The following is a 121,896-nucleotide window of genomic DNA, read 5'->3' as shown; positions in this document are numbered from 1 at the left end:
ATCACCCTGACTCCATGTTTGCTTGGCTTTCCTTCACAAACATTTCCCATGGCTTCTCCTCCCACCAGTCCCCTTGGGCTGTCTCCCCGCAGTCAACAGCAAACCTTGCCCTGGGATTGCTCTTCAATCTCTATGCTCCAGCTCCCAGCTGCTGCACTTCCTGGGGGACTTGTTCCCTCTCCGGAGTATATATGGCTGCAGCAAGGGTTGTCTATGTGATTATCATTCCATTCAGACTGCCACAGATCAGCTGCTTCACTCTCCAACAGCCTCAACCCAAACTGCTTCACCTCTACCCAAAACAGTTGTCCCAATGTGTGGATCTGACCCCTGCTTCAGTTCCTCCACCCTCCAGAGGTAAATCCAGTCCTACTCTCCTCTTTTTCACCCTTCTTCCTTTGTACTATCGAGTTTTGCATGGTTTTACATATTCTTTTCTGGTGGTCAGGTATTCCTGTCCATTCTTAGCTGGTGTTCTGCAAGATCTTCTGTGTCTGGAGGTGTATTCCTGATGTATCCATGGAGAGAGATGTGCTTCACATCCACCTATTCCTCTGTCATCTTGGATTTAAGTCCTCCTTTTACACTAATCTTACTTCATACAGATATTAGCCCTACTACCAGCACATAATTAATCAATGATAATTAGTTTAATGACCTGGACTAATATTTTGAGATGTTTTTTCTCAAGACTGATATTCATTTCATCTAAGTTTATATGCTTTTAAATATCAGACTTGTTTAATTCAATGAATTTTTTTAGGCCAAGGTGAAATCACTATTTATATAGACAAAACCTAGCAGAGTTCACTGTTTGCTCTGAGCAATTAACTGGGTCCGTGAAGTTTCTTTTCTTTCATTTCACTCAGTGGGATAGGAGACAGGTCTCTGAAGGAGGACCCCTAACATATTAAGTTCAACCTCATTCTGTGTATTGAATACACATGATCTTTGTAAGTCATTGTCTCCATTTACACATCAGATGAAGGGTTTGTTCTTATATATACAAACACGTTGTCATATATTAGGTCATGATGATATGGGAAATCATTGTCAGTGCATAGCAAATGATGGCATGGTTACACTATAAATAATTTAGATAGAGCAGGTCTTTATGATCAGAGACTGTCAGAAGACAGTTTACTGAACTATAAGAGAGAGTCATATGGATGTCAGTGGCAGCATCCGGTGCTGAGAGAAGAGTGGATATAAAAGCCCAATGGCTTTAAGTGGTTTCAGTCTTTTGATATTAAGAATGCTTCCTGGGCACTGGAAAGAAAAAGCAGGATGGATGGTGCATCATACAAGTATCTTAGTAGGAAAAGTATCCAGGCAACTTTCCTTTGGTAAAATTTAAATAGCAAGAATCACTGTACAGATAAGGATGGAATTTGATACGATATGAATCAAGAACTGATAGTAAAGTGCTTAAAATTATGATGAAATGTCGTTTTGGTCAGGTCCCTTGTTTCTTTTCCCTTTCCCGTGTTTCTCTATAGTTTCTTTTAGGTCCTCCATACGTCTTGGCCTGCATTAAATTTATAAGCAATTATTTTTAGGTATTTCTACCTCTTTTTACTCTGTCTCTTTTATCTTTCCCAATAATGCAAAGATTTGTGAACAAGAGAATCCTCAGAATTCAGGACAGGTAGGAGGAGGGGACAAGTTGCCATGGCTTCAGGAAAATCAGTGAACTTACAGGAGAAGTTCACCTGCCCCATTTGCCTGGAGCTTCTGACAGAACCCTTGAGCCTTGACTGTGGCCATAGCTTCTGTCAAGCCTGCAACACTGCAAACAACAAGGAGTCCGTGATTGGCCTAGAAGGGGAGAGAAGGTGCCCTGTATTCAGAATCAAGTATGAACCTGCGAATCTGCGGCCTCATTGGCACCTGGCCAGCATAGTGGAGTGGCTCAGGGAGGTCAAGGTGAACCTGGATGAGCAAGAGAGAAATCTGTCTGTGCCATGGAGAGAAAGTCCTGTTCTTCTGTGAGGAGGATGGCAAGGTCATTTGCTGGCTTTGCAAGTGATCACAGGAACACCATGGTCACCACACATTCCTCATGGAAGAAGTTGCCCAGAAGTACCAGGTAAGAGACCAGAATGGAGGAAAGACAAGTCAGAAATGGTACTTGAGGGGAAATGTCTACTTTGCACTGGACTTTGATTACCTGTTCACCATGAACCTGGGGCTTGTGATCTCTTTTCTTCATATGCTCACTTTCTGATGTCTGAGGGACATTTCAGTGCATTCCTCCAATTATAGAGTAATAACCCTATACACGGCTCAGACAGTAAAGAATTTACCTGAGATGCAGGAAATTGGATTCCATCCCTGTTGGAAGATCCTCTGGGAAGGGATTGGCTCCCTCTTCAGTATTCTTGCCTGGAGAATTCCATGGACTGACAAGCCTGGCAGGCTATAGTCCATGGGGTTGCAAAGAGTCCGACATGCCTGAGAGTCACCAACACTTAGACACTTCAACCCTACACACAGATACTTAGCCAGAAGTAGACATTCATATATCTTGTGCTAACAGGTGGAGATCTGATGTTCAAGAGAACATTACCCCTTTCAACAGGAGGGTACTAGGACACTAGGTGGAAGAGATAGAAATTGTTTCCTTGCTACAGGATCAGGTTTCTCCTAGAACAAAGAGCACCAGTCTTCTCTTGGCAAGTGTATGGTGACTTCTATTGCTTGAGTTGTAAAGAACACATACCCTACCTCATTTTTTCCCCCAAAGTCATGGATTCTAATTGCTGTTCTCAGTTCTGTAAAGTGTATTCTCTTTGGAAAACATCTTCATTTCTCCACCATTTATTTTCTACACTGATGTTGAGAAAACCATAGCTTGATTCTGATGTGATTCTTTATTCACAGTGGAAACTCCAGGAATTTTTGAAGAGGCTGAGGAGGGAGCAGCAGGGAGCTGAGAAACTGAAAGCTCAAATCAGAGGAGAGATTAATACCTGGAAGGTAGGAGGAGGCACTTCCTGAAGGAGTTAGACATCTGAGCAGACCCTGAGTTGATCACAAGTAGCTGACTTCTTCTTTGTTCCCTGACAGTTAGTCATTTGACTAGTCCTCTTCTTCACCATTTCCCTGATAGGAGTGGGTGCTGAATAGGGAATATATCACAAATGAATACAGATATTGGAAGGGAGGTATTCATACAGAGCGACTTTCTGGTGAGGAAAACTGGTGAATTTCACATTCCATTCCTGCCATGTTTATTAGCCTTTAACTCTTCTTGGAATCCATCTGTCAGTGGCTCATGGCTCTGTCCTCAGTGTTCAACTTTTTGGCAAAGGAAGGAGGGAGGGGTTCAGAGTAATGCAGGGAGGCATGAGTATCCTGGACAGATGTGTGGTGGCTGAGCTATACTCATGAGGATCCCATTTTGGCTGAGGGTTAGCCTCGGTAATGCAGACTTGAGGCCATTAATTTGAAATGTGATGGTGGTAGTGGTTTAGTCGCTAAGCCATGTCTGACTCTTGAGACCCTATGGACTGTGTAGCCTGCCAGGCTCATCTGTCCACGGGATTCTCCAGGCGAGAATACTGGAGTGGGGTGGTACCGGGAGCCAGCACGGGAGTCCCCAGCCCATGACAAGGTCATGTGGGAGAGATCTGGTGGGCAAGGTGAGCCAGAACTCGAGGGGTGCCCCTCTGGGCCTGCCTGAGTGTCTACCCCAAAACCAGAGCCTGTCTGTTTTACTGCTTCATGACATTCACCAACTCCTCTGACAGTCACGAGGGGCTATCCCTAACCACTTTTCTCTGTAAGAAAAGCAACTTAAAGTTCTAGTTAATAAGTCTCCAGGGTATAATAAGGTGTGTTCCAATTGTGTTTCCCTCAGAAAACTTTCTAACCTGCCTAACAGATTTCCAGACTCCTACAGCTATGCATATGATTGTTTATGGCCTCCCAGCCATATGAGGCACAAGGAGACTTAGTTACTCTTACAATGCAGAGCCTCTCAGGGAGTTATAAAATTGTTAAAATAGAACTGATAAAGATTTCTTTGTTGAGTTAATGCCTGCTGCCAAGTTTCCATATTTCTTACCCACTGTGTTCTGGGAGTGTATTGATTAATATAGTTGATATATAAGAAATATAAGTAGAAGCTTTAATGTTAATAATAACGTTGGACCCCTAAGCTAATAAATTCTTTCCTTAATTACCCCCATGACACTCTTGCCCTATAGGAATGCAACTCTGTTTAGTGCTTTCGGGGAGTGGTATTAAACTCTAAGAAAAGTCACCTTTGGAGAAAATAAGTTTTTCTGGTGGACTAATTCTTATCAGAAGAAAAATGTTAGCAGGTCTCCTGACCAGAAGATGATGTAAATCACCCAAAGCCTTGCGATAATGATTAAGGTCTGCTGAACTTACATGACTTTTGCATCCCCCATTATCTTCTATGTACAACTTGAGGTATAAAAGTCCCTGCTAGAAATAAAGCTACGGACCCTGCTCACTAAGCTTGGTCTCCCCGTGCCGTTCTTTCTCGTCTCCTTTTCTTTCCTTTTGTCTCTACTCTTTCTTTAGGCCAAAGTAATTGGAGCGTGGGGGTATATTGATTTCCCAAGTAAACCAATTATAATTAGGCCTCTGAGTCTCTCCACTGACGCTATCCCTTTAAATCGCCAAAGCTGTAATCCTGAGGGAATCCCTGGATCCAACCGGGGCTGGACCCCAGTAGGGTGGCATTTCCTTCTCCAGGGGATCTTCCTGACCCAGGAATCGAATCCGGGTCTCCTGCATTGTAGGCTGATTCTTTACCAACTGAGCTACTAGGGAAACCTTTGAAAAGTGACAGAAAAAAACAGGAAAAGTCAGTTTCCTCAAACATTGCTTTCCTCCTCCTCTTTCTCTCAGTCCTGAAGAATGAAATACAACACGAGAGAGAAAATATCCAGGCAGATTTTTAAAACCTGAGAGAGATCCTGAACAGTGAGGAGTTGAAGGAACGGCAAAATCTGAAGACTGAGGAGGAGGTTGGTCTATGTAACCTGGCTGACTCTGAGAATGAGCTGGTCCAGCAGAGCCAGTTGGTGAGAGATCTCATCTCAGATGTGGAGCATCATTTGCAGGAACCAAAAAACGAGATGCTGCAGGTAAAACTGAGACCTGCATTTGAGACCTGAGAAAAATGAAGGCAAAGTTTCCATCTCTTCTGTGTTGCTGTGGTCTTTCTGGTGTTGTCACTAAGGTTGCTTTGTGCCCTGCAGCCCCCTTCCCTCATAGCTCCATTGGTAAAGGATCGTCCTGCAATGCAGAAGAACCCGATTCAATTTCCGGGTCAGGAAGATCTGCTGCAGAAGGGAGGGTACCCTCTGGAGGGTACCCACTCCAGTATTCTTGGGCTTCCCTTGTGGCTCAGCTGGTAAAGAATCTGCCTGCAATGCTAGAGTCCTGGGTTCAATCCCTCGGTCAGGAAGATCCCCTGGAGAATGGAAAGGCTACCCACTCCAGTATTCTGGCCTGGAGAATTCCATGGACTGTGTAGCCCATGGCGTTCCAGAGAGTCAGACACGACTGAGCGACTTTCACTCTTACTCTATGCAACTCAGGTTCCCGTATTTAGTAGATGCTTGACTTATGGGAAAGTTGAATCTTCTTTACCTGCCAGAGACCTAGAATTGGAGACAATTCCCTTACACTTCAATTTCCCCCTGAGTATAGAAGAGAGCCGGTATCTTTTTGTATAAATGTTTAGAAACAGACTTGAATTTTAAGGAATATTTTTGCCTTGCTGCAAATCATTGATCCATTGGGTCACATACTCAAGAAGCCAGAATGGAAAGACAACATCTTTGTGTTTGTATTTGCACACCTATATGGCAGCATTAAGATCTTTACAAGCACATGAAATTCAGACCACTCTTCATTTAGTATTCATAATGTCATCTTTTCCCGGAGTTTGTAATTATTCCCAGGTATCATGAAATCTCAGGGTATTTTGACACCCACCCTTTTAGGGAGTAGACTTTGAAGGCATGGGGACTCTTGACACACACTAATATGTCTCAAACACCCAGGAGTCAGGTTCTGCAAACCTGAGTGGAAGTTTTATGCCCAGAGTGTCTTATTTCAGAACTGTCTTCACATATTAGCAGTGTGACCTAGAATAACATCCTTAACTGCTGTGTTTATTTTATTAATGTAATCACGATATAAAAACTGCACCATACATAATATTATTGTCAGATGATAAATGATATTTTCTCCTTGGAAAGACCCTAATGGTGGGAAAGATTGAGGGCGGGAGGAGAAGGGGACGACAGAGGATGAGATGCCTGGATGTCATCACTGACTCGATGGACATGAGTTTGAGCAAACTCTGGGAGATGCTGAAGGACAGGAAGCCTGGTATGCTACAGTCCATAGAATCGTGGAGTCGGACATGATTGAACAACTGAACGACAACAAAACGATACTAAGTGAGAAGCATCTAAGTGTCTCAATAACAAGTATTTGACCTATTGAATACCAAAAAATATAACCTGTGTCAGTGTCTCATTAAACAGGTTTGTGCTTTCAGGGAAACAAGGATTCTTTTTACTGATGCATCATTTTCCAGATCCTAGATCACCTTTGTGCTGCTGTCAAGACTATTCCAGCTCTGCCTGTCATGGAAAAGCATGTGTGCCTAGGCATGTGTGTCTCTTTGTGTTTGTGGGATTACATTTTTTTATAATAATTTCAGAATTGCTACATACTTGCTCTTATTCAGTAAACATATTCTTTACTAACTGAGCCACTAGAGAAAACCTAAGTAAACTAGATTCTATGAGATCCAGGATCTTATTTGCAATATATATATATATATATATATATATATATACATATATATATATACACAGAATTTACCTAGTTATCATTATGTGTACTAAACAACAGTTGTAATAACTTCTGTACCTTCTAGCTCAAAAGTGGTACTCTATATAATGTTTATTCATTTTCTGCTTCCCTCTCGTTGTGACTAAAATAAGTCATTTTCAGAATAAATATTAGCTTATATTCAACATGATAACCCTTTCTATGTTTTAGAAACAGAACACACTGATGAAAGAATTACAACTTTATTTAAATCTTACCTAATTGTAAAATAAATGTTTCTGGATAATGTCTTATTTTATTTTTTCAAAAAATTGTACAATCATTCTATTTCTTTGAATTCAAATTTCAATTTAGGCTCTGTTTGGCCCAAAGTTACCATTCACAGTGATACATTAAGACTCAGAGGTATAATTATAAGATTTCTTAACACTGATTTAGGCAGGTATTTGTGTGTCTTGGTCAGCCTTACTCTTTTAATGAGTTAAAAGTTCTCGGGAATGAAGGAAAAAGTATGATATCTTCCTTCAGTAAGAGAAGAGGGGAATCACTTCTGCACTGGATATTCATTCAGGGCTTGGTGGAATCCCCATGTCTTTTGGAATTTTTAATCCCTATGGGGTCAAAGTTATTTTCTTTAAAAAGTAGATCCAGTGTATTTTCTCTTATCCATATTTGTCCCAAAGAATTCTCAACTTCCTACCTTTGGATGAACTTTGATTTGACAAGGTTTCCAAAGAGGAATTTTCCCAGTTTTGTGTCTGTGTGTGTATGCACACATCCATGTCTTAGCACTCACCCTGGGAAACAAGGGAAAATTGGTCTTTTAAATACTTCCTTTGATCTCTGCCTTCCTATCTTCCCATTGCTACAATAACTGGGATTCTGACTCATGAGGAAAATTCTGTAGTCTTGAATTATTGACAAATGACCCTCCAGGGCCACTGATGCTGTTTCATTTACTGGAATGCTCAGTTCTCCAGTTCAGGAGGAAGTACCTAGTTATGAGAAACTGAGGAGCTGGATTTTTGTATACAACAGAAAAGATCTGCACACAGAGGGGCATTCCCTTTTAACAGGGCCTCCTGGTTTCCCTGGTAGCTCAGCTGGTAAAGAATCCAACTGCAATGCAGGAGACCTTGGTTCGATTGTGAAGATGCCCCAGAGAAGGGAATGGCTATCCATTCCAGTATTCTGGCCTGGAGAATTGCATGGACAGAGAAGCCTGCCAGGCTACAGTCCATGAGGTTGCAAAGAGTCAGCCATGAATGAGTGACTTTCACTGGCCCCAGAAGTGAAGCCCTTTCCTGAAAAGAATATGACACAAGTTTTTCCCCGTCACATGTTCTTTTCTTTGTTAAAGACTGAAGAAGGTGTTCTGGAAGTTCCTCAGTCACTGGTGCTGGGAAAACTACTGCACACATGAGATGAAACCGAACATTTCCTCCCACCATATACAAAGGTAAACTCAAGATAGATTAAAGGCCTAAATGTAAGTCCTGAAACCATAAAGCTCATAGAAGAGAACATAATTAGACACTGTTTCACATAAATCACAGCAATATATTTTTGGATTTATATCCAAAGACAAAGGAATAAAAGCAGAAGTAAACAAATAGGACTGAATTAAAAGCATTTACACAGTGAAAGAAACATTTGACAAAATGAAGATATACTGAATGGGAGATAATTTGCAACTGAGATAAATAATACCGGGTTAATATCCAAAATTTTAAACAGTTCATACAACTCAATATTAAAAAAAAAAAAAATATCACTGTTTGGCTCATTCTGGTAATTGCTGCTTATCTGTGTCATTATCTTTATTATAGTTCACCTCTGCCAAGAAAAACACAGAATTTTTTCTTTACTGTATTATTCAAGGTACTTCAGAGAAACAGAATACCTATTTCTATATCTATTGTCATCATGAATATTTATTTGAAGATTCTTTAATGTAAGGAATTGGCTCACATAATTACACACCATGAGAAATTCCAGTCCTGCCATCTGCAAGCTGGAAATCTATGTAACTCAGTCCAAGTCCGAAGCTTGGGGCCACAGTACAGTCTAGTCCAAATGCAATAGAAGAGCTGCATCTCAGCTGTAGTAGGCAGGCAGGAACAGGAAGAACAAATTCTTCCTTCTTCCACGTGTTTGTTCTTTCCAGATCCCTCAACAAATTGAATGACGATGCTCACCCACCCTGGAAAAAGCAAACTACTTTACTGAGTCCACAGATCTAATTCTAATCGCATCTGGAAACGACACCCACACAGACACATCTAGAAACAGTCTGACACAAAGGACCAGTTGGTGTTAACACACAAAACTAATTTTACAGCTTCATTTTATAAGATCCTGAGGATTATATGTTAAATAGTATTAGATGTCATTGTTCAACAAACCACCCTCCTACAGTTTACTCTTTCTCAAGCTGTTTAGTAAAAGTGTCATTTTGCCACATAGCATCCAGCTTCTGAACGTCAGCATCAGTGAACGACCACTCTGTGATCACCTCTCTAACTGACCACCTGAGTGATTCAGGTTTGTTGAGCCATTTCCTCTAACATGACCTAATAGGACAGACTGGCCAGATTGCCTACTTCAGCTGGTGGACTGTAAAGAGCAAGCCAATGCTGCTGCCTGAAGGGAGTCCTCAGTGGGGGTCTTCACAGGGGTAAAGGGGGTACTTTACTCCTGCATCTGACAGCTCTTTAGTAAGGAAACAAGACAAGGTGGGTGTGTGAAATTGCATTGCTTAGGAAGCCTAAGTTTTCCAAAGGACTGATTATTTTGAAGAGACTTGAGAATAGCTTCTCAGAGAAGAGCTGAGATAGGAATAAAAAGCACTCACTGACTCACCGAGCGCAGGCACAAAAGCCTCCTTAGTTTCCAGAGGCCCCTTGTGGATGTCTCTTACTGGCATATAGTTTCTCTTCTGCTTTCCTGCCCAAACTCCACCCACTAGAATTTTACTTTGTTTCCTTCAGGCACTGGCCTATAGTTTCTCTCCTCCTTTCTTGCCCAAACTGCACCCACTAGAATTTTACTTTCAGTTTCCTTCAGGCCCCTGGTGAGGCACGCGAATACTGAACACATATGTCCAAGACATGTGTTTACTCTTCTCCAAGGAATAACAACTTCTTCATTCATATCTGAGGATACCTAAGCGGTTTGTGGAGGGCAGAATTTGAAAGATACACAAGAAAAAAACGGAATCTGCTTAGGTGAGTTTTATTTGTTGTCTGCAAGCTGTTCTCAATGGGGGAAAGGCCCAGCTTGCAGGCTTCCTGGTTAGACAGCTGACTGAAGATCAGTCTGGAGAAGGGGAATTCTTAGGAGAAAGGTGATTGGAAGAAAAGAAAGGCTTTGTTTGTTCCCTGGAGGGACTGTTTATTTCTGTAGGCTGAATCTACCCACAGAGCCTTTGTATTTTGTAAGTAGGAATTGAACATGCTGAGAACAGCCAGAATCTTTGGTCTTTCAGAGTTAGAAAGCCCCTTTCCTCAATAACAGGTCAAAGGCCGAAGGGTCTTTCTTCCCATCCTGATATTTTCTTTTCTATCAGTGTAGAAATACAGTATTTCTGCATGGCTGTATAGATCATTTTTCATGATCTAGGCTTGCCTGTGCTTAGGAGTCGGATGCTGTGACCTCTGGCGGGCTCTGCAGCCTCCCATGAATTCTCTTGTCCAGACACAGGGAAATGCTGCACTTCCTTACATTCCCTAACCTGTTCATGCTTCTCCTTCAGCGGGATGTGCCACCCAGAAGCAGCTCAGCTGAAAGATTGGGGCAAGTAGAGCATGTGGGAAAAACTTCCAGAAGTACCATCTGGAAGCATCTAATTTCTAGTAACAGTGACATCTAACTTTAAGTTTTAAAGACTTGTTACTTGATTGTTACTAAGGATAGCAAAAGATGTTAGAGAAGTATTCTTATACCACATCATGAGGCCTATGAGGGAAGTTAAGTTAGAGTTTATCTACCTTCCTCTTTCCTATAGAAGGTACAGCTGTACCCACTGTACTCAAGGCACAAAAACGAAAGTCAAATCTCTTTTCTCACCATAACTTCTTCTCTGTTGACCAAATCTTATTTGGACATTATCACTTCTGCTACAAATTCCTTGTCACCCTCTCAGCCACAGTCAGGTGTTAGAAACATCTTCTGAATTCACACAGTGAACCTCTGTCATGGTAATTCCTACATGATTTTCAAATAGATTTGTTACTTTACTGCTTCAGGTTTTATTTTGCAAGTGTTGTAAGTAGTTTATACTATGTAATAGTAGAAAACTGTCTAGCACATAAAACAAAGCACAATTTCACTTTCCAATTTGATTTACAAAAATGATGGTTTCCCATGTAACATCAGGAATTTGTGGCTCTATCATATTTAGAGAAACAGCTTTACTGCAGTCACAGAAGAAGAAATTTCTGCTTATAAATTTCCTGTTTGGATTTTTACATAATTATTGCAGTTTTATGTCCTTTTTTGTGGATTTGTAGTTGGTACCTCTGAGATATTGTGAGTTTGTATTCTCATGAGCTCAAGTGTCAGATGACCAACCTGTAAGGTGGAATCACCTGAAGTTTTTCTCAGGCAGATGTGACTCATGTTCCCACATCTGTCTTCCTGCTTGTCAGGGAGACATTGGGTCACTGTTTAGGTAGTGGTGGGGTATCATTCTTCATATGTAAGAAGTAGTATCTTCTGTGTCTATTGTGGCGATCACTGTTTTGATATTAGCTCTTATCTCTGCTGAGAAAATAAATTCTGCCACCCCATGTGGCAGAATTTGAATGGCAGAACATGAATGCATGTTCTGATCCTCCCTTCTCGATAGGTTCTCGATGCAGCTGAGCATCATTTGGATCTTGAATGCATTGAGATATAACTGGAGGCCTCTCACCAGATTTGGATCACAGTTTTAGTCATAGATTTGAATAATGTTGACCTTTGATCTTATTCAGCAGAGAGTGATCTGGGGTACTTGAACTTTGCAGTCAGTGGCAAAGTGCATATTTTCAGTCTCTGTAACATTAGCTGGATTATATTTCTGGTTCACTTTCAGCCTCATCTTTTTTTAATGTATGTATTTATATAATCATTAGAGGCTAATTACTTTACAATTTTGTGGTGGATTTTGCCATACATCGATATAAATCAGCCACGGGTGCACATGCGTACCCCGCCATTTTGAACCCCCCTCCCACCTGCCTCCCACCCCATCCAGAGGGCTGTCTGTCTTACACATAGAGTCGTTACTGTCTTTCTAAATTCCATATATATGTGTTAATATACTGTATCAGTGTTTCTGTCTTTCTGACTTACTTCACTCTGTATATTAGGCTCCAGTTTCCTCCACCTCATTAGAACTGACTCAAATGCATTCTTTTTAATAGCTGAGTGATATTCCATTGTGTATATGTACCACAACTTCCTTATCCATTCGTCTGCCAGTGGAATTCTAGGTTGCCTCCGTGTCCTAGCTATTGTAAACAATGCTACAATGAACATTGGGGTACATGTGTTTCTTTCAATTCTGATTTCCGCAGTGTGTATGCCCAGCAGTGGGATTGCTGGGTCATATGGCAGTTCTATTTCCAGTTTTTTAAGGAATCTCCACACTGTTCTCCATAGTGGGTATACTAGTTTGCATTCCCATCAACCATGTAAGAGGGTTCCCTTTTCTCCACACCTCTCCAGCATTTATGGTTTGTAGACTTTGATTCAGCCTCATCTTTATCAGGATCCTTCATGTAGGATGAACATGGCACAGCTGGAGAGTTTCAGTAAGTCTCAGTTTAACTCTGTGAAGCCTTTGTAGCTTTCATTCCCTTGTTCAGGGCGAACAAAGACTTATTAGCTGTCTCACACTGGAGATCTTTCTTTTGTCATCAAACTATGGCAACCATTAAGACAGAAATATCATTTGAGAGCTTCCCTTTCTTCTTTGTTGCTTCATTGTCCCCTTTGCCTGGAACCTCTGATAGACCCTCTGAGTTTAGACTATGGCCACAGGGCCATAGTGAGTTCAGGTTGAGGAATGAGCATCACTGGGCTACCACTCAGCGATACCGCCACCGACTGACCACAAGCGGTGGTTTCCAATCTGAATCACCAATCCTACCCATACAACCTCATATGATATAAATTGCCAGGTTGGCTAAGCTTAGCTGGGAGTTACAGGACAGGAGACATAGCATTGGGCACAGCTGCTTTAGTTGAGCTCTCAGAGATGTTCCTTACAGGAGGGACATTATCCCTGTCATCTCAGCTTTGTAAGGAACCATGCTAGATGGATGTGTGTGAATCCACCACAGGTGAGATAAGCCTAGTTCTGTAAAGATCTGAACTCTTTGTAAATGACCATGAGCACAACATCTAGGGACCTAAAACAGACATATTTGACAGAAGACTCACAATTCCCTTGTGAAAAATGAGATGTATGTTCATCAATCATCATTTAAATTCCATGCAAAGTCTTTCTAGCCCAAATGCACTTCATACATCAGGCTAGTCTTGCTGTCAGCTATGTGGTCATGAAAGGCTGCTGACTTTCCACTTTGTTGTAATTCAGTAGGTTTCCCAGAAACACAAATCATATGCAACGAAAACAGCAACAACAACAACAACAAAAACCTTAGGAAAAAAAAAAAGGCAATATGATCTTTATAGGAGGAAAATGTTCAGGACTGATATTAACCCTTTTTCCCACATATCTAATTCAACTCCCAGTTCTGTCCTTTACCTCCTCTCATCTCTCACTCTCACCTGCTGCCCAGAATTTCCTTCATCATCTTGTCCCTCAGGCTATCACCATCTCTCCCCTGAGCAGCTGTGCCTGCATCCTGCCTGATCTTCCCAGTTCCACACTGGTTCCATTCAACATCTCACAACCCAAGGCACAGCTTGTCATGCCCTTACTCTTCTCTGATGGGAAAACATTGATCGCTTCTCCTGACTCTCAAAAATGGGTCCCCAAATGTTACATCATTTGGGAAGTGTCATATTTAATGTCACGGCAGCCTCTTGTAACACAAGACTAGCAGTCTTCTGTATACAGCCACACTGGCGTTTTAAAACTCATACAAGATGATACGTCTTCCACAAACAGATCATTTCCTTCACCTAATACACACTTTTTCTCTTTCTCGTTTAATGTCTCCTTCATCTTCTTCAGTTTTCAGTTCAATCCTTATGTTTTTAAGTTGGAAGTTTTGGATAATTCCATATTTCGCCCCAGTCTTTGATTTCTGAACAACACATATGTCTCCCTAGTAATGTTTTCTCTGTCTCTTTATATATATACAAGTGTTAGCTGCTCAGTTGTGTCTGACTCTTTGCATCCCCATGGACTGTAACCTGCCTAGCTTCTCTGTCCACGGAATTCTTCAGGCAAGGATACTGGTGTGGGTTGCCATTCTCTTCTCCAGGGGATCTTCCTGGCCCAGGGATCGAAACTGGGTCTACTGCACTGATCATAGATTCTTAACCATCTGACACACTAGGGAAGCCTGGTATATGTATATATATATAACTGAATTTTAATTTGCTATTACTTTCTAAGTGAATAGTAAGCCCATTCATTTTATTTAAACCCTATGTTTCCACTTTCTATGTATGGATATTAGTCCAATTGACAATACACAATTTTTTGGCAACAGTAATTAGTTGAATGATCTTGCCTAATATTTTGAGAATATTTTTCTCCAAAGCAACATTAATTTCATCTGTGTTTCTGTTTTCTTATGTATCTGACTCATGGGATCCTATGAATCTATTTGCACCATCTCACTCCTCGCCATCCTCATACTTTCATGTTATTAATCTCCTATCAATGTCCTTGGTTGACATATTTCTAGACCAAAATGAAATCAATATTTACATACTTGAGACTACCCAGGACCTCTTAGCTGGTCTAGGTCTCCTTACTTCTACACCCTCATTGCCTTGTATTAATTGGGTCCATGAAGTGACCTCTGTTTGTCTTTGACTAACTCAGTGGGTTAGGAGGCCTCTCAAAGAAGACCCTGAATTCCCATTCTGTGTATTGATATATGATTTTTGTAGGTCACTATCTTTATTTTCACATCTGATAAAGGATTTTTTTTTTTTTACTATCTACACAAACCTATTGTCATATATTATGGCGTGATAATAAGGGAAATCATTGCAAATATTCAACAAATGATGGTAAGAGTTACAGTATAATAAGTCATCATAAAAGAACATGTAAAGAGAGAGTGTACTGAAGTATGAGAGAGTCATACTCCAGTCAGAATGGCCATCATTTAAAAGGCTACCAATAATAAATTCTGGAGAGGGTGTAAAGGAAGAGGGATCCTTCTAGACTCTTGGTGGGAGTGTAAATTTTTGCAGCCACTATGGAAAAAATTACGGAGGTTTTTTAGAGTTACTGTATAATCCTATAATCCCACTCCTAGATATATATCCGGATTAAATTCTAATTCAAAAAGATGCATGCACCACCCCAGTACTCATTGCAGCAGTATTTACAGTAGCCAAGACATGGAAGCAGCCTAAATGTCCATCAACAGATAAATAAAGAATACATACAACGGAATAGTAATCATAAAAAAGGATGAAATAATGTCATTTGCAGCAACATGGATGGACCTAGAGATTATTATATCCAGTGAAGTAAGACAGAAAGAGAAATATTGTGATATCACCTATATTTGGAATCTAAAAAAAAATGATACAAATGAATTTATTTACAAAACAGAAATAGACTCATAGACATAGAAAACAAACTTATGGTTACCAAAGGGGATGGGTAAGGGAAACAAATTAGGAGTTTTGAATTAACATATACAACCTACTATACTTAAAATGGGTAAACAAGGGTTTCCTATATAGCACAGGTAACTATACTCAATGTCTTATAATAAACTTTAATGAGAAAAGAATATGAGAAAGAATATATATACATGTATCTCTGTGTGTGTGTGTGTGTGTGTGTGTGTATATATATATATATACACAAGTAGATTTAAGGACCTAGATCTGATAGAGTGCCTGATGAACTATGGACTGAGGTTCGTGACATTGTATAGGAGACAGGGATCAAGACCATCCCCATGGAAAAGAAAAGCAAAAAAAGCAAAATGGCTGTCTGGGGAGGCCTTACAAATAGCTGTGAAAAGAAGAGAAGTGAAAAGCAAAGGAGAAAAGGAAAGATATAAACATCTGAATGCAGAGTTCCAAAGAATAGCAAGAAGAGATAAAAAAGCCTTCTTCAGTGATCAATGCAAAGAAATAGAGGAAAACAACAGAAAAGGAAAGATTAGAGATCTCTTCAAGAAAATCAGAGACACCAAAGAAACATTTCATGCAAAGATGGGCTCGATAAAGGACAGAAATGGTATGGACCTAACAGAAGCAGAAGATATTAAGAAGAGATGGCAAGAATACACCGAAGAACTGTACAAAAAAGATCTTCATGACCCAGATAGTCACGATGGTGTGATGACTGACCTAAAGACAGACATCCTGGAATGTGAAGTCAAGTGGGCCTTAGAAAGCATCACTAAGAGCAAAGCTAGTGGAGGTGATGGAATTCCAGTTGAGCTATTCCAAATCCTGAAAGATGATGCTGTGAAAGTGCTGCACTCAATATGCCAGCAAATTTGGAAAACTCAGCAGTGGCCACAGGACTGGGAAAGGTCAGTTTTCATTCCAATCCCAAAGAAAGGCAATGCCAAAGAATGCTCAAACTACCACACAATTGCAGTCACTTCACACGCTAGTAAAGTAATGCTCAAAATTCTCCAAGCCAGGCTTCAGCAATATGTGAACTGTGCACTTCCAGATGTTCAAGCTGGTTTTAGAAAAGGCAGAGGAACCAGAAATCAAATTGCCAACATGCGCTGGATCATGGAAAAAGCAAGAGAGTTCCAGAAAAGCATCTATTTCTGCTTTATTGACTATGCCAAAGCCTTTGACTGTGTGGAACACAATAAACTGTGGAAAATTCTGAAAGAGATGGGAATACCAGACCACCTGATCTGCCTCTTGAGAAATTTGTATGCAGGTCAGGAAGCAACAGTTAGAACTGGACATGGAACAACAGACTGGTTCCAAATAGGAAAAGGAGTTCGTCAAGGCTGTATATTGTCAGCTTGCTTATTTAACTTATATGCAGAGTACATCATGAGAAATGCTGGACTGGAAGAAACACAAGCTGGAATCAAGATTGCCGGGAGAAATATCAATAACCTCAGATATGCAGATGACACCACACTTATGGCAGAAAGTGAAGAGGAACTCAAAAGCCTCTTGATGAAGGTGAAAGTGGAGAGTGAAAAAGTTGGCTTAAAGCTCAACATTCAGAAAACGAAGATCATGGCGTCCGGTACCATCACTTCATGGGAAATAGATGGGGAAACAGTGGAAACAGTGTCAGACTTTATTTTTCTGGGCTCCAAAATCACTGCAGATGGTGACTGCAGCCATGAAATTAAAAGACGCTTACTCCTTGGAAGGAAAGTTATGACCGACCTAGATAGCATATTCAAAAGCAGAGACATTCCTTTGCCAACAAAGGTTCGTCTAGTCAAGGCTATGGTTTTTCCTGTGGTCATGTATGGATGTGAGAGTTGGACTGTGAAGAAGGCTGAGCGCTGAAGAGTTGATGCTTTTGAACTGTGGTGTTGGAGAAGACTCTTGAGCGTCCCTTGGACTGCAAGGAAATCCAACCAGTCCATTCTGCAGGAGATCAACCCTGGGATTTCTTTGGAAGAAATGATGCTAAAGCTGAAACTCCAGTACTTTGGGCCCCTCATGCGAAGAGTTGACTCATTGGAAAAGACTCTGATGCTGGGCGGGATTAGGGGCAAGAGGAGAAGGGGACAACAGAGGATGAGATGGCTGGATGGCATCACTGACTCGATGGACGTGAGTCTGAGTGAACTCTGGGAGTTGGTGATGGACAGGGAGGCCTGGCGTGCTGCGATTCATGGGGTCGCAAAGAGTCGGACACGACTGAGCGACTGATCTGATCTGATCTGATATGTATGTATACACACACATACACATATACATATGCATGCCCGCCCAGTCTCAGTTGTGTCCAAATCTTTCAGATTCCATGGACTATCCTGTCAAGCTCCTCTGACCATGGGATTCTCTAGGCAAGAATGCTGGAGTGGGCTGTCACTTCCTACCCCAGAAATGTTCCTGACCCAGCGATCAAACCCATATCTCCTGCTTTGGCAGGCAGATTCTTTACCACTGTGCCACCTGGAAAGCCCTACACACAGACACACACACACGTGCACGTGTGTGCATGCTTAGTCATTTCAGTTGTGTCCGACTCTTTGACACCCTATGGATTATAGCCCTCAAACTTTCTCTGTCCGTGGGATTCTCCAGACAAGAATAATGGCATGGGTTGCCATGCCCTCCTCCAGAGGATGTTCCCAACCCAGGGAATGAACCCAGAACCCTATATATATATATATATAGGCTTCCCCTGTAGTTCAGGTGGTAAAGAATCTACCTGAAATGCAGAAGACCCTGGTTCAATTCCTGGGTTGGGAAGATTTCCTGGAGGAGGTCATGGCAACCCATTCCAGTATTCTTGCTTGGAGAATCTCCATGGAGAGAGGAGCCTAGGAGGCTACAGTCCATGTGGTCGTAGAGTCGGACACAACTGAGGAACTAAGCACAGCACGGCACAGAATATATATATATATATATATATATATACACACACACACCAACACACATATTGGAGAAGGCGATGGCACCCCACTCCAGTACTCTTGACTGGCAAATCCCATGGATGGAGGAGCCTGGTAGGCTGAAGTCCATGGGGTTGCGAAGAGTCAGACATGACTGAGCAACTTCACTTTTCACTTTCATGCATTGGAGAAGGAAATGGCAATCCACTCCAGTGTTCTTGCCTGAAGAATCCCAAGGACGGGGGAGCCTGGTGGGCTGTTGTCTATAGGGTCACACAGAGTTGGACACGACTGAAGCAACTTAGCATATATATATATATATAATCACTTTATTGTACACTTAATACTAACACAACATTCTAAGTCAACTATACTTCAATCAAAAAAAAAAAAGAGTGAGTAATACTGATACACCATGAGGAGAGAAGAGCAGGTATAAAAGCCCAAATACTTAAGTAGTTTAGGGTTTTTTACATTGAGGATGTGCTTTTAGCATGGAGGAGGAAAGCAGGGTAGATGGTGGGTCACGCACAGATCTTAGTAAGAAAAGCTCACTAGTTTTTGTTTTGGTAAAGAAAAATAACAATCGACACATAAATAAGGATAGATGAAATTTGTCATATGACGTGAACTGGAAATAAAATGTTTAGAATTATTATAAAAAATAATTTTACCAGGTCAAGAAGCTCTTTTTTTATGTCTCCACCTTTTATGTTTTACCCTTCAATATTTTGTTCTTGGGTCATCCTTGATTTCTAGATAACTAGTGTCATTTTACTTCTACTTTTCTTACTCTTCACTTTTAACCTTTCCAATCATTCAGGGATCTGTGAGCGAGAGAACTGGCAGAAGTCAAGACAATAAGGAGCAGGTGAGCAGCTGCCATGGCTTCAGGAATCCTGATGAACATACAGGAAGAGGTGACCTGCCCCATTTGCCTGGAGCTTCTGACAGAACCCCTGAGCCTTGACTGTGGCCACACCTTCTGTCAAGCCTGTATCACTGGAAACAACAAGGAATCCATAATTGGCCAAGAGGGGAAGAGAAGCTGCCCTGTGTGCAGAGTTAGTTTTGAGCCTGGGAACCTGCGGCCTAACAGGCATGTGGCCAATATAGTGCAGAGGCTCCGAGAGGTTAAGGTGAGCCCAGAGGTGGAGCCAAGAGAGAAATCTCTGTGCTCACCATGGAGAGAAACTCCAGCTCTTCTGTGAGCAGGATGGGAAGGTCATTTGTTGGCTTTGTGAGCGATCTCAGGAGCACCGAGGTCACAACACATTCCTCATGGAGGAGATTGCGCCAGAGTACCAGGTAAGAGACCAGAATGGAGAAAAAAACAGAGCAGGAAATGGTACTTGAGGGAAATCTCTACTTTGCATTGGACTTTAATTACCTGGCTACCAGGGACTTGAGGCCTGTATCTCTTTTCTTCGTATACCTACCTTCTGACATGTAAAGAAAATTTCTGTGCATTCCACCCAAGTATAAGCAAACAAATGGGCTCTTAGGCAGAAGTAGACATTCATGTACCTTGTGCTATTGCATGCACATCGGGGGCCATGAGAAACTCTCATTACCCTTTTGAACATGATAGGTAACTAGGACACTGGGTGGGTTGAGCTGTAAGTTTTTCTTTCTTACAGAATCGAGTTTCTTCCAGAACAAAGAGAACCAGTCTTCTCTTGGTGAGGGAGCAGTGACTCCTATATCTTGAGTCTCAAAGAACACATTCAACATCAAGGTCTTCTTCCAAGTCACAGATTCTAGTCACTTTCACATTTTTTGTAAAGTCTCTTCTCTTTGAAAATCAGCCTTATTTATCCACTATAGTGTTGCTGAGAAAGCCCATATCTTGACACTGGTGTGATTCTTTTCTCACAGAAAAAGCTCCAATCATGTCTGCAGAGGCTGAAGGGGAAAAAACAGGAAGCTGAGGAGTTGGAAATTAAAGTCAGAGAAGAGATGTCTACTTGGAAGGTATGAGGAGACACTTCCCGAGAAAGTTAGACAGGTATCTATGCAGGACCTTGGGTTGGTCACAAGGAGCTGCCTTTTTCTTTGTACCATGACAGTTAAGTCATTTGGCTCATCCTTTTCTTCAGCCGTCCCATAATCAGTGTGGTATTAAAAAGTGACCATATCACAAATAAACATAAATACTGGAGGGGGAGTTTTATAGAGAGGGCCTCTCTGATGAGGATGGCTAGGGAATTTTTATTCCATTCTTATCAAGTTTACTAGTCTTCTCAGGGAGATATCTGACAATGGCTCATGGTTCTGTCCTCAGTGTTCAACTTTTTGGGAGAGGGTGGTGGGAGGAGGTCAGGAGTATTGGAGGGAGGCATGAGCATCCTGGACAGATGTGTGAAGGCTGCCCACACCCAGAGATCCCTTTTGGCTCTGAGTTGTCCTCAACAGTGCGGACTTGGGACCATTATTTTGAAATATGGTGTAGAGAAAAAATATATATACAAAGTCAGCTACCCCCAGTATTGCTTTCCTCTTTCTATTTCACTCTCTTGTGGGCCTCCATGATAATTCAATTGGTGAAGAATCCACCTGCAATGCAGGAGACTCCAGTTCAATTCCTGGGTTGGGAAGGTCCCCTGGAGAAGGGATAGGCTACCCACTCCAGTATTCTTGGGTTTCCCTTATACTCAGCTGGTAAAGAATCCACCTGCAATGTGGGAGACCTGGGTTCAATCCCTAGGTTGGGAAGATTCCTGGAGAAAGGAAAGGCTACCCACTCGAGTATTCTGGCATAGAGAATTCCATGGACTGTGTAGCCCATGATGTTGTGAAGAGTCAGACATGACTGAGAGACTTTCGCTCCTTGTGGGAACTTCCCAAGCAGAAGAGTTATTTGTCTGGCTCCCAGTCCCAGGCCAATGGTCCCAGTACTTCTCTCTGTCTTTTTCCTATTCCTGAAGATTCAAATAGAAAATGAGATACAAAATGTCCAGGGAAAGTTTACACAACTAAGACAAATCCTGGACAGTGAGGAGATGAAGGAACTGAGAAAGCTGAAGGATGAGTTGGGAGTTATTCTCAAAGAGCTGGCAGAATCTGAGAATGATCTGGTCCAAGAGAAGCTGTTGGTGAGCAATCTCATCTCAGATGTGGAGCGCCATTTGCAGGGATCAACAATGGAGCTGCTGCAGGTAAGACTTGGAAAGGAACCCCAGCATCTGAGGCATGAGAGAAATATGTTCCTGTGATCCTTCTGATGCCCTCGCGGAGGTTGCTTTGACCCTGCAATATACCTTCTCTGCATCTATTTCAGAGGTTGTAAGAATAACTGAATTATTCAATGTAAGAATAACAAGGGAAAGTTCTATTTTTATTGTTATCAAGCTCATTGCAAACATTTCACCGTCTAGAGATTATTTATTGTGTTCAGTGATTTTCCATAAGCCCCTGTTTTCTGTGGGCCAATGCTAAACATTTATCAAGTACCTTTTCATGATTCAGATTATCACAGACAAATTCACTTCAGATTCCAAGAAGTTTTTTTTCCTCAATGTGTTGAGATTGTCTACCTTTTTTCTGTTTTTGAAGACAGTTTATGAAGAACTGTTATTTATCTTTAAATACTCCATATAATTTACCAGCATCGCCATTTCACTCTGGGTTTTTCTTATTGGAAAAGTTTAAAATATACATTTTTTTTTGCTTTCTTTTTTACTTGTACTAAGATTATTTAGATTTTTGCAATCTGTTAGTCCTTTATTGTATATTTTTGTAGGAATTTGTCTATCCTAAGTTGTCTGGTTTCTAAACATAAAGTTAGTTATAACAATTGCTTATTGTCCTTTAATTTCTATAGTACTCAGAGCGAAGTCCCTTTTTGTATTCCAGATTTTGCTCTTTCATTTTTTTCCCTACTCCTTTTAGTTATTTTTGTCAATTATATTAATTTTTTTTCAAAAGCATTGTTTCATTGATTTTGTTTATTTTGTAAATTTTCTTATGCATTTATTTCTGCTCTCACATTTATTGGTTTCTTTGTGTGTTTGTACTCTTTTGTGTGTGCATGTGTGCATGTGTAATGTGTGCACTGTTTTTTAATAACCTTTCTTAGTAGATCACTGATTTGAGAGCATCTTAATAATATAAGCACCAGTGTCTTAGTTTTTTTCCATTCATTTTGATTTAGTGTTTGTTTTTATTCAGATAAACTTATTTTCCAATTTCCTATGCAATTTCTTATTGTTAAAAAGTAGATATTTGAAGGTGTGTTGTTAATTACTAATCCTTGGTGATTTGTGAATTTTACTTCTGCTGTAGATTTCAAATTTAATTCAATTGTAATCAGAGAATATATATTTTATTCCTTTAAACTTTTAAATTCACTGATGATTCTTTATGGCCTCAGATATTGTATGTCCAGAAAAATTTACATATGAAAAGATTGTATATTCTCCATTCATTGGGTGAAATGGTCTATAGTTGTAAGCTCAAGTTGGTAGATTGTATTGTCCATGTCTTCTATAATTGGGTGGTTTCCATACAAACTATTCTCTCATTATTGAGAGTGAGTTGAAATCTGCAACTGCTATTGTTAAATCCTGCATTTTTCCTTTTAATTTTGCTAGGTGAATTTTAAAGCTCTATTGTTAGGTGTATGCACATGTATAATTGGTTTATCTTTTGATATACTAAACCTCTTATCATTATAAAATTATCCTCTCATTCGTTCATAATTTTTATTGTTTTAGAGTCAGTTTTTTTCTAATAGTAATATAAAAATTTGAAATCATTAGAGCTTGCATTATCTATAGTTTTCCTCTTTTTACTTTTGCCTGTTTGTATCTTTAGGCAAAAGTAGAAAGAGGAAAACTATAGATGATACAAGCTCTTAATGATTTCAATTTGTATCTTTAAGTCTAAAATACATCTCTTATAAATGAAAATCAGTAATTCTTCCTTGTTATCCCATCCAACAATCTCTAACTGTTTAATTTGGGTATTAAGGTGATAGCTTTAATACAAATACTGATATAGCTGTATTTAAACTTCACTATTTGCTTTCTATTTGGCTACTGTAGTTTTCTTTCTTCTCTTTCTTCTTAACTAGCTGCTTTTGTGTTAAACAAATATTCCTGTCGTAAAATTTTAAGCTTTCCTATTATCTAACTGTATTAAAAAAAATTTTCCCCCCCTGTGGTTGCTCTAGTGATTACAGTGATCTACTTCACACTAAAACTAACTTATTATCAGCAAATACAGAACCTTCCTGTAACATTGCTTTATTTCTTTCCAGCAACAACACAATGATGATTTTACTATGGACACCTGATTCTATGTAAACTAATCACTGCAGGCTTCTGAACTTTTGCTTACACTGGAGGGAAAGTTCTCTTCTGGGGTTTATATCAGGAGATTCATCTTCTCTTTAAACTGAGAATAAAGTCAGTAGAGGTGGAATGAATAGAATTGGCAAAAGACACAAGCCAGCTTCTGATGACAAGGTTTGGGCTTAAGAATTAGACTTTGACTAAATTTGCAATTGACCCCCCATTATCATTTATTTTCTCTCTACTTATTCTAATTTTACTTAATTTTTGTGATACACACAAAGAGCTTTAACACAGAGAATTTTTATCAAAGACCACTGGTTGCTCTTGTTTTTGTTGACATGGAAGAAATAAAGCTTCATGAAAAACAGATCAGATAAAATGGTGCATACCTATTCTAACCAATAAACTAATAATTTATGTGATGATTAAGAAGATTACATGGCTAAAACCTGTTAAGCCATGGACTAAGCAGACTCAGTATAGACTACAGTACAGATAAATGCTCTAGTTTTTGGACAGTGACTGAATGCATATTGGTAACATGCTAAAAATGGGGTACAAGAGAGGAGACAATCTGGTTGATGAATAGTAAGTTACATATTAGACATCGTAAGTTACTGATTCCTGTGGCTTATGTTTAACCGAATATATTAACAAGCATTTAAGAGACAAAGCTGAGTAAAACTAAGGCATTAGAAATCAACTGTACTTGTGTGTATGCTGGATTTAAGAGAGTATGAGATCACTTATAGTGTATAAAATGAGATGAGAGAGACCAAAGAATCACCTACAGTAATACATTTGTTTGCTTGTACTCTCAACAAGTGCAGTATAAATAGCTTGAGGAATATTAGGATTATGAATTTTCTTTGATTCTCCAAAGCGTGGTTTAATGCTTGGCAAATAATAATACATGACTGTGCACTATTGTTGAATAAATGGAAGAACTGTGAATTATTCACATCATCTCATGGGACACCAAACTTACAAGCTTTTGGTTTTTCCCTTAAATATGTCTCATCTCCAGACACTAGAAGTCTCCTTCATGCTTCTATAAGGGTCAAAGCCTTTTACCTTTGGGAAATCTGACAACGTCGCGTGTGTCTTCTGGAATGACTGGCTTCACTCTTGTCTCTACTTTTTGGCTCTCACATTGAGACCATTTTTATTCCCACAATCGATGGCTGATGGGGATGTGAATAAGCTTGGGAAGTGGGGAGACTTATTACTGTTTGACGCATGTTTTCTCTTTTCTCACTAGGATGTGAATGTTATCATAAAAAGGTATGTGTGGGAAACCAGAGGTAGTCCATTTATGCTGTGAAAATAAAATAAACCCCTTACAGTTATCTGATAGCCAATTAGGATAAAACAACGCTCAAGGCAGAAAAATGGAGGATAGTCTTATTTTAAATTTCTATTCATACATCAGGGCTAGATTGTTTTATAAACATTGATAATGGACTGGATTCTATATTAAAGAATATTGGTTGTGGGAAGTTGCAGAGTTTGGGTCAGTACCAGTATTAAGAATAAGGCATTACAGTATCAGATCCCCACGACTTCATAAAATTAATTCACACTGTGTGTCAATGTGCAACTCAGGTTCCCATATTTAGTAGGTGCTTGACTTGTCATGTGAAGGTTGAGTCTTCTTTTCCCGCCAAACACTTAGAATTAGAGACAACTCCTTTATATTTTAATTTCTGCTCCCAGAAGAGATAAAAGTCCTTGTATGTTTTTCGGCTTAGGTTTCCAAAACAGATTTGAATCTCAAGGGATATTTTGGCCCTGGACCAAACTATTGACCAATCTTGGTCACATCCTTTAGAAACCAGAACAGAAAGGTTAACATCATTGTGTCTGCATTTGCACACCTACATGGCAGCATCAAGATCTTTGCAAACACATGAAAGTCAGACTACTTTATTATTCATAATGTCTTCTTTTCCAAGGGTTTGTAATTATTCCTAGTGATTATGAAATCTCAGGGTATTCCGAGAGCCTCTCTATTGGACAGCACTCTTTGAAGATCTTGGGACTCTAGAGAGTGTTCTCATACCTGCTATGTCTCAAATACCCAGGAGCCAGATTCTGCAACCTCACTTTCTGACTCCTTCCTGGAAATACGTATCTGTGCAGGAAATGTTCCACAAATTATTTTTTTTAGACACGAAAGTTTTGTTTTGTTAAATCCATTGCTTCATATAATTTTATATGATCCCTAGGAGGTGGAATTTGGTGGGTTAATGATTTCATTATAGAAGGAAGAAACTCCCCTTCTGACATTTTAAGACCATCCAGGTCACACAGAGGGTACCTGGGAAGGTAGACATGAACACGTTCTTTCTTGCTCCAAGATCAGGCATCCACTCTCTTCTTTCCCAAGGTCTCCAGGAAAGACAATTCAAGCCCATAAACAGGGTGAACATATAGCAAGCCAGTGGTTTAGAGGGAAAAAAATCAATCACATTTGTGAGCATCAAATTTGTCTTCCCTAGGAGTAAAACCTTGGCTCTGAAGAAGCCAAAATCTTTCCCCAAGGAACAGAGGAGAGTGTTTCGAGCTCCTGATCTGAGAGAGATACTGCGTGTGTTTAATGGTGAGGAATGCTACCCAAGTGGGTGTAGGAGGGCCTCTTTGACGGAGGGAAAATGGGTAGGGGGCTCCAATTTCTATGTGTGGATGGAGACAGCAAAGCCCAGACACTATGTGCTAATGATGTGGTCATATTTATGGGGGGTGACCGGGGGCTTGGTTCATCCTGTCTTTCCCCAGTTCACTACCTCACCATGGCCGTTCCCCTCATCTGGAAGAAAATAGATTTCAGGGCTGACTCTATTGCTTATATTTAATATTGTGGATTTTTTTTCTCATTTCAGAGCTGACAGATGTGCAACGCTACTGGGGTAAGGAGACATCACAGTATAATCAAGCCACCCTATTCTCATCATCTTTTAGAATTTTTCATTTTCTAATAGGTCTCATGTTTTAAGACCCATGTTTTCCCTCCCAACACATGCAAACATATTACTTTTCCAGTCAAGTCATTCTAAAGATCCCTTTCAAAATGTCACAAGAAAACTACATCATTACCCTAACCCAAGCCTATATTTTTCAACAGTTCAGGTGACCCTGAATTCTCCCAAGAGTGAAAATGTTGTCATTTCTCCGGATCAGAGACAAGTGAGATATGCATCCAGTGACCAATGCTCTAATGCGTATTTGAATGATAATTGTGAAGATTTTGGTGTCCTGGGCTCCCCAGTTATCACATCAGGGAGACATTACTGGGAGGTAGACGTGTCAAAGAAACGTGCCTGGATCTTGGGGGTATGTGATGAAAATATCATAATAGAACCATCAATATTTGGAAATTTTGGAAATGAAGATTATTCATTTACTTTTTCAGTATATCAACCTAAAAATAGAAATTGTAGAAATTGTCAAAATGTTTATTCAAGATATCAACCTAAAAATGGCTATTGGGTCATAGGGTTAAAACATGATTCTGTATATAAAGCCTTTGAGTCTTCCTTCTCAGGTCCTGAGATTTTAACCCTCTCCCTGAGTGTTTCTCCCCATCGTATTGGGATTTTCCTAGACTATGAGGCTCGCACTGTCTTATTTCTCAATGTCACCAACCATGGGTTTCCCATTTATAAATTCTCTTCATGTTCCTTTCCTCAGAACATAGTTCCATATTTCAATCCTATGAACTGTGATGCCCCCATGACTCTGTGCTCACCAAGCTGTTGAGTCTTCTTACATTCACACTCACTCCTCTATAATGCCTCTTACTGTAAGTACATCTGACACACTTGTGCTTATCTGCAACATTCTTACCCTTTTTCCTTGCTGCCTCTCTTTTTTTTCCATTTGAACATCCTTCATTCATTAGAAGGGTGAACAATTTCCCTTGTGTCATATTTTCCCCAATATCATGTATGTGTTAGAAAATCTTAATTATTTTTCCGTACTCCATGGTAAAATGATGGATGCCCCATAAAGAAAGAGCAGTATTGATGTAACACCTTTGCCAAATTTTACAATCTCATTTACTCTGCCACTGACTGAGATAGTGAAAGAAAGCTTTTCAAAAACATTTGTATATTAGACATAGTATAGGAGTCCTTCACTAAAGAGTGAGTGCTGAGCTGTGTTTGAGTTTATCCATGATGCCAATATTCATTAAGAAATTGAGGAAAAAATATCATAAATCATATGTACTAAGAATGAAAGTTTTGTGTTCAGAGTGTCTAAGTTCAAGCCCTGTCTCTACATTTTAGAAGTGTAAACTTAAATAGCATATTTAAGCAATATGTTTATTTTCTTAAAATAATCTTGTTATAAAATTGTACCATACACAAGATCATTGTGAAAAAATAAATGCAACTCAGTGTAAAGCATATAACTGTCTCAATAATAAATATTTTATCTTTTAATTACTAAACAAAGAACCTATATCAGTGTCTCATTAAACAGATTTGTTCCTTCAGGAATACTATGGTTCTTTTCACTGAAGTCTCATTTTTCAGATCCTCAATTCCTTTGTGCTGCGTCAAGACTACTCTAGCTCTTCCTGCCATAGAAGAGTGTGTGTGTGTGGGTGATCACAGAATTTTATTATAATTCTTATGTTTCTACATAGTAGCTCTTATCAAGTAAACTAAACTCTATGGAGTTCAGTTTCTCATTTAAAAAATCACCTGATTAATATTGTGAAAATTAAACACTACAACATTTGCAATAACTTCTGTAATTTCAAGCCCATAAGGGGAAGCCCAGTATAAATGTCTATTCCTTTTTGTTTCCTTCTCACTGTGATTGAAATAAATCATTTTCAGAATGCATGTTACTTTACTTTCCACATTATTTCTTTGTTTTTAGAAACAGAATAAATTGAAGAATTGCAATTTTTTCTCAGTCTTACCTAATTGCTAAATAAATGTTTTTGGATAGCCACATTGTCTCACATTTTAAACATTTTCTGTAGTAATACTATTTCATTGAAGTTGAATTTTACTTTGTGGCCTGTTTGAAAGTGCAAGTCACTCGGTTACGTGCAACTCTTTGGGACCCCATGGACTATAGCCTGCCAGGCTCCTCTGACCATGGAATACTTCAGGCAAGAATACTGGAGTGGGTAGCCATTCCCTTCTCCAGGGGATCTTCTTGACTCATGGATCGAACCCAGGTCTCCTGCATTGTAGGCTGATTCTTTTCTGTCTGAGCCACCAGAGAAACCCATGGTCTGTTTGTCCAGCTTTAAAAAATTCACAGTGATTACATTCCAAGTGATACATTAATACTCTAAAGTATAGTCATGGGATCTCTTAACAGTGGTGTAGATAAATGTTTTCTGAGCCCTGGTCAGACTTTTGCATTGAGATGAAAGTTCACAAGAAGGAAGAGAAAAGTCTGCTATCTTCCTTTAGTGAGATTAGAGAAGGAATTATTTCTGAAATGAATATTCTTTCAGGGACTGATGGAATCCCCATGTCTTTTGGAGTTTTTTCCCCAGTCTTCCTCCAACCAAATCATAGTTCATGTTTTTCTTTCTCAAGAAATAATATGGATTATCTGTTTAAGCTATCGCTGCTTTTATTCCTGTTTGTTCTCAGGAATTCTCAACTTTCTCATTTTTGGAAGACCTTTGATGAGAGAAGGGTTATCAAGGAGGACTTTTCCAGTGTTTCTCTTTGTGTGTGTGTGTGTGTGTGTGTGTGTGTGTGTTTGTATGCACATTCAATATCTTAGTACAGATTCTTGAAAACAGAAAAAAATTGGGCTTTAAAATTTTCCCTTTGACCTCTGCCTTTCTGTCTGCCCACTGGTACTATGACTAAAATTCTGACTTACTAGGAAAATTTTGTACTTTTGAATTATTGACAAATGACTGTCCAGGGACATTGATGCCTTTTCTTTTACTGGAATGCCCCGTTCTCCAGTTCAGGATCAAGTGCCTAGTTTTGAGAAAATGAAAATCTGAATGTCTACATACAAAAGAAAAGATCGGTTCACCGTGTGACACTCACTTTCTCACAGAGGTTCCTGACCCCAGAAATGAAGCCACCTTCTGCTGAAAAGAATAGAAATCGATAAGTTTCTCCCAGTTACAGATTCTCTTCTCAGTAAAAGACTAAAAAATGTGTCTTGGAATTTCATCCATGACTGATGCTGAGAAAACTAGACAGTTATATGTAAGAGGATAGAGTTGAACATTTCCTCAGACCGCATACAAAAGTAAATTAAAAATGGATTAAAGCCCTAAATGTAAGCCCTGAAACCATAAAACTCCTAAAAGAGAATGTAGGTAAGACAGTTTTTCATAACAAATCATTGCAATATGTTTTTGAATCTGTCTCTTAAGGCAAAAGAAATAGAAGCAAAAACAAAAAAAGAATGAGACCTAATTAAAAGCTTCTGCACAACAAGCAAAACAATTGGCCAAATGAAAGGACAACATATGGAAAGGGAGAAAATATTTGCAAATGATATGACCACTAGGGGTTAATATCAAAATTTATGAATAGCTCATAGAACTCAACATCAAGAAAACCAAGACCCCAGTAACAAATCAATAGAAGCCTGGAATAGACATTCTTCTAAATAAGACATAGATTTCTAACAGGTACATGAAAAATTGCTTAACATTGCTAATCATCAGGTTTGATTTTCATCAAACCTACAAAGAAATATCACCTAACATCTGTCAAAATGACTGTCATCAAAAACAGCACAAATACAAAGAGAAAATAAATAGCAAAATACCAAATGTTGGTGAGGAGGAAGGAAAAACAGGGAACACTGGTACAGTATTGATGAAATTTTTAATTGGTGTAGGCCTTATAGAAACCTTACAGAGGTTCTACTTAATATTTACACACTCCAACAGAATCAAAGTTTAAAAAAAAAATAAAGTGGATCAGGGATATCTGCTCTCATCCCTACTTGTTCCCCAGAATTCCCAGTTTCTTTAACTTTGGACGTCCTTTGATATGACAAGAGATTCTCAGGAGGATTTTTTCCCGTTTCTGTGTCTGTATGTGTATGCACACACTCATATCTTAGCTCTCATTCCTTCAACAAATTGGATGATGTCCAACCAACTTGGGGAAAGCAAACTACTGAGTCTTCAGCTGCAAATCTAATCTCGTCTGTAAACAACACACTCACAGACACACCCAGAAAGAGTGTCTAATCTGGGCACCCAGTGACTAGTCTTGCTGACATGTGTGCTCAGTTGTGTCTGACTCTTTGCCACCCCTTCGATGGTAGCCTGCCAGGCTTCTCTATCCATGAAATTTTCCAGGCAAGAGTACTGGAGTGGGTTGCCATTTCCTACTCCAGAGGATCTTCCCAATACAGGGATTGAACCCATGTCTCCTGGGTCTCCTGAATAGGCAGACAGATTCTTTACCACTGAGCTACCTGGGAAGCCCTTTGTTGACACATAAAATTAACCATCTCACTAATTTTCCTACTTTATCATTATTATGTTAAGGTCATAAGGATTATATGTTAAATAATATTAGATGACATTGCCCAATAAATGACACTCCTACAGTTTCATTTTTCTCAGCCTATTTAGGAAAAGTGTCAATTTGGTCATATGACATCCATCTCCTGAAAGTCGGCATCAGTGAACAACTGCTCTGTGATTGCCCCTCTGACCAACCATCTGAGTGATTTCAGATTTGTTGAGCCATTTCCTCTAACATGACCTAACAGGATAGACCGGCCAGATTCACTTACTTTAGCTTATGGACATGGGCCGGGGAAGAGCACAGCAGTGTTGCTGCCTCAGGGAAATCCTCAGTGTGGGTCTTCACTGGGGTAAAGGGGGGTACTTTACTCTTTCCTCCAGACAGCTTATTAGTAAGGAAACAAGACAAGTTGGGTGTCTGTGAAATTAACTTGCTCAGTAAGTTAGTTTTCCAAAGGATAGAAGAGACAGGAGAACAGTTTCCAGGAGGAGAGCTGAGATAGAAAAAAACTATCACTGACCCACCAGGCTCAGGCACAAAAGCCTTGTCATTGCACATAGAACCTAAACGGAGAGCTTCTATTGGTCTGCAGTTTATCTTGTCCTTTCCTGCCCTTACTCCACACCCTTGAATTTAACTTTCATTTCCCCTCACCTTCTACTAGGAATCTTCTAGGGGCGGTCAGGCCTTTGATGTGGTGACTGAATCCTGAAAACATCTGCCCAGGTCCTGCCTTCACTCTTCTCCAAGGAATCACAACTTCTCCACTGGTGTCTGAGGATAGCTGAGTGGTTTGTAGAGGACAGAGTTTGAGAGACAGAGTAGAAAAAATTAAATCTTCTTGGGTGAGTTTTATTTGTTGTGTGGAAACTGTTCTAAAGGTGGGGAAAGCCCAACTTGCAGACTTCCTGCTGAGAATGCTGACTGAAGATATGTCTGGGGAGGGGAACTATTACAAGCAGCGGGGTTGGAATAAAGCAAATGATTTTATTGTTTCTTCCTTGGAAGGGATGTTTATTTCTCAAGGCTGAATCTACCCACAGCTCCTTTCCATTCTGTGAGTTTGAATTGCACCTTGCTGAAGACAGTCATTTATCTGCATGACTGTGTAGGTAAATTCTCATTCCCTAGGCTTGCCTGGGCTGGCCTGGATGCTAGGGCACAGCCTCTCATGAATTCTCTTGTCCAGACACAGGGAACTGCTGCACTTCCTTACATCCCTAACCTGTTCATCCTTCTCCTTGAGCTGGATCAGCCACCTAGAACCAGCTCAGCTGAGAGTTCAGAGGCAAGGGAGCACATGGGAAGAATTTCTAGAAGTGACATCTGGAAGCATCTGACTTCTAATAACAGTGATATCTTTTATTTTTAAAATCTTACTTGATTGGTATTAATGATATAAAAGGATGTCAGAGAAGTATTACATTAACAACATTGTGAGACCCACATGGAAAGTAATTTAGAGGAGTCTCTCCATTTCCCCCCTTTCTTCTTTCCTAAAGAAGATTCATCTGCACCCACCTTTCTCAGGCACATGATGACACGAGTCAAATCTTTTTCCTCGACCCCATTTCCCTTCTTCTGACCAAGTCTTATTTCGTCAAGGTTGACTTTGGAGACAGTCACCTCTGCTATCTATTCTTGTCACCCTCTCAGGCACAGTCAGTGTTAGACACTTGTCTTCTGAACTCATACAGGCCTCCATCAGGCCAATTTCTACAAGGGTTTAGAATTGTTTTGTTACTTTAGTTTTTCAGGTTTTACATTGCTAGTATTTTAAGGTATTTATATTAAATAATAGTAGATGACTTCCTGGGAAATATTACAAAGCCCAATTTCACATTCCAGTTCTATTTGGGGAAAGTGAAGTGTTCTCATATAACATTCACACCTTGTGGCTATATTATGTTTAGAGAAACAGTTAAACTGCAGTCACAAAAGAAGAAAGTCATCTCTATGATCTTACTATTTTCCTTTTTGAGTAAATATTGTCTTTTTATGTCCTTTAGGCTTTGGCATAGTCAATAAAGCAGAAGTAGATGTTTTTCTGGAATTCTCTTGCTTTTTTCATGATCCAGCAGATGTTGGCAATTTGATCTCTGGTTCCTGTGCCTTTTCTAAAACCAGCTTGAACATCTGAAATTCACGGTTCACATATTGCTGAAGCCTGGCTTGGAGAATTTTGAGCATTACTTTACTAGTGTGTGAGATGAGTGCAATTGTGCGGTAGTTTGAACATTCTTTGACATTGCCTTTCTTTGGGATTGGAATGAAAACTTACCTTTTCCAGTCGTGTGGCCATGGCTGAGTTTTCCAAATTTGCTGGCATACTTCTGCTTTATTGACTATGCCAAAGCCTTTGACTGTGTGGATCACAATAAACTGTGGAACATTCTGAAAAACATGGGCATACCAGACCACTGGACCTGCCACTTGAGAAACCTGTATCTGGTCAGGAAGCAACAGTTAGAACTATACATGGAACAACAGACTGGTTCCAAATAGGAAAAGGAGTACGTCAAGGCTGTATACTGTCACCCTGCTTATTTAACTTAGATACGGAGTTAATCATGAGAAACGCTGGAATGGAAGAAGCACAAGCTGGAACTAAGATTGCCGGGAGAAATATCAATAACTTCAGATATGCAGATGACACCACCCTTTGGCAGAAAGTGAAGAGGATCTAAAAAACCCCTTGATGAAAGTGAAAGTGGAGAGTGAAAAAGTTGGCTTAAAGCTCAACATTCAGAAAACGAAGATCATGGCATCTGGTCCCATCATTTCATGGGAAAGAGATCGTGAAACAGTGGGAACAGTGTCAGACTTTTTTGGGGGGGGCTCCAAAATCACTGCAGATGGTGATTGCAGCCATGAAATTAAAAGATGCTTACTCCTTGGAAGGAAAGTTATGACCAACCTAGATAGCATATTGAAAAGCAGAGACATTACTTTGCCAACAAAGGTCCGTCTAGTCAAGGCTATGGTTTTTCCTGTGGTCATGTATGGATGTGAGAGTCCGACTGTGAAGAAAGCTGAGCGCTGAAGAATTGATGCTTTTGAACTGTGTTGCTGGAGAAGACTCTTGAGAGTCCCTTGGACTGCAAAAAGACCCAACCAGTCCATTCTAAAGGAGATCAGCCCTGGGTATTCTTTGGAAGGACTGATGCTAAAGCTGAAACTCCAATATTTGGCCACCTGATGCGAAAAGTTGACTCACTGGAAAAGACTCTGATGCTGGGAGGGATTGGGGGCAGGAGGAGAAGGGGACGACAGAGGTTGAGATGGTTGGATGGCATCACTGACTGATGCATGTGAGTTTGAGTGAACTCGGGGAGTTGGTGATGGACAGGGAGGCCTGATGCTGTTGCTGCTAAGTCGCTTCTGTCGTGTCTGACTCTGTGCGACCCCATAGACGGCAGCCCACCAGGCTCCCCCGTCCCTGGGATTCTCCAGGCAAGAACACTGGAGTGGGTTGCCATTTCCTTCTCCAAGGCCTGGCATGCTGCAGTTCATGGGGTCGCAAAGAGTCGGACACGACTGAGCGACCTAACTGACTGAACTGACTCAACTGATGCTTGTCTTTGGCTGTTATATCTGAGATGTTCTCAGTTTGTATTTTAATGACCTCCAAGGTAAAAGATCAAAGGTAAGGATCAAGCTTCTGACATTGTGGGAGTCAAAGGACTGAGGTTTCATCAGGCAGACGCCACTCATGTTCCCACATCTATCTTCCTATTGCCAAGGGAAGCCTGTATCACTGCTTAGAGAGTGGTGGGATTCATCCTTCAGGTATGAGGACTAGTTCCTTCATGTCCCTTGTGATCTAGCTGCTTTGATATTAGATCCTTGGAGCACTGCAAGGAAAATACATTTTGCCATTTCATGTCTGAATGCATGCTCTGTGCCTCCCTTCTTTATAGGCTCTTGATGCATCTCAGCAGTAGCTGGATCTTGAATAGGATGAGAAATAATTGGAGGCCCCTCACCATATTTTAAGCAAAGCTTTAGCCATGAAATGATATAATATCTACCCTGACCTTGATATTCATTAACGTGTTATCTTGTGCGCCTACCAAAATGCACATCTAGACTAGTTTTACTGTCAAAAATGTGGCCTTAAAGTGAAAGGTTGCTGCTGAGCCGTGAAAGACACCAGGATTCTTGGCCTCCGGAGGACAGGAATTCAATCCGGGGCTAGTGACGAGGCTTGATCGCTCAGAGCTTTTGTTTAACAAATTTTTATTAAAGTATAAAAGAGATAGACAAAGCTTCTGACATAGACATCAGAAGGGGGAAGAAATAGTGCCCCCCCCCCTGCTAGTTTTAGCAAGCTGTTTTATGTCTGTTAGAAAGCTATTAATCAGATAAGAGAGACACCTCAAGGCTGAGAGAGTTTCACCAGGCCCCTCTCCCACAATATGCATTTTTCAGATAGGAAGGCATGAGGTGTATCATCCCCCAGCCGTCAAATAATTGATATCAATACTGGTTTGTTGAGCTATTATCTGCCCAAGATTTGAGAAAAGGAAAAATGTTAGTCTTAGGTGGAACCACTTTGAAGAAAGGCAAAGTGAAAGTGAAAGTGAAGTCACTCCATCTTGTCTGACTCTTTGTGACCCGACGGACTGTAGCCTACCAGGCTTCTCCGTCCGTGGGATTTTCCAGGCAAGAGTACTGGAGTGTGGTTTCATTTCCTTCTCCCGGGGATCTTCCCGACCAAGGGATCGAACCTGGGCCTCCCACATTGTAGGCAGATGCTTTTTCTGAGCCAGGGAAGTCTGAAGAAAGGCAAATTCCAAAGCAAATACATAGTTTCATTAACATAGCTTATGAAAAACATTTCCATAAGAAAACCTCAAGGTTTGAGAAAAGTTCATGTGGAACCAGGTGTCATCATGGCAACACAGAATTTAAGAGAAACCTTCTTTTAACTTTGTATAGAGAAGGAAAACATTCTGACACTTATAGTTTGTTTCCTCCTGCCGCTTAAGGGAGACATAAAAGATGTCTGACACTTGCAGCCTATTTCCTCTGTTTGGAGATCCCTGGCCTTTCTGCCTGTTACCCTTTCAAAAGTCAGCTGAGTTTTCACTTTATTGTAACCCAGTAGGCTTCCCAGAAAAACAAAATACACACACATACACACACAACACAAAACAAAACAAAAAACAACAATAACAAAACCTAGAAGAGTAAGCCAATATTACCTTTACAGGAAGAAACATTCTAGGACTGATGTTATCCCTTATCCCCACATATCTAATCCAACTCCCAATCTTGTCCTTATACCTCTTCTTATCTCTCACTCTCACCTGCTGTCCAGCATTTCCTTCATCACCCTGTCCCTCGAGCTATCATCATCTCTCCACTGAGCAACTGTGCCTGCATCCTACCTGATCCTCCCTATTCCACACTGGGTCCATCCAACATCTCACAGCCCAAGGGGCACAGCTGGTCATGCCCCTACTCCTCTCTGATGGGAAAACATTGAAACTTCTCCTGACTCTTGGAGATGGGTCCCTGAAAGTTATACAGTTTGGGAAGTGTCATGTTTAATGTCACTGCAGCCTCTTGTGACGCAGAAAGCCCTGCAGTCTTCTGTACAGCAGCCACACTGGCCTTTTCAAACTCATACAAGATGATGTGTCTTCCACACACAAGTCATTTCCTCTACCTGGAACGTTTTTTCTTCTTTCTCATTCCATTTTCCTTTATCTTCTTCAGTTTGCACTTTCACTGTTGTATTTTCAAGCTGAAATTCTTGGATAGCCCTTATTTTCTCCAATTATTTGATTTCTAAACAACATCTGCATCTTTTTGGTAATGTTTTCCACATTTGTTCTTTTGTATGTATACAAGTATATATATATATATGCACCTAAGGCTGAATTTTTATTTACTCTTACTTTCCAGGTGAATATCAAATTAATAGTGGTTTAAATCTTCTGTTTAGACTCATATTTCTTTTTATGGATATTAGTCTAGTTGCTAGCATATGTTACTTATTAGTGATAATTAGTCGAATGGTCTTGCCCAATATATTGAGAGGTTTTTTTTCAAAACTGACATTTATTTCTCCTGTGTTTATGTGTCTTCAGATACCTGACTTGTGTGATCGGTTGAGTATATTGATACTACCTCCCTCCCTATAATCCTCTTACACACACACATCTCTGGGCTCCTATCAATATCCTTGACCTAATTTCAGTCCAAGGTGAAATCACTATTTACCCACTAAGACTTCCCAGTACCTCCCAAGTGATCTGTATCTCTTCACTTCCACACCCCCACTGCATTGGGTATTAATTGAGTCCATGAATTTGCCTTTGTTTGTCTTTGATTAGCTCAATGGGTAGGAGACAGGCCCCTAAAGGAGGACCGCTAATACATTAGGTTTAGTTCCACTCTGTATTGAAGATACGTGATCTTTGTGAGTCACCACCTCTCTTTACATATCTGATAATGGGTTTGCTTTCACCATGACAAACACACATAGTCAAATATTGTATGTGTGTGCTCAGTTGTGATCGACTCTTTGCAACCTCATGAACTGAAGCCCGCCAGACTCCTCTGTCCATGGGATTTTCCCAGCAAGATTACTGGAGTGGGTTGCCATTTGCTCCTCCAGAGGATCTTCCTGACCCAGGGACTGAACCCGAGTCACCTGCATTGCCTGTATTGGCAGGCAGATTCTTTACCACTAAGCCACCTGGGAATCCTTGTCATATAGTAAAATTATGTCATGACAATAAGGGAAATCATTGTAAACATCCAACAAATGATGACAATGATTACATTGTGTTAAGTCTTCAGAGCAGGTCTATGTGATAAGAGAACACTTAAGGAGAGTTTACTGAAGTACAAGAGACAGTCATACTGATATTTTGATACTGAGGATATTTGAGGCATGGAAAGATGGTGGGTCACATAAGGATCTTAGTGGAAAAAGTGTCAGGTCATCCTTTTGTTTAGTAAAATTAAATAATAAAAATAATTCCACAGATAAGGATGGAATTTGTCATGTGACATGAATCAAGAGTAAAGTATTTAAAATTATTATGAAATGTCTTTACAGAATTATATTGGTTTCTGCCAAATATCAACATAAATCAGCTATAGATATACATATGTCCCTTCCCTCTTGAACCTCCCTCCCACCTCCCTCCCCATCCCACCCCTCCAGGTTGGTATAGAGTCCTGGTTTGAGTTCCCTGAGTCATACAGCAAATTCCCATTCAATTAAAAAAATAAATAAAAAATTTAAAAGTATTATGAAATGTCCTTTTTGCCAGGTCACCAAGCTTTTTATCTTGTATCTTCATGGTTCATTTTTGTTCCTCAATAATCTGGTCTTGGACTGTACTTGATTTATTCACAACTAGTATCTTGCATTTCTATCTTTCTTACTCGGTCCCCTTTTAAACCTTCCAACACTCAGGGATCTCTGAGAAAGAGAACCCTCAGAAGTCAGGACAAGTCGGAGCAGTTGAGCAGCTCTCATGGCTTCAGGAATTGTGGTGAACCTACAGCAGGAGGTAACCTGCCCCATTTGCCTGGAGCTTCTGACAGAACCCCTGAGCCTTGACTGTGGCCATAGCTTCTGCCAAGCCTGCATCACTGCAAACAACATGGTGTCCATGAATGACCAAGACGAGGACAGAAGGTGCCCTGTGTGCAGAATTAGTTATGAGCCTGGGAACCTGCGGCCTAATAGGCATGTGGCCAACATAGTACAGAGGCTCAGAGAGGTCAAGTTGAGCCCAGAGGTGGAGCAAGAGAGAAATCTCTGTCTGCGCCATGGAGAGAAACTCATGCTCTTCTGTGAGGAGGACAGGGAAGTCATTTGCTGGCTTTGTGCACGGTCCCAGGAGCACCATGGTCACCACACATTCCTCATGGAAGAGGTTGCCCAGGACTATCAGGTAAGAGAGCGGAATGGAGGAAAGACAGATCATAAAGTGTTACTTGAGGGGAAATCGCCACTTTGCATTGGACTTTGTTTACCTGTTCACCATGGACTCGAGGCCTGTGATCTCTTTTCATCCTATGCCCACGCTCTGATGTGTGAGGGACGTTTCTGTGAATTCCCCCAATTACAAAGTAATGATCCTACACACAGACTTTTAGTCAGAAGTAGGTGGAGATCTGATGCCCAAAGAAGCTCTCATGATGACTTTGAACAGGAGGGTAATGAGGACACTGGGTGGATTGAGGTGTGTTGTTTCCCTGCTGCAGGATCAGGTTTCTCTAGAACAAAGAGAACCAGTCTTCTTTGGAGAGAGAATGCTGACTCCTATCTCTTGAGTCTTAAGAATACATTCCCCTCCTCAGGTTTTCTCCCAGGTCATAGATTCTAATAGCTGTTCTCTACAGGTTTTGTAAAGTGGATTCTCTTTGGAAATCAGCCTCATTTCTCTCTCATTTATCCTCTACAGTGATGCTGAGAAAGCCCATAGCTTGACTCTGTGTGGTTCTTTTCTCACAGAAGAAACTCCAAGAAGCTCTAGAGAAGCTGAGGGAGAAGCAGCTGGAAGCTGAGGAGTTGGAAGTTAAAGTCAGAGCAGACATTGCTGCCTGGAAGGTAGGAGAAGGCACTTCCTGAGGGAGTTAGACAGATATCCTGGACAGGACCTTGGGTGGTCACAAGTAGCGGCCTTCCTCTTTGTTCCCTGACAGTTGTCATTTGATTAGTCTTTTCCTTCATCCTATCCCTGAAGGGGTGGTGCTAAAAAGGGAACATATCACAGATGAACATAGATCCTGGAAGGGAGGTATTTATACAGAGGGCATCTCTCATGAGGATAACAAGGGAACCTCAGATTCCATTCCTGTCATGTGTTTTTGTCCTTGACTCTTCTGATTGAGACATTTGTCAATGGCTCATGGCTCTGTCCTGGCTTCCCTGGTAGCTCAGCTGTTAAAGACTCTGCCTTCAATGCAGGAGACCCCGGTTTGATTCCTTGGTTGGGAAGATCCCCTGGAGAAGGGATAGGCTACCCACTCCAGATTCTGGCCTGGAGAATTCCATGGACTGTATAGTTCATGGGGTCGCAAAGAGTTGGACACAACTGAGTGACTTTCACTTACACTTTCATAGTTCAGTCAGACATAACTGAGCAACTTACACCTGTCCTCAGCTTTCAACCTTAGCAGAAGGTGGTGGGAGGGAGTCATGAGTAATACAGGAAGGCACGAGCATCCTGGACATCTGTGTGAAGACTGAGTCACAGCCAGGGGTCCCATTTGGCTATGAGTTGTCTTCAACAATACAGACTTGGGACTATTATTTTGAAATGTGATGTAGAGAAAAAGAAATAGCATGTGAGCTTCCCTACTTATTGCTTCCCTCCTTCCTCTCTCTCTGTCTTCCTCTCTCTCTTTCTCGTACTCCTGAAGGACCAAATACAACGTGAGAGGCAAAATGTCAAGGCAGTGTTTCAGAAACTGAGAAAGAACCTTAAATATGAGGAGGTGAAGGAACTGCAAAAACTGAAGGGTAAGGAGGAAGTTGGTCTACGTAACCTGGCAGACTCTGAGCATGTGCTGATTCAGCAGAGCCAGCTGGTGAGAAATCTCATCTCAGATGTGGAACATCATTTGAAAGGGTCAACAATGGAGATGCTGCAGGTAACACTGGGCAAGAAACCCCAGAATCTGTGATATGAACACTTGAACTTTACTGTTCGTATGATATATAGCTTTCTATGTTTTTAACTTCACCATTCTTGTATCATTGAATGCAAAATGTATGTCTTGTAGATAGCAATATTGGCTTTTTATCAAGTCAAAAATCTTCCTTTTAATGGGAGTATTAATATAATGCCATTTAATAATGCAATCATTGACCTGGTTAAATTTATCATTTTTCTATTTGCATTCTGTATGGCTAGTTTTCATTCTTCTCTTTCACTTCAACTAGCTTGTTTTGTGTTAAATATCTCTGGTATAAAATATTGTTTTGTTATTTTTGAACTATGTATATTTTTTCTTTTTTCCTAATAGTTTCTCTAATGATTAGAATGTTTCCTATCCCATCATGATCTACTCCTAACACCAAGTGCATTTCAGTAAAAATAGAAACTTCCTGTACCACTGCTTCATTTCGTTCTAGCAACAACACAATGATGCTTTTAATATTACACCCAATCCTACAGGCTAATGCCTGCAAGCATCTGAACTTTTCAGAATAATGGGAAGAAAAATTCTCTTTTCTTCTGGAGTTTATGTCAGGAGATTTTTGTTTTCTTCATTAACTGAGAATAAAGTCAATATGAATGATAGTTGCTCAGTTGTGTCTGACTCTTTGCAACCTCATGGACTATACCCCACCAGACTCCTCTGTCCATGGAATTCTCCAGGCAAGAATACTGGAGTGGGATGTCATTTCCTTCTCCAAAGTCAACATAGGTGGAGTGAAATAGAATTGGAGAAAGACACAGACCAGATTCTGATGACGAGTTTGGCGCTTCAAAATTAATCATTGATTAAAGTTGTAACTGTATTCACAAAATTTTCTACTTATTGCAGTTTTCTTTGATTTTTGTCATATAAAAGAAAACAGCAGAGAGACATGTTTTTTGTTTTTTTTGTGTGTGTGGATCCAGCTGTTGTACTAGTTTTTGGTAACATGTAAATAAGTCTAATAACAAAGACATCAAATATACTGATAAATATCTGCTCAAAGAAAACAACATCTCTGATGATTAAGAAAATTAGATAGCTATAAACTGTTAAGGACTTGAACAAAACTGATTCAGTACAAACTAAAGTGCAGATAAATGCTCTAGTTTTTGGACAGTGACTGAGTGCTTATTGGTTACATTATGAAAATGGGATACAAGAGAGGAGGCAGTTTAGTTGATGAATAGTAACTTACATATTAGACATCCTAAATTACTGATTCTTGTGACTCATTTTTTACTGAATAGATTAATAAGCATTTAAGAGACAAAGATTGCTGGGAAAAATAGCAATAACCTCAGATATGCAGATGACACCACCGTTATGGCAGAAAGTGAAGAGAAACTAAAGAGCCTCTTGTTGAAAGTGAAAATGGAGAGTGAAAAAGTTGGCTTAAAGCTCAACGTTCAGAAAACTAAGATCATGGCATCTGGTCCCATCACTTCATGGAAAATAGATGCTGAAACAGTGGAAACAGTGTCAGACTTTCTTTTTTGGGGTTCCAAAATCACTGCAGAAAGTGATTGCAGCCATGAAATTAAAAGATGCTTACTCCTTGGAAGGAAAGTTATGACCAACCTAGATAGCATATTCAAAAGCAGAGGATTTACTTTGCCAACAAAGGCCCATCTAGTCAAGGCTATGGTTTTTCCAGTGGTCATGTATGGATGTGAGAGTTGGACTGTGAAGAAAGCTGAGCACCAAAGAATTGATGCTTTTGAAGTGTGGTATTGGAAAAGACTCTTGAGGGTCCCTTGGATTGCAAGGAGATCCAACCAATCCATTCTAAAGGAGATCAGTCCTGAGTGTTCTTTGGAAGGACTGATGCTAAAGCTGAAACTCCAGTACTTTGGCCACCTCATGTGAAGAGTTGACTCATTGGAAAAGACTCTGATGCTGGGAGGGATTGGGGGCAGGAGGAGATGGGGACAAAAGAGGATGAGATGGCTGGATGGCATCATCGACTCTATGGACATGAGTTTGAGTGAACACCGGGAGTTGGTGATGGACAGGGAGGCCTGGCATGCCTTGATTCATGGGGTTGCAAAGAGTTGGACACGACTGAGCGACTGAACTGAACTGAACTGAAGAGACAAAACTGAGTAAAATTAAAGATTTGGAAATCAACTGCCCGTGCGTATGCTGAACTTAAGGGAGTGAAAGAGATCACTGATAAGTGTGTAAAATGACGCTAGAGAGACATGAAAAACACATACATTAATACATTTGTTTACTTCCAGCCTCATAAAAGCCATGTTAATAGCGTGAAGAATATTAGGATTATGTATTCCTCTTTGGTTCTCCAAAGCCTGACTTCAAGCTTGGCAAATAATAGTATAACACTTGATACTTTTGTTGAATAAATTAAAGAAACCATTAAGTATTCAAATAGCCTCATGGGGCATTTTATGCCTTTGCAGGAAAGTGAATATGTCGGTTTTTTATGTTCTCTCATCAGCACATACTAAAAGCGTCCTGCTTTTACAAGCGTCAAAGCTATTTCACCTTTGTTGAAAATGTGACAGCGTCACAAGAGTCTTCTAGAATGATTGGCCTTGCTCTTGTCTTTACTTTTGCTCTCACATTGAGACAATCATATTCACACAATCAGGGGTGGTGGGGATGTAATGAAGATTTCTAAGTGGGAAGACCTATTACTCCTTGACTCATGTTTTTTTCCTCACTAGGATGTGAACAACATCATGAAAAGGTACGTGTGGGAGACCAGAGATAGTCCATTTATGGAATAAAAATAATTAAAATCACTGACTAGATTTATCTGGTGGCCAATTAGAGGGAAACAATGCTCAAGGCAGAAAAAGTGGTATATAGATTTGCCTTCAATTTCTGTTCACAAATCAAGGCTAAATTTTTCCTAATGATTAAGAATGGACCAACTTCTACTGTAGATAATTGCAGTCATTGAAAGTCACAGAGTTTAGTCAGTAGCCATAATAGGAATAAGACGTTGCAATGACAGACTTCTGTGACCCCAAATATTTAATTCACACTTGGTGTCTTTATGCGACTCAGCTTTCGTATTTAGTAGGTGCTTGAATTACCTTGGGAGAGTCATGTCTTCTTTATCGGCCAAGCACCCAAATTGGAGAGAACTCCTTTATATTTGAATTTTGCCTAGTGTATAGAAAAGACTTGGCCCTTCTATACCTTTCTGATTAGATTTCCAAAAACAGACTTGAATATCAAAGACTATTATGGCTGTGCTGCAAACAGTTGATCCATCTTGCTCATATACTCTACAAGGCAGAATGGAAAGTTAGCATCCTTGTGTTTGAATTTCCACATGTACATGGTAGCATCAAGATTTTTACAAACACATCAAATTTAAACCACTGTTACTCTAGTATTCCTAATGTCCTGTTTCTCAAGGGTTTGTCATTATTCCCAGAGAACCTGAGATCTCAGGGTGTTCTGAGAGCCTGTGTATTGGGGAGCAGACTTTGAAGATCTGGGGACTCTCTAGACAGTGTTCTCATACCTGGTATGTCTCAAACACCTGGGAGCCAGGTCCTGCTACCTAACTTTCTGACACCTCCCTGGAACATGTACCTATGCAGGGATTTTTCCACAAATTAATTTTTTGTGGTTCCAAAATATTATTTCAAATAATTTCATATGCTTTCTAGGAGCTAGAGAGGGAGAAGTTAATGATTTTGCTAAAGAAGGAAGAAACTGTCCTTCTGACAGGTCAGTACAGTCCCAGGTCACATGGAGGGTAACTAGGAAGGTGGACATTCGCACATTCCTTCTGGCGCCAAAGTCAGGTGTCCAGTCTCTCCTTTCCCAAGACAGTTCAAGTGCATCAGTGGAGTGAAAGTCAGTGGTTTCAGAGGAACAAGAAGTCAGTCGTGTGGGAGTCAATCTTTTCCTTCCCTAGGAGTGAAACCTTAACCCTGAAGAAGCCCAGAACTCTCCCCAAGGGACAAAGGAGAATGTGTTCAGCTCTTGATCTGACAGACATACAGCGAGTGTATAATGGTGAGGAGTGCTACCTAAGTGGGTGTCTGTGGAATTCTTGTGATGGGGTAAAATGGGGAGCAGCCTCCAATTTCTAGATGTGGATAGAGACAGCAAAGCCCAGATACTTCGTGCTGACGATGTGGTCATATTTATGGGAAGTGACCAAGTGTTTGTTCATTTCTCTTTCATCAGTTCAGTACCTCAGCACAGCCCTTCCCCTAATCTGAAAAAAATAGATTTCAGAGCTGACTCCCTGGCTTATATGTAACATTATGGTTTATTATCATTATTTCAGGGCTGACAGATGTGCAACGCTACTGGGGTAAGGAAACATCACAATGTTATCAAGTCACCCTATTTTCATCATCTTTTAGACTTTTTCATTTTCTATTACATCTCATATTTTAAGATGTCCATTTCCACTCCCAACACACACATGCACACACACACACACACATACACTACCTTTCCATTTAAGTTTTTTTAAGATCCCTTTTACAGTATTACAAATAAACCTACATCATAGACCTAATCCAACTCTGTAATTTTCCCACAGTTCACATGTTCCTGAATCTTCTTGCTAGGACCTTGCCATTTCTGAGGACCAGAAGCAATTGAGATATGTGTGCGATTTGGAACCAAACAATATATATAAGAATGATGATTTTGAAGATCATGGTGTCCTGAGCTCCCCAGTTATCACATCACAGAAATATCATTGGGAGGCAGACGTGTCAGAAAAACCTGCCTGGATCCTGGGAGCATATGGTAGAAAACAGCATGGATATAAGATGAAGTTTCTATTTGAAAACAAGGGAAATTGTCAATATGTCTACTGGAGATATCAACCTAAATATAGCTACTGGATTAGAGGGTTAAAAAGAATATGTTCAGTTTGAATATGATGCTTTTGATGAGTCTTCTTCCTCAGGTCCCTTGATCTTAACCCTCTCCCTGAGTATTCCTCCTCATTGTATTGGGGTTTTCTTAGACTATAATACTGATGTCTTATTTGTCAATGTCACAAACCAAGGAATTCTCATCTATAAACTCTCTTCATCTTCCTTTACTCAGAAAATATTTCCATATTTTAATCCTGGGAAATGTAATGCTCCCATAACTCTGTGATGGCCAAACTCTTGAACTTCCTTAGATTCACACTCACTTCTTTGTAGTGTCTCTTGATATATGTGCAGATTTCTATGGAAGGAATGATGCTAAAGCTGAAACTCCAGTACTTTGGGCACCTCATGCGAAGAGTTGACTCATTGGAAAAGACTCTGATGCTGGGAGGGATTGGAGGCAGGAGAAGGGGACGACAGAGGATGAGATGGCTGGATGGCATCACCGACTAGATGGACATTAGTCTGGGTGAACTCTGGAAGTTGGTGATGGACAGGGAGGCCTGGCGTGCTGTGATTCATGGGGTCGCAAAGAGTCGGACACGACTGAGCAACTGAACTGACTGAACTGAACTGAAGACACCTTTGCTTATCTACTATTGCTCCACCCCTCCGTCTTGTTCAATTTAAATGTCCTTAATTCATCAAAGGCTTCCTTGGTGACTCATTGGTAAAGAATCTGCCTACCAAAGCAGGAGACCTTCAATGCAGGTGGGTTAAATCCCTGGGTCAAGAAGATCCCCTGGAGAAGGAAACGGCTACCTACTACAGTATTCTTGTCTGGGAAATCCCATGGACAGAGGAGACTGGTGGGCTACTGTTCATGGGGTCACAAAGAGTCAGACATGAGTTAGCGACTAAATAACAACAACAACAATTCATCAATAGGGTACAAGATTTGTTTGTATCATATTTTCCCAATATCATTTTTGCATTAGGAGAAAATTTTAATTCATCATTCCCCATATCCTAAGGAAAAAAGACTGATGCCTTGTAAAGAAAGAATAGTATTGACGGGATGTCTCTGCCAAATTTTTACAATCTCATTTCCTCTGCCACTGACTGCTTAAGAAGAAGGAAAGCTTTTCAACAACTTTTGCACACTGTCACTTAGTTTAGGAGTCATTCTCTAAAGAATGAGTGCTGAGCAGTGTCTCTGTTTATCCTTCATGTCCCTTATTCATCAAGGAATTAAGGAGAAAATATCATAAATGATATGTACTAAGAGCGGAAGTTTTGTGTCCAGAGTATTTGAGTTCAAGACCTGTCTCTCTACACATTAGCAGTATAATCTTAAATAACATCCCTAAACACTGTGCTTATTTTCTTAAAGTAATTTTGATATAAAAATTGCAACATACATAAAATCATTGTGAGAAGATAAAAATTACTAAATGTAAAGTATGTAAGTGTCTCAGCTTAAATATTTGATCTATTAATTAATGAAAAATAAAACATTTGTCAGTGTCTTATTAAACAGGTTTGTGCTTTCAGGGGCATAATGTTTTGTTTTATTTTTTATTGACCTCTCTTTTTCCAGATCCTAGATACCTTTGTCCCTCTGTCCAGATCACTCCAAGCAGCTCTCCCTGTCACAGATTGTTAGAATTTTATTATAGTTTTTCTGTTTCTACCCACTGGCTCTTAGCAAGTAAACTAGATTCTGTGATACTCAGGGTCTCATTTGTAAGAAAAAAAGAGTTATACAAAATTTACCTGATTAGTATTGTGAAAGTTAAACAATACAATGTTTGAAACAATACCTGTAATTTCTTGCACATGAGGGAGTAGTCCCATAGGGTGTCTGTTCTTTCTTTGATTCCCTTTCACCGAAATCACTTTAAGAATATATGCTAGTTTCCTTTCAAAATTATTTCCATTTCTATGTTTTAAGAAACAGAATGCATTGACTAAGAGATTATACTTTTCTTTCAATCTTACCTAATTTTTAAATAAATCTTTCTCTGTATAAATAGCTTTTTTTCTTTCTTTATTTTGCCAACACCAAGAGACACATGGCATCTTAGTTTCCTGAGCAGGAAGCAAACTGGCACTCCCCCTAGAGTGGAAATGCCAAGTCTTAATCACTGGACTGCCAGGGAAGTTCCACCTTTTCTTATTTTTAAAAACTTTTCTGCAGTAAACATGTCTCATTGAAATTGAATTTTAATTTGTCACTTTGCCAAGTTTTAAAATTTATCATTCCCAATGATATGTTAAGACTCAGAAGTGTAATTGTGGGATTTGTTACCAGTTTTGTAGCTAAGTGTTTGTCTGTTCTGATCAGACTTACTATTGCAATAATGTGAAAGCTGTCAGAAAGACCTTGAATGTGGAATAGAAGCAGAAGATATTAAGAAGAGGTGGCAAGAATACACAGAAGAACTGTACAAAAAAGATCTTCACGACCGAGATAATCACGATGGTGTGATCACTCACCAGAGCCAGATATCCTGGAATGTGAAGTCAAGTGGGCCTTAGAAAGCATCACTACAACAAAGCTAGTGTAGGAGATGGAATTCCAGTTGAGCTATTTCAAATCCTGAATATGATGCTGTGAAAGTGCTGCACTCATATGTCAGCAAGTTTGGAAAGCTCAGCAGTGGCCACAGGACTGGAAAAGATCAGTTTGCATTCCAGTCCCAAAGAAAGGCAATGCCAAAGAATGTTCAAACTACCGCACAATTGCACTCATCTCATATGCTAGTAAAGGAATGCTCAAAATTCTCCAAGCCAGGCTTCAGCAATATGTGAACCGTGAACTTCCTGATGTTCAAGCTGGTTTTAGAAAAGGCAGAGGAACCAAAGACCAAATTGCCAACATCCTCCAGATCATCAAAAAAGCAAGAGAGTTCCAGAAAAATATCTATTTCTGCTTTATTGACTATGCCAAAGCCTTTGGCTGTGTGGATCACAATAAACTGTGGAGAATTCTGAAAGAGATGGGAATACCAGACCACCCGATCTGCCTCTTGAGAAATCTGTATGCAGGTCAGGAAGCAACAGTTAGAACTGGACATGGAACAACAGACTGGTTCCAAATAGGAAAAGGAGTATGGCAAGGCTGTATATTGTCACCCTGTTTATTTAACTTCTATGCAGAGTACATCATGAGAAACGCTGGGCTGGAAGAAGCACAAGCTGGAATCAAGATTCCCAGGAGATATAACAATAACCTCAGATGTGCAGATGACACCACCCTTATGGCAGAAAGTGAAGAGGAAACAAAAAGCCTCTTGATGAGAATGAAAGAGGAGAGTGAAAAAGTTGGCTTAATACTCAACATTCCGAAAACTAAGATCATGGCATCCGGTCCCATAACTTCATGGGAAATAGATGAGGAAACAGTGGAAACAGTGTCAGACTTTATTTTATGGGGCCCCAAAATCACTGCAGATGGTGACCGCAGCCATGAAATTAAAAGATGCTTACTCCTCGGAAGGAAAGTTATGACCAACCTAGAGAGCATATTCAAAAGCAGAGACATTCCTGTGCCAACAAAGGTGCATCTACTCAAGGCTATGGTTTTTCCAGTAGTTATGTATGGATGTGAGAGTTGGACTGTGAAGAAAGCTGAGCGCCGGAGAATTGATGCCTTTGAACTGTGGTTCTGGAGAAGACTCTTGAGAGTCCCTTGGACTGCAAGAAGATCCAACCAGTCTATTCTTAAGGAAATCAGCCCTGGGATTTCTTTGGAAGGAGTGATGCTAAAGCTGAAACTTCAGTACTTTGGCCACCTCATGCAAAGAGTTGACTCAATGGGAAAGACTGTGATGCTGGGAGGGATTGGGGGCAAGAGGAGAAGGGGACGACAGAGGATGAGATGGCTCGATGGCATCACTGAGTCAGTGGACGTGAGTCTGAGTGAACTCCGGGAGTTGGTGATGGACAGGGAAGCCTGGTGTGCTGTGATTCATGGGGTCGCAAAGAGTCGGACACGACTGAACGACTGAGCTGAACTGAACTGTCAGAAAGAAAAGTCTGTTGTCTTCTTTCATTGAGATAGGAGGGATTATTCTTGCAATGGATATCCATCCAGGGCCTGGTGGGATCCCCATGTCTTCTGGAATTTTTATACCTAACTCTTTCAACAGAGTCAGAGTTTTAAAATAAAATGTGGATTTTTGTTGAAACAATATCTGCTTTATCCCTGCTTATTCCCAAGAATTCTCTACTTCTTTACCTATGGAAGCCCTTTGTTGAGTCAAGGATTTCCAAGGAGGATTTTTCCAGTCTCTGCATGTATGTGCACACATACATCCATGTCTTGGAATTTATTTATGGAAACTGAAGGAAATTGATCTTCTAACTTTTTCCTTTGACCTCTGTTTTCCTGTCACCCCATTGCTATGATGACTGAGGCTCTGACTCACTACTAAAAATCATACTCTTGGTTTATTAACACATGACTCTCTAGGGAAAATTATATCTTTTAATTACTGGAATAGCTGATCCTCCAGTTCAGGATGAAGTACCTAGTTATGAGAATATGAAAATTTAAATTTTTATATAAAGGAGAATAGAAAATATCTGCACACTGAAGAACATTCACTTTCTAAGGGGGGTTCCTGGCCCCAGAAGTAAAGCTCTCTGCTGAAAATTATGTGAAATCTATACATTGCTCTCAATTATATGGTCTCTTCTCAGTAAAAGAACAAAGAAGGTTTTTGGAATTTCTTCAGTATTGGTGCTTGGAAAACGGGATAGCTGCACACCATATACATAAGTAAACTCAGAACAGATTAATGACCTAAATGTATGTGCTCAGTTCAGTTCAGTCGCTCAGTCGTGTCCGACTCTGAGACCCCATGAATTGAAGCACGCCAGGCCTCTCTGTCTATTACCATCTCCCGGAGTTCACTCAAACTCATGTTCATTGAGTCTGTGATGCCATCCAGCCATCTCATCCTCTGTCGTCCCCTTGTCCTCCTGCCCCCAATCCCTCCCAGCATCAGAGTCTTTTCCAATGAGTCAACTCTTCTCATGAGGTGGCCAAAGTATTGGAGTTTCAGCTTCAGCATCACTCCTTACAAAGAACACCCAGAACTGGTCTCCTTTAGGATGGACTGGTTGGATCTTCTTGCAGTCCAAGGGACTCTCAAGAGTCTTCTCCAACACCACAGTTCAAAAGCATCAATTCTTTGGCGCTCAGCCTTCTTCACAGTCCAACTCTCACATCCATATATGACCACAGGAAAAACCATAATCTTGACTACACGGACCTTTGTTGGCAAAGTAATGTCTCTGCTTTTGAATATGCTATCTAGGTTGGTCATAACTTTCCTTCCAAGGAGTAAGCGTCTTTTCATTTCATGGCAGCAGTCACCATCTGCAGTGATTTTTGGAGCCCAAAAAGATAAAATCTGACACTGTTTCCCCATCTATTTCCCGTGAAGTGATGGAGCCAGATGTCATGATCTTCATTTTCTGAATGTTGAGCCTTAAGTCAACTTTTGCACTCTCCTCTTTCACTTTCATCAAGAGGCCTTTTAGTTCTTCTTCACTTTCTCCCATAAGGGTGGTGTCATCTGCATGTCTGAGGTTATTGATATTTCTCCTAGCAATCTTGATTCCAGCTTGTGTTTCTTCCAGCCCAGTGTTTCTCATGATGTACTCTGCATAGAAGTTAAATAAGAAGGGTGACAATATACAGCCTTGACGTACTCCTTTTCCTATTTGGAACCAGTCTGTTGTTCCATGTCCAGTTCTAACTGTTGCTTCCTGACCTGCATATAGGTTTCTCAAGAGTTGGGTCAGGTGGTCCTAAAACCATATAACTCCTAGAAGAAAACATAGCAGATCACTCTTTGACATAAAGCACAGCAATATGTTTTTGGATCTGTCTCCTAAGGCAAAAAAAATTAAAGTAAAACCAAACCAAAGAGACCTAATGAAACTTAAAAGCTTTTGCACAGCAAAGGAAGCTATCCACAAAGCAAAATGGCAACCAACTGAAAGGGAGAAAATTTTTGCAAACGATATGAGAAATAAAGTATTAATATCCAAAACTTAAAAACAGTTCATAGAACTCAATATAAAAAAACAAATAAACAAACAAAAAACCCAATTTAAAAATGAGAAGAAGCCCTGAAAATATATCTTCTGCCAAAGAATACACACGTGTTTGACAGGCAGATGAAAAAATGTTCAGCATTGCTAATCATCAGAGAAAAGCAAATCACACCTGCCATGAGATAACATCTCACACCTTTCAAAATTGTTATCATCAAAAAGACCACAAATAACAAATATTGGTGAGTTTACAGAGAAAGGGGAGTTCTAACATAGTGTGGGTGAGATTTTAGATTGGTGCAATCACTATGGAGACAGTATGGAAATTTCTCAAAAAACTGAAAGTACAAATAGCATACGATTTAGCAATTTCACTCTTAGGTGTATATCTGAAGAAAGCAAAACAAAAACAAAAATTTGAAAAGATACCTGCACCCCAACATTCATGGCAGCATTATCTACAATAAAGAAGATAAGGAAGTAATCTGTGTCCATATAGATGAATGGGTAAAAAAGTTGTGGTAAATATACAAAATGGAATATTAGCCAAAAAAAAGAGAAAGAAATTGTGTCATTTGCAACAAATGTATGGATCTAAAGTACATAATGCTTAATGAAATAAGTCAGACAAAGGAAATCAAGTACTCTAGATTGATACTTACATGTAGAATCTAAAAAAATAAAACAAGTTATGAAACAAAACAGAAATAGATTCACAGATATAGGAAACAAATTAGTGCTTGCAACTGGGGAAAAGTAAGTGAGAAGAAACAAGATAAGCATGAGTTTAAGAGAAACAAACTACTATGCATAAAATAAATAAGCTATAAGAATATATTATATAACATTACTTAAAAATAACTTTAAAAGAAGTATTTCTACAAACATATTGGATCACTAGGTTTTACACCTGAAACTAATATCATATTACATATCAATTATACCTCAATAAAAATATTTTAGTGTATCATAAAATAATTATCATTGTGAGACATCTTTTCTTATCAATTTCATCGCTGCCAGGCCCTACTTTATAATCACAATAGCCTCTTTAACTGAATATATTAATTAAAAGTTGATTTATTTTATTTATTTATTTATTTCCCTTCCTCCTTATAGAATGTCCAGCTGTACCCAGTGTACTCAGGCACAGAATGTGAAATTGGAAAGTGTCAGTCACTTAGTCAAGTCCAGTTCTTTGTGATTCTATGGACTGGAGCCCACCAGGCTCCTCTGTCCATGGAATTCTTCAGGCAAGAATACTAGAGTGTGTTGCCATTCCCTTCTCAAGGGATATTCCTGACCCAGTGAGTCAAGTACAGACTCAAGTCAAATCTCTTTCCTCATCAGGAGCTCCCTCTTTCTAACCAAATCTTTCTTCATCAAGGCTGACTTTGGAGATTCTCCTCTCTGCTATGTATTCTTTGTTCCCTCTCTGCCATAGTCGGTTTTAGACCCTTGTCTTCTGAGCTGATACAGTTCACCTCTGTCAGGCCAGTTACTATAGGGTCTTAGAAACGATTTGTTAGTTTACTGTTTCAGGTTTTATTTTACTAGCATTGCAAGAAATTTATATTAAATAATAGTAGATGACTACCTTGGAAAAAAACAAAGCACAATTTCACTTTACAGTTCTATTTAAGAAGAAAGACACTTTCTCTACAATATCCATAATTTGTGGTTTTATCGTACTTAGCAGAAACAGTTTTACTGCAGTCACAGAAGAAGAAAATCCTGTCTATAAATTTCCTGTTTGAACTTTATATGTGTACACTTATTTACATACACACATAAGCAAAACCAAAACAGTCACACACAAAAAAAGAAGAAGTAGAAGAGATTGGTTTGGTGAGCAAAAGAAAGTAAAAAATGATATCAGTTAAAAACAAAACAAAAACATAATGTGGAAAACAAAATTAAGCAATATGCCAGCTGGGGAATAAAGCAATGAAAGCAAAACAGACTAATAAACATGGTGAGAAAAAAAGAGAAAGAAAGAAAGAAAAGAAAACTTAAATAGAAGTAGGAATTCTCCAAGCCAGGTTTCAGCAATATGTGAACCATGAACTTCCTGATGTTCAAGCTGGTTTTAGAAAAGGCAGAGGAACCAGAGATCAAATTGCCAACATCCCCTGGATCATGGAAAAAGCAAGAGAGTTCCAGAAAAACATCTATTTCTGCTTTATTGACTATGCCAAAGCCTTTGACTGTGTGGATCACAATCAACTGTGGAAAATTCTGCAAGAGATGGGAATACCAGACCACCTGATCTGCCTCCTGAGAAATTTGTATGCAGGTCAGGAAGCAACAGTTAGAACTGGACATGGAACAACAGACTGGTTCCAAATAGGAAAAGGAGTACGTCAAGGCTGTATATTGTCACCATGTTTATTTAACCTATATGCAGAGTACATCATGAGAAACACTGGGCTGGAAGAAGCACAAGCTGGAATCAAGATTCCCAGGAGATATATCAATAACCTCAGATATGCAGATGACACCACCCTGATGGCAGAAAGTGAAGAGGAACTAAAAGGCCTCCTGATGAAAGTGAAAGAGAAGAGTGAAAAAGTTGGCTTAAAGCTCAACATTCAGAAAACTAAGATCATGGCATCCGGTCCCATCACTACATGGGAAATAGATGGGGAAACAGTGGAAACAGTGTCAGACTTTATTTTCTGGGGCTCCAAAATCACTACAGATGGTCACCGCAGCCATGAAATTAAAAGATGCTTACTCCTTGGAAGGAAAGTTATGACCAACCTAGATAGCATATTCAAAAGCAGAGACATTACTTTGCCAAAAAAGGTTCATCTAGTCAAGGCTGTGATTTTTCCTGCGGTCATGTATGGACGTGAGAGTTGGACTGTGAAGAAGGCTGAGCGCTGAAGCATTGATGCTTTTGAACTGTGGTGTTGGAGAAGACTCTTGAGCTTCCCTTGGACTGCAAGGAGATGCAACCAGTCCATTCTGAAGGAGATCAGCCCTGGGATTTCTTTGGAAGGAATGATGCTAAAGCTGAAACTCCAGTACTTTGGCCACCTCATTCGAAGAGTTGACTCATTGGAAAAGACTCTGTTGCTGTGAGAGACTGGGGGCAGGAGGAGAAGGGGATGACAGAAGATGAGATGGCTGGATGGCATCACTGACTCGATGGACATGAGTTGGGTGAACTCCAGCAGTTGGTGATGGACAGGGAGGCCTGGCGTGCTGCAATTCATGGGGTCGCAAGGAGTCGGACACGACTGAGTGACTGAAATGAACTGAAAGGAGATTTATATATACTAAAGAATAACTACAACAGGCAAAAAAGAAAAGCCAACAAATAATATATGTAGAAAAATAATAATATTACATTTTTTTAATTAAAAAAATGGGAAAAACCTTCACAACTGCAAAAGGTCAATGTAGAGGCTGATGCTGCTGCTAAGTCGCTTCAGTCGTGTCCAACTCTGTGCGACCCCATAGGCGACAGCCCACCAGGCTCCGCTGTCCCTGGGATTCTCCAGGCAAGAACACTGGAGTGGGTTGCCATTTCCTTCTCCAAAGCATAAAAGTGAAAAGTGAAAGTGAATTTGCTGAGTCCTGTCCGACTCTCTGCCAATACATGGACTCAGACTACCAGGTTCCCCCGTCCATGCGATTTTCCAGGCAAGAGTACTGGAGTGGGTTGCCATTGTAGAGGCAGACATATTTAAAGGAAATAAGAAGTCTGATTAACAACAACAACAAAAATTCTCAAAAAGTGTAAATAGATTTAATAGCATTAATAAAATCAACAACTACAGCTCAGAGGGAAAATAAGGAAAAGAGAAAAAAATTCAGAAACAATGATAGGACAAGTTAAAATATAAGAATAACAAATGCTTTTCTTGGATCTCACCTGTCAGTGTCTTTTCCCTCCCTGTGAGTTATAGTTCACCTCACCTCCCTAGGATGCCCTCCAATACTGGGATAGTCTCTAGACCTGTTATGGGACAGTCAGATTCTAATCTGGCCCTACTCCTGCATTTTCTTGCCTCTAATATCTGCATCGGCCTGTGCTAGCACGTTTTCTTTTTCAGGACCTCTCACTGTCCTTATATATATTCCATAGACACAAAGTCTGCCTAGTTGACCACGTGAATTTAATTGGCAACTTGTACCACTGGTGGGAAGGTTTTGGGTTCTCTTCCTTAGCCACACTACCCCTGGATTTCAACGGTGGTTTTATCTGCACCTCTGCATGTGAGTGGTCTATAGGGCTTTGCTCCTGAGGCTGCTCTGGAGGACTTAGGTTTGCCACAGCGAGGACCTGGTATGGAGGCGGTGCAGCTGCTTGGATCACAGGGGCCCTGGCAGTCCCAAGTACTGAGAGAAACCAGTGGCTAAGACAACAGTGAATAAGGGGCCCTTAGGGTTTTTCCTAGCCTCTGGCTGCTCTGTCCAAGTGGGGATCATTCGAGGGAGTGGCACAGGAGCTTGGACCCATGGCGATGCTGGATACATAGAGGTGCCAGTGGCAAGTGTCACAGAAGATATGGTGCTATTAGGGTTTTGCCGGGTTCCTCTCTCCACGGAGTTCTTCAGGCAAGAATACTGGAGTGAGTTGCCATTCCCTTCTCCAAGGGATCTTCCTGAACCAGGGATCAAACCCAGGTCTCCTGCAATACAGGCAGATTCTTTACTGTCTAAGCCACCAGGGAGCCCCACAACTTGGTTCTGGCAGCTCTGCCCCGATGATGATTGAGCATGGAGGCGACACGGCTGCTTGGATCGTGGGAACTCTGGTGGCGTCAAGTGCGCAGGGACACCAACTGCCTCAATCGCAAGAGCTACAGTCCTGAAGTGAAGTGAATTGAAGTGAAGTCACTCAGTCATGTCTGACTCTTGGTGACCCCATGGACTGTAGCCTACCAGGCTCCTCTGTCCATGGGATTTTCCAGGCAAGAGTATTGGAGTGGGTTGCTATTTCCTTCTCAAGGATATCTTCCCGACCCAGGGATCGAACCCAGGTCTCCTGAATTGTAGGCAGACGCTTTACTGTCTGAGGTCCTATTAGAGTCTTTTCCTAGCCTCTAAGAGAAGTCGCCCAGTCGTGTCCTGCTCTTTGTGATCCCACGGACTGTAGCCTATCAGGTTCCTCCATCCACGGGATTTTCCGGGCAAGAGTACTGGAGTGGGTTGGCATTTCCTTCTCCAGAGGATGTTCCTGACCCAGGGATCAAACCCACATCTCCCACATTGAAGGCAGACACTTTACCGTCTGAGCCACCAGGGAAGCCTCTGGCAGCTGGCAATTAGAGGGTCTCTTTGGCTAGGCCTTCTCTCTTGCTTGACCCATTCAGGCATTTACAGGACTCCCCCCCCACCCCCGTTCCAGTTGGGGTTCTTCTCTGTTTCTTGGTGCCTCGGGCACTTGCAGGACCCTTCCCCATTTTGGAGGCCTCTTCTGTTTCTCAGCACATCAAGCACTTAAAGGGCCACCCTGACTGGGGTCCTTCTCTGCTGCTTGGTGCATCAGGCACTTAAAGGGCACCTCTCTCAGGGGTCTTTCTGTTTTTGTCTCTGTCTCTGGACAGTGTCCCCACTGTCCAGTGATGAAGTGCGGGGAGAGAGAGGGTATGGAGATGGCTCTGTCTCCTGTGTGTGACTCAGTAGTATCACCCTGACTCCATGTGTGCTTGGCTTTCCTTCACAAACATTTCCCACTGCATCTACCACAAGTCCCCTTGGGCTGTCTCTCTGCAGTCAACAGCAATCCTTGCCCTGGCATTGCTCTCCAATCTCTGTGCTCCAGCTCCCAGCTGCTGCATTTCCTAGGGGACTTGTGTCCCTGTCCGGAGTATATATGGCTGCAGCAAGGGTTGTCTGTGTGATTGTCAGGACCTGAGAGAGATCCTGAACAATGAGCAATTGAAGGAATGGCAAAACCTGAAGACTGAGGAGGAGGTTGGTCTATGTAATCTGGCTGACTCTGAGAATGAGCTGGTCCAGCAGAGCCAGTTGATGAGAGATCTCATCTCAGATGTGGAGCATCGTTTGCAGGAACCAAAAAACAAGATGCTGCAGGTAAAACTGAGACCTGCATTTGAGACCTGAGAAAAATGAAGGCAAAATTTCCATCTCTTCTGTGTTGCTGTGCTCTTTCTGGTTTTGTTACTAAGGTTGCTTTGTGCCTGCAGCCCCTATCCCTCATAGCTCCATTATTCCTGCAATGCAGAAGAACCTGGTTCAATTTCTGGGTCGGAATGATCCGCTGAAGAAGGGATAGGGTACCCACTCCAGTATTCTTGGGCTTCCCTTGTGGCTCAGCTGGTAAAGAATCTGCCTGCAATGCGAGAGTCCTGGGTTCAATCCCTGGGTCCGGAAGATCCCCTGGAAAAAGGAAAGGCTACCCACTCCAGTATTCTGGCCTGGAGAATTCCATGGACTGTGTAGCCCATGGGGTTGCAGAGAGTCAGACACAACTGAGCGACTTTCACTCTTACTGTCATGCAACTCAAGTTCCCGTATTTAGTAGATGCTTGACTTATGGGAAAGTTGAATCTTCTTTACCTGCCAGAGACCTAGAATTGGAGACAATTCCCTTACACTTCAATTTCCCCCAGAGTATAGAAGAGAGCCGGTATCTTTTTGTATAGATTTCCAGAAACAGACTTGGATTTTAAGGAATATTTTGGCCTTGCTGCAAATCATTGATCCATTGGGTCACATACTCAAGAAGCCAGAATGGAAAGACATCATCTTTGTGTTTGTATTTGCATACCTATATGGCAGGATTAAGATCTTTACAAGCACATGAAATTCAGACCACTCTTCATTTAGTATTCATAATGTCATCTTTTCCCGGAGTTTGTAATTATTCCCAGGTATCATGAAATCTCAGGGTATTTTGACACCCACCCTTTTAGGGAGTAGACTTTGAAGGCATGGGGACTCTTGACACACACTAATATGTCTCAAACACCCAGGAGTCAGGTTCTGCAAACCTGAGTGGAAGTGTTATGCCCGGAGTGTCTTATTTCAGAACTGTCTTCACATATTAGCAGTGTGACCTAGAATAACATCCTTAACTGCTGTGTTTATTTTATTAATGTAATCATGATATAAAAACTGCACCATACATAATATTGTCAGATGATAAATTATATTTTCTCCTTGGAAAGACCCTGATGGGAAAGATTGAGGGCGGGAGGAGAAGGGGACGACAGAGGATGAGATGCTTGGATGTCATCACTGACTCAATGGACATGAGTTTGAGCAAACTCTGGGAGATGCTGAAGGACAGGAAGCCTGGTATGCTGCAGTCCATAGAATCGTGGAGTCGGACATGATTGAACAACTGAACGACAACAAAACGATACTAAGTGAGAAGCATCTAAGTGTCTCAATAACAAGTATTTGACCTATTGAATAGCAAAAAATATAACCTGTGTCAGTGTCTCATTAAACAGGTTTGTGCTTTCAGGGACACAAGGATTCTTTGCACTGATGCATCATTTTCCAGATCCTAGATCACCTTTGTGCTGCTGTCAAGACTATTCCAGCTCTGCCTGTCATGGAAAAGCATGTGTGCCTAGGCGTGTGTGTCTTTGTGTTTGTGGGATTACATTTTTTTATAATAATTTCAGAATTGCTACATACTTGCTCTTATTCCGTAAACATATTCTTTACGAACTGAGCCACTAGAGAAAACCTAAGTAAACTAGATTCTATGAGATCCAGGATCTTATTTGCAAAATATATATATATACAGAATTTACCTAGTTATCATTATGTGTACTAAACAATACAACAGTTGTAATAACTTCTGTAACTTCTAGCTCAAAAGTGGTACTCTATATGATGTTTATTCATTTTCTGCTTCCCTCTCATTGTGACTAAAATAAGTCATTTTCAGAATAAATATTAGCTTATATTCAACATGATAACCCTTTCTATGTTTTAGAAACAGAACACACTGATGAAAGAATTACAATTTTATTTAAATCTTACCTAATTGTAAAATAAATGTTTCTGGATAATGCCTTATTTTATTTTTTCAAAAAATTGTACAATCATTCTATTTCTTTGAATTCAAATTTCAATTTAGGCTCTGTTTGGCCCAAAGTTACCATTCACAGTGATACATTAAGACTCAGAGGTATAATTGTGAGATTTCTTAGCACTGATTTGGGCAGGTTTTTGTGTGTCCTGGTCAGCCGTACTTTTTTAATGAGTTAAAGTTCTCGGGAATGAAGGAAAAAGTATGATATCTTCCTTCAGTGAGATAAGAGGGGAATTAATTCTGCAGTGGATGTGCATTCAGGGTTGGTGGAATCGCCATGTCTTTTGGAATTTTTAATCCCTATGGACTCAAAGTTATTTTTTTTAAAAAGTGGATCCAGTGTATTTTCTCTTATCCATATTTGTCCCAAAGGATTATCAACCTCTTACCTTTGGATGAACTTTGATTTGACAAGGTTTCCAAAGAGGAATTTTCCCAGTTTTGTGTCTGTGTGTGTATGCACACATCCATGTCCTGGCACTCACCCTGGGAAACAAGGGAAGATTGGTCTTTTAAATACTTCTTTTGATCTCTTCCTTCCTATCTTCCCAATGCTACAATAACTGGGATTCTGACTCATGAGGAAAATTCTGTAGTCTTGAATTATTGACAAATGAACCCCCAGGGCCACTGATGCTGTTTCATTTACTGGAATGCTCAGTTCTCCAGTTCAGGAGGAAGTACCTAGTTATGAGAAACTGAGGAGCTGGATTTTTGTATACAACAGAAAAGATCTGCACACAGAGGGGCATTCCCTTTTATCAGGGACCCCTGGGTTTCCCTGGTAGCTCAGCTGGTCAAGAATCCACCTGCAATGCAGGAGACCTTGGTTCGATTGTGAAGATGTCCCAGAGAAGGGAATGGCTACCCACTCCAGTATTCTGGCCTGGAGAATTGCATGGACAGAGAAGCCTGACAGGCTACAGTCCATGAGGTTGCAAAGAGTTAGCCATGAATGAGTGACCTTCACTGGCCCCAGAAGTGAAGCCCTTTCCTGAAAAGAATATGACACTTATAAGTTTTTCCGCGTCACATGTTCTTTTCTTTGTTAAAGACTGAAGAAGGTGTTCTGGAAGCTCCTCAGTTACTGGTGCTGGGAAAACTGTATAACTGCACACATGAGATGAGAACCGAACATTTCCTCCCACCATATACAAAGGTAAACTCAAGATAGATTAAAGGCCTAAATGTAAGTCCTGAAACCATAAAGCTCATAGAAGAGAATATAATTAGACACTGTTTCACATAAATCACAGCAATATATTTTTGGATTTATATCCAAAGACAAAGGAATAAAAGCAGAAGTAAACAAACAGGACTGAATTAAAAGCATTTACACAGTGAAAGAAACATTTGACAAAATTAAGATATACTGAATGGGAGATAATTTGCAACTGAGATAAATAATACTGGGTTAATATCCAAAATTTTAAACAGTTCATACAACTCAATATCAAAAAAAAAAAAAAAAACGCAAAATATCACTGTTTGGCTCATGTCTGGAAATTGCTGCTTATCTGGGTCATTATCTTTATTATAGTTCACCTCTGCCAAGAAAAACACAGAATTTTTTCCTTACTGTATTATTCAAGGTACTTTAGAGAAACAGAATATCTATTTATATATCTATTTTCATAATGAGGATTTATTTGAAGATTCTTTAATGTAAGGAATTGGCTCACATAATTACAGACCCTAAGAAATTCCAGTCCTGCCATCTGCAAGCTGGAAATCTACGTAACTCAGTCCAAGTCCGAAGCTTGGGGCCACAGTACAGTCTAGTCTCAACGCAATAGAAGAGCTGCCTCTCAGCTCAAGTAGGCAGGCAGGAACAAGAAGAACAAATTCTTCCTTCTTCCACATGTTTGTTCTTTCCAGATCCCTCAACAAATTGAATGACGATGCTCACTCACCCTGGAAAAAGCAAACTACTTTACTGAGTCCACAGATCTAATTCTAATCGCATCTGGAAACGACACCCACACAGACACATCTAGAAACAGTCTGACACAAAGAACCAGTTGGTGTTAACACACAAAACTACTTTTACAGCTTCATTTTATAAGATCCTAAGGATTATATGTTAAATAGTATTAGATGTCATTGTTCAACAAACAACCCTCCTACAGTTTACTCTTTCTCAAGCTGTTTAGTAAAAGTGTCATTTTGCCACATAGCATCCAGCTTCTGAATGTCAGCATCAGTGAACGACCACTCTGTGATCACCTTTCTAAGTGACCACCTGAGTGATTCAGGTTTGTTGAGCCATTTCCTCTAACATGACCTAATAGGACAGACTCGCCAGATTCCCTACTTCAGCTGGTGGACACAGGCCAGTAAAGAGCAAGCCAATTCTGCTGTCTGAAGGGAGTCCTCAGTGTGGGTCTTCACTGGGGTAAAGGGGATACTTTACTCCTGCATCGGACAGCTCTTTGTTAGGAAACAAGACAAGGTGGGTGTGTGAAATTGCATTGCTTAGGAAGCCTAAGTTTTCCAAAGGACTGATTATTTTGAAGAGACTTGAGAATAGCTTCTCGGAGAAGACCTGAGATAGGAATAAGAAGCACTCACTGACTCACCGAGCGCAGGCACAAAAGCCGCCTTAGTTTCCAGAGGCCCTATGTGCATGCCTCTTACTGGCCTATAGTTTCTCTCCTCCTTTCCTGCCCAAACTCCACCCACTAGAATTTTACTTTCAGTTTCCTTCAGGCCCCTGGTGAGGTACATGAATCCGAACACATATGTCCAAGACATATGTTTACTCTTCTCCAAGGAATAACAACTTCTTCATTCATATCTGAGGATACCTAAGCGGTTTGTGGAGGGCAGAATTTGAGAGATACACAAGAAAAAAACGGAATCTGCTTAGGTGAGTTTTATTTGTTGTCTGCAAGCTGTTCTAAACAGGGAAAGGCCCAGCTTGCAGGCTTCCTGGTGAGACTGCTGACTGAAGATCAGTCTGGAGAAGGGGAATTCTTAGGAGAAAGGTGATTGGAAGAAAAGAAAGGCTTTGTTTGTTCCCTGGAGGGACTGTTTATTTCTGTAGGCTGAATCTACCCACAGAGTCTTTGTATTCTGTAAGTACAAATCGAACATACTGAGAACAGCCAGAATCTTTGGTCTTTCAGAGTTAGAAAGCCCCTTTCCTCAATAACAGGTCAAAGGCCGAAGGGTCTTTCTTCCCATCCTGATATTTTCATTTCTATCAGTGTAGAAATACAGTATTTCTGCATGGCTGTATGGATCATTTCTCATTCCCTAGGCTTTACTGTGCTCAGGAATCAGATGCTATGACCTCTGGCAGGCTCTGCAGCCTCTCATGAATTCTCTTGTCCAGACACAGGGAAATGCTGCACTTCCTTACATTCCCTCACCTGTTCATGCTTCTCCTTCTGTGGGATGTGCCACCCAGAAGCAGCTCAGCTGAGAGACTGGGCAAGGAGAGCACTTGGGAAAAACTTCCAGAAGTGTCATCTGGAAGCACCTAATTTCTAGTAACAGTGACATCTAACTTTAAGTTTTAAAGACTTGTTACTTGATTGTTACTAAGGATAGCAAAAGATGTTAGAGAAGTATTCTTATACCACATCATGAGACTTATGAGGGAAGATAAGTTAGAGGAACCACGTGTTTATCTACCTTCTTCTTTCCTATAGAAGGTACAGCTGTACCCACTGTACGCAAGGCACAGAAACAGAAGTCAAATCTTTTTTCTCACCATGACCTCTTCTCTGTTGACCAAATCTTATTTGGACATTATTACTTCTGCTACAAATTCCTTGTCGCCCTCTCAGCCACAGAAGATGTTAGAAACATCTTCTGAATTCACACAGTGAACCTCTGTCATGGTAATTACTATATGATTTTCAAACAGATTTGTTACTTTACTGTTTCAGGTTTTATTTTGCAAGTGTTGTAAGTAGTTTATACTATATAATAGAAGAAAACTGGAGAAGGTGATGGCACCCCACTCCAATACTCTTGCCTGGAAAATCCGTGGATGGAGGAGCCTGGTAGGCTGAAGTCCATGGGGTCGCTAAGAGTCGGACACAACTGATCGACTTCACTTTCACTTTTCACTTTCCTGCATTGGAGAAGGAAATGGCAACCCACTCCAGTGTTCTTGCCTGGAGAATCCCAGGGACGGGGGAGCCTGGTGGGCTGCCGTCAATGGGGTTGCACAGAGTTGGACACAACTGAAGCGACTTAGCAGCAGCAGCAGGGGTCTGCCTGTCACATAAAACAAAGCACAATTTCACTTTCCAATTATCAAAAATGATGTTTTCCCATCTAACATCAGGAATTTGTGGCTCTTTCACATTAAGAGAAACAGCTTTACTGCAGTCACAGAAGAAAGTTCTGCTTATAAATTTCCTGTTTGTTCTTTTACGTAATTATTGTAGTTTTATGTCCTTTTTTGTTGATCTGTAGTTGGTACCTCTGAGATATTGTGAGTTTGTATTCTCATGAGCTCAAATGTCAGATGACCAACCTGTAAGGTGCAATCACCTGAAGTTTTTCTCAGGCAGATGTGATTCATGTTCCCACATCTGTCTCCCTGCTTGTCGGGGAGACATTGGGTCACTGTTTAGGTAGTGGTGGGTATCATTCTTCATTTGTGAGAACTAGTTTCTTCTGTGTCTGTTGTGGTGATCACTGCTTTGATGCTAGCTCTTATCTCTGCAGAGAAAATAAATCTGCCACCCCATGTCTGAATGCATGTTCTGATCCTCCCTTCTCAATAGGTTCTTGATGCAGCTGAGCACTGGTTGGATCTCAAATGCATTGAGGTATAACTGGAGGCCCCTCACCAGATTTGAATAATAGTTTTAGTCATAGATTTGAATAATGTTGACCTCTGATTTTATTCATCAGAGAGTGATCTGGGACACTTATCTTTGCAGCCAGGGGCAAAGTGCATATTTTAAGTATCTGTAACATTAGCTGGATTATATTTCTGGTTCACTTTCAGCCTCATTTTTAAAAAATTTATTTATATATATATAAAAATTGGAGGCTAATTACTTCACAACATTGTGGTGGATTTTGCCATACATTGACATAAATCAGCCATGGGTGCACATGTGTATCCCCCACCCTGACCCCCCTCCCACCTGCCTCCCCATCCCATCCAGAGGGATGTCTGTCCTGCATATAGAGTCACTGTTACTGTCTTTCTAAATTCCATATATATGTGTTAATATACTGTTTCAGTGTTTCTCTTTCTGACATACTTCACTCTGAATAATAGGCTCCAGTTTCCTCCACCTCATTAGAACAGACTCAAATGTGTTCTTTTTTATAGCTGAATACTTTCCATTGTGTATATGTACCACAACTTCCTTATCCATTCGTCTGCCAGTGGAATTCTAGGTTGCTTCCATGTCCTAGCTATTGTAAACAGTGCTGCAATGAACATTGGGGTACATGTGTTTCTTTCGATTCTGGTTTCCGCAGCGTGTATGCCCAGCAGTGGGATTGCTGGGTCGTATGGCAGTTGTATTTCCAGTTTTTTAAGGAATCTCCACACTGTTCTCCATAGTGGGTATACTAGTTTGCATGTCCACCAACAGTGTAAGAGGGTTCCCTTTTCTCCACACCTCTCCAGCATTTATGGTTTGTAGACTTTGATTCAGCCTCATCTTTATCAGGATCCTTCATGTAGGATGAACATGGCACAGCTGGAGAGTTTCAGTAAGTCTCAATTTAACTCTGTGCAGCCTTTGTAGCTTTCATTCCCTTGTTCAGAGTGAACAGAGACTTATTAGCTGTCTCACACTGGAGATCTTTCTTTTGTCATCAAACTATGGCAACCATTAAGACAGGAATATCATTTGAGAGCTTCCCTTTCTTGTTTATTGCTTCATTGTCCCCTTTGCCTGGAACCTCTGATAGACCCTCTGAGTTTAGACTATGGCCACAGGGCCATAGTGAGTCCAGGTTGAGGAATGAGCATCACTGGGCTACCACTCTGCGATACCGCCACCGACTGACCAAAAGCGGTGGTTTCCAATCTGAATCACCAATCCTACCCATACAACCTCATATGATATAAATTGCCAGGTTGGCTAAGCTTAGCTGGGAGTTACAGCACAGGGGACATAGCATTGGGCACAGCTGCTTTAGTTGAGCTCTCAGAGATGTTCCTTACAGGAGGGACATTATCCCTCTCATCTCAGCTTTGTAAGGAACCATACTAGATGGATGTGTGTGAATCCACCACAGGTGAGATAAGCCTAGTTCTGTAAAGATCTGAACTCTTTGTAAATGACCATGAGCACAACTTCTAGGGACCTAAAACAGATATATTTGACAGAAGACTCACAATTCCCTTGTGAAAAATGAGATGTATGTTCATCAATCATCATGTAAATTCCATGCAAAGTCTTTCTAGCCCAAATGCACTTCATACATCAGGCTAGTCTTGCTGTCAACAATGTGGTCATGAAAGGCTGCTGACTTTTCACTTTGTTGTAATCCAACAGGTTTCCCAGAAACACAAAACACATGCAATAAAAACAGCAACAACAACAACAACAAAACCTTAGGAAAAAAAAGGGCAATATGATCTTTACAGGAGGAAAATGTTCAGGACTGATATTAACGCTTTTTCCCACATATCTAATTCAACTCCCAGTTCTGTCCTTTACCTCCTCTCATCTCTCACTCTCACTTGCTGCCCAGAATTTCCTTCATCATCTTGTCCCTCAAGCTATCACCATCTCTCCCCTGAGCAGCTGTGCCTGCATCCTGCCTGATCTTCCCAATTCCACACTGGGTCCATTCAACATCTCACAACCTAAGGCACAGCTTGTCACGCCCTTACTCTTCTCTGATGGGAAAACATTGATCGCTTCTCCTGACTCTCAGAAATGGGTCCCCAAATGTTACATCATTTGGGAAGTGTCATATTTAATGTCACTGCAGCCTCTTGTGATACAAGACTAGCAGTCTTCTGTATACAGCCACACTGGCGTTTTAAAACTCATACAAGATGATATGTCTTCCACAAACAGATCATTCCTTCACCTAATACACACTTTTTCTCTTTCCCTTTTAATGTCTCCTTCATCTTCTTCAGTTTTCAGTTCAATCTTTATGTTTTTAAGTTGGAAGTTTTGGATAATTCCATATTTCGCCCCAGTCTTTGATTTCTGAACAACACATATGTCTCCCTAGTAATGTTTTCTCTATCTCTTTTCATATATATATATATATATATATATATATACACACATACACAAGTGTATATATATTATATATACATATACACATATATATTATATATATATACATATACACAAGTGTTAGCTGCTCAGTTGTGTCTGACTCTTTGCATCCCCATGGACTGTAACCTGCCTAGCTTCTCTGTCCATGGAATTCTTCAGGCAAGGATACTGGTGTGGCTTGCCATTCTCTTCTCCAGGGGATCTTCCTGGCCCAGGGATCGAAACTGGGTCTACCACATTGATCATAGATTCTTAACCATCTGAGATACTAGGGAAGCCTAGTATATGTGTGTGTGTATGTGTGTGTGTATATATATATATATATATATATATATATAACTGAATTTTAATTTGCTATTACTTTCTAAGTGAATAGTAAGCCCATTCATTTTAGTTTAAACCCTATGTTTCCTCCACTTTCTATGTATGGGTATTAGTCCAATTGACAATACACAATTTTTTGGCAACAATAATTAGTTGAATGATCTTGCCTAGTGTTTTGAGAATATTTTTCTCAAAAGCAACATTAATTTCATCCTTACTTCTATTTTCTTATGTATCTGACTCATGGGATCCTCTGAATCTACTTGCACCATCTCACTCCTCACCATCCTCATACTTTCATGTTATTACTCTCCTATCAATGACTTTGGTTGGCATATTTCTAGACCAAAATGAAATCAATATTTACATACTTGAGACTACCCAGGACCTCTTAGCTGGTCTAGGTCTCCTTACTTCTACACCCTCAGTGCCTTGTATTAATTGGGTCCATGAAATCACCTCTGTTTGTCTTTGACTAACTCAGTGAGTTAGGACCCTGAATTCCCATTCTGTATATTGATGATATATGATTTTTGTAGGTTACTATATTTATTTTCACATCTGATAAAGGATTTTTTTTTTACTATCTACACAAATCTATTGTCATATATTATGATGTGATAATAAGGGAAATCATTGCAAATATTCAACAAATGGTGGTAAGGGTTACAATATAATAAGTCATCAGAAGGGTCTGTGTGATAAAAGAATGTCAGGAAGCATTTAACAGGAGGCTTCCTGTGTGCTCTTTTGGATCTGTCAAGAATTCTCTATTCCTTATTAATTCCTGAATATTCAGCAATTAAGAGGAAAGGCAAGCCTCTCCCGGGACTGAGGAATCCAGGCATTTCCTTCGTTTTTCTATACAATGATAATTACCCTCTTCCTGTTTATGAACCATATGGTAAAAGTGGTTATTTACAGCTCTGTCTTTCAGATGGATGACCTCATGTTTTCTTGATAACTTGTAAGTTTTAATTTTATCTCTGCTGAAAATAGCTATCTTGTAAGACAGTATAAATACCTACACAATGTTGAATAAAAAACATTTGCTCCATCAGAGCTCTGGTCCCCGTGTCTTTCTTTCTCTCTCTCTCTCTCAGGCTATTTCTTTGGAGTGCAGAGGCACTCTGAGTTCACTTTACTGCACGGGCTTCTAAGAGCCTCTCAAGAAGGTGCTCTGTGCCTTCACCCCATTGAAAGGGTACCTGAGGCCTCCGTGAACAGAGCAAGCCCTGTGCCAGGGGCTTTATTGGCTTTCTGAGTAAACCAAGGAACATCAGCCTCTTTCTCTCCTTTACTTTTTTATCGTCGACTCCGGACCACCAGGTTCCAGTCCATTAAAGGACCTCAACAAAAAAAACCTGTAAAGAGAGAGTGTACTGAAGTATGAGAGAGTCATACTTCAGTCGGAATGGCCATTGTTTAAAAGGCTACCAATAATAAATGCTGGAGAGGGTGTAGAGGAAAAGAAATCCTTCTAGACTCTTGGTGGGAGTGTAAACTTTTGCAGCCACTATGGAAAAAATTATGGAGGTTTTTTAAAACAAATAAAATAGAGTTACTGTATAATCCTATAATCCCACTCCTAGACATATATTCAGATTAAATTCTAATTAAAAAAGATGCATGCACCACCCCAATACTCATTGTAGCACTATTTACAATAGCCAAGACATGGAAGCAACCTAAAGGTCCATCAACAGATAAATAAAGAATACATACAACAGAATAGTAATCATAAAAAAGGATGAAATAATGTCATTTGCAGCAACATGGATGGACCTAGAGATTATTATATCCAGTGAAGTAAGACAGAAAGAGAAAGTGAAATATTGTGATATCACGTATATCTGGAATCTAAAGAAAATGATACAAATGAATTTATTTACAAAACAGAAATAGACTCATAGACATAGAAAACAAACTTATGGTTACCAAAGGGGATGGGTAAGGGAAACAATTTAGGAGTTTGGAATTAACATAAACAATCTACTATACTTAAAATGGGTAAACAAGGGTTTCCTATATAGCATAGGTAACTATATTCAATGTCTTATAATACCTTTAATGGGAAAAGAATATGAGAAAGAATATATATATATATGTATCTCTGTGTGTATATATACATATATACATATGCATGCCTGCCCAGTCTCACTTGTGTCCGATTCTTTCAGATTCTATGAACTATCCTGTCAGGCTCCTCTGACCATGGGATTCTCTAGGCAAGAAAGCTGGAGTGGGCTGCCACTTCCTACCCCAGAAATGTTCCTGACCCAAAGATCAAACCCGTATCTCCTGCATTGGCAGGCAGATTCTTTACCACTGTGCCACCTGGAAAGCCTACACACACACACACACACACACACACACACACACACGTGCATGTGTGTGCATGCTTAGTCACTTCAGTTGTGTCAGACTCTTTGAGACCCTATGGACTATCACCTTCCAACTTTCTCTGTCCATGGGATTCTCCAGACAAGTATAATGGCATAGATTGTCATGCCCTCCTCCAGAGGATCTTCCCAACCCAGGGACTAAACCCAGAAGCCTATATGTATATATATATAGGCTTCCTTGGAAGTTCAGGTGGTAAAGAATCCACCTGAAATGCAGGAGACTCTGGTTCAATTCCTGGCTTGGGAAGATTCCCTGGAGGAGGTCATGGTAACTCACTCCAGTATTCTTACTTGGAGAATCTCCATGGACAGAGGAACCTAGCAGGCTACAGTCCATGTGGTCGCAGAGTCAGACACAAGTGAGGAACTAAGCATAGCACAGCACAGAATATATATATATGTATATATATATATATATATATATATATATATATATATATATACTGCTGCTAAGTCACTTCAGTCATGTCCGACTCTGCGACCCCATAGACGGCAGCCCACCAGGCTCCCTTGTCCCTGGGATTCTTCAGGCAAGAACACTGGAGTGGGTTGCCATTTCTTTCTCCAATGCATAAAAGTGAGAAGTAAAAGTGAAGTCGCTAAGTCGTGTCCGACTCAGCAATCCCATGGACTGAAGCCCACCTGGCTCCTCCGTCCATGGGATTTTCCAGCCAAGAGTACTGGAGTGGGGTGCCATCACCTTCTCTGATATATGTGTGTGTGTGTGTGTGTATATAAGAGTGAGTAATACTGATACACCATGAGGAGAGAAGAGCAGGTATAAAAGCCCCAATATTAAGTGGTTTAGGGCTTTTTATATTGAGGATGTGCTTTTAGCATGGAGGAGGAAAAGCAGGGTAGATGGTGGGTCACTCACAGATCTTAGTAAGAAAAGCTCACTAGATTTTGTTTTGGTAAAGAAGAATAACACTCAATGCATAAATAAGGATAGATAAAATTTGTCATGTGACATGAACTGGAAATAAAATGTTTAGAATTATTATAAAAAATTGTTTTACCAGGTCAAGAAGCTCTTTTTTTATGTCTCCACCTTTTATTTTTTACCCTTCAATATTTTGTTCTTGGGTCATCCTTGATTTCTAGATAACTAGTGTCATTTTACTTCTACTTTTCTTACTCTACACTTTTAACCTTTCCAATCATTCAGGGATCTGTGAGTGAGAGAACTGGCAGAAGTCAAGACAATAAGGAGCAGGTGAGCAGCTGCCATGGCTTCAGGAATCCTGATGAACATACAGGAGGAGGTGACCTGCCCCATTTGCCTGGAGCTTCTGACAGAACCCCTGAGCCTTGACTGTGGCCACAGCTTCTGTCAAGCCTGTATCACTGCAAACAACAAGGAATCCATAATTGGCCAAGAGGGGAAGAGAAGCTGCCCTGTGTGCAGAGTTAGTTTTGAGCCTGGGAACCTGCGGCCTAACAGGCATGTGGCCAATATAGTGCAGAGGCTCCGAGAGGTTAAGGTGAGCCCAGAGGTGGAGCAAGAGAGAAATCTCTGTGCTCACCATGGAGAGAAACTCCAGCTCTTCTGTGAGCAGGATGGGAAGGTCATTTGTTGGCTTTGTGAGCGATCTCAGGAGCACCGAGCTCACAACACATTCCTCATGGAGGAGATTGCGCCAGAGTACCAGGTAAGAGACCAGAATGGAGAAAAAAACAGAGCAGGAAATGGTACTTGAGGGAAATCTCTACTTTGCATTGGACTTTAATTACCTGGCTACCAGGGACTTGAGGCCTGTGATCTCTTTTCTTCGTATACCTACCTTCTCACATGTGAAGAAAATTTCTGTGCATTCCACCCAAGTATAAGCAAACAAATGGGCTCTTAGGCAGAAGTAGACATTCATGTACCTTGTGCTGGTGCATGCACATCGGGGGCCATGAGAAGCTCTCATTACCCTTTTGAACGTGATAGGTAACTAGGACACTGGGTGGGTTGAGCTGTAAGTTTTTCTTTCTTACAGAATCAAGTTTCTTCCAGAACAAAGAGAACCAGTCTTCTCTTGGTGAGGGGGCATTGACTCCTATATCTTGAGTCTCAAAGAACACATTCAACATCAAGGTCTTCTTCCAAATCACATATTCCAGTCACTTTCACAGTTTCTGTAAAGTCTCTTCTCTTTGAAAATCAGCCTTATTTATCCACTATAGTGATGCTGAGAAAGCCCATATCTTGACACTGGTGTGATTCTTTTCTCACAGAAAAAGCTCCAATCATGTCTGCAGAGGCTGAAGGGGAAAAAACAGGAAGCTGAGGAGTTGGAAATTAAAGTCAGAGAAGAGATGTCTACTTGGAAGGTATGAGGAGACACTTCCTGAGAAAGTTAGACAGGTATCTATGCAGGACCTTGGGTTGGTCACAAGGAGCTGCCTTTTTCTTTGTACCATGACAGTTAAGTCATTTGGCTCCTCCTTTTCTTCAGTCTTCCCGTAATTGGTGTGGTATTAAAAAGTGACCATATCACAAATAAACATAAATAATGGAGGGAGAGTTTTATAGAGAGGGCCTCTCTGATGAGGATGGCTAGGGAATTTTATATTCCATTCTTATCAAGTTTATTAGTCTTCTCAGGGAGATATCTGACAATGGCTCATGGTTCTGTCTTCAGTGTTCAACTTTTTGGGAGAGAGTGGTGGGAGGGGGTCAGGAGTAATGGAGGGAAGCATGAGCATCCTGGACAGATGTGTGAAGGCTGCCCACACCCAGAGATCCCATTTGGCTCTGAGTTGTCCTCAACAGTGCAGACTTGGGACCATTATTTTGAAATATGGTGTAGAGAAAAAATATATAAACAAAGTCAGCTACCCCCAGTATTGCTTTCCTCTTTCTATTTCACTTCCTTGTGGACTTCTCTGATAGATCAAATTGGTGAAGAATTCGCCTGCAATGCAGGAGATCCCAGTTCAATTCCTGGGTTGGGAAGGTCCCCTGGAGAAGAGATAGGCTACCCACTCCAATATTCTTGGGTTTCCCTTATACTCAGCTGGTAAAGAATCCACCTGTAATGCTGGAGACCTGGGTTCAATCCCTAGGTTGGGAAGATCCCCTGGAGAAAGGAAAGGCTACCCACTTCAGTATTCTGACATAGAGAATTCCATGGACTGTTTAGTCCATGGGGTTGCAAAGAGTCAGACATGACTGAGAGACTTTCACTCCTGGTGGGAACTTCCCAAGCAGAAGAGTTATATTTCTGGCTCCCAGTCCCAGGCCAATGGTCCAAGTACCTCTCTCTGTCTTTTTTCATTCCTGAAGATTCAAATAGAAAATGAGATACAAAATGTCCAGGGAAAGTTTACACAACTAAGACAAATCCTGGACAGTGAGGAGATGAAGGAACTGAGAAAGCTGAAGGATGAGTTGGGAGTTATTCTCAAAGAGCTGGCAGAATCTGAGAATGATCTGGTCCAAGAGAAGCTGTTGGTGAGCAATCTCATCTCAGATGTGGAGCGCCATTTGCAGGGATCAACAATGGAGCTGCTGCAGGTAAGACTTGGAAAGGAACCCCAGCATCTGAGGCATGAGAGAAATATGTTCCTGTGTCCTTCTGATGCCCTCGCGGAGGTTGCTTTGACCCTGCAATATACCTTCTCTGCATCTATTTCAGAGGTTGTAAGAATAACTGAATTATTCAATGTAAGAATAACAAGGGAAAGTTCTATTTTTATTGTTATCAAGCTCACTGCAAACATTTCACCATCTAGAGAAGATTTATTGTGTTCAGTGATTTTCCATAAGCCCCTGTTTTCTGTGGGCCAGTGCTAAACATTTATCGAGTACCTTTTCATGATTCAGATTATCACAAATTCACTTCAGATTCCAAGAAGTTTTTTTTCCTCAATGTGTTGAGATTGTCTACCTTTTTTCTGTTTTTGAAGACAGTTTATGAAGAACTGCTATTTATCTTTAAATACTCCATATAATCTACCTGCATTGCCATTTCACTCTGGGTTTTTCTTATTGGAAAAGTTTAAAATACACATTTTTTTTTTCTGTCTTTTTTACTTGGACTAAGATTATTTAGATTTTTGCAATCCGCTAGTCCTTTATTGTATATTTTTGTAGGAATTTTTCTATCTTAAGTTGTCTGGTTTCTAAACATAAAGTTAGTTATAACAATTGCTTATTGTCCTTTAATTTCTATAGTACTCAGAGTGAAGTCCCTTTTTGTATTCCAGATTTTGCTCTTTCATTTTTTTCCCTACTCCTTTTAGTTATTTTTGTCAATTATATTAATTTTTTTTCAAAAGCATTGTTTCATTGATTTTGTTTATTTTGTAAATTTTCTTATGCATTTATTTCTGCTCTCACATTTTTTTTCCTTTGTGTGTTTGTACACTTTTGCATGTGCATGTGTAATGTGTGTGTATGTGTGTGTTCGCTGTTTTTTAATAACTTTTCTTTCTTAGTAGATCACTGATTTGAGAGCATCTTAATAATATAAGCAGCAGTGTCTTAGTTTTTTTCCATTCATTTTGATTTAGTGTTTGTTTTTATTCAGATAACCTTATTTTCATATTTCCTATGCAATTTCCTTTTGTTAAAACATAGATATTTGAAGATGTGCTGTTAATTAGTAATCCTTGGTGATTTTTGAATTTTACTTCTGCTGTAGATTTCAAATTTAATTCAATTGTAACCAGAGAATATATATTTTATTCCTTTAAACTTTTAAAATCACTGATAATTGTTTATGGCCTCAGATACTGTATGTCCAGAAAAATTTAAATATGAAAAGATTGTATATTCTCCATTCATTGGGTGAAATGATCTATAGATGTCAGGTCAAGTTCTTGGATTGTATTGTCCATGTCTTCTACAACTGGGTGGTTTCCATATAAACTGTTCTCTCATTATTGAGAGTGAGTTGAAGTCTACAATTGCTATTGTTAAATTCTGCATTTTTCCTTTTAATTTTGCTTGGTGAATTTTAAAGCTCTATTGTTAGGTATATGCACATGTGTAATAGGTTTATCTTTTTGATGTACTAAACCTTTTATCATTATAAAATTATCCTCTCATTCGTTCATAATTTTTATTGTTTTAAAGTCAATTTTTTTTCTAATAATAATATAAAAACTTGAAATCATTAAAGCTTGCATGATCTATAGTTTTTCTCTTTTTACTTTTGCCTATTTGTATCTTTAAATCTAAAATACGTCTCTTACAAGTGACAATCACTAATTCTTCCTTGTTATCCCATGCAACAATCTCTAACTTTTTAATTGGGGTATTAAGATGATATCTTTAATACAAATACTGATATAGCTGTGTTTAAACTTAGCTATTTGCTTTCTATTTGGCTACTGTAGTTTTCATTCTTCTCTTTCTTCTTAACTAGCTTCTTTTGTGTTAAATATTCCTGGTATAAAATTTTAAGCTTTCCTATTTTCTAACTGTATTTAAAAAAAAATTATTCAGCCCCTGTGGTTGCTCTAGTGATTACAGTGTTTCCTATCCTACCATGATCTACTTCACACTAAAACTAACTTATTTTCAGTAAATACAGAACTTTCCTGTAACATTGCTTCATTTCTTTCCAGCAACAACACAATGATGATTTACTATGGATACCTGATTCTGTGTAAACTAATCATTGTAGGCTTCTGAACTTTTGCTTACACTGGAAGGGAAAGTTCTCTTCTGGAGTTTATATCAGGAGATTCATCTTCTCTTTAAACTGAGAATAAAGTCAGTAGAGGTGGAATGAATAGAATTGGCAAAAGACACAAGCCAGCTTCTGATGACAAGGTTTGGGCTTAAGAATTAGACTTTGACTAAATTTGCAATTGACCCCCCATCATCATTTATTTTCTCTCTACTTATTCTAATTTTACTTAATTTTTGTGATACACACAAAGAGCTTTAACACAGAGAATTTTTATCAAAGACCACTGGTTGCTCTTGTTTTTGTTGACATGGAAGAAATAAAGCTTCATGAAAAACAGATCAGATAAAATGGTGCATACCTATTCTAACCAATAAACTAATAATTTATGTGATGATTAAGAAGATTACATGGCTAAAACCTGTTAAGCCATGGACTAAGCAGACTCAGTATAGACTACAGTACAGATAAATGCTCTAGTTTTTGGACAGTGACTGAATGCATATTGGTAACATGCTAAAAATGGGGTACAAGAGAGGAGACAATCTGGTTGATGAATAGTAAGTTACATATTAGACATCCTAAGTTACTGATTCCTGTGGCTTATGTTTAACCGAATATATTAACAAGCATTTAAGAGACAAAGCTGAGTAAAACTAAGGCATTAGAAATCAACTGTACTTGTGTGTATGCTGGATTTAAGAGAGTATGAGATCACTTATAGTGTATAAAATGAGATGAGAGAGACCAAAGAACCACCTACAGTAATACATTTGTTTGCTTGTACTCTCAACAACTGCAGTATAAATAGCTTGAGGAATATTAGGATTATGAATTTTCTTTGATTCTCCAAAGCCTGGTTTAATGCTTGGCAAATAATAATACATCACTGTGCACTATTGTTGAATAAATGGAAGAACTGTGAATTATTCACATCATCTCATGGGACACCAAACTTACAAGCTTTTTGTTTTCCCATAAATATGTCTCATCTCCAGACACTAGAAGTCTCCTTCATGCTTCTACAAGGGTCAAAGCCTTTTACCTTTGGGAAATCTGACAACGTCGCGTGTGTCTTCTGGAATGACTGGCTTCACTCTTGTCTCTACTTTTTGGCTCTCACATTGAGACCATTTTTATTCCCACAATCAATGGCTGATGGGGATGTGAATAAGCTTGGGAAGTGGGGAGACTTATTACTTTTTGACGCATGTTTTCTCTTTTCTCACTAGGATGCGAATGTTATCATAAAAAGGTATGTGTGGGAAACCAGAGATAGTCCATTTATGCTGTGAAAATAAAATAAACCCCTCACAGTTGTCTGATAGCCAATTAGGATAAAACAATGCTCAAGGCAGAAAAATGGAGGATAGTCTTATTTTAAATTTCTATTCATACATCAGGGCTAGATTGTTTTATAAACATTGATAATGGACTGGATTCTATATTAAAGAATATTGATTGTGGGAAGTTGCAGAGTTTGGGTCAGTACCAGTATTAAGAATAAGGCAATACAGTATCAGATCCCCACGACTTCATAAAATTAATTCACACTGTGTGTCAATGTGCAACTCAGCTTCCCATATTTAGTAGGTGCTTGACTTGTCATATGAAGGTTAAGTCTTCTTTTCCTGCCAAACACTTAGAATTAGAGACAACTCCTTTATATTTTAGTTTCTGCTCCCAGAAGAGACAAAGTCCTTGTATGTTTTTCAGCTTAGGTTTCCAAAAACAGATTTGAATCTCAAGGGATATTTTGGCCCTGGACCAAACTATTGATCACTCTTGGTCACATCCTTCAGAAAAAACATCATTGTGTCTGCATTTGCACACCTACATGGCAGCATCAAGATCTTTGCAAACACATGAAAGTCAGACTACTTTATTATTCATAATGTCTTCTTTTCCAAGGGTTTGTAATTATTCCTAGTGATTATGAAATCTCAGGGTATTCCGAGAGCCTCTCTATTGGACAGCACTCTTTGAAGATCTTGGGACTCTAGAGAGTGTTCTCATACCTGCTATGTCTCAAATACCCAGGAGCCAGATTCTGCAACCTCACTTTCTGACTCCTTCCTGGAAACACATATCTGTGCAGGGAATGTTCCACAAACTATTTTTTTAGATACCAAAGTTTTGTTTTGTTAAATCCATTGCTTCATATCATTTCATATGATCCCTAGGAGGTGGAGTGTGGTGGGTTAATCATTTCATTATAGAAGGAAGAAACTCCCCTTGTGACATTTTAAGACCATACAGGTCACACAGAGGGTACCTGGGAAGGTAGACATGAACACGTTCTTTCTTGCTGCACGATCAGGCATCCACTCTCTTCTTTCCCAAGGTCTCCAGGAAAGACAATTCAAGCCCATAAACAGGGTGAACCTATAGCAAACCAGTGGTTTAAAGGGAAAAAAAAAATCACTTTTGTGAGCATCAAATTTGTCTTCCCTAGGAGTGAAACCTTGGCTCTGAAGAAACCAAAATCTTTCCCCAAGGAACAGAGGAGAGTGTTTCGAGTTCCTGATCTGAGACAGACACTGCATGTGTTTAATGGTGAGGAATGGTACCCAAGTGGGTGTAGGAGGGCCTCTTTGATGGAGAGAAAATGGGTAGGGGGCTCTAGTTTTTATGTGTGGATGGAGACAGCAAAGCCCAGACACTATGTGCTAATGATGTGGTCATATTTATGGGGGGTGACCGGGGGCTTGGTTCATCCTGTCTTTCCCCAGTTTACTACCTCATCATGGCCATTCCCCTCATCTGGAAGAAAATAGATTTCAGGGCTGACTCTATTGCTTATATTTAATATTGTGGATTTTTTTTTTTCTCATTTCAGAGCTGACAGATGTGCAACGCTACTGGGGTAAGGAGACATCACAGTATAATCAAGCCACCCTGTTCTCATCATCTTTTAGAATTTTTCATTTTCTAGTAGGTTTCATGTTTTAAGACCCATGTTTTCCCTCCCAACACACACAAACATATAACTTTTCCAGGCAAGTCATTCTAAAGATCCCTTTCAAAATGTCATAAGAAAACTACATCATTACCCTAACCCAAGCCTATATTTTTCAACAGTTCAGGTGACCCTGAATTCTCCCAAGAGTGAAAATGTTGTCATTTCTCCGGATCAGAGACAAGTGAGATATGCATCCAGTGACCAATGCTATAATGCGTATTGGAATGATAATTATGAAGATTTTGGTGTCCTGGGCTCCCCAGTTATCACATCAGGGAGACATTACTGGGAGGTAGACGTGTCAAAGAAAAGTGCCTGGATCCTGGGGGTATGTGGTGAAAAATGTGAAGATATCATGAAGTTACCATCAAAACTTGGAAATTGTGGAAATGGAAATTGTCAAAATGTTTATTCAAGATATCAACCTAAAAATGGCTATTGGGTCATAGGGTTAAAGCATTATTGTGTATATAATGCCTTTGATGCATCTTCCTTCTCAGATCCTGTGATTTTACCCCTCTCCTTGAGTGTTTCTCTCCATCGTGTTGGGGTTTTCCTAGACTATGAGGCTCACACTGTCTTATTTCTCAATGTCACCAACCATGGGTTTCCCATTTGTCAATTCTCTTCATGTTCCTTTCCTCAGAACATAGTTCCATATTTCAATCCTATGAACTGTGGTGTCCCCATGACTCTGTGCTCACCAAGCTGTTGAGTCTTCTTACATTCACACTAACTCGTCTATAGTGCCTCTTACTGTAGGTGCATCTGACACACCTGTGCTTACCTGCAACATTCTTATCTTTTTTCCTTGCTACCTCTCTCTTTTTTTTTTTTTCCATTTGAACATCCTTCATTCATTAGGAGGGTGAACAATTTCCCTTGTGTCATATTTTCCCCAATATCATGTATGTGTTAGAAAATCTTAATTAATTTTCCATACTCCATGGTAAAATTACGGATGCCCCATAAAGAAAGAGCAGTATTGATGTAACACCTTTGCCAAATTTTACAATCTCATTTACTCTGCCACTGACTGAGAAAATGAAAGAAAGCTTTTCAACAATGTTTGTATATTAGACCTAGTATAGGAGTCCTTCACTAAAGAGTGAGTGCTGAGCTGTGTCTCAGTTTATCCATGATGCCCAGGTTCATTACGAAATTGAGGAAAAAATATCATACATGATATGTATTAAAATGAAAGTTTTGTGTTCAGAGTGTCTAAGTTTAAGCCCTGTCTCTATATATTAGAAGTGTAAACTTGAATAGCACATTTAAGTGATATGCTTATTTTCTTAAAATAATCTTGTTATAAAATTATATGATACACAAGATCATTGTGAAAAAATGAATGCAACTAAGTGTAAAGCATGTAACTGTCTCAATAATAAATATTTTATCTATTAATTACTAAACAATATAACCTATATCAGTGTCTCATTAAACAGATTTGTTCCTTCAGGAATACTATGGTTCTTTTCACTGAAGTCTCATTTTTCAGATCCTAGATTCCTTTGTGCTGCGTCAAGACTACTCTAGCTCTTCCTGCCATAGAAAAGTGTGTGATCACACAATTTTATTATAATTCTTATGTTTCTACATAATAGCTCTTATCAAGTAAACTAAACTCTATGGAGTTCAGTTTCTCATTTAAAAAATCACCTGGTTAATATCGTGAAAATTAAACAATACAACATTTGCAATAACTTCTGTAATTTCAAGCCCATAAGGGGAAGCCCAGTATAAATGTCTATTCCTTTTTGTTTCCTTCTCACTGTGATTGAAATAGATCATTTTCAGAATGCATGTTACTTTATTTTCCACATTATTTCTTTGTTTTTAGAAACAGAATAAATTGATTGAAGAATTGCAATTTTTTCTCAGTCTTACCTAATTGCTAAATAAATGTTTTTGGATAGCCACATTATCTCACACTTTTAACATTTCTGTAGTAATTCTATTTCATTGAAGTTGAATTTCACTTTGTGGCCTGTTTGAAAGTGCAAGTCGCTCGGTTACGTGTAAATCTTTGCGACCCCATGGACTATAGCCTGCCAGGTTCCTCTGACCATGGAATACTTCAGGCAAGAATACTGGAGTGGGTAGCCATTCCCTTCTCCAGGGGATCTTCTTGACTCAGGGATTGAACCCAGGTCTCCTGCATTGTAGGCTGATTCTTTTCTGTCTGAGCCACCAGAGAAACCCATGGTCTGTTTGTCCAGCTTTAAAAAATTCACAGTGATTACATTCCCAGTGATACATTAATACTCTAAAGTATAGTCATGGGATCTCTTAACAGTGGTGTAGATAAATGTTTTCTGAGCCCTGGTCAGACTTTTGCATTGAGGTGAAAGTTCACAAGAAGGAAGAGAAAAGTCTGCTATCTTCCTTTAGTGAGATTAGAGAAAGAATTATTTCTGAAATGAATATTCTTTCAGGAACTGATAGAATCCCCATGTCTTTTGGAATTTTTTCCCCAGTCATCCTCCAACCAAATCATAGTTCATTTTTTCTTCTCAAGAAATAAAATAGATTATTTGTTTAAGCTATCACTCCTTTTATTCCTGTTTGTTCTCAGGAATTCTCAACTTTCTCATTTTAGGAAGACCTTTGATGAGAGAAGGGTTATCAAGGAGGACTTTTCCAGTGTTTCTCTTTGTGTGTGTGTGTGTGTGTGTGTGTGTGTGTTTGTATGCACATTCAATATCTTAGTACTGATTCTTGAAAACAGAAAAAAATTGGGCTTTTAAATTTTCCCTTTGACCTCTGCCTTCCTGTCTGCCCACTGCTACTATGACTAAAATTCTGACTTACTAGGAAAATTTTGTACTCTTGAGTAATTGACAAATGACTGTCCAGGGATATCGATGCCTTTTCTTTTACTGGAATGCCCCGTTTTCCAGTTCAGGATCAAGTGCCTAATTATGAGAAAATGAAAATCTGAATGTCTACATACAAAAGAAAAGATCGGTTCACCGTGTGACACTCACTTTCTCACAGAGGTTCCTGACCCCAGAAATGAAGCCACCTTCTGCTGAAAAGAATAGAAATCGATAAGTTTCTCCCAGTTACAGATTCTCTTCTCAGGAAAAGACTAAAGAAAGTGTCCTGGAATTTCATCAATGACTGATGCTGAGAAAAGTGGACAGTTATATGTAAGAGAATAGGGTTGAACATTTCCTCAGACCACATACAAAAGTAAATTAAAAATGGACTAAAGCCCTAAATGTAAGCCCTGAAATCATAAAATTCCTAAAAGAGAATGTAGGTAAGACAGTTTTTCATAACAAATCTTTGCAATATGTTTTTGAATCTTTTCCTAAGGCAAAAGAAATAGAAGCAAAAACAAAAACAAACAAAAAAAATGAGACCTAATTAAAAGCTTCTGCACAACAAGCAAAACAATTGGCCAAATGAAAAGACAACATATGGAAAGGGAGAAAATATTTGCAAATGATATGACCACTAGGAGTTTATATCAAAATTTATGAATAGTTCATAGAACTCAACATCAAAAAAACCAAAACCCCAATAACAAATCAATAGAAGCCTGGAATAGACATTCTTCTAAAGAAGACACAGATTTCTAACAGGCACATGAAAAAATTCTTAACACTGCTAATCATCAGGTTTGATGAAAATCAAACCTACAAAGAAATATCACCTAACGTCTGTCATAATGACTGTCGTTAAAAACACCACAAATACAAAGAGAAAATAAATAGCACAAATACCAAATGTTGGTGAGGAAGAAGGAAAAACAGGGAACACTGGTACAGTATTGATGAAATTTTTAATTGGTGTAGGCCCTATAGAAACAGTACAGAGGTTCTTCAAAAAGCTCAGAGTAGAAATACCATATGATTCAGCAATTCCACTCCTGGGTATGTGTCTGAAGAAAATGAAAATATTAATTCAAAAAGATATATGCACCCCAAAGTTCACAGCAGTATTATTTATTATGGACAAAATAGGGAAGCAGCCTAAGTGTCCATAGAGAGGAATGAACAAGTTGCGGTGTATATACACAATACACAGCTGACTATGGATCAGAAGAGTCCAGGTTTGACTCCTGGCTGGCTTGTAGTGTGCATCATCATTTGGGGGCTTCCCTGGTAGTCTGCCTGCAGTGCAGAGACCCCAGTTTGACTCCTGAGTTGGGAAGATCTGCTGGAGAAGGACTAGGCTACCACCTCCTGTATGCTTGGGCTTCCCTTGGCTCTGCTGGTAAACAATCTGCCTGAAATGTGAGAGACCTGGGTTCAATCCCTGGGTTGGGAAGATTCCCTGGAGAAGGGAGAGGCTACCCACTCCAGTATTCTGACCTGGAGAATTCCATGGACTGGATAGTCCATGGGGTCTCAAAGAGTGGGACAGGACTGAGCGACTTTCACTTTCACTTTTCATACACAATCAAATATTACGTACCTATAAAATAAAGTGAAATTCTGCCATTTGCAACATACATGGACCTAAAGTGCATTATGCTTATTGAAATAAGTCAGATAATGAAAGACAAATTTGTTATCACTTATATGTGGAATCTAAAAAATAAAACAAAGTTATATAAAAAACAGACACAAATCACAGATATAGAGACCAATCTGGTGGTTACAACTGGTGAGGGGGAAGCAGGGAGGAATGAGGTATTTATATAGGATTAAGAGATACAAACTACTATGTATAAAATAAATAAGATACAAAAATATATTGTATACCATGGGCAAATCTAATTATTGTTTGTAATAACTTTAAATGGACTACAATATATAAAAACGTAGGGCTTCCCAGGTGGTGCTAGTGGTAAAGAACCCTCCTGCCAATCCAGGAGAGATGTAATAGAAGCAGCTACATGATGAAGCAGGCTACATCCATGGGTTCACAAAGAGATGGACACAATTGAGCGAATTTCACTTTCACTTTCATATAAAAAAATTAATATTTGAAATTTAAATACTGAGAAGACCTGCTCGATCCAGTTGTCTGTGTCCCTCCCCCACAGCACTCCCCTCCTGCCCCTGCCCCCCAATAGCAGAGCCTATGTCTCAAGGGATTCTGGATTCAAGGAAAGAGTGCATCATCTTGGTGATGACAGCAAATCTAGCAGAAGCAAGGCAACAATGACCTTGGTGGCATAAGAAAGTCAAAGTCCCTCGGTCACGTCCAACTCTTTGCAACCCCATGCCAGGCTCCTCTGTCCATGAGATTATCCAGGGAGGAACACTGGAGTGGATTGCCATGCCCTCTTCCAGAGGATCTTACCAACCCTAGGGATGGAACCTGCATCTCTTACGTCTCTCCTGATGGCAGGCGGGGTTCTTTACCATTGGCACCACCTGGGAAGCCCTACAGAGATGGTGGAGGCTGGAAATCGCCACCTCTCAAATACAACCAGAGGCAAAGCAGATAAGAGAGCTCAAAGCCTTGTTGCCACCTACTGGAAAGCAAAGGAAAGGACTGTCTCAAAATCTGTCATTTAATTTCACAGGCACAGAGAACAATTCATCAAACAGTGTGAAGAAGGACAGTAAACCATTCAACACAGAGAAAATGACAATTCTTCAGAGACCAAACTTAAAGTAACAGAATGTTTTGATCTAACTGATAGAGAATTCAAAATAGGTCTTGAAGAAACTCAAAGAGATAAGAAAACTAAGAAAAGCAGTTGAATGAGCTCAGAAATAAAATTACAGAACAGAGGAATGCTTTACCAAAAACACTGAACGTAAGGAAAAGCCAAACAAATTCTGGAGCTGAAGAACACACACACACCACACACACACACAATGGGGTAAAGAATTCACTAGAAAACATTGACAATAGAGCAGACCATAGAAAGGGAGAATTTGTGAGCTCACAGAAAGAAATCTAAGAATGATACAAGTAGAAGAGGAAAGACAAATATGATACTAAAAAATGAGGAACACTTCTCTGGTAGCTCAGTGGTAAAGAATCCCCCAGCCAATACAGGAGACATGAGTTCGGTCCCTGATTAAAGAAGAGCCCGCGAGCCTTGAAGCAACTAACCTTACAGCGTGTGCTCGGCAACAAGAGAAGCCATTGCAGTGAGAAGCCCGCGTATCGCAACTAGAGTGGATCCCGCTTGCTACAAATAGAGAAAGCCCGTGCGGCAACAAACATCTAGCACAGCCCTGCTTCTGCTGCTGTTAAGTTGCTTCAGTCGTGTCCGACTCTGTGCGACCCCATAGACGGCAGCCCACCAGGCTCCCCCGACCCTGGGATTCTCCAGGCAAGAACACTGGAGTGGGTTGCCATTTCTTCTCCAATGCGTGAGAGTGAAGTCGCTCAGTCGTGTCCGACTCTTCACGACCCCATGGACTGCAGCCGACCAGGCTCCTCCGTCCGTGGGATTTTCCAGGCAAGAGAACTGGAGTGGGGTGACATTGCCTTCTCCGAGCACAGCCCTAAGTAAGTAAATAAGGAAATTCAGTAAAAGCTACCTGACAGTTTTAGGAAGGGCACTACTAGCGTAATGTGTATCCCATTAGAAAAAGAGAGGAAAGAGGGAGAAGAAATATTAATTAAAGAAATCCAACTTTTCTTTATTTCCAATAAATAATCCAGTATTTATTAATATTTAAAGACTCCGACAGAATCAAAGTTTAAAAAAAACAAAGTGGATCAGGGATATCTGCTCTCATCCCTACTTGTTCCCCAAAATTCCCAGTTTCTTTAACTTTGGAAAACCTTTGATTTGACAAGAGATTCTCAGGAGGATTTTTTCCGTTTCTGTGTCTGTATGTGTATGCACACACTCATATCTTAGCTCTCATTCCTTCAACAAATTGGATGATGTCCAACCAACTTGGAGAAGGCAAACTACTGAGTCTTCAGCTGCAAATCTAATCTCGTCTGTAAACAACACACTCACAGACACACCCAGAAAGAGTGTCTAATCTGGGCACCCAGTGACTAGTCTTGCTGACATGTGTGCTCAGTTGTGTCTGACTCTTTGCCACCCCTTCGATGGTAGCCTGCCAGGCTTCTCTGTCCATGAAATTTTCCAGGCAAGAGTACTGGAGTGGGTTGCCATTTCCGACTCCAGAGGATCTTCCCAATACAGGGATTGAACCTATGTCTCCTGGGTCTCCTGAATAGGCAGACAGATTCTTTACCACTGAGCTACCTGGGAAGCCCTTTGTTGACACATAAAATTAACCATCTCACTAATTTTCCTACTTTATCATTCTTATGTTAAGATCATAAAGGATTATATGTTAAATAATATTAGATGACATTGCCCAATAAATGACACTCCTACAGTTTCATTTTTCTTAGCCTATTTAGGAAAAGTGTCAATTTGGTCATATCACATCCATCTCCTGAAAGTTGGCATCAGTGAACAACTACTCTGTGATCGCCCCTCTGACCGACCATCTGAGTGATTTCAGATTTGTTGAGCCATTTCCTCTAACATGGCCTAACAGGATAGACCGGCCAGATTCACTTACTTTAGCTTATGGACATGGGCCAGCGGAGAGCACAGCAGTGTTGCTGCCTCAGGGAAATCCTCAGTGTGGGTCTTCACTGGAGTAAAGGGGGGAACTTTACTCTTTCCTCCAGACAGCTTACTAGTAAGGGAACAAGACAAGTTGGGTGTCTGTGACATTAAGTTGCTCAGTAAGTTTAGTTTTCCAAAGGATAGAAGAGACAGGAGAACAGTTTCCAGGAGGAGAGCTGAGATAGAAAAAAAACTATCACTGACCCACGAGGCTCAGGCACAAAAGCCTTGTCATTGGGCATAGAACCTATAGAGAGAGCTTCTATTGGTCTGCAGTTTATCTTGTCCTTTCCTGCCCTTACTCCACACCCTTGAATTTAACTTTCATTTCCCCTCACCTTCTACTAGGAATCTTCTTAGGGGCGGTCAGGCCTTTGATGTGGTGACTGAATCTTGAAAACATCTGCCCAGCTCCTGCCTTCACTCTTCTGCAAGGAATTACAACTTATCCACTGGTGTCTGAGGATAACTGATTGGTTTGTAGAGGACAGAGTTTGAGAGACACCAGTAGAAAAAATTAAATCTTGGGTGAGTTTTATTTGTTGTTGGAAGCTGTTCTAAAGGGTGGGGGAAAGCCCAACTTGCAGACTTCCTGCTGAGAGTGCTGACTGAAGATATATCTGGGGAGGAGAACTATTATAAGAAGCGAGGTTGGAATAAAGCAAATGACTTTATTGTTTCTTCCTTGGAAGGGATGTTTATTTCTCAAGGCTGAATCTACCCACAGCTCCTTCCCATTCCATGAGTTTGAATTGCACCTTGCTGAAGACAGTCATTTATCTGCATGACCGTGTAGGTAAATTCTCATTCCCTGGGCTGGCCTGGATGCTAGGGCACAGCCTCTCATGAATTCTCTTGTCCAGACACAGGGAACTGCTGCACTTCCTTACATCCCTAACCTGTTCATCGTTCTCATTGAGCTGGATCAGCCACCTAGAACCAGCTCAGCTGAGAGATCAGAGGCAAGGGGAGCACATGGGAAGAATTTCTAGAAGTAACATCTGGAAGCATCTGACTTCTAATAACAGTGATATCTTTTATTTTTAAAATCTTACTTGATTGGTAGTAATGATATAAAAGGATGTCAGAGAAGTATTATCATAACAAAATTGTGAGACCCACATGGAAAGTAATTTAGAGGAGTCTCTGCATTTCCCCCTTTCCTCCTTCCTAAAGAAGATTCATCTGCACCCACCTTTCTCAGGCACATGATGACACGAGTCAAATCTTTGTCCTTGCCCCAATTTCCCTTCTTCTGACCAAGTCTTATTTCATCAAAGTTGACTTTGGAGACAGTCACCTCTGCTACCTATTCTTGTCACCCTCTCAGGCATAGTCAGTGTTAGACCCTTGTTTTCTGAACCCATACAGTTTACCTCTGTCAGGCCTATTTCTACAAGGCTTTAGAATTGTTTTGTTACTTTAGTTTTTCAGGTTTTACTTTGCTAGTATTGTGAAGTATTTATATTAAATAATAGTAGATTACTTCCTGCGAAATATTACAAAGCCCAATTTCACATTCCAATTCAATTTGGGGAAAGTGAAGTTTTCTTATATAACATCACATCTTATGGCTATATTATGTTTAGAGAAACAGTTAAACTGCAGTCACAAAAGAAGAAAGTCATCTCTATGGTCTTACTATTTTCCCTTTTGTATAAAAATTGTATTTTTATGTCCTTTAGGCTTTGGCATAGTCAATAAAGCAGAAGTAGATGTTTTTCTGGAATTCTCTTGCTTTTTTCATGTTCCAGTGGAGGTTGGCAATTTGATCTCTGGTTCCTGTGCCTTTTCTAAAACCAGATTGAACATATGAAATTCACGGTTCACATATTTCTGAAGCCTGGCTTGGAGAATTTTGAGCATTACTTTACTGGCGTGTGAGATGAGTGCAATTGTGCAGTAGTTTGAGCATTCTTTGGCATTGCCTTTCTTTGGAATTGGAATGAAAACTGACCTTTTCCAGTCCTGTGGCCATGGCTGAGTTTTCCAAATTTGCTGGCATACTTCTGCTTTATTGACTATGCCAAAGCCTTTGACTGTGTGGATCACAATAAACTGTGGAACATTCTGAAAAACATGGGCATACCAGACCACTGGACCTGCCTCTAGAGAAACCTGTATCTGGTCAGGAAGCAACAGTTAGAACTATGCATGGAACAACAGACTGGTTCCAAATAGGAAAAGGAGTACGTCAAGGCTGTATACTGTCACCCTGCTTATTTAACTTAGATGCAGAGTACATCATGAGAAACGCTGGAATGGAAGAAGCACAAGCTGGAATCAGGATTGCTGGGAGAAATATCAAGAACCTCAGATATGCAGATGACACCACCCCTTGGCAGAAAGTGAAGAGGCACTAAAAGACGTCTTGATGAAAGTGAAAGTGGAGAGTGAAAAAGTTGGCTTAAAGCTCAACATTCAGAAAATTAAGATCATGGCATCTGGTCCCATTACTTCATGGGAAAGAGATGGTGAAACAGTGGAAACAGTGTCAGACTTTATTTTTCTGGGCTCCAAAATCACTGCAGATGGTGATTTCAGCCATGAAATTAAAAGATGCTTACTCCTTGGAAGGAAAGTTATGACCAACCTAGATAGCATATTCAAAAGCAGAGGCATTACTTTGCCAACAAAAGTCCGTCCAGTCAAGGCAATGGTTTTTCCTGTGGTCATGTATGGATGTGAGAGTTGGACTGTGAAGAAAGCTGAGCACCAAAGAATTGATGCTTTTGAAGTGTGGTGTTGGAGAAGACTCTTGAGAGTCCCTTGGACTGCAAGAAGATCCAACCAGTCCATTCTAAAGGAGATCAGCCCTGGGTGTTCTTTGGAAGGAATGATGCTAAAGCTGAAACTCCAATACTTTGGCCACCTGATACAAAAAGTTGACTCATTGGAAAAGACAAGGATGCTGGGAGGGATTGGGACCAGAGGAGAAGGGGACGACAGAGGATGACATGGTTGGATGGCATCACTGATTCGATGCATGTGAGTTTGAGTGAACTCCAGGAGTTGGTGATGTTCAGGGAGGCCTGGTGTGCTGCAATTCATGGGGTCGCAAAGAGTCGGACACGACTGAGCGACTTAACTGACTGAACTGACTGAAATGATGCTTGTCTTTGGCTGTTGTATCTGAGGTGTTCTCAGTTTGTATTTTCATGAGCTCCAAGTTAAAAGATCAAAGGTAAGGATCAAGCTTCTGACATTATGGGAGTCAAATGACTTGAGGTTTCATCAGGCAGATGTCACTCATGTTCCCACATCTATCTTCCTGTTGCCGAGGGAAGCCTGTATCACTGCTTAGAGAGTGGTGGGGTGTCATCCTTCAGGTATGAGGACTAGTTCCTTCATGTCCCTTGTGGATCTAGCTGCTTTGGTATTAGATCCTTGGAGCACTTCAAGGAAAATACATTTTGCCATTTCATGTCTGAATGCATGCTCTGTGCCTCCCTTCTTTATAGGCTTTTAATGCATCTCAACAGTAGCTGGATCTTGACTAGGATAAGAAATAATTGGAGGCCCCTCACCATATTTTAAGCAAAGCTTTAGCCATAAAATGATATAATGTCTACCCCTGACCTTGATATTCATTAACATGTTATCTTATGCGCCAGCCAAAATGCACTTAATACATCTAAACTAGTTTTGCTGTCAGAAATGTGGCCTTAAAGTGAAAGGTTGCTGCTGAGCCATGAAAGACACCAGGATTCTTGGCCTCCGGAGGACAGGAATTCAATCCGGGGTGAGTGACGAGGCTTGATGGCTCAGAGCTTTTGTTTAACAAATTTTTATTAAAGTATAAAAGAGATAGACAAAGCTTCTGATATAGACATCAGAAAGGGGAAGAAATAGTGCCCCCCTTGCTAGTTTTAGCAAGCTGTTTTATGTCTGTTAGAAAGCTATTAATCAGATAAGAGAGACAACTCAAGAGAGACACCTGGTGAGGGAGTTTCACCAGGCCCCTCTCCCACAAAATGCATTTTTGAGATAAGATGGCATGAGGTGTATCATCCCCCAGCCATCAAACAATTGATATGAATACTGGTTTGTTGAGCCATTATCTGCCAAAGCTTTGAGAAAAGGAAAAAAAGTTAGTCTTAGGTGGAACCACTTTGAAGAAAGGCAAAGTGAAAGTGAAAGTGAAGTCACTCCATCGTGTCTGACTCTTTGTGACCCCACGGACTGTAGCCTACCAGGCTTCTCTGTCCATGGGCTTTTCCAGGCAAGAGTACTGGAGTGGGATGCCATTACTTCTCCCGGGGATCTTCCTGACCCAGGGATCGAACCTGGGCCCCCACATTGTAGGCAGATGCTTTTTCTGAGATAGGGAAGAAAGGCAAATTCCAAAGCAAATACAGAGTTTCATCAACATAGCTTATGAAAAACATTTCCATAAGAAAAACTCAAGGTTTGAGAAAAGTTAAGTTCATGCAGAACCAGGTGTCATCATGGCAACACAGAATTTTAAGAAAAACCTTCTTTTAACTTTGTACAGAGAAGGAAAACATTCTGACACTTGTAGTTTGTTTCCTCCTGCCGCTTAAGGGAGACATAAAAGATGTCTGACACTTGCAGCCTATTTCCTCCATTTGAAGATCCCTGCCTTTCTGCCTGTTACCTTCTCAAAAGTCTGCTGACTTTTCACTTTATTGTAATGCAGTAGGCTTCCCAGAAGAACAAAACATACACACATACACACACAACAAAAAACAAACAACAACAACAACAACAAAACTTACAAGAGTAAGCCAATATTACCTTTACAGGAAGAAAGATTCCAGAACTGGTGTTACCCCTTGTCCCCACATATCTAGTCCAACTCCCAATCTTGTCCTTATACCTCTTCTTATCTCTCACTCTCACCTGCTGCCCAGCATTTTCTTCATTACCCTGTCCCTCGAGCTATCATCATCTCTCCACTGAGCAACTGTGCCTGCATCCTACCTGATCCTCCCTATTCCACACTGGGTCCATCCAATATCTCACAGCCCAGGGGCACAGCTGGTCATGCCCCTATTCCTCTCTGATGGGAAAACATTGATAACTTCTCCTGACTCTTGGAGATGGGTCCCTGAAAGTTATACAGTTTGGGAAGTATCATGTTTAATGTCACTGCAGCCTCTTGTGATGCAGAAAGCCCTGCAGTCTTCTGTACAGCAGCCACACTGGCCTTTTCAAACTCATACAAGATGATGTGTCTTCCACACACAACTCATTTCCTCTACCTGGAACGTTTTTTCTTCTTTCTCATTCTATGTTTCCTTTATCTTCTTCAGTTTGCACTTTCACTGTTGTATTTTCAAGCTGAAATTCTTGGATAGCCCTTATTTTCTCCAATTATTTGATTTCTAAACAACATCTGCATCTTTTTGGTAATGTTTTCCACATTTGTTCTTTTGTATGTATACAAGTACATATATATATATATATATATATATATGCACCTAAGACTGAATTTTTATTTACTATTAATTTCAAGGTGAATATCAAGTTAATAGTGGTTTAAATCTTCTGTTTAGACACATATTTCTTTTTATGGATATTAGTCTAGTTGCTAGCATATGTTACTTATTAGTGATAATTAGTCAAATGATCTTGCCCAATATATTGAGAGGTTTTTTTTTTTTTTTTTTTCAAGACTTACATTTATTTCTCCTGTGTTTATGTGTTTTCAGATACCTGACTTGTGTGATCGGTTGAATATATTGATACTACCTCCCTCCCTATAATCCTCTTACACACACACATCTCTGGGCTCCTATCAATATCCTTGACCTATTTTCAGGCCAAGGTGAAATCACTATTTACCCACTAAGACTTCCCAGTACCTCCCAAGTGATCTGTATCTCTTCCCTTCTTCACTTCTACACCTCCACTGCATTGGGTATTAATTGAGTCTATGAATTTGCCTTGTCTGTCTTTGATTAGCTCAATGGGTAGGAAACAGGCCCCTAAAGGAGGACCGCTAATACATTAGGCTTAGTTCCACTCTGTGTATTGAAGATACGTGATCTTTGTGAGTCATCATCTCTCTTTACATATCTGATAATGGGTTTGCTTTCACCATGTACAGACACACATAGTCAAATACTGTATGTGTGTACTCAGTTGTGATTGACTCTTTGCAACCTCGTAGACTGAAGCCTGCCAGACTCTTCTGTCCATGGGATTTTCCTAGCAAGATTACTGGAGTGGGTTGCCATTTGCTCCTCCAGAGGATCTTCCTGACCCAGGGACTGAACCCGAGTCACCTGCATCGCCTGTATTGGCAGACAGATTCTTTACCACTAAGCCACCTAGGAATCCTTGTCATATAGTAAAATTATGTCATGACAATAAGGGAAATCATTGTAAACATCCAACAAATGAAGACAATGAGTACATTGTGTTAAGTCTTCAGAGCAGGTCTATGTGATAAGAGAACACTTAAGGAGAGTTTACTGAAGTACAAGAGACAGTCATACTGATATTTTGATACTGAGGATATTTGGAGCATGGAAAGATGGTGGGTCACATAAGGATCTTAGTGGAAAAAGTGTCAGGTCATCCTTTTGTTTAGTAAAATTACATAATAAAAATAATTCCAAAGGTAAGGATGGAATTTGTCATGTGACATGAATCAAGAGTAAAGTATTTAAAATTACTATGAAATGTCTTTACAGAATTTTATTCAGTTCAGTTCAGTTGCTCAGTCGTGTCTGACTTTGCTATCCCATGAATCGCAGCACGCCAGGCCTCCCTGTCCATCACCAACTCCAGGAGTTCACTCAGACTCATATCCATCGAGTCAGTGATGCCATCCAGCCATCTCATCCTCTGTCGTCCCGTTCTCCTCCTGCCCCCAATCCCTCCCAGCATCACAGTCTTTTCCAATGAGTCAACTCTTCACATGAGATGGCCAAAATACTGGAGTTTCAGCTTTAGCATCATTCCTTCCAAAGAAATCCTGGGGCTGATCTCCTTCAGAATGGACTGGTTGGATCTTCTTGCAGTCCAAGGGACTCTCAAGAGTCTTCCCCAACACCACGGTTCAAAAGCATCATCCATCAGCAGATGAATGGATAAGAAAGCTGTGGTACATATACACAATGGAGTATTACTCAGCCATTAAAAAGAATACATTGGAATCAGTTCTAATGAGGTGGATGAAACTGGAGCCTATTATACAGAGTGAAGTAAGCCAGAAAGAAAAACACCAATACAGTATACTAACGCATATATATGGAATTTAGAAAGATGCTAACAATAACCCTGTGTACAAGACAGCAAAAAAGACACTGATGTATAGAACAGTCTTATGGACTCTGTTGCAGAGGGAGAGGGTGGGAAGATTTGGGAGAATGGCATTGAAACAGGATTAATATCATGTATGGAATGAGTTGCCAGTTCAGATTCAATGCACGATACTGGATGCTTGGGGCTAGTGCACTGGGATGACCCAGAGGGATGGTATGGGGAGGGAGGAGGGAGGAGGGTTCAGGATGGGGAACACATGTATACCTGTGGCGGATTAATTTTGATATTTGGCAAAACTAATATAATTTGTAAAGTTTAAAAATAAAAGAAAAGAAAAAAAAAAAAAGAGCATCAATTCTTCGGCACTCAACTTTCTTCACAGTCCAACTCTCACATCCATATAGGACCACTGAAAAAATGATAGCCTTGACTAGATGGATCTTTGGTTTCTAGCAAATATCAACTTAAATCAGCTAGAGATATACATATGTCCATTCCCTCTTGAACCTCCCTCCCGCCTCCCTCCCCATCCCACCCCTCTGGTTGGTATAGAGTCCTGGTTTGAGTTCCCTGAGTCATACAACAAATTCCCTTTCAATTAAAAAAATAAATAAAAAATTTCAAAGTATTATGAAATGTCCTTTTGCCAGGTCACCAAGCTTCTTATCTTGTATCTTCATGGTTCACTTTTGTTCCTCAATAATCTGGTCTTGGACTGTACTTGATTTATTCACAACTAATATCTTGCATTTCTATCTTTCTAACTCGGTCCCCTTTTAAACCTTCCAACACTCAGGGATCTTTGAGAAAGAGAATCCTCAGAAGTCAGGACAAGTTGGAGCAATTGAGCAACTCTCATGGCTTCAGGAATTGTGGTGAACCTACAGGGGGAGGTGACCTGCCCCATTTGCCTGCAGCTTCTGACAGAACCCCTGAGCCTTGACTGTGGCCACAGCTTCTGCCAAGCCTGCATCACTGCAAACAACCTGGTGTCCATGAATGACCAAGACGAGGACAGAAGGTGCCCTGTGTGCAGAATTAGTTATGAGCCTGGAAACCTAAGGCCTAATAGGCATGTGGCCAACATAGTACAGAGGCTCAGAGAGGTCAAGTTGAGCCCAGAGGTGGAGCAAGAGAGAAATCTCTGTCTTTGCCATGGAGAGAAACTCATGCTCTTCCGTGAGGAGGACAGGGAAGTCATTTGCTGGCTTTGTGAGCAGTTCCAGGAGCACCATGGTAACCACACATTCCTCATGGAAGATGTTGCCTAGGACTATCAGGTAAGAGAGCAGAATGGAGGAAAGACAGATCATAAAGTGTTACTTGAGGGGAAATCACCACTTTGCATTGGACTTTGTTTACCTGGTTCACCATGGACTTGAGGCCTGTGATCTCTTTTCATCCTATGCCCACCTTCTGATGTCTGTGGGATGTTTCTGTGAATTCCCCCAATTACAAAGTAATGATCCTACACACAGACTTTTAGTCAGAAGTAGGTGGAGATCTGATGCCCAAAGAAGCTCTCATGATGACTTTGGTCAGGAGGGTAATGAGGACACTGGGTGGATTGAGGTGTGTTGTTTCCCTGCTGCAGGATCAGGTTTCTCTAGAACGAAGAGAACCAGTCTTCTTTGGAAAGAGAATGCTGACTCCTATCTCTTGAGTCTTAAGAATACATTCCCCACCTCAGGTTTTCTCCCAGGTCATAGATTCTAATAGCTGTTCTCTACAATTTTTGTAAAGTGGATTCTCTTTGGAAATCAGCCTCATTTCTCTCTCATTTATCCTCTATAGTGATGCTGAGAAAGCCCATAACTTGACTCTGTGTGGTTCTTTTCTCACAGAAGAAACTCCAAGAAGCTCTAGAGAAGCTGAGGGAGAAGCAGCTGGAAGCTGAGGAATTGGAAGTTAAAGTCAGAGCAGATATTCCTGCCTGGAAGGTAGGAGAAGGGATTTCCTGAGGGATTTAGATAGATATCTCGGACAGGATCTTGGGTGGTCACAAGTAGCGGCCTTCCTCTTTGTTCCCTGACAGTTGTCATTTGATTAGTCCTTTCCTTGATCCTACCCCTGATGCTGCTGCTGCTGCTGCTAAGTCACTTCAGTCGTGTCCAACTCTGTGAGACCCCATGGACTGCAGCCTACCAGCCTCCTCCGTACATGGGATTTCCAGGCAAGAGTACTGGAGTAGGGTGCCATTGCCTTCTCCGTATACCTGATAGGGGTGGTGCTAAAAAGGGAACATATCACAGATGAACATAGATACTGGAAGGGAGGTATTTATACAGAGGGCATCTCTCATGAGGATAACAAGGGAACTTCAGATTCCATTCCTGTCATGTGTTTTTGTCCTTGACTCTTGCCGGGGTCCTGCCCCGGCTGATCCAGGGTATTCGAAGCGGGGACGGCATCGGCGACCTATTTATTTAAATATTTTATCAAAGATATAAAGAGTAATAGGATGAGGATAGCTCAGTAGGAAAATTCAGTGGAGAAAAGAGGCTGAGTAGCTTGGTTTACGCGGGAGACCAATAAAACTTCAAGACAAGAAGTTTGCACCACCTACGTAGGCCGCAGGCGTCCTTCCGTTCTCCCGAAGGAGAGGAGACACTGAGGCCTCCCCGGTCGGATCTTAGAAGCCCAGGCATAATTAGTAAGCATGGCGGGGTCCGCACTCCAGATGGAGACTCAACCAGAGTGAGAGAGAGCGCGACATGGGGAGACCAGTATTTCGAGAAACTGATCCCAATTCTTTATTTTCCATGGTCTACTTTTATACACTGAGATGTTATGCAAAAGTCACGCGGGGTCAGCAATCCTGACTTTTATCAAAGTCAGGTGCTTCATACAAATGTATACAGAGGTCTTAGGGGTGTTACATCATCTTCTGGCCAGGGGGGCCTGCTGACAATTTATGACCCTCTCCTTGTGACAGTGGTCAGTCAACCAGGACACTTATTTCTCCAGGGGTGATTATTCTTAAAACAGACGCCACCCAAATAAAGTTACATTCCTATAGGGTGAGGGTGTAGTGGGTTTTAGTTAAGGAAAGAATTTACTTAGCCTAAGGTCTAACATGATTAATATCAAAGGTTAATACTTATTTCTTCTATATATTCATTAATGTGTGTAAGGGCAGGAGATGTGGAGACTTAGCAACAAACATTGGCTCAAAAAATGAAAAACCCTTCACCAATACAACTTCTAATCAGCCCATTATACTTATACTAATAGTTTTCTAACTTTTCTAAGGAACCTGTTTTTAGAAGGTTTAAAGCATCTCATGCCTCTCACGGTTGGGAGGCTGTGAGCAATCACATGTGGCCGGACAAGCCTGTCAGGCAGGCTAGAGAACCTTCAGAGGAGTTTGTAGGTTAAAACACTCTTATCACGCCCAGGAATTATTATTAACTGGAGCTCTAGGTTAACTCTTTCTCCGAAAGAGGTCGTGGGGGACAGCCCCCCGTAAAGTCAGAGGTGTAGGTAAGAGCACAAAGTAGTAAAGTAGGCAGACTCTGGTTATGGGGGTAGACGCTCGAGGATTTCCAGGGGGACTCCTGAGGCTCGATCCCGCCTTTGCGTATGTCGAGCCTCCTTCCTCATGACCTTTGTCAGGGGCGGAGTACCTCACTCTGGCCCCCAACAGACTCTTCTGATTGAGACATTTGGCAATGGCTCGTGGCTCTGTCCTGGCTTCCCTGGTAGCTCAGCTGTTAAAGAGTCTGCCTTCAATGCAGGAGACCCCGGTTTGATTCCTTGGTTGGGAAGATCCCCTGGAGAAGGGATAGGCTACCCACTCCAGTATTCTGGCCTGGAGAATTCCATGGACTGTATAGTCCATGGGGTTGCAAAGAGTTGGACACAACTGAGTGACTGTCACTTTCACTTTCATAGTTCTGTCAGACATAACTGAGCAACTTACACCTGTCCTCAGCATTCAACCTTAGCAGAAGGTGGTGAGAGAGAGTCAAGTGTAATACAGGAAGGCACAAGCATCCTGGACATCTGTGTGAAGACTGATTCACGGCCAGGGGTCCCATTTGACTATGAGTTGTCTTCAACAATGCAGACTTGAAACTATTATTTTGAATTGTGATGTAGAGAAAAAAGAAATAGCATGTGAGCTTCCCTAATCATTGCTTCCCTCCTTTCTCTCTCTCTGTCTTCTTCTCTCTTTCTCATACTCCTGAAGGATCAAATACAACGTGAGAGACAAAATGTCAAGGCAGTGTTTCAAAAACTGAGAAAGAACCTTAAATATGAGGAGGTGAAGGAACTGCAAAAACTGAAGGGTAAGGAGGAAGTTGGTCTACTACCTGGCAGACTCTGAGCATGTGCTGATCCAGCAGACCCAGCTGGTGAGAAATCCCATCTCAGATGTGGAACATCGTTTGAAAGGATCAACAATGGAAATGCTGCAGGTAACACTGGGCAAGAAACCCCAGCGTCTGTGATATGAACACTTGAGCTTTACTGTTCGTATGATATATAACTTTCTATGTTTTTAACTTCACCCTTCTTGTATCATTGAATGTAAAATGTATGTCTTGTAGATAGCAATAGTGGCTTTTTATCAGGTCAAAAATCTTCCTTTTAATGAGGGTATTAATACAATTCCATTTAATAATGCAGTCATTTACTTGGTTATATTTAAATTTATCATTTTTTATTTGCATTCCATATGGCTAGTTTTCATTCTTCTCTTTCACTTCAACTAGCTTCTTTTGTGTTAAATATCTCTGGTATAAAATATTGTTTTGTTATTTTCTAACTATGTACATTGTTTTCATTTTTTCCTAATAATTTCTCTAATGATTAGAATGTTTCCTATCCCATCATGGTCTATTCCTGACTAACACCAATTTCATTTCAGTAAAAATAGAAACTTCCTGTACCACTGCTTCATTTCCTTCCAGCAACAATACAATGATGCTTTTAATATTCCACCCAATCCTACAGGCTAATGCCTGCAAGCATTTGAACTTTTCCAAAAAATGGGAAGAAAAATTCTCTTTTCTTCTGGAGTTTATGTCAGGAGATTTTTGTTTTCTTCAAAATTGAGAATAAAGTCAATATAAATGATAGTTGCTCAGTTGTGTCTGACTCTTTGCAACCTCATGGACTATTCCCCACCAGGCTCCTCTGTCCATGGAATTCTCCAGGCAAGAATACTGGAGTGGGCTGTCATTTCCTTCTCCAAAAGTCAATATAGGTGGAGTAAATAGAATTGGAGAAAGACACAGACCAGATTCTGATGACAAGGCTGGAGCTTCAAAATTAAGCACTGATTAAAGTTGTAACTATATCCACAAAATTTTCTATTTATTGCAGTTTTATTTGATTTTTGTCATATACAAGAAAAGAGCAGAGAGACTTTGTTTTTGTTTTTTGGGTGTGGATCCAGCTGTTGTACTAGTTTTTGGTAACATGGAAATAAGTCTAATATTAAAGACACCAAATATACTGATATATATCTGTTCAAAGAAAACAACATCTCTGATGATTAAGAGGGTTAGATGGCTACAAACTGTTAAGGACTTGAACAAAACTGACTCAGTACAAACTAAAGTGCAGATAAATATTCTAGTTTTCAGAAAGTGATTGAGTGCTTATTGGTAACATTATGAAAATGAGATACAAGAGAGGAGACAGTTTGATTGCTGAATAGTAAGTTACGTATTAGACATCATAAATTACTGATTCTTGTGACTCATTTTTTACTGAATAGATTAATAAGCATTTAAGAGACAAAGATTTCTGGGAGAAATATCAAGAACCTCAGATATGCAGATGACACCACCCTTATGGCAGAAAGTGAAGAGGAACTAAAAAGCCTCTTGATGAAGGTGAAAGTGGAGAGTGAAAACATTGGCTTAAAGCTCAACTTTCAGAAAACTAAGATCATGGCATCCGGTCCCATCACTTCATGGGAAATAGGTGGGGAAACAGTGGAAACAGTGTCAGACTTTTTTTGGGGGGGTTCCAAAATCACTGCAGATGGTGATTGCAGCCAGGAAATTAAAAGACACTTACTCCTTGGAAGGAAAGTTATGACCAACCTAGATAGCATATTCAAAACCAAAGACATTACTTTGTCAACAAAGTTCCGTCTAGTCAAGGCTACGGTTTTTCCTGTGGTCATGTATGGATGTGAGAGTTGGACTGTGAAGAAAGCTGAGTGCCAAAGAATTGATGCTTTTGAACTGTGGTGTTGGAGAAGACTCTTGAGGGTCCCTAGAGGGTCTGCAAGGAGATCCAACCACTCCATTCTGAAGGAGATCAGTCCTGGGTGTTTCAATGTAAGGACTGATGTTGAAGCTAAAACTCCAGTACTTTGGCCACCTCATGTGAAGAGTTGGCTCATTGGCAAAGACTCTGATGCTGGGAGGGATTGGGGGTAGGAGGAGAAGGGGACGACAGAGGATGAGATGGCTGGATGGCATCACTGACTCGATGGACGTGAGTCTGAGTGAACTTCAGGAGTTGGTGATGGACAGGGAGGCCTGGCGTGCTGCAATTCATGGGGTCAGGAAGAGTAGGATACAACTGAGTGACTGAACTGAACTGAACTGAAAAGACAAAACTGAGTAAAAGTAAAGATTTGGAAATCAACTGCCCGTGTGTATGCTGAACTTAAGGGAGTGAAAGAGATCACTGATAGTGTGTAAAATGATGCTAGAGAGACATGAAAAACACATACATTAATACATTTGTTTATTTCCAGCCTCATAAAAGCCATGTTAATAGCGTGAGGAATATTAGGATTATGTATTCCTCTTTGATTCTCCAAAGCCTGACTTCAAGCTTGGCAAATAATAGTATAACACTTGATACTTTTGTTGAATAAATTAAAGAACCATTAAATATTCAAATAGCCACATGGGCCATTTTATGCCTTTGCAGGAAAGTGAATATGTTGGTTTTTTATGTTCTCTCATCAGCACATACTAAATTCCTTCTATTACAAGTGTCAAAGCTATTTTACCTTTGTTGAAAATGTGACAGCGTCACAAGAGTCTTCTAAAATGATTGGCCTCGCTCTTGTCTTTACTTTTGCTCTCACATTGAGACCATCCTATTCACACAATCAGGGGCTGGTGGGGATGTAATGAAGATTTGTAAGTGGGAGGACCTATTACTCCTTGACTCATGTTTTTTTCCTCACTAGGGTGTGAACAACATCATGAAAAGGTACGTGTGGGAGACCAGAGATAGTCCATTTATGGAATAAAAATAATTAAAATCACTGACTAGATTTATCTGGTGGCCAATTAGAGGGAAACAATGCTCAAGGCAGAAAAAGTGGTATATAGATTTGCCTTCAATTTCTGTTCACAAATCAAGGCTAAATTTTTCCTAATGATTAAGAATGGATCAACTTCTACTGTAGATAATTGCAGTCATTGAAAGTCACAGAGTTTAGTCAGTAGCCATAATAGGAATAAGACGTTGCAATGACAGACTCCTGTGACCTCAAATATTTAATTCACACTTGGTGTCCTTATGCAACTCAGCTTTCATATTTAGTAGGTGCTTGAATTACCTTGGGAGAGTCATGTCTTCTTTATCAGCCAAGCACCCAAATTGGAGAGAACTCCTTTATATTTGAATTTTGCCTTGAGTATAGAAGAGACTTGGCCCTTCTATATCTTTCTGATTAGATTTCCCAAAACAGACTTGAATATCAAAGACTATTATGGCTGTGCTACAAACAATTGACCCATCTTGCTCATATACTCTACAAGGAAGAATGGAAAGTTAGCATCCTTGTGTTTAAATTTGCACATGTACATGGTAGCATCAAGATTTTTACAAACACATAAAATTTAAACCACTGTTGCTTTAGTATTCCTAATGTCCTGTTTCTCAAGGGTTTGTCATTATTCCCTGAGAACCTGAGATCTTGGGGTATTCTGAGAGCCTGCGTATTGGGGAGCAGACTTTGAAGATCTGGGGACTCTCTAGAGAGTGTTCTCATACCTGGTATGTCTCAAACATCTGGGAGCCAGGTCCTGCTACCTAACTTTCTGACACCTCCCTGGAACACGTATCTATGCAGGGATTTTTCCACAAATTAATTTTTTATGGTACCAAAATATTATTTCAAATAATTTCATATGCTTTCTAGGAGCTAGAGAGGGAAAAGTTAATGATCTCACTAAAGAAGGAAGAAACTGTCCTTCCGATAGGTCAGTACAGTCCCAGGTCACATGGAGGGTAACTAGGAAGGTGGACATTAGCATATTCCTTCTGGCGCCAAAGTCAGGTGTCCAGTCTCTCCTTTCCCAAGATAGTTCAAGTGCATCAGTGAAGTGAAAGTCAGTGGTTTTAGAGGAACAAGAAATCAGTCATGTGGGGGTGAATCTTTTCCTTCCCTAGGAGTGAAACCTTAACCCTGAAGAAGCCCAGAACACTCCCCAAGGGATAAAGGAGAATGTGTTCAGCTCTTGATCTGACAGACATACAGTGAGTGTATAATGGTGAGGAGTGCTACTGAAGTGGGTGTCTGTGGAATTCTTGTGATGGGGGTAAAATGGGGAGGAGCCTCCAAATGGGGAGGGGCCTCCAATTTCTAGATGTGGATAGAGACAGCAAAGCCCAGATACTCTGTGCTGACAATGTGGTCATATTTATGGGAAGTGACCAAGTGTTTGTTCATTTCTCTTTCATCAGTTCAGTACCTCACCACAACCCTTCCCCTAATCTGAAAAAAAATAGATTTCAGAGCTGACTCCCTTGTTTATATGTAACATTAAGGTTTATTATTATTATTTCAGGGCTGACAGACGTGCAATGCTACTGGGGTAAGGAAACATCACAATGTTATCAAGCCACCCTATTTGCATCATCTTTTAGACTTTTTCATTTTCTATTACGTCTCATATTTTAAGATGTCCGTTTCCACTCCCAATACACACACATACACACTACCTTTTCATTCAAGTTATTTTAAAGATCCCTTTTACAGTGTTACAAATAAACCTACATCATAGCCCTAATCCAACTCTGTAATTTTCCCACAGTTCACATGTTCCTGAATCTTCTTGCTAGGACCTTGCCATTTCTGAGGACCAGAAGCAATGAGATATGTGAGAGATTTGGAACCAAACAATATATATAAGAATGATGATTTTGAAGATCATGGTGTCCTGGGATCCCCAGTTATCACATCACAGAAATATCACTGGGAGGCAGATGTGTCAGAAAAACCTGCCTGGGTCCTGGGAATATATGGTGGAAAACAGAATGAATATACGATGAAGTTTCTATTTGAAAACAAGGGAAATGGTCAATATATTTACTGGAGATACCAACCTAAATATAGCTACTGGATTAGAGGGTTAAAAAATATGTTCAGTTTGAATATGATGCTTTTGATGAGTCTTCTTCCTCAGGTCCCTTGATCTTAACCCTCTCCCTGAGTATTCCTCCCCATTGTATTGTGGTTTTCCTAGACTGTAATACTGATGTCTTATTTGTCAATGTCACAAACCAAGGAATTCTCATCTATAAACTCTCTTCATGTTCCTTTTCTCGGAAAATGTTTCCACATTTCAATCCTGGGAAATGTAATGCTCCTGTAACTGTGATGGCCAAATTCTTGAACTTTCTTAGATTCACACTCACTTCTTTGTAGTGTCTCTTGACATATGTGCATCTAAGACACCTTCGCTTATCTACTGTTGCCCCACCCCTCCGTCTTGTTCAATTTAAATGTCCTTAATTCATCAAAGGCTTCCTTGGTGACTCATTGGTAAAGAATCTGCCTACCAACGCAGGAGACCTTCAATGCAGGTGGGTTCAATCTCTGGGTCGAGTAGATCCCCTGGAGAATGAAAGGGCTACCTACTCCAGTATTCTTGTCTGGGAAATCCCATGGACAGAGGAGACTGGTGGGCTACAGTTCATAGGGTCACAAAGAGTCAGACATGAGTTAGAGACTAAATAACAACAACAATTCATCAATAGGGTGTAAGACTTGTTTTTGTTATATTTTCCCAATATCATTTTTGCATTATGAGAAAATTTTAATTTACCATTCTCTTATCCTAAGGAAAAATGACTGATGCCTCATAAAGAAAGAATAGTATTGAAGGGATGTCTCTGCCAAATTTTTACAATCTCATTTCCTCTGCCACTGACTGCTAAGAAGAAGGAAAGCTTTTCAACAACTTTTGCACACTGTCAAACACCTAGTTTAGGAGTCATTCTCTAAAGAATGAGTGCTGAACAGTGTCTCTGCTTATCCTTGATGTCCCTTATTCATCAAGGAATTAAGGAGAAAATATCATAAATGATATGTACTAAGAGAGGAAGTTTTGTATCCAGAGTATTTGAGTTCAAGACCTGTCTCTTTACACATTAGCAGTATAATCTTGAATAACATCCCTAAACACTGTGCTTATTTTCTTAAAGTAATCTTGATATAAAAATTGCACCATACATAAGATCATTGTGAGAAGATAAATGTTACTAAATGTAAAGCATCTAAGTGTCTCTGCTTAAATATTTGATCTATTAATTAATGAAAAATAAAACCTTTATCAGTGTCCTATTAAACAGGTTTGTGCTTTCAGGGCATACTGTTTCGTTTTATTTTTTATTGACCTCTCTTTTTCCATATCCTAGACACCTTTATGCCTCTGTCCAGACTACTCCAACCAGCTCTCCCTGTCAAAGATTGTTAGAATTTTATTATAGTTTTTGTGTTTCTACACACTGGCTCTTAGCAAGTAAACTAGATTCTGTGATACTCAGAATCTCATTTGTAAGGGAAAAAAATTATACAAAATTTACCTGATTAGTATTGTGAAAGTTAAACAATACAATGTTTGAAACAATACCTGTAATTTCTAGCACATAAGGGAGTAGTCCCATAGGGTGTCTGTTCTTTCTTTGGTTCCCTTTCACTGTGACTGAAATCATAAGAATATATGTTTACTTTCAAAATTATTTCCATTTCTATGTTTTAAGAAACAGAATGCACTGATTAAGACATTATACTTTTCTTTCAATCTTACCTAATTTTTAAATAAATCTTTCTCTGTATAAATAGCATTTTTTCTTTCTTTCTTTTTTTTTGGCAACACCAAGAGACACATGGCATCTTGTTTCCCAAGCAGGAATCAAACTGGCACTCCCCCTACAGTGGAAATGCCAAGTCTTAATCATTGGACTGCCAGGGAAGTCCCACCTTTTCTTATTGTTAAAAACTTTTCTTCAGTAAATCTGTCTCATTGAAATTGAATTTTGATTTGTCACTTTGCCAATTTTTAAAGTTTATCATTCCCAGTGATATGTTAAGACTCAGAAGTGTAATTGTGGGATTTGTCACCGGTTTTGTGGCTAAGTATTGTCTGCTCTGATCAGACTTACTATTGCAATAAGGTGAAAGCTGTCAGAAAGAAAAGTCTGTTGTCTTCTTTCATTGAGATAGGAAGGATTATTCCTTCAATGGATATCCATCCAGGGCTTGGTGGGATCCCCTTGTCTTTTGGAATTTTTATGCCTACCTCTTTCAACAGAGTCAGAGTTTTAAAATAAAATGTGGATTTTTGGTGAAGAAGTATCTGCTTTATCCCTGCTTATTCCAACGAATTCTCTACTTCTTTACCTTTTGAAGCCCTTTGGTGAGTCAAGGATTTCCAAGGAGGATTTTCCAGTTTCTGCATGTATGTGCACACATACATCCATGTCTTGGGACTTATTTATGGAAACTGAAGGAAACTGATCTTCTAACTTTTTCCTTTGACCTCTGTCTTCCTGTCACCCCATTGCTATGATGACTGAGACTCTGACTCACTAGTAAAAATCATACTCTTGGTTTATTGACACATGACTCTCTAGGGAAACTGACATCTTTTTATTTACTGGAATAGCTGATCCTCCAGTTCAGGATGAAGTACCTAGTTATGAGAGTATGAAAACTTAAATTTTTATATAAAGTAGAATAGAAAATATCTGCACACTGAAAGACTTTCACTTTCTAAGGGGGGTTCCTGGTCCGAGACGTAAAGCTTTCTGCTGAAAATAATGTGAAATCTATACATTGCTCTCAATTATAGGGTCTCTTCTCAGTAAAGGGACTAATAAGGTTTTCGGAATCTCTTCAAATATTGGTGCTGCGAAAACTGGACAGCTACACACCATATACATAAGTAAACTCAGAACAGATTAAAGACCTAAATGTATGTCCTCAGTTCAGTTCAGTTCAGTCCAGTCACTTAGTCATATCCGACTCTTTGCGGCCCCATGAATCACAGCATGCCAGGCCTCCCTGTCCATCACCAACTCCCGGAGTTCATTCAAACTCGTGTTCATTGAGTTGGTGATGCCATCCAACCATCTCATCCTCTGTCGTCCCCTTCTCCTCCTGCCCCCAATCCCTCCCAGCATCAGGGTCTTTTCAAATGAGTCAACTCTTCACATCAGGTGGCCAAAGTATTGCAGTTTCAGCTTCAACATCAATCCTTCAAATGAACATCAAGGACTGATCTCCTTTAGCATGGACAGGTTGGATCTCCTTGCAGTCCAAGGGACCCTCAAGAGTCTTCTCCAACACCACAGTTCAAAAGCATCAATTCTTCGGTGCTCAGCTTTCTTTATAGTCCAACTCTCACATCCATACATGACCACTGGGAAAACCATAGCCTTGACTGGACGGACCTTTGTTGGCAAAGTAATGTCTCTGCTTTTGAATATGCCATCTAGGTTGGTCATAACTTTCCTTCCAAGGAGTAAACATCTTTTAATTTCCTGGCTGCAGTCACCATTTGCAGTGATTTTGGAGCCCCAGAAAATAAAGTCTGACACTGTTTCCACTCTTTCCCCATCTATTTCGCATGAAGTGATGGGACCAGATGCCATGATCTTCGTTTTCTGAATGTTGAGCTTTAAGCCAACATTTTCACTCTCCTCTTTCACTTTCATCAAGAGGCCTTTTAGTTCCTCTTCATTTTCTGCCATAAGGGTGGTGTCATCTGCATATCTGAGGTTATTGATATTTCTCCCAGCAATCTTGATTCCAGCTTGTGCTTCTTCCAGCCCAGCGTTTCTCATGATGTACTCTGCATAGAAGTTAAATAAGCAGGGTGACAATATACAGCCTTGATGTACTCCTTTTCCTATTTAAAACCAGTCTTTTGTTCCATGTCCAGTTCTAACTGTTGCTTCCTGACCTGCATATAGGTTTCTCAAGAGGCAGGTCAGGTGGTCCTAAAACCATATAACTCCTAGAAGAAAACATACCAGTTCACTCTTTGACAGAAAGCACAGCAATGTATTTTTGGATCTATCTCCTAAGGCAAAAAAACTTAAAGCAAAACCAAACCAAAGAGACCTAATGAAACTTAAAAGCTTTGCACAGCAAAGGAAGCTATCCACAAAGCAAAAAGGCAACCAACTGACAGGGGGAAAATTTTTGCAAATGATATGAGCAATAAAGGATTAATGTCCAAAATTTAGAAACAGTTCATACAACTCAATATAAAAACAAACAAACAAACAAACAAAAAACAATTTAAAAATGAGAAGAAGCCCTGAAAATATATCTTCTGCCAAAGAATACACAATGTTCGACAGGCACATGAAAAAATGTTCAGCATTGCTAATCATCAGAGAAAAGCAAATCACACCTGCCATGAGATAACATCTCACACCTTTCAAAATTCTTATCATCAAAAAGACCACAAATAACAAATATTGGTGAGTTTACGGAGAAAAGGGAGTTCTAGCATAGTGTGGGTGAGATTTTTAGATTGGTGCAGTTCCTATGAAAACAATATGGAAATTTCTCTAAAAACTGGAAGTACAAATAGCATATGATTTAGCAGTTTCACTCTTAGATGTATATCTGAAGAAAGCAAAACAGAAACAAAAATTTGAAAAGATACCTGCGCCCCAACATTCATGGCAGCATTATCTACATAAAGAAGATACGGAAGCAATCTGTGTCCATATAGATGAATGGGTAAAAAAGTTGTGGTAAGTACACAAAATGGAATATTAGCTCCCCAAAAAAGAAAGAAATTCTTTCACTTGCAACGAATGTATGGATCTAAAATTCATTATGCTTAATGAAGTAAGTCAGACAGAAGAAATCAAGTACCCTAGATTGATACTTACATGTGGAATCTAAAAAAATAAAACAAAGTTATGAAACAAAACAGAAACAGATTCACAGATATAGGAAACAAATTAGTGCTTGCAACTGGGGAAAATTAAGTGAGGAGAAACAAGATACGTATGAGTATAAGAGAAACAAACTTCTATGCATAAAATAAATAAGCTATAAGAATATATTACATAACATTACTTAGAAAAACTTTAAAAGGAGTATTTCTACAAATATACTGAATCACTAGGTTTTACACCTGAAACTAATATCATATTACATATCAGTTAAGTTCAGTTCATTCGCTCAGTCATGTCCGACTCTGCGACCCAATGAATCGCAGCACGCCAGGCCTCCCTGTCCATCACAAACTCCTGGAGTTCACCCAGACTCACGTCCATCGAGTCAGTGATGCCATCCAGCCATCTCATCCTCTGTCGTCCCCTTCTCCTCCTGCCCCCAATCCCTCCCAGCATCAGAGTCTTTTCCAATGAGTCAACTCTTCGCATGAGGTGGCCAAAGTACTGGAGTTTCAGCTTTAGCATCATTCCTTCCAAAGAAATCCCAGGGCTGATTTCCTTCAGAATGGACTGGTTGGATCTTCTTGCAGTCCAAGGGACCCTCATGAGTCTTCGCCAACACCACAGTTCAAAAGCATCAATTCTTCGGCGCTCAGCCTTCTTCACAGTTACTCTCACATCCATATATGACCATAGGAAAAACCATAGCTTTGACTAGACGAACCTTTGTTGGCAAAGTGATGCCTCTGCTTTTGAATATGCTATGTAGGTTGGTCATAACTTTCCTTCCAAGGAGTAAACGTCTTTGAATTTCATGGCTGCAGTCACCATCTGCAGTGATTTTGGAGCCCCCAAAAATAAAGTCTGACACTGTTTCCACTGTTTCCCCATCTATTTCCCATGAAATGATGGCACCAGATGCCATGATCTTCGTTTTCTGAATGTTGAGTTTAAGCCAACTTTTTCACTCTCCACTTTCACTTTCATCAAGAGGCTTTTGAGTTCCTCTTCACTTTCTGCCATAAGGGTGGTGTCATCTGCATATCTGAGGTTCTTGATATTTCTCCCGGCAATCTTGATTCCAGCTTGTGCTTCTTCCAGCCCAGCGTTTCTCATGATGTACTCTGCATATAAGTTAAATAAGCAGGGCGACAATATACAGCCTTGACATACTCCTTTTCCTATTTGGAACCAGTCTGTTGTTCCATGTCCAGTTCTAAGTGTTGCTTCCTGACCTGCATACAAATTTCTCAAGAGGCAGATCAGGTGGTCTGGTATTTCCATCTCTTTCAGAATTTTCCACAGTTTATTGTGATCCACAAGTCAAAGGCTTTGGCATAGTCAATAAAGCAGAAATAGATGTTTTTCTGGAACTCTCTTGCTTTTTCCATGATCCAGCGGATGTTGGCAATTTGATCTCTGGTTCCTCTGCCTTTTCTAAAACGAGCTTGAACATCAGCAAGTTCATGGTTCACATATTGCTGAAGCCTGGCTTGGAGAATTTGAGCATTACTTTACATTACTTTACTGGATCTTCACTACGCATATAATCACGATGGTGTGATCACTCACCTAGAGCCAGACATCCTGGAATGTGAAGTCAAGTGGGCCTTAGAAAGAATCACTATGAACAATGCTAGTGGAGGTGATGGAATTTCAGTTGAGCTATTTCAAATCCTGAAAGATGATGCTGTGAAAGTGCTGCACTCAATATGCCAGCAAGTTTGGAAAACTCAGCAGTGGCCACAGGACTGGAAAAGGTCAGTTTTCATTCCAATCCCAAAGAAAGGCAATGCCAAAGAATGCTCAAACTACCACACAATTGCACTCATCTCACACGCTAGTAAAGTAATGCTCAAAATTACATATCAATTATACCTCAATAAAAATCTTTTAGTGTATTATAAAATAATTATAATTGTGAAAGATCTTTTCTTATCAATTTCATAGCTGCCAGGCCCTACTTTATAATCACAATAGCCTCTTTAACTGAATATACTAATTAAAAGTTGATTTAACATCCTATCCTAATTTTGCAGTAGTCTTATTTCTTAAAAAATCCTTTTCTCTCTATGCCCAATATCAAAAAGTTATTGTTTAGGGCACTGCAGGAATAGTCAGGAGTATTTTGTGGAATTTCTCAACAATGTTGAAGGCAAACTTTGTTTCTCCTGGCTCACATCCCCCTTTCTAGAGGGCTCATAAACATGGCCATCCTGGAATGAAGACGAGACCGCTCTCCTCCCCTGGTGTGAAGGGAAGAGGGAATGTCCCTGGCACTGGTTATTCATGCAAGGCTTGATAGGATCCCTATGTCCTGTCCTTTAGAATTATGAACAAATCATTTTTCTTGAGTAAATAACATGAGTTGATTGATTTTTAGGGTCATATATATTTTGAGTCATAAACAGATTATTTTCAGAGTGGTTGTCTCAGTTTTTATTCTCATGAAAGGAGAAAGAGATAACTTTGTATATGGTGGTTAATGCAGAGCTATGCAAATGTGACTTCGAATATAGACTATTTTTGATCTGAAAATCTTGTTGACTTTTGGAAGGGACTAGAAAGCTCAGCATGTGTGAGTGTGTTAATGTGGCCTGCAAGGGAGGAGGGTAAAATTTATTGTGAGGACCAAAGGTGATGAATTTCATTGTCCAAGGACCTCTCTTCTCTCTAATCCTTCTTCCTCTCTCTTGCCTCCCACAAATTCCATATTTCTCCTTTTACTCTCCAGTCCCTTTGAATGTCTAATCTGACCCTTCTTCCTGGACCCTAGAGAACTAAAGGATTCCCTCCAGAAGAGTCTGTGTGTGATATTTGTATGAGGTATATGTGCCTCTGGAATGTGAAGAAAGAACTCTTTCTGCTGGTGGAGGATGTAGACGCTGGCTCTTTATCAGGATCTCATCTCTTTAACATCTAAGAACTCCCTTTCTTCAAAAACTCAAACTCCTACTTATGTATTTCTGGGGAGACTGATATATAGCAGACTTGGATTGTAAAGTCTTGTTTCAATCTATAATTTGAAAATGGTGGCTATATAGGTATCATGTGTTTCTGAGGTTGTTTGGTGATATTATCAAAAATACACTTGGAAAATATAGGAGGAAATCTGAACCTCGAAAAATTGTGAAAATGTAGGGGTAGGTGAGATCAATGTCCTGGGAACCTCCTCTGAAATATTAGATTTATGGTAAGAAGAAGCCAGTAAAGAAATCACAGTGGTGAGGTATAGAAAACATGGGCCAATGGGAAACCTGAATGATCCAAGCTCCTTTTCCCACCACCCAAAATCTGTGTCCAGAGCCAACTACATTGCTAGCAATTACATTACAGGTTATTGAAGAACCAGAGAATAATAAATTCTCCTTCAAGCTGTTTCCCCCTCTAACCTATACATTTCTTGTTGGAGAGGAATCTAATGAAAGATTTGTCACTTTGGGTCTTTGACTTCTAACTGTTTCTGGTCTAAAAAAACCCTAAAGTATAGGAAACAGTCGTTAGAGTTTGACCATATAGATAAACTAGATTAAGGTAAGTATCTGAGTAAACCTTTGGAACAAAACAGGGAAGATATTAAAATTGGTTAGTTAAGTTTTCTTCAAAGAAATTCATGTAAATGTTAATTGTAAGGCTAGTGAAGAGAAAAAGAGAGCAAGCTGGGCAGTCAGGCAAGAAAAGGAAATTTATTAGAAGGAAAAGAGAAGGTGACTGGCTCTTAAGGAGAACCAGTGTTCTCCCTTTCTGACTGAGTCCTTCTTATACCCCATCAGTGAAAAATTCTCTGAAGGGATGATCACGTAGTGGAGATCTGGAATCTGGTGGTCTCGCAGCTTTGAGAAGATAGGTGCCAGTGAGATAACAGGATGCTGTTTGGGCAATTTGGTCAGTCTTACAGATCACTGTGGTTTATTCTTTGTTTGCGAGGTCGACATAACGAGCCATCTTATCAATGAGACCCCATGTGGGCCCTATCACTCCTGCCTTTTTGATTTAGGATAAGGGCTAAAGGTCAATCTTCTGTAACTGCTTCCTGCGGGACAGGGGCAGGAAACGGGGGTGGGGGGCGGGGGCGCGTAAAATAAGAAAAGGCTGAAATGCAGGTCATGGGGATTTGTGTGGAGTCAAAATTTTTGATAATCTGAGTGAGTTAGAAGTAGCTCGTGGATAGTTCGGTTGGCGAAGGCTTGTAAGCGGTCCTGAAGAAATTTTGAAAAAAGACGCAATGAACATGGGCTGAAAGTTAGAATAGGGGTAAGTAGAAAGAGAGAGCCAAGAAAAGGTAGGACCCAGGGCATCCAATTCCAATTGCTTAACCAGTTTTCCCATGAATTACTGAGGTATTGGCATATTCTCGAGGCCTTGTTTGTTAGATTTCTTGCTGCTTCCTTTACAACGCCTGATTTACTGGCATAGAAACAACACACTTCCTCCAAAAATAGGCATCAGATCAGATCAGTCGCTCAGTCGTGTCCGACTCTTTGCGACCCCATGAATCGCAGCACGCCAGGCCTCCCTGTCCATCACCAACGCCCGGAGTTAACTGAGACTCACGTCCATCGAGTCAGTGATGCCATCCAGCCATCTCATCCTCTGTTGTCCCCTTCTCCTCCTGCCCCTAATCCCTCCCAGCATCAGAGTCTTTTCCAATGAATCAACTCTTCGCATGAGGTGGCCAAAGTACTGGAGTTTCAGCTTTAGCATCATTCCTTCCAAAGAAATCCCAGGGCTGATCTTCAGAATGGACTGGGTGGATCTCCTTGCAGTCCAAGAGACTCTCAAGAGTCTTCTCCAACACCACAGTTCAAAAGCATCAATTCTTCGGCGCTCAGCCTTCTTCACAGTCCAACTCTCACATCCATATATGACCACAGGAAAAACCATAGCCTTGACTAGATGAACCTTTGTTGGCAAAGTGATGTCTCTGCTTTTGAATATGGTATCTAGGTTGGTCATAACTTTCCTTCCAAGGAGTAAACGTCTTTGAATTTCATGGCTGCAGTCACCATCTGCAGTGATTTTGGAGCCCAGAAAAATAAAGTCTGACACTGTTTCCACTGTTTCCCCATCTATTTCCTATGAAGTGATGGGACCGGATGCCATTTTCTGAATGTTGAGCTTTAAGCCAACTTTTTCATTCTCCACTTTCACTTTCATCAAGAGGCTTTTGAGTTCCTCTTCACTTACTGCCATAAGGGTGGTGTCATCTGCATATCCGAGGTTCTTGATATTTCTCCCGGCTATCTTGATTCCAGCTTGTGTTTCTTCCAGTCCAGAATTTCTCATGATGTACTCTGCATATAAGTTAAATAAACAGGGTGACAATATACAGCCTTGATGAACTCCTTTTCCTATTTGGAACTAGTCTGTTGTTCCATGTCCAGTTCTAACTGTTGCTTCCTGACCTGCATACAAATTTCTCAAGGGGCAGGTCAGGTGGTCTGGTATTCCCATCTCTTTCAGAATTTTCCACAGTTTATTGTGTTCCAGACAGTCAAAGGTTTTGGCATAGTCAATAATGCAGAAGCACATATTTTTCTGGAACTCTCTTGCTTTTTCTATGATCCAGCAGATGTTGGCAATTTGATCTCTGGTTCCTCTGCCTTTTCTAAATCCAGCTTGAACATCAGGAAGTTCACGGTTCACATATTGCTGAAGCCTGGCTTGGAGAATTTTGAGCATTACTTTACTAGCTTGTGAGATGAGTGCAATTGTGGGGTAGTTTGAGCATTCTTTGGCATTGCCTTTCTTTGGGATTGGAATGAAAACTGATCTTTTCCAGTCCTGTGGCCACTGCTGAGTTTTCCAAACTTGCTGGCATATTGAGTGCAGCACTTTCACAGCATCATCTTTCAGGATTTAGAGTAGCTCAACTGGAATTCCATCACCTCCACTAGCTTTGTTCATAGTGATGCTTTCTAAGGCCCACTTGACTTCACATTCCAGGATTTCTGGCTCTAGGTCAGTGATCACACCATCGTGATTATCTGGGTCGTGAAGATCTTTTTTGTACAGTTCTTCTGTGTATTTTTGCCATCTCTTCTTAATATCTTCTGCTTCTATTAGGTCCATAGCATTTCTGTCCTTTATCAAGCCCATCTGTGCATGAAATGTTCCTTTGGTATCTCTGATTTTCTTGAAGAGATCTCTAGTCCTTCCCAATCTGTTGTTTTCCTCTATTTCTTTGCATTGATCACTGAAGAAGGCTTTCTTATCTCTTCTTGCTATTCTTTGGAACTCTGCATTCAGATGTTTATATCTTTCCTTTTCTCCTTTGCTTTTCGCTTCTCTTCTTTTCACAGCTATTTGTAAGGCCTCCCCAGACAGCCATTTTGCTTTTTTGCATTTCTTTTCCATGGGGATGGTCTTGATCCCTGTCTCCTGTACAATGTCACGAACCTCATTCCATAGTTCATCAGGCACTCTATCTATCAGATCTAGGCCCTTAAATCTATTTCTCACTTCCACTGTATAATCATAAGGGATTTGATTTAGGTCATACCTGAATCGTCTAGTGGTTTTTCCTACTTTCTTCAATTTAAATCTGAATTTGGCAGTAAGGAGTCCATGATCTGAGCCACAGTCAGCTCCTGGTCTTGTTTTTGCTGACTGTATAGAGCTTCTCCATCTTTGGCTGCAAAGAATATAATCAGTCTGATTTCGGTGTTGACCATCTGGTGATGTCCATGTATAGAGTCTTCTCTTGTGTTGTTGGAGGATAGTGTTTGTTATGACCAGTGCATTTTCTTGGCAAAACTCTATTAGTCTTTGCCCTGCTTCATTCCATATTCCAAGGCCAAATTTGCCTGTTACTCCAGGTGTTTCTTGACTTCCTACTTTTGCATTCCAGTCCCCTATAATGAAAAGGACATCTTTTTTGTGTGTTAGTTCTGAAAGGTCTTGTAGGTCTTCATAGAACCGTTCAACTTCAGCTTCTACAGCGTTACTGGTTGGGGCATAGACTTGGATTACTGTGATATTGAATGGTTTGCCTTGGAGATGAACAGAAATCATTCTGTCGTTTTTGAGACTGCATCCAAGTACTGCATTTTGGACTCTTTTGTTGACCATGATGGCCACTCCATTTCTTCTGAGGGATTCCTGCCCACAGTAGTAGATATAATGGTCATCTGAGTTAAATTCACCCATTCCAGTCCATTTCAGTTCGCTGATTCCTAGAATGTCGACATTCACTCTTGCCATCTCTTGTTTGACCACTTCCAATTTGCCTTGATTCATGGACCTGACATTCCAGGTTCCTATGCAATGTTGCTCTTTACAGCATCAGACCTTCTTCTATCACCAGTCACATCCAAAGCTGGGTATTCTTTTTGCTTTTGCTCCATCCCTTCATTCTTTCTGGAGTTATTTCTCCACTGATCTCCAGTAGCATATTGGGCGCCTACCGACCTGGCGAGTTTCTCTTTCAGTATCCTATCATTTTGCCTTTTCATACTGTTCATGGGGTTCTCAAGGCAAGAATACTGAAGTGGTTTGCCATTCCCTTCTCCAGTGGACCACATTCTGTCAGATCTCTCCGCCATGACCCGCCCATCTTGGGTTGTCCCACGGGCATGGCTTAGTTTCATTGAGTTAGACAAGGCTGTGGTCCCAGTGTGATTAGATTGACTAGTTTTCTGTGAGTATGGTTTCAGTGTGTTTGCCCTATGATGCCCTCTTGCAACCCCTGCCATCTTACTTGGGTTTCTCTTACCTTGGGCATGGGGTATCTCTTCACAGCTGCTCCAGCAAAGCGCAGCCATTGCTCCTTACCTTGGACGAGAGGTATCTCCTCACCACCGCCCTTCCTAACCTTCGAATAGGCCTCCTTTTTCTGCTTTGAGGAGATCTAATCCTCTTCTGTTTTGAAGGACCATGGATGCCAGGGAATCTAGCTGATTTTGGATAGTGATAAGGCTGTTAGCTATTTCTTTTAGGCTGTGAGGTTTTTAGAAAGGCTTTGATAGTAATTTAAAGAGGTTGTGAGTTCTGTGGTCCCTTTCCCCATCCCAGTGGCTATTCCTAAACTGATTAATAGAGGAATGAATTGAATTGCCGGTGTGGGTCAGTTATGAGTTGGTGGGTTATTAGTTAGTGGGATAGGAAGGGTCTGATTGTTAGGAGCAATAGACGTATCTGGGGCCAGATATACCACGGTGCATGTTCCTGTCCAGTTAGTGAGAAGACATAAATAAATAGTGGTTCTACATAATAAAAATACTCCAGGAGTAAGAAGACAACAGCTGAAATCGATAGCAAATAGGAGTCTTTCTGGGAACTTGTTAGTGGTCTCTGAAACTGACAGTGAACTCCCCAGAGTAGCCCCTACAAGAGGAGTATTTATACCATATGCAGAAGGGAGTCTCCCTGAGAAAGTAAGAGAGTGTCCTGCAGTTCCTGAGATATGATAGATCGGCCTGAAGGGAAGGAGAGATGTGAAGTGTGATTACAGAGGTGTGGCGGTATAGTTCCTAGTTGGGGATAAAGAACTGTTTATAGAGTTTTGTCTGGAAAAACAGAAAGGAGTCTGTTGTAGACAAACATCAAAAGTGGTGGATGTTAAGGAGCAGTAACCAGGCTAGATCAGAGGGTGGGCTTGGGATAGTAATAGAGGCTTTGAATTTTGAGAGAAGGTCTCTCCCAAGAATAGGAGTGGGGCATTTTGGGAGTATGAGAAAAGAATGGGGAAATGGGGTATCTTGATGTGTGCAAGGTAGAGGCTTGGTTATTCATGGTGTAGATATTAAATCGTCAACCCCCATTACAGAGACCTGAGAAACCTTGGTTTTTCCAGAGTAGACAGGCAGAGCAGAGTAAGTGGCCCCCGTGTCAATGAGAGAGGAGACCGGCTTACCTGCCTCTCTGAGAGTTACCTGGGCTATGTAGAGGTGATGAGAATCGGGGCCTGGGACCCAGTCTTCAGCAGCAAGCCCAAGAAGACTGGGCAGAGCTGGGTGAGAGGACTCCTGCTTGGCACCAGGAGGGGATGTCTGGATCCCTGGAGGGGGCTTTAGGCAGTCGACCTTCCAATGTCCCTTTATGCCACAGCTGGGACAGAGACCTGGAGGGGGCCTTGGCTTTAGGCATGAGCAGGCCCAGTGGCCTTCTTTGCCACATTTGAAGCAGGGCCCAGATGGCTTCCTTTCTTTTTGGTTGATGGAGGCAGTGGCTAAAAGGTGGTATTTGGCCTGATCTTGTTGGGCCTTCTCTAGCTTTGCCTGTTCTTCCCGGTTATTGAAAATTTTAAAGGCTAAATTTAAAAGGTCTTGTTGAGGGGTTTGAGGACCTTCTTCTGCCTTTTTTTAGTTTCTTTCAGATATCTGGTGACGACTGGGAGATAAAATGGGTGTTAAGGACAATGGTGCCTTCTGCTGAAGTGGGGTCTAATTTTGTGTATTTTTGTAGTGCTTCCGTTAACCTGGCTAGAAATTGTGCTGGGTTTTCATATTTCCCTTGAGTTATTTCCTGGAGCTTATCAAAGTTGATGGCTTTATGCCCTGCCTTTTGAAGGCCCACAATGAGGCAAGCAACCATGTGATTACAGGCTGCTTGTCCAGGTCTCCCTGCCTGATAATCCCAGTTGGGATCATCTCGGGGGACAGCCATTGCCCCTATGGGATTAGTGTCATCAGTCCTGTGTATCTCATCAGCATGCATCTGAGAGGCTTGCCATACTTGTTCCTTCTCTTCTGGGAGAAGAGTGGAGGGAAGGATGATGTAAATATCATGCCAGGTTAAGTTATAAGACTGGGTAAAATACTTGAATTCTTTTAGATAATTATCAGGATCGGAGGAGAAGGACCCAAGACGCTTTTCAATCTGAGATAGATCAGTGAGGGAGAATGGGACATGAACCCAAACAATGCCTTCTGATCCAGCTACTTCCCATAAGGAGTGGAGCAGAGGAAGGAGAGGGGTCCTGTGGTGAAGTTTCCTGTTTTTAAGTTGTATGGGACTAGGCACAGGGAGGGGATCTAGGGAGGTGGGGTAAAGCCTTGGGAGCCTCCGGGTAGAGGGTGGGGCTGAGGTCTCAGAGCTTATCTCAGGCACAGGCTGGGGAGGAGGGTTGGGAGCTGCAGGTGGCAGAGGCCTGCACTTGAGAAGGAGGGAGGGAGGAGAGGACATAAGGTGGATGGTGTGGAACTGGATCTGGAGCAGCTGCAAGGGGATTGGGAGCAATAGCGGTGGCCTGTGGTTGGAAGGGTCAAAGGAAGAAGAACCTTCTGAACGGGGATTGGGAGACATTGTATTGGAAGGATTTAGTGTCTGTCTATAATGTGGAAGACCTGGAGTATCAAAATTGAGAGTTCTAGCCATTGGGACCTGTTATCAAGTCTGTTATCAAGACCTGTTATTGCAGCCAAACAGTGATAGAATAGTAAATAAGTCTTTTTAGTCTTATCTCCCCTTGGAAGCCCAAAGCTTTTAGGTTTTGGAGAAGGCATCCTAGAGGAGTAGATTTTTGAGGGCTGGGATTGAGAATTTCCCATTGAGGCTGAATAGGGAGGTTAGACAAGGGAGAGAGAAAGCGAGGAGAAAGGTCCAAGAGAAAAGGCATCCCTGTTCTCAGGACTTTCTCAGAGAGTAATAATAGTCTGCTTTGAAATGGGCATCCCCTATTTCACAGTCAGACGGGGCACAAAGCCGAGGGCCTGAGGGCCGTGGGGATCCTCCCTCCTAGAGAGAGGTGGGGGGGGATCCGAGAGAATGGATTTCACTCACCCTTGTAACCGATGGATGAAATGAATGGATGTCAGTCCAGCAAGACAAGTAGAGAGTACCGTCCGAGCTCGTCTCAGTTTCTAGGCAAGGTCTAAGGGAGGGAACCACTGGAGGTGGGCTCGTGAGAGGAGCCCACCCAGTTGTATCTTCCCTCCCATTTTGGCACCAGAATGTAAAGAAAAAGAGAGTGAGCCGGGCAGTCAGGCAACAAAAGTAAATTGATTAGAGGGAAAAGAGAGGGTGATTAGCTCTTAAGGAGAACCAGCGTTCTCCCTTTCTGACAGAGTCCTTCTTATACCCCACCAATGAAAAATTCTCTGAAGGGATGGTCACATAGCCGGAGGTCTGGAATCTGGTGGTCTTGCAGCTTTCAGAAGACAGGTGCCAGTGAGATAACAGGATGCCATTTGGATAATTTGGTCATCTCATAGATTAATGTGATTTATTCTTTGTTTGTGAAGTCAATATAACAGGCCACCTTATCAATGAGACCCCATGTGGGCCCTATCATTAATAATACTAGAGTTCCATTAGGTACCACAGCAATTATATTACTGCAACAATAGAAGAAAACCATGACTACCCTCAGTATGCTCAAGACAATTAAAACTGTATCAATAGCCATGTAACTGCATGTCTTTCTATTTGAATTTCACTCCTTATCCACAACAATTTGCAGCAGAACTGAGACAATAAAGAACAGCATAGAAAATTTCCCTCCCTGCCTTCAAAAACCTTACCACCGTTTGATCCATGAGGAGAGATTCTCAGTAACTGCATTATTTAATAACACAGAATATAAAGGAAAAAAATGCCAGTTCTCAGAATACCATTTCTACAAAAGTTAGATCGTTATCATTACACTTGAAAATCATCATGGGTTTTAGTTCATGCATACCCAAGAAAATGAAACTGTTCATATGGCTCAACAATTATGCCTAATATAATTTAATTTCTGCCTGATAGATATGAGTCAAAAAGAGTTTATAAGCCAGTATTAGCTTTTTTCTCCTGTGTATTATAAATAATATCAAAATATGTGTCCTTTAACTTTACAAGCATCTACTTCTCTGTCTCCCAACCTGCCAAACATCAGCTGATGTGTGCAGATTGCTATGCTTTGCAGTCTGTCAATCAAGGACCCAATATATATGATCAGAACCATCTATTAATTTATGTGTTCTTACCTGCCTCTAAGTTGCTAGATGAAATGGCAGTGATGTAGCTTTACCATAGTTAGTCTCTGGAAGACTGCCTCAGTAAGGAAGGATTGTGCATGCCTGAGTGTGCTAAGTCACCTCAGTCATGTCCGACTCTTTGTGATTCTTTAATACTACCAGGCTTCCCTGTCCATCACCAACTCCCAGAGCTTACTCAAACTCATATCCATTGAGTTGGTGATGCCATCCAACCATCTCATCCTCTGTTATCTCCTTCTCCTTCCACCCTCAGTCATTCCCAGCATCAGGGTCTTTTCCAATGAGTCAGTTCTTTACATCAGGTGGCCAAAGTAGTGGAGTTTCAGCTTCAACATCAGTCCTTCCAATGAATATACAGGACTGATTTCCTTTAGGATGGACTGGTTGGATCTCCTTGTAGTCCAAGGGACTCTCAAGAGTCTTCTCCAAAACCACAGTTCAAAAGCATCAGTTCTTTGGTACTCAGCTTTCTTTATAGTCGAACTCTCACATCCATACCTGACTACTGGAAAAACCATAGCCGTGACCTGAAAGACCTTTGTTGGCAAAGTAATGCTTTTTAGTATGCTGTCTAGGCTGGTCATAGCTTTTCTTCCAAGGAGCAAGCATCTTTTAATTTCATGTCTGCAGTCACCATCAAAGTGATTTTGGAGCCCAGAAAAATAAAGTCTGACACTGTTTCCCCATCTATTTCCCATGAAGTGATGGGACCAGATGCCATGATCTTAGTTTTCTGAATGTTGAGTTTTAAGCCAACTTTTTCACTCTCCTCTTTCACTTTCATCAACAGGCTCTTTAGTTCTTCTTCACTTTCTGCCACAAGGGTGGTGTCATCTGCATATCTGAGGTTATTGATATTTCTCCTGGCAATCTTGATTCCAGCTTGTGCTTCATTCAGCACAGGATTTTTCATGATGTACTCTGCATCTAAGTTAAATAAGCAGGGTGACAAGATACAACCTCGACATACTCCTTTTCCTATTTGGAACCAGTCTGTTTTTCCATGACCACTTTAACTGTTGCTTCTTTACCTGCATACAGATTTCTCAGGAGGAAGACCAAGTGGTCTGGTATTCCCATCTTTTTCAGAATTTTCCACAGTTTGTTGTGATCCAGACAGTCAAAGGTTTTGGCATAGTCAATAACACAGAAGCACATGTTTTTCTGGAACTCTCTTGCTTTTTCCATGATCCAGCGGATGTTGGCAATTTGATCTCTGGTTCCTCTGCCTTTTCTAAATCCAGCTTAAACATCTGGAAGTTCATGGTTCATGTACTGCTGAAGCCTGGCTTGGAGAATTTTGAGCATTACTTTACTAGCTTGTGAGATGAGTGCAATTGTGTGGTAGTTTGAGCATTCTTTGGCATTGCCTTTCTTTGGGATTGGAATGAAAACTGATCTTTTCCAGTCCTGTGGCCACTGCTGAGTTTTCCAAACTTGCTGGCATATTGAGTGCAGCACTTTCACAGCATCAACTTTTAGGATTTGAAGAAGGTCAACTGGAATTCCATCACCTTCACTAGCTTTGTTGGTAGTGATGCTTCCTAAGGCCCACTTGACTTAGCATTCCAGGATATCTGGCTCTAGGTGAGTGATCACACCATCATGGTTATCTGGGTCATGAAAATCTTTTTCATATAGTTCTTCTGTGTATTCTTGCCACCTCTGCTTAATATCTTCTGCTTCTGTTAGGTCTATGTGACCCTGAAGCTGCTCTAATTAACAGATAGAGATTAATATACGTTTTATTCTAAGGTGGCAGAAGGGGGGATCATTGAGTCTGTGCTGTAGTGACCTTCACAGAAGGGAGGTTTAAAAAAGCAAAGAACCTGGTGTGTTTCTTGAAGGTACTATTTCTGCATGCTGACTTACCCTCATCTTCCTTCTGTTCTGTAGTTTTGATGTTCCAGCTTGCCAAGGTGAGCCAGAAGACTCTTTTTCAGAGACGTGCTCTTTTTCTGCAGAAAAATTGTAAGATGGAGCCATGTTTTCCCTCTTATAAAGTTCAAGCTCCTGGTGAGAACCAGCAGATAAGAGAGCCCTTATCTGAAGTTATGTGAGAAGGAAAGAGATTTTAAGGATTCTGCCCAAGATAAGATTTTCTTACACTTCATCCTTTTACTTTTGTCCTGGTACCCTCTGGGAAACTGTCCATTGCCTTCCTGATAGATTACTAGTACTTCATCCAGCCTGATGAAATGGACCAGGTAATCAGATGGCTACCCACCTGTGCAGCTCCCCTGTGGTAACTGTCCCTCTGCAGCTTCAGGAATAGGGAATTCTCCTGGGAGTTTCCTGTTCTCCTGTGAGTGCCTATGACTGCCTCCTACCTCAGCAGCACCCCTTTCACCCTCTGGTGACCTTTCCTTCCTTAGAACTTGTTCTTCATCATTGATAAAATTCTCCATTGCTTATGACCTCAATTCTTTACTTCGTTCCCTTGCAACAAGATAAAATAGAGCTTGATAATTTCTCAAGAGGAAATTCACCTTAGTCTCTCTTCTGAAGACTTTGCACCTTGATCCCTATATTACACATAAGTTTATGTGCACATTTCTTTCCTTCTGCATTTCAGAAATTCT

At 40.4% G+C, this 121,896-nt stretch overlaps 3 protein-coding genes, 1 long non-coding RNA gene and 3 pseudogenes across 6 annotated transcripts; 6 read left to right on the top strand and 1 right to left on the bottom strand.

Annotated features, from left to right (window-relative positions):
- Positions 1 to 703: 703 nt before the first annotated feature.
- Positions 704 to 6,785, top strand: LOC788136 (tripartite motif-containing protein 5-like; annotated as a pseudogene).
- A 2,978-nt stretch (positions 6,786 to 9,763) lies between these two features.
- On the top strand, positions 9,764 to 28,313 carry TRIM5 (tripartite motif containing 5). The gene is given in 9 exon segments (NM_001205305.2): positions 9,764 to 10,076; positions 19,387 to 19,721; positions 19,723 to 19,871; positions 20,442 to 20,537; positions 21,491 to 21,721; positions 25,122 to 25,144; positions 26,362 to 26,462; positions 26,743 to 26,769; positions 26,985 to 28,313. Coding segments are annotated over 8 exon segments (1,536 nt in total). The 5' UTR covers positions 9,764 to 10,076; positions 19,387 to 19,447; the 3' UTR covers positions 27,620 to 28,313.
- Positions 28,314 to 35,285: 6,972 nt separating this feature from the next.
- LOC112441633 (uncharacterized) lies at positions 35,286 to 62,650 on the bottom strand. The gene is made up of 3 exons (XR_009490669.1): positions 62,535 to 62,650; positions 60,345 to 60,441; positions 35,286 to 36,128 (listed from the first exon to the last, which is right to left on the bottom strand). It is a non-coding gene; the product is annotated as an uncharacterized lncRNA (long non-coding RNA).
- On the top strand, positions 37,209 to 47,880 carry LOC786870 (tripartite motif-containing protein 5-like). Its single transcript, XM_015474726.3, is given in 9 exon segments — positions 37,209 to 39,272; positions 39,836 to 39,931; positions 40,747 to 40,977; positions 43,719 to 43,741; positions 44,930 to 45,030; positions 45,308 to 45,334; positions 45,569 to 45,592; positions 45,595 to 45,902; positions 45,904 to 47,880. Coding segments are annotated over 9 exon segments (1,470 nt in total). The 5' UTR covers positions 37,209 to 38,849; the 3' UTR covers positions 46,141 to 47,880.
- A 2-nt stretch (positions 62,651 to 62,652) lies between the features above and the next one.
- LOC616948 (tripartite motif-containing protein 5-like) lies at positions 62,653 to 79,914 on the top strand. Of its 3 annotated transcripts, none has more exons than XM_024975543.2 (8): positions 62,653 to 62,824; positions 71,082 to 71,565; positions 72,137 to 72,232; positions 73,188 to 73,418; positions 76,773 to 76,795; positions 77,996 to 78,096; positions 78,380 to 78,474; positions 78,622 to 78,678. In XM_024975543.2, exons 2-8 carry the CDS (start codon positions 71,143 to 71,145, stop codon positions 78,628 to 78,630), a joined length of 978 nt encoding a protein of 325 aa, XP_024831311.1. In that variant the 5' UTR covers positions 62,653 to 62,824; positions 71,082 to 71,142; the 3' UTR covers positions 78,631 to 78,678.
- Positions 79,915 to 94,117: 14,203 nt separating this feature from the next.
- LOC788107 (tripartite motif-containing protein 5-like) lies at positions 94,118 to 101,911 on the top strand (annotated as a pseudogene).
- A 309-nt stretch (positions 101,912 to 102,220) lies between these two features.
- LOC132342134 (E3 ubiquitin-protein ligase TRIM22-like) lies at positions 102,221 to 102,897 on the top strand (annotated as a pseudogene).
- The last annotated feature ends 18,999 nt before the right edge of the window (positions 102,898 to 121,896 follow it).

This window comes from Bos taurus, chromosome 15 (assembly GCF_002263795.3).
Source record: "Bos taurus isolate L1 Dominette 01449 registration number 42190680 breed Hereford chromosome 15, ARS-UCD2.0, whole genome shotgun sequence".
Lineage (NCBI taxonomy): Eukaryota > Metazoa > Chordata > Mammalia > Artiodactyla > Bovidae > Bos > Bos taurus.
The sequence above is the reverse complement of the archived record's forward strand: the minus strand, read 5'-3'. Positions and strand labels throughout refer to the sequence as shown.

Bases quoted from the DNA above. Each gene is read 5' to 3' on its own strand.
- LOC616948 (XM_024975543.2), top strand. From the start codon at position 71,143: ATGGCTTCAGGAATCCTGATGAACATACAGGAGGAGGTGACCTGCCCC. The intron at 76,796-77,995 runs GTATGTGTGGGA...TGTCTTCCCTAG, and splicing joins GCGAATGTTATCATAAAAAG to GAGTGAAACCTTGGCTCTGA. The intron at 78,097-78,379 runs GTGAGGAATGGT...TTCTCATTTCAG, and splicing joins GACACTGCATGTGTTTAATG to AGCTGACAGATGTGCAACGC.